Below are 144179 nucleotides of genomic sequence, written 5' to 3'. Positions count from 1 at the left end.
GTTTCTTATTAACAAGCTGGATTATTTCCCCTCTTATTAACTTGAAGAGCATGGGATGGAATAATGGTTTGTTGTTGCAATAGCGGAACAGGAACTTCCTTGTTGGTGGACAATCCACACGATAGAAAGGATAAAATGGTTGATGCTCTTTTATTGTATTTGTATGTAAACCCACAGTGTGTGGTCTAAACATCCTATTTGTATCTGGCTTCATACGTATAAAGACACACCAGGGTTTGTACGCTGCATCTTGAATACCCTGAGCTGCTCATTATCTTTTCCCTGCTAGTCTTCATGTTGATAATCAATAGGGAGGGAAAACAGAAGTGATTGACGCAATTTATTTTAGTTTTTGCAAATACGGCTTAGTAAAATCATCAGTGCTGCAAAATCATCTGTCATTTTAACTTAAGCCATTATTAAGGAGCAGAATTTATTTGCTGTTTATTATTCAATCAGTGTTTTTTTCTGGTTAACTGAATCTATCTATCTATCTATCTATCTATCTATCTATCTATCTATCTATCTATCTATCTATCTATCTATCTATCTATCTATCTATCTATCTATCTATCTATCTATCCATCCAAGCACCAAACAGCAAGAACCTAATTTGGACAATACAATCAATTCAAACTCTATAGCACATTTGTTGCTAAACTGCTGCACTCATACATGCTGCGCTCTTGAAACTTGTGTCAAACAGACAGAATTCTCACATCTGATTGGTCTTGTGTATTGTGGATGCTCCACATGCACAGGTTAAAAGACAAAGTTAGTCATTGAAACTGTTCTAGTTTTGGAAGAAGGTCATACATAGAGCCCACTAAAAGAAAGCGTTATCTCAGATAAATGATCTAAATAACTTCTTGAGGTTCAAGAGAGTATCTTTTGTTGTAAAGCTGTACTGTTTAAAACAGTGTTCTTATACGAAAACTTGTTTCTGCACCCAGAATGGATTCTGGATTTGTTTGGGGGAGGGGCTTATTATCATGGGTTTGATTTCAAATAAAAGAATTCGTTTCAAACTGTGGAAAGGACTCCTTGTGCAATTCCATATATTAAGCAGATTGCAAAAGCAAAATGTCATAAAGAGTTCATGAATATCTGCAAAGAGGAGTCATTCACGCATCAATAGATTTTTGGCCATTTGTAATGCTTGCATGAAAGTGAACTGATACAGTGTTCCATAACGGTCATGGTTTAACTGGGTTTCAATGATAGTTCAATGGTTAAGGCTTTTTAGTTACTGAGCGGAAGGTTGGCGCTTCAAGCCCCAGCACTGCTAAGCTGCCACTGTTGGGCCCTTTGAGCTAGGCCCTTAACTCTCTGCTCCAGTGGTGCTGTATCCTAGCTGAGCCTTGTGCTCTGACCCAACTTCCTAACCAGCTTGGCTGGGATATGTAAAAAAGAATCCCAAAGTAAATAATTGGACCAATCACATTACTGGAGGATGTGTAAAGCACACCAGGTTTCTGGGACAAGCAAAATCAAGAGCACCATTCTCAAAAAGACCATTGGTTGATTTCTAGCCATAATTGTGGGCTCAAAAATTGCTTTCACACCCCATCAAATGTATTGAACTCTCAGGGCAAACGGTCCACAGTTCATTTGTTTGGCTAAATTCAAAACTAACCTTTCCAAAGTGTTCTGAAGCATCTGTTTGTGGAAACATGAAGAAACATCTGTTGTGTTGCCTGAGTTCAACAATAAACCCTTTATGGCTCCTTCAAAGAGATAAAAAAAAAACCCTTAGGTTACTCTGGAGCTCTTCTTTTTCTGTCTGAATATAATGTATGAAAGAAGCAGGCAGATGGACCTAAGAATGGAGTGCAATCCATTATAGAATGCAATCCAAATTATAGCTACTCATTAATCTTTTTCTACTTGAATGATGGACATGAGGCTTTCTAACATGGCAAAGCACATTCTAATGCAATGCCATCCGCCCTTGCCACCTCACATTCCAGAGAATCCCAGATGCTATCGCTATCAAGTCGCGAGGACGATGGCACGATAGGATCTGATTGATGAGAAGCATCTAAATGAGCTATGTAATGAGAGCGCTTTGAATCCGACACTTTGAATCCTGTAGCGGACTACAACGTCCTCACCAATCAAAAGCCCATGTCTTTCACCGACTCTTCACTCAAACCTGATGCATGACATCAAAATACCAGGCAGAGACACATGACATGAAAATACCAGGGCTTCAATTTCGAAATCCACGCTCAAGTTAATCTGCTCAGCTTCTGAACTGCAAACCTGGCGACCTACATATGAAAAGCGCTGGCTCCTTGTGTACAGTACACAGTGTTTACACTCAGCAGCAGAGTTCGCTTTCACCAGATGGTTACCCAGCATGCTCACTGAACCTCACAAGCAACACGCCACTTCATTCTTACTCGCTCGGTCTGCTCGAAGAGCCACCTGCGAGCATAAGAAAAAAAATGCAAAAACGTGAATGCCATTCATCACAGTGCTGAAATGCAAGTCTCTTGTGCTGCATAGAAAGTAAGCCACAATGAATATAACATCTCATACCTCACTTGACAGAGCCTGAAGGCTGAACAGTCAAGATTAATCACTGCTTACAGTGGCTGCATTTTCTCGTTTTCAACTTTTGCGTTGTCTTTTATTTTATGCTTCTCCCTCTCATGATGGGTGATACTCAGAGGAAGACTAAAAGTCAGATGGCGAAGACATTTCAGTCGCTGAGTTCACAGGGTGGTAGTTTAGAGCATTGTTGCCTTAAGGGCTTCTCCGCCTGATTTGGTTTGTTAAAGTGTGCTGAAGGTTGGAAGTTGGTAAATGAAACAAAAAAAACATGGACTAAATCTCATTATTGCTTCTTATTAGAATCTTAAACACACACACTGTACAATGAAGTGTAGCGTAAAGTATCTGCCTGTGTACAGTGATTTTTTTTCCCCATACAGGAAATCAGTATTTCAAAGTTATCAATCAACGTGACAGATATACAGATTTTGGCAGATGCTTTCATCCAGGGTGACATTTATCTCATTGATACAGCTGAGCAATTAATGTTTAAGGGCCTTGCTCAGGGGCCCTTTGTTGGCCCTTTGTTGGCCCGAACTCACAACCTTCTAATCAGTAGTCCAACACCTTAACCACTGAGAAACCACTGCTTCATTTGCCGTTTTTATGCTGTGTGACCAGAAAAATCAGTTTTTTCTCGCATTGTTTGTTTGCTGGGTTCACATTTGGTTATGAATTGATTACATGGCGATGTGAATATACAGGAAATGAGCAGTTCAGAACTCATGTCCACACATCAGATGTGTACTGTATAATGCGAAAACATGTTGTAGAAGCTATTCAACCTTTACTAAACAAACAAATAAATAAATAAAAATTAAATCACCTTTGCTGCACAAAATCTGTTACATACGTGTGCATGTTAAACATACATGACTATTGTGTGTGCAGTAAACGTACACAAATATCCGTGCTTTGAATTATTTGATATCCTATACAGCTATGACATTTGTCACATATACGGTATAGTTCTACAGGGTAATTTAGCTTTTAATTGGTTCAAGAAGGTCAAGACGTGTACTGAGGTTACGATTTAATACAACAGAAATCACAACAGCTTTGATCTGGGACTGAACAGTTATTTACTTTATAATTAACGCATTTACTCAACAATTTCTCCCTATGTCCGTAACATTTACGCCGAAAGGCAGCTTTACACCTTTAACATTTACACCTTCTGAACTATATGTTTTTTTAACCGTTCTAACTCGCTATGGAATTGCGTTCGAATTACACTTCTTTTTGAACTCCTCTCCCTGGAGTTATCAGTAAAAAGGCAGATACGAGCGAATGCTGCTGGGGATTTAATGTCGAATTACCTGCAGTGAATCAAGCGAGTGAGTTTGCTAGTGCTAGCAGTTCTGGACCACAGACTCAGTAGCAACTGTTCTTAACCTGTGGGCTGTGACCCACCAGGGGGTTGCAATGAGGTAGGGGGGCATCTCAGGACTACGGGTGTCTAAAACACTCGCCTAATGGCACCACCTACCGGTAACATGATATAAATAATTAAGTGCTGATTGGAAAAAGTCACATGGGTTTAAAAATGTGCTGATTAGACATGAAGCGATTCTTGTCAAGAACAAGTAAAGAGTCAGGCTCAATGTTGAAAATAGCTTCCTCAGCACTACTCAGCCACAACTGGAGCACTTCACATGCTCTGTCCAAGTACAACCATCCTGCTGGGAGTAGCCAGTGGAGCTGCTATTAATATTTATCAAGCTAACATTTGCAAAATATTCTCATTCTTAAAAGTAGGTCTCACTCACAAAAAGGTTAAGAAGTGCTGTTTAAAGAACAGTGATACCTTCTCAAGTGGTAGTTTGTTATTTGCAAAAGCCTTCTGCAATTTTAAAAAATGAACATGGTTCTGCTCAAAATCTAGCTTTGGAAATCGAAATAGCTTCAATATCACTGAAATTGTGACCTCTGTTCACTACAGCTTCGTAACCTTCAGCCGACATTTGATTCTCCTTATAGTCACTTGTTTATCTTTCCAAAAATTCTCCTCTTTCTTCTTCATCTTCAGCAGATCTGAACTCACGAGATGTCTAAAGTGGGTTCTGAAAACAGTTTTGTCAAATAAAGTTATTTTATTTGATAACTAAATATCGATCTCAGTTTGCCCTTCACTGGAAGTGAGTGAGTGAGTGAGTGAGTGAGTGAGTCTGTATGTATGTATAGATGAGATGAGTCTTAATGATGAATTCTTAACTTGTGCTGCTAGATTATTCATTTTAGTTGGTAGCTCAGTGATTGGTTGTTCATTTTTTTAGACAATATGCTTATATTTATTATTTATTTATGAAAAAGATCTTTTGTAATGACAGATATGGGTCACTTAAGTAGAAAAGAATGTATTGCAAAAAATAAGTAAATAAATCAGAGAGAGAGAGAGAGAGAGAGAGAGAGAGAGAGAGAGAGAAGAAAAAGAGAATTGCCCGATAAAGCTTCCAGTGGAAATGGTATGTATCGCTTTGACAGATGCTTTCACTAGAAAATAACAGCAGAAGAATTTCATTTGAGAACTTGTTCTATTTCTTCTGCATAGCTGCTAGAATTGATGTGTTCAAGCCGTGTCAAGATAACACACTTTAAATCCGTACTGTGAGCAATAATAGATGTCTAAACAACATTTTAACAATTTTTCCCCTGAATTGTCCACTACAGAAACCCTTGAAGATCCCGGTATTATGTATAATGTGCATCAAAGTGAAAGTCGTTTTTAAACAAACTCTACATTCGTATTGCTGTTAAATCGTAATAACGGTCATGGGAAATGGGGGAAGATTTGATTATTATAATCTTTAAGGCTTTTTATACTTGAAATATTTAACAACGAGTGATCGTAAACTCCGGCTAAACAGAATCCTGGGTTATCATCTTTAATTTTTCACACTGCTTATACTTTATGCTAACAGTTAATCCAGGCTATTAATAATCTGACTTTTTATACATTTCTAAACTCTAAGTTAACGTTCTTATTTGTGTATTTGCCACCCAAATGTGGCATTAAAACTGCAAAAGAACTGTTAACCCTGCTTCGAAATGACAAAATTCCACTAAACACAATTAAAGAACAACCATTACACTGGGCTTTTTATAATTTTTTTATTATTATTAGTCACATACACAATCAGATACAACATGCAGTGAAATGCTTTTTTATGATGGACTGTGAAAAAAATAAATAGAAATAGTCAAAATTGGAATTTAAAATAAAATAAAATGCAAGTAGCTGTACAGAACAGACAAAGCATATGAATACAATACAATGACTGATGATCTGAACACAAATATGAATTTGTCCCTTGGTTGTTCGATGTAGCGCTTTACAACAGTGTTAATACTTTCTTGTCCTAATATACAATAAAATCTTTGAAGAAGCCCTTTTCCTTAAAATGTACTAAAGGGTTAACGGGGAACAAACTTACTGTTTCATAAGTCTTACTGTTTTATAATTATAACTCACATAAGAGTGTGATACATTACAGATGTCTCATGAGAACGGAAAGGAAGGTTCATCCCGTATTAACAGCTCTGCGCCAGTCTTGTTGAAGACTGTGGAATCATCTGAATAGAGCTGAAATGCACATGATGTGAAATTGCTTTTGGAAAACAGTTGAACTTTTATATGGTGCCTCTACCATATCAAACACCATGATATAAACGTGCAGGATTTCAGTCACTGGCAACGATTAGAAATTTCCAGCAGAGAACCATCATGATATCATCTGTCTGCATTTTCAGGACATTAAGATTCCTCTGGTAACTGTTTTCTTTCTATCTCTCCACCATCTTGCTGTCAAAAATTGCAAGCATTGCTGATTGTGTAGGTGGGAATACAGAGAAGGACTCATCTCAGCCATGTTGCTTGAACAGACCATATCTGTGTGGTGAATTTTTTATTTTTTCCCCCAATGACTATATCCTGCACACTATTCTCCCCACAGACAGGTAAGGTCCAGAGAAAGCATCTCTTTGCACTGGCTGCTATACGTCGAGCCCTGAACTGAATTTCTTGAAATATTAAGGTCTAGTGGACCTTTCCTAAAATGGTTAAGCTATTTTTAACTTTGGGCAAGTGAGCTACCTGTGAGGTAAAGGTCTGACATGGATAGATTCACATGGACTGCATTGGTTTCCATTTCTTCAATCCACGGTTTAATTCTCCATATGCTGTGTCTTTGTAATATTATCAGCACACTGCTGTGAGCTTTTTCAGCCTGGTTTTCCAGATCTTTGATGTTTTTAATCTGCTTTGGGAGTCTGGGAGGTTGTTCATCATGGCTGAGAAGGATGACAAAGCGTTCAGGCGACTTCTATAACTCAGAAAGCTACACCCGCTACACACACATACTGTACACACACACACACACACACACACACACACACACACACACACACACACACACACACAACCAAACATCCACTAACATTACTACACACTAGGCATGTAACTGAAAATAAATACTTTATTCTAAATATTGTGATCTAACCAAATACAAATACTGATATGAGTGGCACAACTTGACCGTGACCACTTTTTTAAAGTAACCTTGTTTCCTCCGTGTTATCCGGTTTCCTCCCCCGGTCCAAAGACATGCATGGTAGGTTGATTGGCATCTCTGGAAAATTGTCAGTAGTGTGTGAGTGAATGAGAGTGTGTGTGTGCCCTACGATGGGTTGACACTCCATCCAGGGTGTATCCTGCCTTGATGCCCAATGACACCTGAGATAGGCACAGGCTCCCCGTGACCCGAGGTAGTTCGGATAAGCGGTAGAAAATGAATGAATGAATGAATGAATACTTACACAGCAATTTCAATAGCTTTTTGTGTATTTGAAAAAAAAAGAATTACAGTGGAAACGTTCTCATAAGGACCTGAACAGGAACCAAAAAGGATTGCACTAAACCTCAAGAAGTCTTTAATATTTATGTCTTGTCCTGTAAAGAATCTTATAGGAATTATTCCAACCTATCATAGAAATTCTAATTCGAATCCAGTTTTATATTGTAATATTTTAGGGGTTTTTTTTAGGGTTAAGGAGATTCTGCAGGAATTTTAATTTCACATGGACAATGAAGTTAGATATGAAGCTAAATTCATTTCTAGTAACTGCCTGGTCAGAGTCATGGTGGTTTAAACCAGTCCACTGGTTTGTTTCATATTCTGGAGGAAAAGAAGCAACTAAAAAAAGCTCTTTGCAAGATCCTGTGAATATCACAAAGTTTTGCTTGACTGCTTGAAATCCTGCATATAACTAATATAGTAATCTAAACAATCTATAATAAATACCTTATGCCTTCAACTCACCTAAAGCACATCCTAACCTTAGTATCCCAAAAGCTTCAGCAAACACGGGCAAGATCTTTTTACAGTACTTTAACTGGCAGCTTACAAGATAACGTGACAAGTCTAAATGTCTATATGTTTCTCTTAAAACACAGCCAGTTATAAGCAGTGTTTGTGACTGTTACTGCTGCGTACAAGGCCCAAAATGTGAACCCTCTTTCAAAACCGCTTCGATCTTCCCCTTAGCACTCTGTTACAGGCTGGAGTGCATGCTAGGATGTTAACTGCTTATCATGCAGGAAGCATCTGCATTTGTTTTGGTGTCAATCATCAGTGTATTCAGATTTTTATACTACAAAAAAATAAAATCTAATCTGAATGTAGTTTCAGCTTCAAGCTAAGTCACACGATTACATTTATATCAATTGTTCTAATATATCACGTGTTGACGGTAACAGCCCGTTCACAGAGCTGACTACGATGGACGAACCACGTAATCTAAAGGTGTAGTCCTGTAGGTTTGCGCCTTGTTCCAAAATGAGGGACTGAAATGGTTGCGTTTTCTCGTTATCAGTTCACGTTTACAATGAAAAATTCCAAACCATACCAAAATGTGTTGATGCAAGTCACATGTGATTCTGACCTCTCCTTGGTCAGAATTCTCCTGCTTATGTTTAGAGGTTCCTCTAATAGCGATCATTCAGCAAGATGTATATTTAGCAGCGCTGCAAGTTTATTGTGACTTTTTCGATGTAGTTCATATCATTTTTCAGTTCGAGTGGGAATCAAGGTTCAGTTTAGACAACATTGTTTAAATTCAACTATTTTAGAGAAAAGCCATTATATGCCATTTAAAAATGTATGGTTCATTACTCCGGATTGCTTTCTAACTACAAGTGAACTGAGAATTAGTTTGAACTGACCCAGAACAAGGTTTGTTTTGGTCTCAAGAGATCGTTTTGGTGCAGATCTGAGGACAATTACTGTGTTCAAACATCTAAACAATGCAAACTAAGGGAGAAAACACTCCAAATGAGCCAAGTGTGCAACCCAGTATAGGTCTATTAATAAACAATTTGTAAAACATTGATTGGTGATGCTTATTTAGCATTTGTTGAAGGAGTCTCCAGTGTCAGCACCTTGGAACAGTTAAAAGTAAAGCTATAACTGGTGAGACTTTGATGGCAACTTGCAGTTTTTTTATATTATTATTTTTTTTTAATAAAATATTTTTTTTATAAAATAAAAAAAGGCTGGTGATGAAATTATTAAAAGCTGCTATAAAAAATAATTAGTATTATGACATGAATTAACTTTTGAAGAGGATTTACATCAAATTCAAACACTATTCTAAACAGTTATATGTACGGTAATTATTAAATTAAAATAAAAAAGGACTTTAGCAAACTGCTGCAGATTTTGCTCTAAAAAAATGACACTTTAGCAACCTGTATGTAAATTCTAGTCAAAGTATCTAGCTATTTCTTATTATAAGAATGCAATATAATTTAAAATGATTAAACTTATTTCTAGACATATTTTGCATATTAGAAACTTTCAATTTTCTTATTCTATTGCCAGATCATTTTGCTTCTTTTTAGAGATTAATGATTCAAATAGTTTGCTTAGGTTTAATAATTATACATTTTGTTATGTTCTAGGAAATACTAGATGACTTTGACTGTATTCAGCATTGTTATTGCTTGCTAAGATGTCATGTGTTGCAGTGTGTGTCATGGTTCTGACCTGGTTTTCAGGTTCTTCCCAACTATAAATACTGGAATGCATTTGGATCATGGAGGTTGTTACAAAAAAAGACCAGTGAATCATCCCCAAGCCATCATGCAAACTTTCTGACACTCAAAACGCAGAGAGTAAAACATGGTACACACAGTCACACCCCTTTCCATACTCTTCCTCTGGCAGCTTATCTAATCACAGCTGACGTGCACTGTATCACATTGAAGAAAACATGTATTCTGTCATACAGCCAGTGTTTCGTCAGGGGCTCTGACATGCAATTCAGACATGATGAACGGCTTTATTTTTCCTGCTAGTCCACTGCAACATTAAAAGCTTTCATGAAAGTGGAGTGTCTCAAATTCCCTTCAGTTTCCTGCTACCTATATTACATTTGCCGTGTGCTGGCTGTGACATTTATAATCCTACAACCTACCAGTTAAATCTGAGTATTTCATACGTCTCTAATAGTGGCCTTGAAAATAATTAACGTCATTTCTAATTATGAAAATAGTTCATTAAAACTAAATTACTGATGCAGAAAATAAATTGATGAAATGATAATCCTAATAAATAATATTTATTTTAGCATTATGCAGTACATGTGCTCTCACAAGCATAATAATAATAATAATAATAATAATAATAAAAACAATAGTAATAATAATAATATTAGAAAGAAACAACAGTATAATATTGCTGATAATTGTTAATTATTAATTATAGTTAACTGTTAATAAATATTGATTTATTGAATTATTATCATTATTACTATTAATTTGCTTATTTACTTATTTTATGTATTTTACGGTGTACGTACTTGTTTGCTTATTGTTTCTTTTTCAGAAACTGAGTTCTGAAAAAAAAATTATATATATATATATATATATATATATATATATATATATATATATATATATATATATATATATATATATATATTTATACAATTGTTTCACCTGAGCAACAACAAAAAAAAGCAATAAATTAACTGTTCCAGCGAACATTGCTGTAAGTCCTGTGATTTTCCTGTGTCTGCAGTGGTGTTCTGTGCCATCTGTGGACAAGAGGAGCACAAACAACCTCATTCAGCACTGCTGTTACATTACAGCTCTCGCATCTTATTCAGACTGACGGCAGAAGGTCTGGACTCCATAGCAGCTTTTATTGCCCAAGCATCACCTAAGAAGGCGTCTGACTGACATGTAAAGCAACCAGTCACGGTTCATTTTATTCAGCGTCATGTTTACAGCCATGAAAATCTAAGGTCAATATCATTACAATAACAGACTGGTATGCAAGCGTACAGTAGTTTGTTCATTTAAGTATTTCATCTATGCAAAGTACTGAGTCTATACCATTAACTTCACATCATTTGGAAAATCCAGCATTTAGCTGATACTCATAAGCGTTCATTGTCACGGTTGTAAACTCGACAGCTTCTTTTTTCCATGAGGGAAATAGAGCTCGTAGATCACAAATCCAGGTTACACACGTCTCTCGAACATACTGTAGAATCCAACCAATCAAATTACGACTTTGAAACTCCTGAAATGTTTCCAATTTTGCGTGCCATATTCATCAGACATTCAGCCAAAGTTCGTGGGCATGATGTCTGAGGGAAAGACTGCATGACAGATGGCAAATCAGCTTTTCAGGTGTATGAATGTTCATTTGTTTGAGCAAAAAGAAATGACATGATATTAATGATGAGACAGATGACAAGGTTATATATTAAGATTATTAATATACATGTTATGTTAAGTGTGTGTGTGTGTGTGTGTGTTGCATATGTTATATAAAATATTTAGAATGTATACATATTTAAATGTATATTTTTGTATTATAATCTAAACTATACATTATCAATTAAAATGCACTGCGTGTATGTGTGTGTGTGTGTATGTGAGAGAGGGAAAGTTTATTTCTTAGTTAATTACAACAGTTTGTTTCTTTGCATATTGTACTTGTTCATTCTGGGAGATTGTCGTACTCGTGTGCAATTCATTTGATTCATGCACCCATACTGCATATATTCAGATGCTCTCTCTCTCACACACACACACACACACACACACACACACACACACCACAGTGAACTGAGTCACCACCTCCACCATCAAAGCTCCAGAGAGGTGTAAAGGCCACTCATTATTGCAGCAGTTATACGAGCAGGATTATGCTGCTTGTAGGCGGCCTGATGCATTGCATTTATCAAAGAAAAAAGACGCACGCCTTCCCCACACTACTGCCATTTCTTACATCAGTAAACAATCCACAGTAAACAGTCCTGGTGTCACAACTGCACTGCATTTGCTCTGACAAACAGGATTGACAATTGTATAGAAAACGTTATCCTGTCACTCACACATCTGGGGACATGTTTATTAAACATCTCAAACCATGACAAGCCATCATACAGCCATGACAGGTTTAAAGTCTAACTGCCGCTGAGATAGAGAGGAAGCATTGTCCTGAAACCTAAAAGATGTATTAAAAATTTCCACCTAGTTCTCATGTCTTTTTGCTGTTCTTTCATCCTCTTCCTTCTTTTCGATCTCTCTCTCTCTCTCTCTCTCTCTCTCTCTCTCTTTTCTAAATTAAACAACAAAGCCAATCAACGTATGTCGGCTATCACTCCAGTATGAAAAGACAAGAAGCCCTGTCCTCTTCCCATATCTCTCTTGAGTAATCTGTTAATCGGTGCTCTCACCACAACTTGATGTTCCTGATTGAATGATGTGACATCTTTAATGTGAAAAACTCTAGCTGTCAGTAGTCAAATATAGTCAACATTACTTACCTATACTTACTTGGGACACACTAATTATTCAGCTAAACATTCTAAAATATTCAGATAAAACCTATACATTTAAAAGACTAAACGTAATCTGGACCTACAATTCAAATCTAACAAATCACAAATACATTTTAGCCAATTATTTTCCCTAGTTCCCACATACTAGTCATCTCTCCTCTATCATACACAATAATAATGGATGAATTGGAAATGGTAACCTGCAAGTTGATTCCCGCCTCCACCTTGTGTGTGTGGAGTTTGCATGTTCTCCCCGTGCCTCGGGGGTTTCCTCCGGGTACTCCGGTTTCCTCCCCGGTCCAAAGACATGCATGGTAGGTTGATTGGCATCTCTAGAAAAATTGTCCGTAGTGTGTGATTGCGTGAGTGAATGAGAGTGTGTGTGTGCCCTGCGATGGGTTGGCACTGCGTCCAGGGTGTATCCTGCCTTGATGTCCAATGACGCCTGAGATAGGCACAGGCTCCCCGTGACCCGAGGTAGTTCGGATAAGCGGTAGAAAATGAATGAATGAATGAATGAATGAATGAATGAATGAATGAATGAATGAATGAACCTGCAAGTTGATAATGTAATTTCCCACATTGAGACATTCAACATGCAAAGTTTGTTTCTTCCAGGAACCTTTATTTTTAAGTGTGTACTCAAACACAGCCAGAAATTGAGTTTTTCTCTAGAACCCTTTCAATTTTACTTGCAGTTTGAGAAACTGAAGTTCAGGTTCCAAGCCCTGGACCTGAAACACTCCAGTCCTCCTGATTCAATTAATTAGGTGTGTTAAATAGGAAAATGCAAGAATAATTCTAAAATCTGCAGGACAAGGGTTTTATTTAAACCTCCTCTGAGTCATAGAGGGGTCAAATCTAAATAAAATAAAAGTTGAATTGCATAACTATAGGATTTAATTTGCCGTTTTTTTGGGATGCATTTACATTACTTGTGCTAAAAAGATTGATTGAAGACAAACAAACTCAGAAAAAAACAAGTCACAGTGTTTGAAAATCAATGACTCTATCTCTAGTAGTTTATGAAAGCAGTAGTGAGCTAATAGCATTTCTGCTGGAATGTAGCTGTTCTCGTCAAGAGTTAGATTGAGTTCCATCTGCATAATATGCTTTTTGACATGCAAACCGGGGAAAAATAAAACATGGATGCCTTCATGAAAGTTTTTGTTTAAACAAAAGTCCAGAGTTATTAGCATCTACTTCAAACATTCAGGCAACACACAACACACACAACAACAGCAAGAAGCTTAGCAACGAGCTTGCCTCCGGACAATTGTGAATAAATTAGCACCAAGCTAATGCTAGTGATCAATATAATGCTGATGATTACCTTCAAAAAGCAGTGATTAGAATGATCAATGTTATGGATTTAAGTACTGTGTATATAAACTGATATAAATGAAATACTCTTAGAGAACTTTACACTGTTCACAGTGGAGTGTCACTCTGTAAACAGGAAAGGACCTGATGAGTTGAAATGGAACGTTTTCCGTAGATTTTACTGATTTTATGTGAGGAGTTACAATCTGCAACTTAAATGTAGCATAAACCAGTCGATTCCATCTTTTCAAAATAGTGTGCTATTTCCTTTATCCACATACATGACAGCTAGCACAGATATGCTAGTGTTGTTGTGACTGATAGGAAAGAGAGTATAACATCCATCCTACCCAGATAGATTTCACAGTGTTAGGCTTTCTTTAACTGTGACATATTGGGATTTGAACACAAAATTCTTTTGTTGCATCTCCTGGAATTAACATTACAAATCATGATTATAGCAAAGTGAAGTGGAAATCTGTTAGTTTTCTTGCGCATCAGTCACCAGCAGCAGAGTACAACTGTTTACTATCTGGAACCATTTCAGTTCATCTCCAGCTTTTATCCAGACACCCATAACTGACCTTCCCCCTTTAACAGGACTACTTATTTCTCTTCAGGGATTGGTCAGCCTGTTTTTTTTCCCCACCCTGCTTTGACACAGAGTCATTAGGACGGAGGTAAGAGTGCGTGGGATGTACTGCAGGCCTCGTTTAAGGTCACTCTCAGTCACTTCTGTCAGACATACAACAGCAGGTGCTTCATGGCATTGACAGTAGTGGATGTTGGGCTCAGAGGGAAAAAACATGTGGGCTGTACTGAGCCGGTATCCGTTTGAACATTTGTAACTGGCAATTTACAGAGCTTTAATTATCTAGTGCTTGTAAGTCAAGGTAATGATAATCTTCAACTTTAATGAAAGAACATGGATGGGTAGGGAATATGTCTTCCAGAATGTACTGCAGGTCCATTTATAGTATCTACTCTACAGTATACAATATATATAGTCTCTAATCTATATAGTTTGTTTTCTTGAGGGACCCCCCACCACCACCTTAAGAGGAATAGGTATATCAGAGGAACTATGTTTCATAAGACTGCACTTCCAGTCATTTCTAATTGAGCTAGATAATCAAAAATTCTGCAAACGCTATTAGAAAAAGGCTTTAACCCTTATGAGATCCTTGGAGGAAAAGGTCCTAGGGTCAGTAATACTGGCATTTAAAATGGACTTGGAAAATGAAAAAAAAATCCTCACACACTCTTGCGACAAAAGGTTACATTTAGAACCCTTTACATTTCGGTGATTCATCCCTCAGGGAACCATTAAAGGTCAGAGAGGGTTCTGTAACAGTGCTTGAAAACCAAGTATGTGTAGGAGAGTGTATACACTGTATGGTTCTATAAGGAAGCATTTTATTCATTAAAACATTTGTATTGCACAAAATTTACTATTTTGTGTAAAAGAGGTCTATTAATCTAGAAAAATGTTTATGCCACTAAGAAAAAAAACAGAACCATTCACTGAAAGGTTCTGTGTGGAACAAAAAATAGTTCTTCTATGGCATTAATGTGAAAGTTCCTTTTTGGTTCTTCCTTGGCCTGTAATTTTAAGAGTGTACTCATACAAATTGAAGATATTGGGATCAAACTAGAAATCTTACCAATTGACGTTGTGCTTTGTATTTCTGGACTTGAAGGACCCCAGTCCACCTGAATCAATTATTTGTGTGTTTTAGGGGAAAATGCAAGGATTAATGTGCAGATTCCCCAGGTCCAGGGTTCTATGTATTCATAATGGGGTAAAACTGCATTAGAAAACTTTGTAGGAGTTTAAACAATGAATCAAATCTGCACAGCAAAATAACTATAGAATTTACTATAGTTTTCTGGAATGCATTTATATTACTTGTGCTGAAAAGATCACTTGCAGACACAAACTCAGAAAAGAACAAGTCATGTTGAGCACAGTGCTTGAAAATCAATGACTTTTTCTAGTAGATTATAAAAGCAATAGTGAGCTAATAGGGTTTCTGCTAGAATATAGCTGTTCTGTTGACACACTGTACAGTGCTAACGGACCTTCAAGCTTAACTGAGAGATCCACATAATAAGCTAAATCGAGCATCCTGGATGTAATTTGGCACAGAATGAAATATAATGTAAATTGCTAAATAAGAGCAGAATTAGCCTTAATACAGGAATAAGTTGGATGTAATTTACAACCTCAGATGCCTACTGTCTGATGCAAAGGCTTTTCCAGACCATAATAAATGGATGCTGATCTCTCGGGGATAGCTCGAACAAATCAGCTTGGCTGCAGTGCGAAAGGTATTGCAGGCCTGCGGAAGCACCTGCTAATCGTACGTGCTTCTCTTTGTTACCTCCGATAGTGCCTCTGACCAACACTGTCTAACGGGATAGGAATTGTCAGATGACCCTAAGAGATCATGACAGCTTTAGCCCTTCTCTTGTCAAGGGCTCAGAGTTGCACAAGAGAATCAGTCCGCCAGGATTTGTGCTTCCTTACATGCCAGGCTTTTTCCTGGAAGGCTTTGCGTTTACATGGCCCAGTATGCCAAAATCTCACGTGTTGTTGCGTTAGACCCAGGAGCCTCTGGCTCCTGCCAATCAAGCTTTTTTTGTCTGACAGTTTTTTCCAGGAGCACTCTGGGCCAGTGGCAGAAGTAGAAGCTGTGGCGTGTTTGTGGTATTCCTGCATGTTAGGGCCTATTGTTAGGGCAGGATTACCCATTTCATAGCCTACACAGCTGCTGGCTGGATCACACACCAAGCACAAGCATCTGCTTTGACCTCTGGAATAAATGCTGAAGGTCTTGAGATACTAGCATGGTGTTTGGTTAATGGTACACTAACATTCTATGTCTTTGAAGCAAACGTTTGTCGTGCACTTTGTAATAATTTTGTTCATTTGTTTGATTATATCTGTATTTGTTATCTTGTTATTAACTTAAAAAGTTTACAGTTGCTTTGAAGTCACAGAAGGAAATTGCTAGTATGATTCCACAAAGCTAAATCATCTCAGGATAACCATCAGGTTTTACCAGGAATCCACAACAAATAAAAGATCAAGAGCTAATTTTCGCTCATCATTTTTTAGTGAAGTTGAACATCATATTAATTAGAAATCCAGCATAGATGCAAAAATGAGTGTCAACGTTTCAGTTGAATACAAATGCTAATGTGTATAGTGCTAAGTTACAGCAACTACCTGACTTGGTAAGTCAGCGGACAGACTAAATGAATTAATAACTAATGCATCATTCTTTTTAGTGTTTGTTTGATGTAAGCTCCACCACACTGGACCTGTTGTCTTTTGAACTTATCTGAGCGAGACAATTTGGGGGTTTAGAACAGGAAAAGGTAGAAAAGTAAAAAAAAAAAAAAAAAAAAAAAAAAAAAAAAATGGAGTAAAAGAAAGACAGTCTGATACCATTTAGTGGCAACACTGGTGAAGGCTGAATTCCACTGGCACTGCTATAGGCAGGTAGATGAACAGCATTGTGGGTAATACAGAAACTGTTGGATATTGATCAACATGATGAAATAAAACTTTGCATTTTTCTTTAATTCATTATAAAGATTAATAAGTGCATCTTTTTTTTTCTAAAATGTCTAATAGTATTACATTTAGATTTTACTTCACTTTGTACAATTAATGAAACCCATTTGATAAAAGAAGATTTTTGGATGGAAAACAAGAAGGTGTTGATATACAGTAGAAACATTAAGGTTACCCCCAGAAGAATAAAATGAGAATCTTTTATTTTGCAAGATTTCATGGTATAACTAAAACAGTGTTAAGGGAAACCTACAAGTAAACACTGTTGCTGTGTGTGTTGGTAGATTATAACAGCATGACATTTTCTGCCATCTCTGAAAATGTACATAAAGCTCAAATATTTGAAAAGCCAAATGAAGAATCCAAAGTAAGCTATGGTGAACTAATGCCATACATGGCCTGAAAAATGCACATTTGTATAAAAATATTTATGAGGTGGCTAATGCTAAAACAAGGGCTTTTCCCTGTAGCCTGTAGTGTGTGTGTGTGTGTGTGTGTGTGTGTGTGTGTGTGTGTGTGTGTGTGTGTGTGTGTGTGTGTGTGTGTGTATGTTTTGTTTGCTTGTTTTTGTTTGTTTCCCCTGCAAAACCTACCAACATTAGGGCATAATCAAACCCCACCATATTGGACCTATTGTATTGTCTCGAAATTTCAAGAGAGTGGAAAATTTGGGGGTTACCAAATAAAAAGGGAAAAGAGCCAAAAACACAGTGATAGAAAACCAATGGGGATCAGACTGTCAACAATTTTGTTTCCTCTGTCTGAGCAGCATCTCAAAATGATTAACTCTTTATAGTAAGAATGAACCGGCTGGGGAAATCTGCAGATGTGTGGAGTGAAATTATTCGAAAAGAATAATAAATAACCATATAGGAAAATGTAGCTATATTTGTCATTTGGAGAGGAGATTACTATCAAATGATAAAATCAATAATAATCGAATGAGAATTTTTTTACTCATGTCAAAATTGTAAGTTGATATTTTTTCCAGAAATGCATAAAAATAAGACATGAATCATTCAATTATTCATTCATTCATTTATTCATTCATCTTTAGTATGTGCTTTATCTTGTCCAGGGTTGTGAATCTATCCCAGTCTATCCCAGGAACTCTGGGCACAAGGTAGGACTAAAACTAGGATGTGATGGCAGTAAAAATATGTTGAATATTGTCACATTTTGTCAAATAGTAAAAGGTTTCATTATGACATCACAATAAACATAATACTATACATATTTTTCCTAAATCTGTTTTGCTTCTTAAATATTAAATACTCATTTACTATTTTATTAGAAAATCCTGTAAACAATTTGCTCACACATGCAGCAGTTCTCTAATACACAAATCACTTGACAGCAGAGCAATGCATATAAACAAGCAGATACATGCCAAGAACTTCAGTTAATGTTAACATCATACATCAGAATGGGGAAATATGATCTGTATGACACATAATGGTGAGAGAGAGAGAGAGATTACAGTTAAGAAACTGTCACACAATCTCGATTTGAGGTATTTTCACTTGATATCATTTTTTTTTAAGTGTAAAGCTACATGTGTAAAGTTAGTGAAGTGGTTTTGTATATGGAGGCAATAGCAGGTTAGAATATTTATTTGAAAAAATTTACACAAACCAAAACAATTTGTTTTGTTTAACACATATGTTTATATCCTTAGAGTAAATGCCCATTTCAAACCTATTTCTGCTTTCTGAGATGCCCCAAGTGTTTGTTCATAAGCATCTAAAATTTGAAGTCATTATCTTTGACCCCTCAAACTCTGTGTAAGGTTCTTCTATGTGTAATATATTAGAATTAATATGGTATGTTATGCAGAATGTAATACCAATATCCTGGTAAAAAGGGTTAAATTATAGGTAATACAATGTCTATCAGGTAATACTAAATGACTAATGGTATTATTATTATTATTATTATTATTCCAGCATATTATATTTGGCACACACTGGCTGTTTTAACAATATAATATAATATAATAATCCTTTAACATGGCTACATGAAGTTACAAGTAAAATACTGTATCCAGTGCCAACCCATCACAGGGCACACACACACTCTCATTCACTCAATCACACACTACGGACAATTTTCCAGAAATGCCAATCAACCTACCATGCATGTCATTCGCCTCACACCTCCAGGGTTGGGGGTTCGATTCCCGCCTCCGCCTTGTGTGTGTGGATGTTCTCCCCGTGCCTCGGGGGTTTCCTCCGGGTACTCCGGTTTCCTCCCCCGGTCCAAAGACATGCATGGTAGGTTGATTGGCATCTCTGGAAAATTGTCCGTAGTGTGTGATTGCGTGAGTGAATGAGAGTGTGTATGTGCCCTGCGATGGGTTGGCACTCCATCCAGGGTGTATCCTGCCATGATGCCCGATGACGCCCGAGATAGGCACAGGCTCCCCGTGACCCGAGGTAGTTCGGATAAGCGGTAGAAGATGAATGAATGAATGAATGAATGAATGAAATTTCTTTTAAAATGCTTTAAGTTTTTCTTACAATTGTTAGAACTTTTGTATTTGATTGTAAAGCTCTGACTTGCAGGATTATTCAGACTATTTATAAATTCAATGTAACACTTCTCAGCAGGTTCCCATATACTTTAGTGTTTAGGGACACGTTTAATAGAATATCTGTTGAAGAGACGGATTTTCATGTCACACAGTCACAAGTTTGTGCTTGTGCATAAATGTGGGAAGGGAATTAGCATTCACACTTATTTAGCTTACATCAGCTTGCTTAGTTTGGCAATTCCCACCTCTTTCATGCATGAGCCTATGAGAACACTCCCAGTGGATCCAGGAGGTTTTACACATCACAAAATCCCATTTAAATATTTTTGAACACTGGGACAGAAAGCTTGAAGCATCTAACATTGGAGTGTCAGGAAATCATAAGGCAGATGGCTGAAGCAGGCAGAAAAAGTGATGAAAACATCATGCCATTGTTTGACTGAGGGTTAGCGAGAGTATCATGTCTTATCAGATGGGATGCCAAAGATTAAATTATTTACCAGCACTCAGTGGGTAATCATGTCCTGCGGTGTGTCATGGTGAGGATCTGATGGTCCAGCGGCTTAGTGCCCACAGCACCATTTTGGTCCTGTATCCCCTTTCAGGAAAACTTGTCATCAGAGTCAAATGTTAGGGATCAGAGACAGAAAGGTGAGTTTTTCTGTCATCTATGTAAATCTAGTGGCAAACAGACTTACAGCATTTAGTGTCATGACAGAGGAGGGTTGAGACAGATGCAGTTGTTGAAAAGCAGTTTTATTGACACTAATTCACATGTTCAAAATCAATAAGGCAGTAATTCAGGTCAAAACAACCAGGCAATGAAAGGTGAGTGTTTACTTTGCAATATCAGTGACTTTATGAGATGCCCTGGTGACTCTGGTTGAACATGAATTTAGAAGCAGGAAGTGAGGGTGTGGTTTGGGAAAAGGAGTCCATCTCATGTGTAATCTGTAGTATTTATCTTCTTTCAATCAATCACACACTGACACATAAAACACTGGAATGACATATCAGAGAGTTGGTGTTCATTGTCGTTGAAAACCAAACTGAGTTATAAGAAAGAGCAGTGGAAATTCAATATGAAAGCACACAAAATTACTGATGTTTACTGATATTTATTTACTGATGTTTACTGATATTTATAGAATTATTTATTCATTTCTATTCTCTTCATGCTTGTTTGATTTTTTTACTTCTGTACTGGACATAAATTCCCATAATCATATTTCTGACCAAAGAAATATTATTACATTTTAGTTTAAATTTTTAAGTGCAGGGTCTTTTGTGTTAAAAAACATTTCACAATTTGGAGTATTTCAGTATCATTAGTTTAGTTTGCTCTCTTTGTGTGTCTCAGTCAGATGTATGTTTGTACAGGACATTGTTAAGTTGTCATGCTGTGTTTTGCTAATTTCGATTTTTACAAACACTGACATACTGTATCTTGATTAGACTTGACTTAATCTCATAAAGTAATATAGATGTAATATCTCATAGAGTACTCATATTTCTACTCATACTCATAAAAAAAGAGTCCTGAGAGTGCTTTTCAGACCTGCCCCTTTTTATCCCTTAGCAAATTTATTGTTGTGTCTGTTTTTTATTTTCTGTCTCTCCGTTGTTTTGACTGGGTTGTTGTGCTTAATTTGTGAACAGTGAACAGTGAAATTGTATCTCATTGCAAATGAACCAAAAGTTTCAATTAAAATGCAAACTGTAAAATAAATAAGAAAGAAAGTGTGTGTATTTACAATTTAAATCACACACGATGGAAAGACACCAAGGCTTTTGTTACAACTTCTATCAACTGTAAAAGTTTAGTTTAATTTGGAATGAACCATATCGTTTCTGACACTTCAGACAGATGTGTTTCAGGCTGGCGAAGCTAACAAGCTCCGTTTGACATTACTATCTTGTAAACAACATATTTGGGTGTCTGTATGCAGGCATAACTCTGACCTACTGCGCCATTCATCATGAGGCCTGGCATTATGGAGTTGGAGGCTAGATTAGCTCTCAGCATGGTGCTCTTTAAACTCAAGCCTGAGAGAGGTCACAAACTAGAAAAAATTCAGCAGCAACTGCCCTATTCACTGTTAAAATCATCACTGATTGTGTATGCAGCTCATGCCATGGAACAGGGACATGCGCACCATGAACTGCTGATGTTCTACACAGCACAGGACAAGCAAAGCTCGATTTCTTTGATCTGAATCCCTGAGAGCACTGATAGGTCAATTCATCATGCCAGGTTTTGCCCTTGTAAAACGAATTATAGGACTCGGGCAACTGGGTGTTTTATTACCTTAAGAGCACCATGCTGGGTCGCTGTCAGACGTCCATAAAGGTGTCCTTTACTTTATTAAGAAGGTGACATCCCAGGGACACATCCCAAATCATGACTCGCTGATCATTTTTATTTGATTTTCATTCAGTGACTAAAATTAATTCATCTGGAAAGTTTAAACACACCACAGTTGTGTCCTACTGCTCCAAGGCTTTCCTAATAGATACTTTAATCTTTTTTTATATTTGTTGTTTTAAAAAAAGAGGCTTGCTATAAATAACCTGCTCCTGTTCTGTTAATTCCAATGATTTTGGCAGCAGTATCAGTGTAAGAGGGTGCGTGAGCATAGGCACCCACACTGACCTTCTTCCAAAGCATGTTAGGCATGACACCACATCTTTTCCAGCTGACATACACAGCATTACATGCCTTCACATGCTTGGAAAACAACGTCAGCCCCTACAACTCCATGCACTGGATACACTGCAACAGACTGCATTGTACACTACAAGAAATTCCCTTTGGCGTGACATCTGAAGAACGCATAGCGTAATAGTTGTAGGATTTATATGGATTTAGATTTGTAAACAGCAGAAACAATTAGATTATGGAATTGATCCAAACAGAGTCAAGATCACAGCACACTGAGAAATATAAAGTTGACCATTAGTAAATAATATATATTAATATATGGCTTGTTTATTAAATGTAAATGTTTCTGTGTCAGTGAACTAATAATAGCCAAAGATTTTAAATAACCGTGTTAAAATTAATTACAGTCAATTAGAAATAATTAAACCTGCTCGAAGTTCTGTGCATGCACAATGAGAGCGGCCATATTGCTTCTGTGTTGGGGTGTGGCTTATGAACTTCATTTGCATGCGGTTTGATGAAGCTTTAAAATGATATAATTTTGTGTTATGGAAGGGTTGATTTCAATATATCAGTATTGTCTTCTGCTTGCATCCTAGGGCTTTTGTGTTATGAAATGTTTCACGATATGATGAATTTCAGGAACATTTTTTGTAGTTCGCTCTCTTTGAGTTTGTCATTCAGTTGTATGCATGTAAATTTGGTTAATTTTTTTTTTCCAGCACACTGGACATTTTCTATCAGTATAAACAAATGAATTATTTACTGTTGGCTTTAGTGGTTGAAGATAAACAGCTATAAATTTTAGATTCTTATGAACAAACACTTGGGGCATCTCTGAGAGCAGAAATGGTTTTGATTTCGCCATTTAATTTGAAGATAGAAACATTTGTGTGAAACAAAATGAACCGTTTATAGCACAAAAACAGAAATACTTATGCAAAAGTTCTGAGTTTCTACTTTCCACCACTATGGAGAGTTATGTGACAAAGAAATTCAATGCTGAACATGGACACTATAATATAGGCATAAAATATAATATAGCCTCTGGGAAAAAGAGATGTAGTCGTCATGTGGGGTTTTGTTAATTGAATTTTTACAAATTACATTACTACATATGGTATGAGCAGATTAAGGTATTATTAGTCCCTTAGCAGTAGTAATGATAAATGACTTACACAATCAGATGCTTCAGAATGAGCACAATGGTTAAAAAAATAAGTACAGTTTTTCTTGTGCAAAATATAATCACTTAAAGTAGATTTAGTAGATTTAAAGTAGATTCATTTCATTCATTTAAAGTAGATTCATCAAGTAGATTTTATTTAAAATAACATGAGTAACATACAAATAAAAGCATGTAACAATGAGCATACTCATGTAGGCATGTACAGTAGGCAGATTAAATTCATGCATCCACTTTACATACAAAAATGCAGTGAATAAGACATTTTTTCTTGTAAGGTCAGATGCTGCTAAGATCTTCATTGATGTCATTGACATTCAGTGTTCATCATCACTGCTTTTTTGAAGCTTATTGAGGCTACAGAAAAAAATTCTTAGCTGTCAAAGGAGCAACAGGCATAGAAAATGTCGTTTTATATATAAAACACATAAATAGAGGCCATCACACACGCACACACACACACACACACACACACACACACACACACAAAACACATTTACCACACAAAAAAGTGAAACTCCACACAGACAGCGATCCAAGATCACGATTTAAACACAGACCTTGTAGCTGTGCCACATAATTGTAATCTAAAATGAAAATAAAACATGAGAAATTGATTTCTATCATTTAAATTTAAGTTTAATGATATAACTCGCTTGCATATTTCTGTAACTATTTCAAGAAAGATTGTAATACATAACAAAAAAAAAAAAATCATTCTTTTATGATTAGAGGAAAGAAATAAGTTTAAATTTAGGATGTGTGAATAATTATTTCCCTGCTTTTTTCTCCATGCAGGTGTTTTCCATCTGGATCACACTGTTCTCTGGGGCCACAGCAGAGCTCACATGCGATACGCTGCTCCTTCTCTCCACCAACCTCACAGGTGAGTGTGTCCTCTTCCACCATCTGCTTTCTGACCTCTATTACATTTCCAAATCCTAAGCCTACCTATGTAATATTCAGAAAACTGATGATATAAATATTGTGTTATATAAAAGCCGAAATATGAAGCCATTTAACGGTTTCTTCATACGATGTTCCCAAAAATGTGTGTCTGAACTGTCCAAAGATGCCAGTGCAGGTTTTATCTCATGTTTTTATTATAACCAGTATGGTGGACAAATTACAGGACCAGCTAAAAGTCAGAAACACAAGCAATAAGAATAAAGGTGAAGCTGTAAACTCAAATCAAAGCAGGGCAAGGACAAGAGCTTGGATTTGACACAGATGCAATTCTGGAGCAACATTTTCGAAGTAATGGTGCGAGTCTGGGTTATTTACAACAGTTGCACTGACTGGTGTCTGTGTGCTTTGTTTTCTGTTTTAAATTTAATTCTAAAAAATAAGCATATACAAGGACGATTTCCCAAACTGCTTTCAAATAATTACTATTACACACACATTACTATTATACCTCACATTTTTTTAAACATTTCAGTTTAATTTTTGTACTACAATGAATAAAAATGAAATATTAATTAATATCTGAAAAGGCACAGGTACGTATCAGCAATATAGCTGTTAACAAGTGGAGGGTTCATTTAAATTGAATTTAAATAAGAAGATCCACAAAACACATTTTTTTTTTCCAAATATATAGTATATATGATATACAGTACCAAGAGACACTTGCAAAATGGTCCAAAAAAACCCCATTGTTTGTTTATTTGCCTGCAAGCTGTATAGTCCCATGTTAGTGATCTCCCTGTCAAAGTCGATAGTGGTTTGGTCGTGTTGTAGCTAATAATTACACACTACTAATTGGTCACTTCTTTAGCATGGCTTTTTATGCAGTGTGTGATTTATGTTGCAAAAAGTGCCACCTAAGCTGCTTTGCCCTGACAACCCCCAGCCTTATGATGACATAAATACAAATAACTCTAGGAATTCAGGCTGGAATGCACACAGCTGAGAAAACACGCCAGCTCTCGGCAGCACGTCTACCAAGTATCTTTTACAGCATGGTAAAGTTTTGACACCCACGTCGTTCTCAGTTCTCAAAACTGGGGGAACGATCTAAAAAGTGGGTTCAATCCATTCAATTCTGAAATTTTTTTTACATTTTTTGTATTTATTTTAGTGTATATTTTGACTATCAGGGCTATGATAGTCCAGTAAACCGCACTGTCTGGAAACTTTAGCAAGACACAAAATAAAAATAAAAAGACAAATAATAAAATAAAAATAAAATAAAGTAAAAAAAGGGAATTAGGAATTCCCTTGTCATCCTTTAGTTACAACCAAAATATTATACACAGGATCAGTACACAGCCAGACTGTTCCAAAAGTTTGTGAACAATTTTGTGAAGTATGTTTGCTCCAGGAATCTGCTTGATGTGATATTTCTGAATGCTGCACATACCTAATACTTCTGTTGAGTTAAAAGCAGCAGCTTCTGTCAAAACTCCTGATACGTTGGCAGTAAGAGAAACTTACTATCTCTCGTAAATGATGTAGGGCATCGATTGAGAATTTTTTTTTTCCGCAGTTGCAAGTGGTGTTATTCGGATAAATGAAAATCTACTGTTTTTTTTCTTATGAACTTCACAAGTGAGGAAGAAGAAAGCAGAGTAGTGCAACAGCAAGAATTAAGAAATATTTACTTGAAAAATTGGCAAGTCCCAGAGCTGGGAAACACACGGGTACACAAAATGCAAAATTAGGACCAGATTGTTAACTAGTGGCTTGAAACAATTATTATTTCAGTATCATTTTGTCGGAAACGACTCTTTTTGTTTTTTCACATAGCCTTTATTCTCCAGTCTGAGCTTTATTTAGCACCACAAGCACTGGTGATGATCTGCGTTATTAACTCTTGGCAGGCTTATGATGAGTTATGGAATGGTTTACACAAAAAGACAGCATGTAACTAATACTTTCCACATGATTATAAACTGACATCATGCTGTGACCCACACACTTTATAATTCCTCACTTTAGCCAAACTGCACATTTTGCAGATTTACAGCTCAGATGGGAAATAGCCTCAGAATTAGCTCGGAGCAGGGAAAACAGGCAGACTGAACATTCCAGTGGTTAAATATTTCTTGAAAGAAAAATGATGCTGTTGGAGTAGTAAAATCTAAAAATTAATGTGAATTTTTGGCTGATTATTGTATGGTCTTTAGATTTATTTTGATGTCTGGAACATACCACAGCAGCATGGGCTATTAGAGGAAAATAAACAAATGACATGGTGGTGTGATAAAGTCAGAGGCATGAGACAGGGGGTAATAGAGGATCTGACTCTAATGACTTAATGTGGTCTCCATGGACGTTTAGGGGTACAGTTGTGCTCAAAGGTTTGCATATCTTCATACCTTTAACTCTTATTATCGTGTATTGCCCCCTTTAGGATCAGTGATGGCATGCAGTTTTTTGTAATAATAGTGCATGAGGTCCGTAATCCTCAGGTGGTATACAGTAGCTGCCCATTCTTCTTGGCAAAATGCCTCCAGTTCCTGTACATTTTTTGGTTGTCTTGCACAAACTGCACGTTTGAGATCTCCCTAATGTGTCTCAATGATATTGTCAGGAGACTGTGATGGCCGCTCCAGAACCTTCACCTTTTTCTGCTGTAGCCATTGGAGGGACAACCTTGCCATTGTAATTGTAACTGTCTTGACAAATTGTATTTCAATTTGAGTTCCTTCATTGTTTAAAAATGTCTGTATGTTATGTTCAGGAGCTGATCTATGAAGTGTGCCCTGCTCTTTAAATAAGGGGCTCTTTAAGTAAAATTTGCTATTGAGGACTCACTTTACATGTTCTGGGGTGAGAGCGGGACTGTGGTATTGTGGGTAAAAACATGGATGCAGAGAAACGGCATATAGCCTGTAAAAGATTTTCTTCTAATTAGAATTTCTTCTAATTCCTTCTATAAAGGTCTAAGAGGTTCATACGGTAATTTTCCTACAGTATGTTTTAATGTTTCCTAATGTGTAATGTGAGAAATTGTGATGTGTTATTAATGATCACTTGCATATCAGTGCACATTTCCCATGGGAGACTTAAAAAAGGACCAAGTGCGTCCCATGCACAGTTTCCGTGTTGCAGAATGCAAATTGTCTGCCAGTATTTTCTGATAACATGCTGCATCCATCTTGCCATCGATTTTCATTAACTTCCCTGTGCCACTGGAGCTCACACAGCCCCAAAACATAAGAGATGGTGTACGTTTCACCGTAGGCCTTGTTGACTCCTCTCCAAGCATAGTGTTTATGGATGTGACTGTAAAGTTCAGTTTTGGTCTCATCACTCCAAATGACTCTGCTCACGAAGCTGTGAGGCTTGTCTAGGTGCTGTCTGGTGTACTGAAGAAGAGCCTTTTTGTGGCATGGGCGCAGTAACGGCTTTCTCCTGGCAACTCGACCATTCAAGTTATTTGTGTTCAAGTACCTCCTTATTGTGCTCTTTGAAACAACATCATTTTTTTACAGAGCAGCCTGTATTTCTCTCAAAGTTGATTGTGGGGTTTCTTTGCATCCTGAACAATTTATTTTGTGTGTAGTGGGTAAAATCTTTCTTGGTATACATGACCGTGGCTTAGTATCAACAGAAACTCTTATTTTCCGTCTCTTTATCAGAGTTTGAACAGTACTGACTGGCATTTTCAAGTGTTGAGATATCGTTTTCTATTTTTTTCCTGCTTTATAAAGTTCAACTACCTTATTACACAGGTCCATTGGCAGTATGAGAAACTCACTGACTATTTATACACAGACACTAATTACAACTACAATGAGTCACATGTTTGGAGGCTTCCCTTTAATAGCTATTTAACTCTCTGCGTGTCAACCTGTGTGTTAATAAGGTGGCCAAACATTTAAGGATTTGTAAACTTTTGATCAGTGTTGTTTAGGTTTTAAATCACTATGTGATAATTAAAGACTTTACGTGACCACTATCAGTCATATTTTCTAAATAAATGGCAATGTTTAACAGTTTTTTCAGGGTATGCAAACTTTTGAACACAACTGTATATTAAAAATCCTCGATTGTCATGATATCACTACATTTATAGAATAACATGCACTCTTAAAAGAAATGGTTCTATATAGAACCTAATATAGTTCTATCACATATATGGAAATGCTCTTTCTATTTAAGCATTTTGAAGAGTTTCTTTAAAAAGAACCAAATGAAGTTCATTCAATCCAAGATAGTTGTGTGACTGTAGCTCCTTAATTAGGTTTGGGTGCTTAAAAATGTAATAAACCTCCATATTGACATTTTACTTCCCTTAAACTCAGCTTAACAACAGATCAACTCAACAGGTGAATATGACACAGGCTATACAACTCTCTCTCTCTCTCTCTCTCTCTCTCTCTCCCTCTCTGTTGAATCTTACACCAGAACAAAACTCATATAAAACCCAAACAAAGTTAGTGATAACACAACTCAAAGTCATGAGTAATTCCATTAGCTGCTCATTAGCGCATAAAATTTTAATTAAGTTCAGGGCTATGGTGATTTTATCAACTTTTGCATTTAATTAGAGCAATGCAGGAATTTATCCTCTCATAATTTTAGCTTATTTTCTTTCCTTGTGTGTAGAAGATAAAGGTTTTTAATTAGACAACACCGTAAAATTATAGTGTGAGCGTGTACCTCCTAAATGCAACAGAAGGATAGGGGAATAATTGGTGTGTTTTTTTTGGTGACAAGCCGTGTGTTACTCCACAGCAGCGTATTCATTATCAAAACCTCTCCATTTCCATCTCCAGTGACAGCTGTGGGCCTGTTTATCCCAGTATGCCTCGCACAAACCTGTGATTACCTGTAAGTGTAAAGTGTCACACTTCAATTAACATTTAAGTGATTGGCAGCTATTCACAATGACGCAGCCACTTCACCATGGCAATCAGAAGCTTGTTAAGCTGTTTTTCTGGTGCATTATGGGTTTCAGACTCTTTCCCAAGCTAGACTTTACATGACAATGGTTATGGCAATTACATAGCAAAGGGTTAATTGTAAAAACACCAGAAAGTCACAGGAAGAGCTGTGTAGCAATCAGCGAGACATAATTCCAGTGTCATTTTCCACAGGGATTAATGTGTGATCAGAAATGAAAACTTTACAAGAAAAAGTGCAAAGACACATTAGACACCTTCTGAGGTGTCTGATTTAAATCATTGCATGTATAGTCAAAAAGAAAATGTCTTTTTAAGGGAATATAGGAGAATTGGGACATGTTTCTAATGTTGTCATTGCTGTTTGTGGCCAAAAAATGGAATTTGTGCCTATTTTGTTGTGCCAGTGTTCAGCATTGAATTCCTTTGTCATGTCATACTGCACGCTGGTGATTAATGTATCATATGAAAGTAGACACTCAGGGCTTTAAGAATTTGTAGTGTTTTTGTTCTGTGTTAACCCAGCCTATTAGGGGCAGAATATTCATCAAAAAAAGCCCTTCCCAGATAAAAAAAAAGTTTCCACACAAATGTTTATCTTTAAAGTGTTGATCAAATGGTGGTAATATCAAATCCATTTCTACTGTCTGAGATGCTTCAACTGCTTCCTAATAATAAAACGGTAGAACATTTGTGCTACTTAATAAATGTGATATACGCTTTAATATATGGTTAATATACACTCATCATAAATCAAACTCTGGACTAAATAATGCAGAAAATGTTTATATAATCAAATGTAAGCGTTTGGACAAAATGAAGAAAACTGTATGATATTTAACTCATTAAATACTTCAGTACACTGTAGTAAGAAATGCTAGAACAAACAAATCAAATCCTTTAAATTTGCAATTTTTACATAATTTAAACGTACAAAAAACAAGCAAGTACATAATTTTTTTTATTTCAGCCCCTCACCACCATTATTATTTTTTAAATAATTATATTATTAATGAATTACATATATTTCAGTAAATATATTTTTTATATAATTATTCACTTTGCTCGTACAGGTAATTTGATTTAAATTTTATTGTAACTATATTTAATCTCTATTTATTAGATTTTTTAATAACATGGATACTACATGCTGTAGTGTGTATGAATAAGTATGAAACAAATAAAATTTGGATTTGAATTTGAAGTGTAGTGTGTAGTATATCATAGATATTAAAAGTTTTGACATCTCTTTAATGTAAACAAAAATCGGAATAAATTGTGATTGATGTTTATCCGCGTTTAGAGTGAAATAAACAACCAAAAAAAATTCAACAAGTAAAAAAAGGGAACATTCATGCTCTCTGTTTGACATTACACCAACATTGTCCATTTGTGATGCAGCTTCGACTAGTTTTTTGAGTGTCCGTGACTTGCCTCTCACTGCAGTGATATCGTCTTGCTTTCTCTTTTGACTTGAAGCTTGCACTGGCATTTTTCTTCCAAAGAAGGAGAACGCTCCAGATTTTAAATCCATCAGCTTTAAGAGCAATAATAAACAAGCCATCTTGGGGTGATTTTTTTCCACTCTTTTATGCACTTTATTGACACTAGCAGTGCTCAGTCGATGAGGCTATGCTGAGGGCTGCTTAAGCCACATCGTCTCACTCGATCAGTGCTCAGTCATCTGCACGATGACCATCTGCTGCCGTATTAAACCAGTGATTCACAAACAACATGACTCTGGGGTAGAGGTTGCATGGCTTGTTTTGAATGAACAGATAGAGGTTGTGTCATTATACCTCTCTGTCTCTCTCTCTCTCTCAGCCATTAGCTTTTTTAATGATCGTATTAACTGTATATAATCATTGCTTTTCTAGTGAGATGACAGCTTCCTAAATTATTGTAAGCATTGGTACTGTCCTGATATAATGTCCCTATGGCAAGGCAGCATACCACTGACATGCCTTATTATAGTTAACCTAAACCTAAAAGAAACACATTCTTACTGCTAAAGAGTAGACTGCAAACTGCAAACATATCTGGATTATGTTTACAAATATATTGCTGGTTTAAAGACAGCTAACCTTTCCTTTTTAAACCTTTTTCTTTATTTTTGAATAATAGTTAGGTTTAGCTAGCCTGAAAACCGTTTGAATGTCATCAGAATTAACAAGCGTAACATAGCATCACAGGTTAAAGCTAGCTTTTGCAGCTAAATTATTGTTAGCATTAGCTAGTCAGCTAGCTGTTTTTGAGCCAGTTGAATCCAACCACATAGCTTTTGCTTTTATTTTTTGTTTGTTTTTATTTTGTTACCTGTAAAGTGGAATATAAAGTGATTGTTTGATTATGTTTGATTATGTTTGATTAAGTTTAACCTGTGACTATCCGTGAAGAAGATTTCCAGAAGCATTCAACTAATATTTGTGACTTTTCAGCTACATAAAATGATTTAAAGCAGTGATTATTTTGCTCAATAGCAACATAGTTATCATTTAATATTTAAATAAAAGAATTAAATAAATTTATGAAAGTCTGTTTAAAAAGTGTTTTGTTTCCATTATGATTTGCCTTTAGGTAAACAATTAGTTATACATTTGCTGCAACAAATCATGACATGGTATCTACTACAGAAGCTTTTATGACTGAGCAGCCAGGGTTTTGAAGAAAAATACTTTGCTGGGCCCACATCCAGACCATGATCTTCTAGTTGACAAGTTCTTCTAAAAGTTAACAGATTTCTTTAGTTCTAAAGTTAACAGACTCTGAATTCTGCGTGCTAAAATTGGATAATGAGTCTGGGCAAAGTGACAGGCAAAACTGACTCCGTCTACACCAAGATCAAGTGGCTTCACTGTCTTTTCAAACATCTACATATTGTGCAGTATACAGTGAGACGATACAGCGTTCCTCCAGGACCAGAGTGGTATAAAAACAACGCAGAACTACACAAGACTCTACGGAACTAAATACAACCCTCACGAGACTACATAGATACATACATGCATTGTATCAGACTATCAATCATGGTTTCCTCAAGAGCTTAAATCAGATCCTGTCTTTTTATAACAACACCTGAGTAAACGTTTAACCTGTTGAAGGTTTTAAAAAAATTACATTAATAGGTCACATGACAATGATGAAGTACTGTATGATCAGTGCCTACGATATCAACAGCAGTAGGTAACGAATCGAATCAGCAGATATTGACACAATAGTTTTGGGAAATATTGGGGTGATCTTGAAACATTTGGTAGGTCCAGCAGTGAGTAGCTTCAAGCCCATGGCCATATAGTGTGAAATTCCTTTCTGATGTCCAGTAGCTCTAACAAGACACAAGGGAAGCACATGTGTTTATCTCACACATCCTCTGAGAGTCATGTTCTGCCTATAAATTCCTTCAACTAAACACCCACACAGTTCTATTCATAATAAACACCATATGTAACGCAAGCCTATATCAAAGTCTCACCTGAAGAATACAGTTCTATACAAGTAGCATTTAATTTAATGTAGGATTCCAAATAGTCTGCACATTATTATATAATATTTTATTTTGCTGCACAGGTGAGTAGTTTTTGGTTACATGGCTTAAAGGTTAAACATTTCTACTACATAATACAATTAATATATACGCTTAGCAGAAATTCACTTATTTTCTAAATAACAAGTAAAATGTTAAATGTTTTGGACACAATAAGGACGACTAGGGGGGCATTTTACTCAATAAATAGTGCTGTACGTTAAACTTTGCATTTTCTGCAAAAAAAAAAAAGAACAAAAGAACACTAATTGTATGGTGTATTATTATAAATGCAAAACCAAGCAAACACTGTGATATTCTACACTGCAGATTTTTTACAGGTTTGGACCAAGACGCATCATGTGGTGTCATCACAACACAAGTCAGAGCCTTCTTCCATTCACATATGTTGATCATGAATACAACTATTATAGAAAGTTATTAACATGTGTCTTCACTAGTAGGAATAAAAGAAGACTCCTGTGCTTGCAATTTCACCAATTTAGGTAGTTTTTTGCAACCACAAGTTGCAACGCAAATTCTGATCAAAATCAAGCATCACAACAATCACACAAAATCTTCTTGAAATCCTGGTGGGACTTATGGCACACAGCACAGCTCACAACAAACACATAGACACAGCCACAAACACACATACATGCTGTACACAAACACACACATATGCATAAACAAACACACACAGCACTCACATGCATACACAAGCACACACACACAGAGAACACAAACACACACACACATCTCACACACATGCATACGCAAACACACACACATACAGTAGCAAACACACGCAGCACACGCATGTATACACAAACACACAAGCATGCGTACACAAACACACACACACACAGGGCAAACACAGCACACACACTCTCTGTGTCTATCAAATAAACACACAAACAAAATATAGAAACACACACACATACACAAACCCACACACACAGAGCAAACAAACACACAGCACAGCACATGCATGCATATACAAACACACACACATGCATACAAAAACATACACACACACAGTCACACAGAGCACAGCACGCAAATGCACACACACAGAGCACAGCACACACTCTCTCTCTCACTATCACACAGACACACTTACACATACAGCAAATAATCACACAACACATGAACAAAGTACACACAGAGCACACAATAGCATGATGATGAGCTCATCATCATGCTAATTTGTCTTTTGATTAAACTGCAAAGAATTGCTAAATCGGTGTTACAGTTATAAGTGTAATTATAGCTGAACGCTCCCTACAGATCTCTGATTGAGACTAGTGGCTGAAATATTTCATTGAACACTACTGTTCACACAGTTACAGATTATTGTTGTCTTTATTCCTATCCATGGTCCTTCAGTAGATTTGATTTCATTTGATTTGCTGCCTTGGTGTGAGGAAATAATCAATATTTATATTTTGTAGAAACTATTGAAAATAAGAGACATTGTCCATGCCAGGCTAGGACATCTTCTGTCCTCTTGTTATCTTCACAATAAAATGAAATTATATACCAGATTGCGTGATATTATTTAAAGCTCATTTTGGAAATATATGTAATGTTTTGAGAGCATTTTGCCATTAGATTTTTTGATAACTGTTTAGCCAAGATTCATGTTGATAAATCGTACTGAAGGACGAGTTTGATTAGTGATTTAAAAAAAACTGTAATAAGCCAAATAAAATTCAATTTGTCTGACAAATTACTTACAGCCTGTTAACAAGAATTCAACAAACTCATTATCCAAACTCTAGATATGATATGAAATTTAAATCCTTCAGAAAGGAATTTAAATCTTAAACATTTTACCCAGCAACTTGAACACAGCACTTTTACAACTTTCGGACAACATTTCAGTTGTGAACTGAATTTGTTTTATTTTTTCAAGTCATCAGCCTGTCAAATCTTCCCTGCCTGCACTCCACCTCTTAAAACGTCTGACAAACTCCTCTGCCTGTTAGATAGCTTGTATAGTGTGTCTCTGGTTGCAGGTTCTGTCTTTAATAAATTCAAAATTGCATCTGTCACACCAATATAAAAAACTCTGCCCCAGCCTGTGCTTTACTAGACAATTTCAGAGCTCTTTCAGACATGTTTTGGAATGAATGGTGGCCTTGGAGGCGACAAACTTTAAGATGGCACAAGGATCGAGAGGAACAGGACGCAAAAAGCAACTCGCTCTTCTGTATGACACTACATAGTAATATTCTAAAATGTTTCTCTTCTCCACATAGTAAATTTAATATACAGTCAACAGAATTGCCTTTTAAACAGAGTTTCAGAATGAAGGAATGAAATTGGAATAAGAATTCAAATCTACAGAATCCAAGTGAGATTAAAACACTGATTTAAGAAATAATAAGAACACAACACAATTAAGCTATTATCTTAAGATTTTCAAAGATTCACACTTAATTCAAAGTGATTTTTTTTTACAATTTTTTTTTTTTTACAATTTTTTTTTTTTTTTTTTAATGATTTTTTTAATTTGTGAAAACAAATCCCTGATAATGATGCAAACAAGTCTAGAATTGATCCTGGCATTAGACTGAAGTATTGAGGCCAAGTTTGAAAGCTTTAAAGTGTTGAAAGATTCCTGACATCCAGACACACAATCTCCACAGAAATAAACTGCTACTATATTTTATTCAGTTCAATTCAATTTGATTTTATTTATGCAGGTTAAACAATGGACATAAGAAAGTTAAATTCATACATTTAAATTCATATGTATCCCTAATGGGCAAGGCAGAGATGATGGTGGTGAGGAAAAACTCCCTCAGATGATTTGAAGAAGAGACTTTTGAGAGGAACTGGACGCAAAGTGAACCCATCCTCATCTGGGTTACACCAGAGAGTCATGTGCATTTGTGTAACCAGAAGTTAAGAGTTTTGAGCAAATTTTCAGTATAAGAATCAGCATAATTACTGAATCCATAACAGTTTTAACATGCAATGCTTTATATTTATATTTTTTCTTGATTCTTATTCTAATACTTCAAGTCTTTTCAACAGGCATATGCTGTAAATATAAATCTCTTGCCATATTTTTTTTTATTCCAGTCATCTCCTTTAACTTTCTATTGTAGAATGATGTTCAACTACTTGGTACAAATACTACATGGTCTACAAATATGGCTCTACAAACTACAACAACCACCACCAATAGAGTTCAAGTTGACCATTAGTTATTTCTCACACCTGTTCATGACCTGTTCACAATTGCAGAGCACAGAATATAAAGACTTTTAGTTCACACTCAAGTTGTTTTCTGTTTTTTTTTTTTTTTGTTGGACTGTTTTGTTTTGTCTACTCTGTTTGCCTGACCCACACCTGTGTTTTGTGTTTTGACTCACTTTTACTTTAATGCTTGTCTGCATACCTCAATTAAATGATGAGACCAAGTGCAGCTATTATACAGTATGTGTATTATATAAGTCTATATAAGTATATATGTTTACAAAAACGCTCTTATTTTTTACAATCTTCTTATTTCGCACAAATACTGGTTTCCTGAATGTATTCTGGTCGGCAATATTTTGTGTATCTGTCCTGTAGATTTTTGTATTGTCTGCACTGTCTTTTGTCTCGTATTGTTTTCACTAGGTTGCACACGATGCACTTTATGTGGCTCGGACAACTTCCTTTAAGTCCTTAGCTTTGTGTTATTTTATGTAGCTCTGTGTTGTCTTTTGTAGCACCATGGTCCTGGAGAAACTTTGTTTCATTTCAAACTGTTAGTACATCGTACTTGGAACATGATAGTGTTAAAATGGAAGTACTGGGAACACTGGTGTCATTTTTTTCTTTCTTGTACCATACTCTGGCACTTTAGTTTTTGATCCCTAGACAAAAGCACTTACAGTCCTCATTTCACTTTTATGCTACACATTATTCCCATCCAACTAAAAAAAAAAAAAAGAAAAGAAAAAACACCTTGATTATTCTAATTTCTTGCTTGTTTGGTGTTCCAGATATAAACTGGCTTCTATAAATAAATAATCATATAAATCATATAAATAAATCATATAAACCAGCTGCTGAAATGTTTATGCATTGCAAATAAAAAAGAAAGAAATTAACAGAAAGAAAAGAAACAGCTGAATTTGCGTATATTAATGTCATTGAGTCAATTACTCAGGCTGTGTATTTTAGTGTAATGCAAATGCCTCATTTTCACAATTTAAAGCCTAATATATTCTCTGAGCTTCATCTGACCTTCACTAACTTGTAAAATCCACAGTACACTTTCAGCTTTTTTTGCACTAGAGTGTAATTTGTAGTCTCTTTTGAGGACATGTGAAAATGCCCCATAATAATCCAGAAATTTAGATGTTTCCATTTCCTACTGAACTTGTTAATATTCCACTTATTTCATAGAGGTTCAATGATCCTAATCTTGACTGGAACCTGAAAGTCATCAATGCTGAATTTGACTAAAATTAATAAAAACGAAGTCGATCCGATCTCCGACTAGGAAATACTGCTTCAACTCAGAATTTCAACTATGAAAGTTGGGAAGTTTAGAGGTCTCTTGTGCGATGTTAAAGCAAATAAAGTACGAATGGATGAACTTAGTGCTTACCATTTTGCAAAACTGTATGTCTTGGAATACAATCGAACAACAATTCAGAATTTTTCCAAGTGAGAATCAGTTCTTGTTGCATATTTATATCCAGGTTGTCTGTCTCGTGAGGAAGATCAGTGCAATCCACAGTGTGTTTGTGTGTGTGTTGTGCTCGGCACAGTTCAGTTCAGTTATTGAGGAGTATGATGCCTTGTTACAGAAACTGTTACAGAGTCTGATTGTGAGCGCCTAAATTTTTCAGTACCTTTTTCCAGGTGGCAAAAGGGTAAAGAGTGTGTGGGGTCATCCACAATGCTGTTGGCTTTGTGGATACAGAGGCTAGCAATTCAAGATCCCAAACCAGACAGTGATGCAGCTGCTCAGAATGCTCTCAATTGTCCCTCTGTAAAACGTGGTCAGGAAAGGTGGAGGAAGAAGTAGAGACCCTTCTGGGCTTTCTTACTGATGGAGCTGGTGTTAAGTGACCAAGTGAACTTCTCCGCTAGATGAACACCAAGAAAGTTGCAGCTCTTGACGATCTTTATGGTTTTCTCCTCTTTGTAACATTGTTTTTTTCTATTTTTCATTGTGTCCTCATGGAAAAAATATTTCAGTCATTACATTATGAAGTAAAGCATAGTTATATTGGGCCAGGTTTATATTAAAGTTTTATGTTTTTCTCACATGGATTGTCAGGACCTACATATTACCTAATTTTATGTCTTTCACAGTTAGTAGCTAAAGACATAGTGTACTGTATGTATTAATCTGTCAATTCAAACCTCTTGGTCTCTGCATGGCTAAGAACATTTCTTTTGTGTAGTAAATGATTAATTCCTTGACACTTTTATCTGGGTTAACACCCGAGTACAAGGGAAGACAGAGATAAATGAAAACTGCTGCACGAAGATGGGTAGCAAAGCTCAGACAGCACAAATAATAAATACTACAGAGAAAACCTCAGCATCATTAGAATATAGAAATCAGTCACAATGTCAAGCAGAGAGAGACACAAAGTTGCACTTGCTCCTGTAAGCTTAATAGACTTTATTCTTTACTTTATGAATTTATCAAATACTTCATTAGGTACCATATCAAGAGTAAACATGTATTACATGGATATGTGTAATGTGTTATATAAATGTTTGAAATATTCAATAAGCTTAGTTTAATTGCAGTATTCTACATGGTAGCTATTTTGTAATTTTGTAAGGTGTGGTCAGGGATGAACAATTGTGAGTCTCCCATACTGGAAAACAGCACTGATACTGGAGGCTACTTCAATAAATAAAAACCTTTGTTTTCTTTGTTAAATTTCATGACTTATACTAGTGTCCATATTCTTTCTGTCAAATTCTACAGAGCCGGGCTATTCTATTAAGGGCCCGCGGGCCGGATTCAGCCCACAAGGTAATTTGTTCCAGACCTTCAAGTAGCCTAGTGTGAAAAAAGACATCTGTAGAATAAATGTTGTTCAGTCGATCAGCGGTTGCTACAGTTATGAAGTGACACGTGACTATTCCATTAAGCACGAGCCGCAGTTGTGGCACAGAGCAGGAGTCACGCTAGGCAAGTGAAGCAAGCAGCCTCTCCTGTGAGACCCAATGACTGACAGGACGATGACAGATGAGAACCTTTTTTAGTATAATTTCCTCTGTTCATTCCTTCCTTCAGTCGTTTTACAAAAAAAAAATAAAAATCAGGAAATTCAGTGAAACAACATTAACCTTACTCTACTACTTTAGCTCTACTTACACGTGCGAATCGTCATTCTCACGCATGAATGTCATTAAAACGAGTAATCACACATCATCCTCACAGCTGAGATCCTGCACCACTGTATGTGTATTGCATTGACAACATATACACCCGATTTTACTGCTCTTACCAAATCTAAAAAAATATTCTCTCATTAGATGGCAGCCTAAATGTTTAAATGTTTACTACTATTGCCAGACAGATCTCTCCGGCCCCTCAATTGGGATCCTTTTCATGAACTTGAATTGAGTCTCTAACATGGTTTTAATTCCTGAATAAAGCCCAGCTACAAATTAAAGTCACTAACTAAAGTTTCACTGCAACCAACAAACTTGGCTGCCCCAGACTCCATCTCCTAGCAACCACCTGCACTCACACTCACCAGCCTTCTGATTATGTTACGATGTTTTTTTTTTGCACTTGATTAAGCACACTGGTTTGAGTTCTTTGTTGAAATCCGTACGCTCGTTTCCTCTTTCCTGTCCGTGACGTTACTAAGCCTATTTATTTGTGTCTGTGATTTTCCAATTTTGGACTGTTTTTTCTGGTGTTTGATTTTGTCTAACCCCCTGTTCACTCTTGTGGACCTGTGCTGATTGTGACCTGAGTATTACACAACATTTTGGATTGTTTGGCGTTCTGTTCCGATATTTTTGACCTATTCCTAATCTTGGGCCTGTTCTGATATTCTTGATTTTTTCCTGATTTTTTTAACTGTTCCCAATATTTTAAATTCTTGTTTGTTAATAAAAACTCATCATGTGACCTGAGATGCTGTGTATTATTATAACAGTTGTTTAGATTTATTTTGTTAAAGGTCACATAAAATAGTGGCTAAAAGACCATTAGTTACTGTTTTGTGGAGTGTGTATTGTACATAGCATGTAGTATGAGTTACTACAGCAAATCCATTACGTGGCATATCAAGTGGTTCTCGATTATATGTACTTTGTCTATTTTTGTGATATCCATGCTCTAAAACAACTTAATTATATGACACATTTCTTTCGCTTGTTTGTTTTCCAGCTCGCACCTTAATGCTATGGAATCAGACAACGAGCTCAAGCAATGCCACAGGTACGGATATCCAGAATATCTAATCACTACTGTGTAACCATATGTAATCTTACTGTGCTGCATATTTACTAAATAATTATGTTGGCTTTGTAGAAGCCAACATTCTGTTTTTCCTTATTAAGGTTGTTCTAAAGCCTTGGTGTCTATAGTGTAATGTTGAAGAAGCAGATAAAAGAAATACTGCTCAGTATCTTTGCTTTCTTTCGTTTTCTTTTGATGTCATTCAGAAACCTTGACATTTTCATTTGATGGTTTATTTCATAATGTCATATTTATGTATTTATTATTGTCCAAATGGCAAGAAATAATTTTGGTTTATATTCTCATTTAAAATATTAATTTTAGGTTGAAATTTTGTGTATATGAACAATAGTACCTTAGATTGAATACTGCACATCAAAAACGCATTATTACTGAATAACTGAGCCTCACCTGAGCCTCAAAAAAAAAAAAAAAAATCCTGAGATAATTCTGAGTTCTGAATACTGATGCGTGTGATTTTGTAAATAAATTCTCAACTTATCTCTGAATACTACCTGCAATGTATAATTTGAAAGAAATGCAAATGCAGAAGTGAAATTATATAATTGTGTTTTGCTAAAATTCTCTTTCTGTAATAAATTGTTTTTTTATATAAATTTTTCCAATGCAATACAATACAGTACAAAAAGCAGAAAACATAGCTGTAGTTATGTGTATTTCATCCAATTTTAAAAGAGGCACTGCATGAGCTGCTATAAAACTTGCTTTTTAAAGGGAATTCAATTCAATTCAAATTTATTTGTATAGCACAATATGGGTGACACTGGAGGGTGTGATTATAAATATACAGTTTAAATGGTGTATTGATGAAGAGGTTGTTGTCTTCAAAGACCACATGGAGTTCACATCTCCTCTAATGTAGCTGCTGTTCATAATATTAGCAAGCACTAGATGATAATGTGCATTTTTTCAGATGTATTATATGTATGCCTGACTAAAGAGATGAGTTTTTAATCTGCTTTTGAACTGGGAAAGTGTCTGAACCCTGAACACTATCAGGAAGACTATCCCAAAGTTTGGGAGCTAAATACGAAAACGCTCTGCATGAAGGATTGTAACGTGTTAGAAGACTAGATAGATAAATGGGAGCCAAACCATTAAGAGACTTGTATGTAAGTGGCAGTAGGTTGTAATCAATTCTAAACTTAACAGGTAGCCAGTGTAAAGATGATAAATATAATAAAAAATAATTGATTAAAAAAATAATTTAATTGGATACTGCAGCAGCATTTTGTTGTATTTATTCAAACTTTAACCTTTTTTCCCAATATTTTTAAATTATATTGTTCTCTGCACCAATGGTCACAAGACACTAACAATACGTGTACCACACCCACACACTAATGCAATAATATGCAATCAACATTATGCTGTTACACAACATAATTGACTTCACCTTCATATAAATAAGCGTTGTTTATGTTTTCAGTTCTTTCAGATTTTAAGTGAAAACTTTTTAAACTAATGCTGGCGTATGATTTGTTTTTCATCTTTGTTCTGATTTACACTCTATGAACTGCCTTGTATGATCCTCTGATCTCTGAGTCTCTTTAATTATTCCAAAATCTCTGCATATACAGTATATTACGCTGTGCTTTTTATCTTGCCTCTGATGAATAGGGACGCAGGTCGAACCACATCATTCTCAGCAGCAACCGATTCCTCTAACCGCACCAACAACAAGGGAATGTAGCAGGCTCAAAATAACAGTATATTAAAGGAAAAACAGTAATCATACAAAGCATGGCAGTCGACATGCAGTTTAACATCTTTTTGTAACTGTGTGGTAGATCATGCTATTCAGCAGTATGCCATAAATCCTTTACATTTCCACTTCTGATTAATCCAAAGTTTTTTGTATTCCTTCCGCTTTTCTCCTTTGCTGTCTTTTTCGGTCTCACACAGTAGGAAATTCGAGAAGTCATGAAATACAGGGCTTCTCCAAGCACAAAATCACCTTTATTCACAGCCAGGGTAGAGAAATTACATGGCACTGGGTTGTGTTCCAGATATCACATGTATAATTCCCCATGAAGAACTTTCATTAAAGGTCTGATCGAGAATTCGGGCATTGGATCCATGTCAAGAAAAGCACAGGTGGATTTAGGACACATTTGATGAAGCAGATAATAAGAAATATAAACATCTGGCAAGGTTTTAGTAACCCATAACCCTAAAAAAGTAATAGATAAGACAATTTACCTAAAAAGCTGATAAGTCATACAATAATACAAATAGTAGTAATAGTGAAACTGGATAAGGGTGTCTGCCAAATGTGGCAAATGTAAATGTAGTATTAACCTTCATTTAACCAGGATGAAAACTCACTCAGATTAAATCTCTAATCTACAAGAGTGAGGTCACTCTGAACAGTAAGAGCACAAAAGGCTCAAAAAAATTTGTAGACACAACAATAAATCTGACATAAAAGCAACATAAAAATACAAAAATAAACAAAAGGCAAATCAAAATTTGAAGACACAACAACAACTAGAAGTAAAAACAAAATAAAAACACATACGTACTAATAAACACTCAAATACCACAGACTTCCAACATGCCTAAACACAGTTCTTTACCATTTTAGTGCCAGAAATGGAAACGAGCAAAAATGAGAACAGCAAGCTTTATGTCGTCTTCTAAATTGTTAAATGTTGATGAGGCATTAAAATTAAAACATTTTTTTCCCCAGCTAAATTTAGCACAGCTTAGTAATAAGTGTAAAGAATGGAATCATTTGAATCTGAAGAAATACCCTGCTCCCTGATGTAACATATTGTTTCCACACTATTGCAATTTTCTCTCAGTTTGGTCACCTGCTGGTTGCCGCCCACCCACTATATATCCTTTACTTTGTTGGAAACACAATGTCTTATGTCTGAAAATATGTTGGAAGAGGGTAATAATCCACAGAAACTCCTAACGTCTTTCTTTTTGGGGTTAAAACCACAATGTACAGTATTTTGTGACAGACATATATCAATCTGTAGTCACAAATCTGGATCACACACAATTATAGATGATGTCTTTGTATGCTGTAGCATTACAGTTTCCCTTTACTGGAACTTAGATGCTTAAACAGGTTATAGTATAAATATGTACCTGCGAAATGGTTTGCCAAGGTTGTTATGGAAAAAGATGACTAGTCTGACCAAACCGCACTGAACACCTTTGATAAATTGGAGCAATTGTATGGTTTGTATCCAAAATGTATCCCTAGATAGTACTAAGCAGTTTGTTGGAGCTTTGACTTGCAATGCCAAACCCTTCACACTCTCCCCTGATGTCAACATCTCAATGCATGCCTTCTCCATGACTGAGATACCCTGTAACATGCACTCACACCACTTTCTCACAAAGCTGTATTGTACAAAAATATACATCAGTACAACAGTGCTGTGATTCGACCTGGAATCCTATTAGATGTACCAGTCACAAATGATTAAAAACCCATCAAGAAACTCACCCTATCGAGACTGCAGACGAAACATTGTTATATAAGACGCAGATCTGAGCTAAAAGGTATTTCACACTCTGCTGTGCATAGCAGATACAGGGCTGACTAAGCGGTAATATTGAATCTCAAAGGAAGGCATGGACTCAGAGGACAAGATCGCTGTCGTTTCAATAAAAATTGTTCTCAAAAAAGGAGGTGGATGAAGGCATTGGAAAGGCATCGCTGTCACAGAATACAGAGGATGATATTGTATACATAATATTTCTACAAAATTCGTTCGTGTATTGTTTTCTTGGGTCATGACTTGTAATGGTTTGAGGCTTTTGGGCCAAAATCTATTTCACATGAATTGCATTTGCATTGCAAAAAAAAATACACTTCAGCACAGATGAACTAAATTACATGCTTGTGAAAATGACATTCTCGCAGGAAAAAGATGGGAAAATTTCCCCATAGGCAGGAGCATTCATAAATAATGTTTAGGCTACTCCATAAATCACTGACTTGCTCTCTCTCTCTCTCTCTCTCTCTCTCTCTCAAACAGGTTTATTTTGTAATATATCTATAGATGGCATTGGGACATGTTGGCCCAGGAGCAGCGCGGGGGAGATAGTAGCACGGCCATGCCCTGAGACCTTCTTGGGTGTCCGCTACAACACCACCAGTGAGTCCAGCACCAATTAATGAACCAAAAGGAAAGATTGACTCATATTCTGTCTATTAACTGTTATTAGTAAAATGCTACTGGATAATCACGGCATCATTGAGTTTAATTCACTAATTCTGACATTCATGTCAGACATGATACCATGGCAAAGTCAGTGTAAATATTAAACATGCTTAAAATTTATGATTTGTCATCCTATCATATGAGAACGCCTCGTATTTTATGAGAAGAATTTATAAATCTTACCATCAATTCCATAGTGCCAATCAGAAACAGATCTTCATGCTATTCGGAAATAGGACCATCTTCGAAAAATATTTGTTTGTTTGTTTGCTTATAAAAAAGTAAAAATAAAATATAAAAAAATAGATTTTTCAGTTACTTAGTTTTTTAATAAAATGTAATATGTTGTGAAATCATTTCTTTGTATTTTTTATTTTTATTTTATTGTTATATTGAATTGTTTTGTTTATTTAAGGTAGCAAATTAGTTGAACTAACAAACCAGCATCTTTTTCTTTTATTTTATAGACATACAAGCGGAAAATGAGTTTGTGCTTGTCAATCACATGACAGGTGCCAATTGACATTGGCATAGAACAGTGTTATAGATATGACCGGTTCTTAGATCCAAATCTACAGTGAGTTTATCCACTGACGCAAGAGGGAGTCTTGGGAATAAATGCTAATTTTTTTTTTTTTTTTTTTTTTTTTTTGCAGTTTTTCATTTAAACTTTTCATTTTGGATTTTCTTTTCTGGCTAATTTTGACCAGACTTACCTTCTTACTTTACTGGTATTCCAACATTGTTCTTTCATTATATATTACAGTACATTAGCAAATCTGTAGCACACAAAAACATCTCACTCTCATGCACATTTAGCTGGTACATCACTTAGCGACAAGCAGAAAGACCCTTCTTCTGACCTTTTGATTGCATCAGAAGCCAAATAGCCAGAGGAGTTATTGCTGTGTGTGTGTGCACTGTGCAGTTACGCACACCATTGTAGATGTCCGAATCCCTGGCGTGAGTAGATAAGGACGGAAATAGCTGTGGCTGCTTGTGTGATCTGACAGATATGATCTATGTGGAGGGACTTTAAGGGTGTGTGTATGTGTGTGTTTCAGTGTACATATGTGTCTTATTTAAATAGGAAAAGGGAATTAATTAAAGAATCATTGCTGAAGTAATACTAGATGCCATATTCATTGTGGTCTGAGGTGTCAATTTGTAAAAGAGTTTTATTTAGAAGTTGCAGGGTGAGTATCCAGATCTTCTAGTCTCTCTTTCTCTCTGTGAGATGGATGATTTCCACATAGTTACAGGCTTAGATCTAACTTAAAATGATGAAAATGATTAGATAATTCAATTCTGCTGCAGAATGATTAGAGTTTTTTCCTTACCCTCTGCTCTACCCTTTCAAAATGTCTGTATTTTTGAGTAGTTAATGTTAACAGTGTTATTATAGGAGACAGGTGATGGAATATATGTAATGTGATGTAAGGAATAATATGTTTTGTAAGGAATAAAACATGGTAGCATACTCTAGTATAGAAAAATAATCCACATCAGGCTGGGGTTATACAGCCAGCATGAAGCAGAGGGTCAGTTTCTCTCCAAAGTGCTTCATTACTTCACCATTCCACCTTAAACTGTATCACCATTTTACCTTAAACTGTATCACCAAATCCACCTTAAGCTGTATCACCATTCCACCTTAAATTGTATCACCAATCCACCTTAAGCTGTATCACCATTCCACCTTAAATGTGCATATGCTTCATACCTATGGGGAAAACAAATAAATTATTATTATCATATCAAGGGGTTTAGAAAGTAATAGGACCACTGTCATACTTTTTCCAAGTAGCATACTTTCCCCACCAGTACAGTGATATACTGTACCTTCCTGGAATGTTGTCATATCCCTGTATTTGTGGTGTTGGGATGTTAAAACATTCTTAAGGGTCAAAAAAAAAAAAAGAATGAAAAACTAGCAAATTCATAAACCAAGACATTTGATCTTGGGTGTTCTTAAAGCAAAGAAAAATGATGAATATAAGAGATGATGTAAAAAAAAAAAAGGGGTCACTTTTTAGGTCAAAAACTAACATGAAACAGTTAAACACGATTAAACAACAAGCCAATGATATGACAAGGAGAGCAGACCAAACAGAAACACCTTGAAAATTTATTTATAACTAAATAAAATTTAAATATACAATAAACAATATAAATTATTTTTTCACATACAGCAATGCACATACACACACACTCTATGCAGTAAGATAAAGAAATAAATGATAACCCACTCCACTGGGGTTCCTCCATTGCGCCTTGTCTACTGTAGTCTATTCTCTGAATGTTATGCAGTGTATGTGTGTGAGGCTGAGCTGATTGTGTGAGAGGGAACAGTGTGTGGGTGGTGCAGCACAGAGACACGTTTCTGATGAGTGCATAGTGGGTAATGCATCACTTTAATCAGCAGCGCATATTTTCATCACTCCAAGTAATTACTCGCTAAGAAACGATCCCATTCTTCTGAGCCATGTTCAGTCATGATGATATGAGGACACACATTACAGGATTCACAGATTTCATCTATGTAGTATCATTGGTTTGAGTATTGGGTTTACACCTTAGACCTTAAAATGAACAGGTTAGTTTTCATAGATTGTAAATAAGTATTTACAAAAATCCAAATGAAATTCAATTAGAACCAAATTTATCCAGAGACCAAATTATATTATTAGATAATATATAAGACAGGAGAGCTAGAGTCTAATATACAGTACAGGTATGTTAAAGGCTCAACAATGACACGACTACAGCTGAGCAATGCATTATATCACAAGGTCTCATTGCTGGCATAATAAGGATGATGTGGAACAAAGCAACATAAACACACACATACACGCAGACACATTCCAGTACATTCATAGTATAAGAGCACATCCAGGTCATTCACACTATATGCTCCATGTCTGTCTGTAGCAGTTATTGCTTATTGCTGCTTTTTCCAATTTTTTTTTTTTTTTTTTGCCATATTATATAAAAGTATTACATTTCCTGGTGGTCAAGGGGCAGGATTCTTGGGCAGGGAACAGACCAAGCCACTGAGGGGTTAATTCTTAATACTGGTCCCAAGCCCAGATAAACTGGGACGGTTGTGTAAGGAAGAGCTTCCGGAGTAAAACCTGGGCCAAAATCAAATAGGCAGATCAGATGATACGCTGTGGTGTCCTGAGATTAAAAATTAAAGCTTCCACTTGTTTTGGTCCAGCTTGTATAATGCAATGTCTGATTATAGGGTTTAAATATGATAATTAAAATGTAGCAGTTGTAATTTTAGTCTGTTTTTATGTCTGTAACAGCATTATTGTCGAGAGAATTGTGAACTGTTTGCCTGGCAGGAAGCTCAAACCCCTCCCCGTATCTCATTGTCCTGCTCAGTTGCAGATTAACACAGAGTCATGATATACCTTTACACCCCGAAAACCAATGTCCTGACTAATTTTAAATCAGACTCACAGCAATTAGATAATTAATTTGTTTATACTGATTGTAAAAGTCTGTTAAGGTGAGATAATTTAGGGTTAAGGGTCCAAAAAGTTTTGAATTTAAATCCTTAAAAATCCCCTTTAAGAAAACTTTAAGTTTTTTATTTATTTTTTATTTTTGAAAGGCAGACAGGCTTAGTGTTGCATAACTTGGCATATCCATATACCTGGAGATCTGTACACCACTTTAAGCTTTTTGCAAAGCTAGCTCAGTCAGGTCACTTTAACACAGCTGTTCTTTATTGAAGCACAGGATGGAGTGGATCCCTATTTGGATTAGATTAGGTTTACTTTGGGAGGTGCGGTAATGTAATTATTACCAGTGTCTCTGGGATCTTAGTTCTTTAGTTCCAAACCCATCATGTTAGTCATTTGTTACACTGTGTCTGTATGTGTGTGTCTGTGTGTGTGTGTGTGTGTGTGTGTGTGTGTGTATACTGTGTCATACTGTATGAAATGGTTGTCTATAAAACAACCAACCCAGGTAATACAATTCCTGTGTAAACTAACATGTCAGTAATGGTTACATGATATCCTGTGGGAAAAGAATGTGCTCTAAGCATGCACTCTTTTCTCTACAGAACCAAGTACTGACCAACCTAAAAAAAAAAATAATAATAATGAAAAAAAATACACATGATGTTAAAAAGAGCTTTTCGGAGAAGTGACCTTTGTTTGGTTATTAACTTCCCAAGCCCAGGTATTATGTATGTTATGGTCATGCAATATAAATGATCAAGTGCAGCTTGCATGGATACTTGCATGAAGTCCTACATCAAGAGCTTTTAAGAGGCTTTTTAATGAGGTGTGTTCAGCATACATGAAATTGTTAATGTGGTGTTCATGTGGGAAACATGTATGAAGGCATTCCAATGTCTGTGACATTATACATGACTATAGACATCATCATCATACTCCACTGTAGACATAGCAGCTTGTAACATGTGACTTAACCTGTAACATGTAACCTTGTAACGTGTGACTCAACTAATTACATTGTTATATCTTTTTTGCCAAAAGACAAATAAATGACAATTCATTCATTCATTCATTCATTCATCTTCTACCGCTTATCCGAACTACCTCGGGTCACGGGGAGCCTGGGAGCCTGTGAGCCTCTCAGGCGTCATTGGGCATCAAGGCAGGATACACCCTGGACGGAGTGCCAACACATCGCAGGGCACACATACACTCTCATTCACGCAATCACACACTAGGGACAATTTTCCAGAGATGCCAATCAACCTACCATGCCAATCAACCTTCCATGTCTTTGGACCGGGGGAGGAAACCGGAGTACCTGGAGGAAACCCCCGAGGCACGGGGAGAACATGCAAACTCCACACACACAAGGTGGAGGCGGGAATCGAACCCCAACCCTGGAGGTGTGAGGCAAACGTGCTAACCACTAAGCCACCGTGCCCCCCTAAATGACAATTCTTTTATATTTATTTTTTATTTATATTCAGCATTTAATTTCTTCATCATGTCACACTTCACAGTCATGTTTAATGTCTTTGAAAGTAAACACTCAACATAAAATAATAATAATTAAAAATGTGTTTCTTTCCACACAAATGTTTCTATCTTCAAAGTAAATTATGATATCGAACCAATTTCTGCTCTCTGAGATGCTTCAAGTGTTTGTTCATAACCATCTCAAATATGAAGGTGCCAATAGAGTCCTGACTCAAGTCTCACACTGAAAGCCAAAAGTCCTGACTCATCTTATATCAGACTTGATGCCAGAAAAGAATTAATTTCTTAATACTGATTAAAAATGTCAGATAAGTCGATTTCATTCTGCCAGGAATGGAACAATGTACTGGTAGAAAGTTTTAATGAATCTGGCTCAACACGTCACTGTATCCTTTTCCTAGATAATACCATAGCAAAAGTTGCAAAAATTTCTCATTGAATTTTAAGCCAATCAGACACAGTTCTATTCATGGCTTCATGACATTAAAGTCTGACATTAAATTCTGAACATATTCTGTCAAAAAATATAAATTGCTAAATCCTTGAAACAGCTAATAGAGTAAAGACTACTAGCTCCCTAGCTCCATATAGCTAGGCATTTAGCATTCCTAGCACATTAGCTGCATCTGTGTGTGTATTTTACAATCTGTTTTCATTTTAACAAATTAAATAGTGTAAATCTGGCATACCATCCTACACAGATCTTCATGGTTTTTTTTCTAGTTTATGAAATGTTCCATTGAAAACCTCTTGAGAAAACTAGAAATGGTACTCATCCAAAGAAACCTTTGGGTAAGAGTGCATTTCCTGTTTATAAGTGCTGGTTGCTGTTTTTTTTTGTTGTTGTTGAGGGACAGCTGTCCTGCTGCTCTGAAAAACTATGAATGTTCCATGCATCCTGAAGTTTGTTTCAAGTGATATGAGAGAGAGAGAGAGAGAGAGAGAGAGAGAGAGAGAGGGTGGGGGGATCCTAATCGCTAATGCTGTGCTGTTCTCACAACATGCTGTGTAACTTTAGACATCAATTCCTCAATGTCATAACCTCACACTAATCCCAAGACTCCACCCACCTCTCCATTCACTTCTTTTTAAGACATTTAAAAATACTACACATTGCTTTCTCACCCACACTTGCTTACATTAAACATCTCCATGGAAACCCACGTGGATGCACAGTAACACAGAACCACAGAAACCAAAGACACCACAGGAGAAGATTGTTGGAGGTGTGAGCTAATGGGTAGCAGTTTCGGTATCAGCCTACCTGCGTGGGTACAGAAAGCATTAGCTGTTCAGGGCTATTTTTAGTACGTCAGATCGAATATCGATGCATTGTCTGAGAAGCGCTCAGAATATCATGAGGTCATGTATTGATCGCAGCCCGCCTGGAATGTTGGCTGGGGCGATGCATAAAGATAAATCTTCTTTAGTGTCAGGATGCTGGCTTAGGCTGCAGCTGCTGAAGAGCTTGAAGTAAGCATTACCTCAGAAACCCCGATCCTGTACTCCAGCAGGAGTAAAGTAACCAGGAAACACAGGATGTTAGCACTTACAATACTAAATTATAAATGTATATTCAACGTACTATATGGAATACTTAAACAAAAACAAGGACTAGAGCAGTGTCCCAAATGTCATACTACACACTACTATGAACTATGTACTCTAGTGTATGAGGTTTAGAAGGGTCATATCATCAAATAGAACACTAAGGGTTTTTTTGTCTAACTGTAAGTATAAGTAATTTCCCAGTCGATGTCAAATGAACATAATGCGAGGCCGTTACAGTCGCTTTACCACAGTTTTGTCAGCCATCTTGAACATTTTTTCTCATCCAGCATCGGTACCCAGTAGGCTCACCCCTTTTCCACTATATAAGCTTCATTTGTCAGGTGGAATTAGTGAATCATCCTTGCTTCTACTTCCTAGTCTGTAAGCCGTTCTGGATAAAAGAATCTTCTAAATGTATTAGTGTATGTAATGTAGTGTAACACTACTCTGGAATTAAACTACAAAAATGGAGCGGAATAGTGCATAATTGTGTGATTTGGAATGTATTTAATGAAATGAATTTATTCCCCTCTGAATCAGTTATGTTGTGTTACTGTAAAACATGGTTGTAGTCAAAATGTCTAGGTATCAGTTAGGATTCCAGGACTCATCTCTTCACAAAGTTAGTGCTTTAGTTTCCCACATGTGTATTGAAACACAGCCTGTTCCAGATTTCACAGTGCACCTTGAGCACATTTTACAGCGATTTAGCACCAATCCTCATTCCTAATTTGAAATGGCTGTATATCTATCATCATGCTTCGGTCTGTTAACTTTGCAAGTGCTTAAATGTGGTCAGATGTATAGGAGTTTGGCTATGAACTTTGCAGCAAGTGTTGTTGTTGTTGGCCGTACCATTGCTGTTGATTTTTTATCATGGTGCCTTCAAAGACCATATTCATTGTATTTTCAGATGCATAAGCAAGTTTTATATGAACCTATTGACAAGCAGTACTTTTGTAAATAACCACACAATTGTCTTCCTAATTTATCTGATGGTAAAACCCAAAACCTGCCATAGCAGTGATTTAAAATCCCTAGCATTTCAATTTTGGTTCATCAGAACTACTTAGAAAATAGAAGAGAAGATTGAAAGATTAAAACGAATTGAATTAAAAGTGATAAACTATACACATATTCACTTACTTCCAGTAAGCACTTTATTTACTTAAAATGTCTTTTAAGTAAGCAACTCTTGAGTATTAATTCCTGATTTCATTTGTAGTTTAGACTTAGATTTGTAGTTTAGTTTTTGATTCCTTTTTTCCTTTGTTTGCCTGATTGTTTGAGCTTTTAACATTTTAACTTTGATTGATTAGCAGTTCTGTTTGAGTGAACATAAAATATGTTAACATACAGGACAAAAAATACACAAATAACCCAAACATGGAATGGAATTTTAGCCCTTTTTGCGTCCATGTTCAGCATCGAATGTTTTTGTCATGTCACATTCCACAGTGGTGGTTAATGGCTCACATCAAACACTAAGAATATGTAGTTTCTTATAACATATATAAGTATTTGGTGATATCAAACCCATTTCTGCTCTCTGAGATGCCCCAAGTGTTCGTTCAGAAGCATCTAAAATTTGAAGGGGTTACATCAACCAATAAAATTCTGTGTAAGATTATCAACAGATGAAAAAACACACATCTCACACTGAAAGCCAACAGAGTCCTGACTCCTGACTCCTGATATAAGAACAAATTCCTTTTTATATCATACTTGTAGCCATAAAAAATGTATTTGTTTACACTGACTGAAAATATCCCATAGGTCTATTTCAATGGTAGTGAAAGGGTTAACAAAGAAGCTGTATTAGTTGTACATGCTATGACTTTGCTGACATTTAGTGTTACTCCCACACATCTAGAAATGTCTAACAATAGAAATGTTTTGTTTCTTTGATTTTTCAGATAACGTCTACAGAGAATGTCTGGCCAATGGAACTTGGGCGAAGAAGGGAAATTATTCTCAGTGTCAGGAGATTCTCAATGAAGAGGTAGAGACCTGCACACAATGACTTCCACTATCCCATAAAAGTAACAGGATTTAGTGGAATGTTAAGAGATAATTATTTGTTAAAGGGCTGGAGACTTTTAAGTAGTAAACATCTTTTAAGTAGTAATTTAATGATGCAATAATGCGGGCTCTTATTTCTAAAAATACACCACTTGTATTACAGGGGAGGCGTAAAAGCACATTTAAACTTAATCAAGCCGCACTCCCATTTCCAACTTCCTCATTCTATCAACTCAGGATAAGCGGCATGTTTTTTTGTTGTTGTACTGCTTATGTGCATTGCCATTTACACAAGCTAATATGCTAGCAATTTAATCAATCGTACCAGCATGTCATGTAGCATCATGTAGATGAAAACACAAAGACACACATTCTCGAAGTTTTAAGACAGCTTTTGTTTGTTTGTTTTGAGACTAAAGATTTGAGAAATAATTAAAAAATCAGTAATAACTTTACCAAAACGTCACTGTCCCTCATTTTAACACACAAATGTTGCTCTGATTCTGGATTTATTCTTCAACTTTTTCTCATATTACAAAGTTATTCTAAAACTATTCTGACTGTCCTTTTTTTCTAATCATCATGCATTAATTTTTTAAAAAATAAATACCACAGCTATTTTCTAATCAAATCATATACCGCACGATTTTACTTAAAATATTACACCTTATTCTTTTGTTCAAAATCTTTTGTATTTGTGTGCCAAATGGCAATAAAATGAGTTGATAATTTTTTTTAAAAAACATTATGAAGTCATGAAGTGCAGCACATTATAATGATTTATGTATATGGGCTTTGAGTTAAAAATTGGCAAGATATCGAGGAGTCAAATTTTAGCAAAGATTCAGCACAGGTTCTGTTTTCTTGTACGATTCATCAGTTGCCATCTATTGTAACACAAGTGGCAAGAAGAGGAAATAAATAATGTATACCTCTTCTGCATTCTGTGCTTTGCTCTGTTGTTATCTGCTTTCAAAGTGAGTGTTTAAGCAGGCACGGCAGGAAGCTGTCTGTATGGAGGATCTTAAATCAAGAAGCCGTTCCGCATTCGCTCTATTACATTTCAGTTCTATAACAGGAGGGTGGGCTTCAACTGCTATTCACTCCACCTAGTAGGCCATTACACCCAGCTATTGGCTTGGCATAGTCACACTTGTTTGCAGTTCGCTGCTCTTCTTTCTTCCCACACATCGAGTGGCAGGGAATATCGTCTCTCCCGCTTCAAACAAGGGCAAGAGGGTAATTTTCAAGCAATCTCTCAAGCTGTCCTATATAAGGCAGTTTAAGGGGAATATTATAATAGGTATATTGGTATAACATCATTATATCCCAGTGAATCCTATTCACATTTTAGCGTAAACAGCACTAACGTCTTAGCGAATCAAAGCTAAGTATTGACAGAGCAATACAGTAGACTACATCCTAATACTAAATGGTTAAGCAAAAATTTGATATATGCTTTGTTATATTATGTTCCTGTTTTCTTAATGAGCTGTGTTTTATTTGTGTTTGTTTGATTGTGAGCTGTATTTTTTCTGTATTTTATTTGAATAAGAATGAACTCCTTAACATGCAAATTACCTGTTCAACCTCCAGTGTTCATGACTTTCATGTGATAATAAAGTTAGAAGTTAGTAGCAAAGTTACAGAAACTAGTGACTGTGAAACTTTTATTAAGTTGAATATGAAGGTGCATATTTTATATTGTAAAACATCCATCAAACACTAACAATAAACCCTAACCCTAAGCCCTAACATCAAGCCTTAAACCTGGGCCATAAACCTAACACTAATCCTTAAATGTTAACCCTAACCCTAAACCTTAAACCTTAACCATAACCCTAAACCAAAAGCCTAACATTAACTCTTAAATTTAAGCCATAACCCTGACCTTATACCTTAACCCTGACATCAAGTTTTCACCTCCATTACATTATAGAAGAAGCTAGGAAGACAAAAATTTTCTGCTTGTCATCTGGTCGAGAAACCAGAATCCACCCTTTTCTGTTGACTTTCTCGTGTTGGATAACAAATTGACTTTAACTACATTACACGAACAAAAATATGTGTTTGCATGACCTTCATGCACATCTGTGTTTCCTCCCCAATTTGTTGCCACGAAGTTAGGAGCACACAATTGTATCAAATGGCCTTGTAAGCTATAGCATTAAGATTTCTAAGCAACTAACTTAAAGGAACCCAAACCTGCTCCAACATATGCACAAAGCGAGACATAGGTAAAAGTAGAACAAATTAAGTTATGCCAGTGAGGCATAGGTCATTAATGCACTCCATACTTTCCTCTAGCCATAATGTGGCTGGGTCAATTCATCAGTAATAGACTGTATTAAGTGCTTTATTAGCAGTCAGTGATGTCGGATTCGAAATGGCAAAAAACTGTGCTGGCTTCTGGCTTTCATATTACAGTAAAATGATCTAAAGGGTGTCTTTGTCACAGCTGGCATCTTAGAGAATAACCGAGATGGAGCATGAATGCAAAATTCAAATTCCAGACTACATTACTTTAAATGTCAGCTTTTAGCCAGCTCTTCTCTAGTCTAAAATAGTAACTGAGATCATTACACAAAACCAGACATTTGGCTTTATTTTAGCAAGCAATTTTTGCACAAAAACATTGCTGAACCTTAAAGAATGATGTCATGAGAAAGCCTAATTTTCAGAAATGTATGTATTTCTATATTATATTAAGCTACTTGGTGACAGTATCTATTGATTCAAGCCCAATAAACATTCATCATCTGTTTTGAGAATTATTAAGATAATTATGAAAAAATTACTATCAAATGCAGTGTAGGCTTTCATACAAAAATGCTTGTGTCGTTTGATTTACAGAAGTCTATATTTTGGTCTAAAAACTGATAGTATAGTTTGTTTGCTTGAAGGCTGCTTCTCATACGATGGGGAAAAGCCAGTAAATCCACCATGTCACATCTCTCTGACTTTTCGATTTACCTTAGCGAATAGTTGGATATTTTCCTCTAGAAACAAAATGGGTGAACTGATTGCATGGCTCTGTTCCAGCTTGTCCCTGGAGAATCAGCTAGGTTATTGTTTGTCTGTTTACTTTTTTGAACATTTTTTTTTTCCAGATATAAACTTTATATAAACAAAACAAAACAAAAAAAACTCAGAATTATCTTAGATGTAAAGCATAACAAAACATTTTTAAAATTATATGTTAATTAAATCATGTGTGCATTGAGAATAAAAAAAACTGTGATTAATGTAGAGCAGATCTTTTAATTGTTTTTATTTGAAGAACTTGTTGTTGTAAGTACCTCAAATAGAGTGAGAAACATTTTTTTTGTTACTTTAAGTAGTAATCACTATCTGTTATGCTATGTTCACACATACAACAACAAAGCAACCAGAGATCATTAATTTTCCCTGAGAACTGCCTACTGTACTTCTTGTAACATGAGTAACAGAAAGCTTTGTCGACTAGCTGTATCTAGCCATGTATGGTTTAGACATTTGTAGGAAATTTTTCAAATTTTTGTGTGTGTGAATTATAACAAACCTGGTTATTAGGTTCTATGAAGTGAGCCTTGGACACTTACACATACAGTATGACTAGGATGTTCAGTACCCCTACACACACACACATGCACACCTCATATTCACATACAGAGCCACACACACATGCAAAATGCCAAGCTAGCTAGCAGTGATCTCTGCCATCTGTTTCCTGCTGGACTGGAGATTTAATAATTAATACGAAGGGGAACATGTGGTTGTGCTCTAGTGTTCATGCTTTAGGCAAAAGGCCCTATTACATGAGTTCTGCCCAGGGAAACGTAGCTAAAAGTAATTTGCTAGCTTAAAAAAAGTGTAGCAATGTCTTAGCAATCAAGAGAGGCATTTATGCCTTATGCCTAGTTAACAGATACAGACCTTTGCACAGGTTGTTGATGTAATCTGGAACCGTTCCTGTTTCCTGTGGAAAATAAGTGGTTCAACAACCACAAAAATTTGATTAATACTGTCACCAAATTGTGACTGGTTTGCAACCAATAACAATGACATCTGTATTTTTAGGACCACAATTCAAACAACTGAATTTCCAGTGTTAGATTTTCCTTGAATTTGGCTGCACGGTCATTGGGTGGCTCGCCAACTTACTAGAATGCTTCTAATATGTAAAAGAAAAGTAAGCTGGACCAAGTTCAGGGGAAAAAAGCATTTATTGATGTTTATGTAGCAAACCAGACTTTATTCCTGGTAACATATGGCCTTCAACCAATAGACAGATACAGTTAGGACCTTCTACTGGAGAACTTACAATGGACACGACAGAAGGGCCATCCTGTGTATTGATCAGTTGATTGCTTTACAAACAGTCCATTGTGTTATCTACAGGTGGGGCATAGGCACAAAGTAATCAGCCATTTGGTCCCCCCTTTACAGTTACATGTAAATTACAGGTGGGGCACAGGAACATCAGACGTTGATTACATATGAATGTCAGGCATTGATTATGCATGAAAGAACTAGACACAAAATCCTTCACCAGTCAATTCTATAATTATTGATATGGTTATACAGAATGGACAAAAATGACCAATTAAGACCAGAGAACCTACTTACAGATAAGTCTAATTGTCTGTATCCCCTAATTTTTCACAGAGGATAAAAATGAATAAAAATGTATGTCCGTTTTTCATTTGTCTACAGTATCAGACTCCCAATATTTTACAACTGTAATGTCGAGTGGCGTGTATAAGTTTTGATAAACACTTGGTAATTCCCTAAATTGGTCAGAAATTTTTACATTTACATTAATGGCCTTTGGCAGATGCTTTATCCAGAGTTACTTCCAGAAGTTCTTTAAAGTTTTTATCAATGAATACATCCTGACACTGACTCACTAGACCACAGACTATCAGTACATTCCACCAGTCTAATCAACTCTGCTGGGAAGGTAATATAGCAAGAATATAGCACACAGTTTTAATCCTTTTTCCCAGTAAACTGATGTTCCATTATGCTAGCGGACTGACTTATGGGACATTAATCAATAATTATTTTATGGCTGCAAGTCTGATATAAAATGAGTCAGGACACTGTTGGTTTTCAGTGCGAGACGTGATTTTCCCTCTGTTGGGATAGCATTTTATTGGTTGAAGATCACCTTCAAATTTTAGAGGCTTATAAACAAACACTTGGGAAAATCAGAAATCAGTATGATATCACCATTTACTCTGAGGTATAAGTCTCTCCCGTTCCTTCAAATTTAGCCATTTGTATGCATCTCTGACTAGTGCGTAATACTTTTCCAGAACTTTGTACCAGATTGTTTCAGTTGGTCTTGGACTTCCTGATGCTGTTCAATTAGATATAAACTCTATCCAGTGCTGAAGCTTTCCAGATGTGTGTGTGTGTTCATACTGAGACCAGAGAGCACTTTAATAGCATGAACGTTGACTACAATGTAAAAACGTATGACAGAATATGTGATCAGTCAGATTTAAGAGAATTACATATTACATTCGGTTACTCAGCAAAACATGATTTCATTGCTTATGCTAAATTTAATTGAAGAAAGTTTCTAGTCGCTAAATAAGCTAATTAAATTGGAAATTCCCACAAGTACACTGGCGCTGGTGGGAAATATAGTATTCAATAAACTTGAGCCTCAGCTCAGATGACAATGTGGAGTTCATTGTTGTTTATTCTGTGCTTTGAAAATACATCATGATGAAATCATGTTGAATGTATGAAACTCAAATTGCGTAAATATAACTCAACTCAATCACTTGAAACCGATTAAACATGCTGTTTTCAGTGTACATTTAACTAATTTTTAGATTGTAATTATTTTTAATTACAATATAACAATTGTAACCATATAGTAACGAATTGTTATATAACTGATTGTTATATGAATTGTTTGTTTTCTGATTGTATTTAAACTAATCTAAGGGTTCTACAGCAATGGGTATGAATACCTACTGTATACAGTCACTTTTATATTTTTTTAAGGTTAGATTATACTGGGAATGATATTATATTGATTATTTTGCGCCAAATCATGACTTTTATTCTTGATTCGGGTCCAAGTTTTGGTACGACAACAATGTCACCACATACAGTTATATATTATAGGCGAATTGAGGCTAATGTTACTAATGAGATTATAGCTACTGTATAGTCTGCATCAGGAACAAAAATTGCTATAAAAGATATAAGAGCAAGTGTCTATCATATTAAGATAGAGAAATTTAGTGGTTTGTGCTTAAGCTGGAAACTTGCAGTGTAAATGTTCTGGAACTACTGATCAGAATGTCTCCAGTCCGAGTTCAAACTCCAATCGACAATGCTGAGCCTTTGTTCTGATCACAGCTTACTAACAAGCTGTGATATAGGAAAAAAATAGACTTGACTCGGCTTGTCTGGATTGGACTGACTGGATTTGTATTCTGGGGGCATGATGCCTTTGTGGTTTGCAATTTAAGGTTTGAGGTTTGATTCCTGTGTCCACTATATGGGTTCAAAGTGTGCGTTTTCTCCCTGTGTCTCGAGGGTTTCCTCCTGGTGCTCCAGTTTTCGGTAGTGTGTTGGGTTGTCACTATACTGATAAGCAGTACAGAAAATGGATGGATGGATATACTGGTATTCTTGACAAAGAAGCTTGTCTTCTTTTCAACCCAGTTAAAAGCAATAAAAATGTTTTTCTCATGTTTTGTCTGTTCTATAGTCTATAGTTAATATCTATAGGGCTTATCTTTGGAGGTTTCTCAGTTATTGTTTTCATACTATAAGAAAATTTGACAGCAGCTTTATACCCTAAATGCAGTAGCAAATAAATAAATAAACTGTCACAGAATCATCTTCTTTTCTGATATTTTTTTTGGACGTAGGAGCATTTAATGACTTTGATTGACAGAATACTGACAGGGTTGCAGAACAGGAATGTTTTTTTAGGACTAGATTTGTGAATGAGCAACAGATGAATACCAGCTCCAGCACCCTGTCAGTGAAAAATGGATAACAGGTATCAAAAATAATAAATCTGCACATACCTTACTCTTGATGGAACAGAGAATTAAGTGTCATTTTGCATGAAAAACCTGCAAAATTCCAAGTTATTAAATCTTGACTAAAGCTGTTACAATAAAATTTCATCATGCTTCATGTTTATTCTGAATATTGTTTTACTGCATGTGAAGATACTGTAGGTCAGATGTTCTCCTAATCCAGTTGCACGAATAACCAGGCCAATCAGAAATGAACAATTTGTGCTCCTTCACTTCCTCTTCTGTTCTACTGTATTTGTGGAGTTTTATATTGAGTTGAGTCTGATTGATCAGAAGGTGTGGAATTATTTTAAGCAGCTGCAAAACAAATCACGGGTTTATAGGTTTATATTGTTTATATTGTCTGTAAAAGCATGTTCATTTAGAATTTTGACATTTTCGGAGGTCTGCATTATCAGCACATTGTCAGAGTTAAGCTGATCATTTAAAATTTATAACATAGGAGAGTCTACTCTTCTCTGTAACCTTTTAAGAGAGAATGAGAGAGAGAGAGAGAGAGAGAGAGAGAGAGAACATTGAACATAACTAAATTTAGATAAAAATACAATGTGTTGTTTGGTAGTAAAGGTATAACAGGTTATACCATCACTTCTGGAAGACTGTATCACTTCATCCAGTTAGTGATTATTTTCCTATAACTTCATTACTGGTCATGTTTGATTCCTAACTTTACAATCTGGCAAGCTTTTGATTCTTTCCCTATTTTATAAAAACAAGTCTACAAAAAAAAAAGATTATAGTGCATTTTAATCCACAAGATCCAAAAGAAAAATAATGTGCATTTACTACAAATTCTTTAGTATTATATTTTTAAGATGTTTTATTATGAGAATTAAAATTTCCAAGCTTTCCGGATAAGGAATCTTCTTACAGTTTTGGTTGTCTTTATACCCCCGAGTTGCTTCTTCTATTTCTCAGGTCATGTTTGCACTACATTTCATTTGCCAATCCCCACGAGCTGTCCAAACACAAGAATGCACTTTCCCATGCGCTAAATTTGATGCCCTTTTAAGGATTATAGCAAGGCAAAATGCAATGACAATGGGGACAGTGTGATCAAGCTATTCCCTAAAGTGTCATGGTGCAAATGCAGTGCAGGATTAAGCCTGACCCCAGGTGCTGCTGAGAGAACAGGAGCAAAGCTTGAAAAGCTTGTAAAGATACTAGCATGGAGGCTAAAAGACAGGAAGTCGTGTCTACTGGATAAAAGGTCCGGAGAGGTTTAGCTTTGTAAATGGTGGTAAAGTAATAAAGTCTAAGAGTTGTAAAAGAGCATGGCTCCATTTAGGATATTGGATTAGAGGAACCAAATAAGGGCCTGAGTGACTTGAAGATTTAAGCATGGATAAAGAACATTTTAAAAGAATAAATATTGTTGAGAAATGAAAGGAAAGTAGGATAATAGCTCGAGTAAATCTAACAAATCAAATCACACAAAATTCCAGACAATTTTGAATTTGTCAAGAATTACTACAAACATACCCACATCTTAGAATGGCTTTAAAGTATGCCCTTCTTACATGTAATATACACTAACTGGTCACTTTAATAGAAACACGTATACACATTCGTGCAGTTCTGTAATCAAATAGTCATATGGCAGCAGGACAATGCATAAAATAATGCAGATACAGGTCAAGAGTTTCAGTTAATCTTCACATCAAACATCAGAACAGAGACAAAGTATTATCTTTGTGTCTCTAACCATGACATTGTTGTTGAGTGCCAGATGACCTGGATTGAGTATTTCAGAAACTGCTGATCATCTGATTTTCACACACAACACCCTATAGACACACACATCCACAATCTTCCTCTCGTTCAGTGTGTCATGTTTTATACTTACAGCCTCATGTATTTATTGTCCCTTTAATTCTCTACCGCTTCATTCAACAGAGTCATGTGTTTAAGTTCTCTTATTTCACACAGTTGGATTCTGCTAGCGTTAAAGCGAATCACCCACATGTTTAATCTTTGCCTCAGGCAGCTGTCTGCAAGATGAAAGGACATATTGAGTATTTGCTAGAATTTGATACAGGACATCTCTTTCTCTGATAAGTGTCATTTCCATCGCTCCTTGATGCCTGCTGGCATAAAAGAATATTTTTCTCAAGCAAGAAACTGCACACGATATTGATCAAAGGCATATTTAAGTTGGCATATTCCCTGAATATGTGAGAACCTTCGTGGAAGATCTAAATTGTACTAGTGTGACTCATTCTAAGGGTGTGACACAATCTGTATTTGTATCTTTATCCGTGTCTATTATGTGACATGAGAAAAGTAAGGTTTTATTTTGGCCACCTACAGATGATCAGTGTCAAAACTGCTTTTCAGAAGTGAATAAATGGTTTCTTTATGGAAAGGGCTGTGCTGCTTCGTCCATAGGCAGCATATCCTTGGGCATTGTATGAAAATGTGCAACCAGTGAGATGAGTCCCCATTTACTATATGGGGTAATATAGATGGTCAATTCTTGACCATCACACTCATATGTGTTTTTTCCCCAAACCGTTACCACAAAGTTAGAAGCACACAATTGTATAGAATGTCTTTTATGCTATAACAAGAAATGTTAGTTCCTTTCACTGGAACTAATTAGGCCCAAACACGTTCCAACACGACAATGCCCAGTGCATATTGTCCATGACCACTGACCATGTGTCTGCACAGAGCCCTGACCTCAACCCCTCTGAACACCTTTGATATGAACTGGAATACTGACTGAACCCCAGATCTCACTAATGCTCTTATAGCTGAATGAACGAATGAATCTCCGCACTTCATGTCCATTTACTGTACTGAAGGCCATACCGTGTTTGTGTGGTAGCAACCTTAGCGACAGAAGGTTCAAATGTCAGGCATGTCCATGTAGCCTGAGTCTTGAGCATTGTTTTTTTCTGCTGTCTGAACGATCAAAATTTGACTTTTCATTAAAAACGTCTAGAACTACTTTGACCTCACGTCAGAAAAATTTTCTTTTCTTTTTCATTAAACACTAACATGAAATGACTAATGGAAGTGTTTGTGGCAGTTTTCACTTTACACTAGCTTTCAGGACTGGCAAGCACACTCCAAATCACCAACAGAGCCCACTGCAGGGTTCTGCTTTTTGTGAGAGCCACAGGAAACGAGTGACGTATTTGTGCAGCAGGAGTTCACAGCCTGGAAGCGCATGGAGGGGTTTGGCCCCTGTGTCCCCCACACGCACATGCAAACCTGCTCATTACATGATCAGCATATGCTCCCTCAGATCCAAGCATGTTATTTGCACAAGGCGTGAGTGAGTTCTCAAATCAGTTTGAGAGTTTTCAAAAGCTATGATAAATGAATATGAGCTTTTCAGAACACTGTGAGACACCATATGCATCGAGTCCAACTGGCCAAATAATTAGATGTTGCTTATAGTCATCATGCATTGTATCTGATCCAAGGCTCTGGAATGTGATATCCATCCTGCAGACATTTGGTTATGACATGGTTTAATACCATGTTTGGGTCTGTTGTGCAATCAGACTGCAATAATATGACAGAATAGCTGTTCTTCGTAAGAGACAACATGAGCTCCAGAATTATAGCTAGGATTTCTTCATATCTGTGTTCATAATACAGGTGAAAAAGCTGTTTTAAATACTTTTTAAACATTTTTTTCACATAATGCTTAAAGGAGAATTTCTTCAGATTAATTCATAATACTTTAGAAACTGATAAACAAACAGCTGTTATAAGTGTTACAAGCAATCCGTTGATAGCTAATCTTGTTTAAAGACAATTTTATTAGCATTATACTTTACATACTAAATATGTAATAAATTATAATGGACGGATCATCCACACACATTTACAAGGTGGCTGTAGATGATCTCTGTATTCAAGACTATATTATTATGAACAGTTTTATAACAGTCTCCATGAATGAACAGTTGATAACGTCCACAAAATAGACTTCAAGGTAAAACCGTAAGGCATTCCGAAATGATTCTGATGAACATTCTGATACTAACAAAATTTCATAAAGTATGCGATTATAGAAGGGGAACGATTTATAATCACACTATCTATGTTCCATTTTGAGTCTGGTTCCTCTCAAGGTTTCTTCCTAATGTCGTCTCAGGGATTCATTAAGGATGAATTTTTACATTTTAAATTTGTTTAGTGAACTATATTTCTGTAAAGCTGCTTTGTGGCAATGTTCCCTGTCAACAGCATTATACTCAAATAAAACTGAACTGAATTCAAACTGGGCGTCTAAGTTTACATCAACTTTTTTTTTTGACTTCACCAGTTTATACATAAGACTCGATTTTCTGGAAAATTGTCAGCAGTCGCTGATATTATGGGGAAAATACTTATATATAATACTGTATATACATATTATGATAGAAATACTTAGTAAAACATATTACAAGGAAGTGAGAGGGCAAGAGAAAAAGGGTGGCTTTAGTTCAAAACAATGATATTAGCTTTCCTCTCCTTTTTATCTAAGCAGATGAAAAAGCTATTAGCATATGGCTGGATTTTATAACTTATAAGAAAGTTTTAGGGTAATTTATATTGAGGTGATGTTAAGAATATCATAGATTTTTTTGGGGATGCCTACAGTACATGCAATAAATACAATCACGTTTAAATATAAGTCTAATATTAATTTTTGTATCATATTAAACTTTGTATAATATTCAATTTCTTTAATGTTTAGTTTCTTATGTTCTGTAAAGATGCTTTGAGACAATGTCTATTGTTAAAAGTGCTAGACAAATAAATTTGAAGATTTTAAATTTTGATACACACTTTTTGTACTTGGCTTGCATTTGCATGAAGTTATGAACTTTTATTAGAAATGTTTCTAACATTTTATTTCCTTTTTTATTATTCTTCTCTTAATTTCTTAGAAAAGGAGCAAGCTGCACTACCACATTGCAGTGATTATAAACTACCTTGGCCACTGCATCTCTCTCGGAGCTCTTCTGGTTGCCTTCATTCTCTTTATGAGGCTAAGGTGAGTTCAGTCTTTCCTCAAGTTTCACCTGAACCCTGATCCTGTAACGTAATACATTGTTTTCTCTTGTTCACATTGTTCAAATGAAAAATCATTACCTCTAAACATATGTATTATCAGGAGCAGCATGGGGATTAGTACTCGGGTTCACTGCGGGAGATCTGAGAGTTTGAATTTTGTTGCACATTAATTACTCAAGCATGGAAAAGTGTGCAGGATAAAAATAATGAAATCTTATTGTTGTAAAAGAGATTCAGAGTAAGCAGATCAGAATAGGTGAAGGAATTTGCCAGCACAGTTTGGTGCGTTTGCCAAATCTTGTGCTTGGTTTGCAGAAATCTCACTCAAACTCTGCAACGATCCGAGATTTAAATAGGCTCTCAACAAACAACAAATGTGACCCAGTGTCATTTTCTGCATCTGTTAACTGCTCCCAATATCCATTTGTCCTTTTTTTATTATTAAATATAAACCCAACCCACCATAAATACTTTAACTAAAAGCAACTAAAATAATTGTAACTAAAGATGAATAAATGCATGTTTTTAAATCTATCGCACAACTCTGTATGCTTATGTTGCCCTTTCTGACAAAATCCTTCCCTCTTTTGTGTACTGTGGGTTCATCAGCTGTGAAGCCCTGTGATTCTTTCTAGCGATATTTTTTCAATCCGTTCCAGCTTTTCTAGCGCCAATCTATATTTGGATATGTTTACAAAACATCTCTTCAATCCTAATACTGCAGTCATATTCAGTCACATCCCTGCCACAGAAACAAAGAACATTCTAGCAACGCATCCCTCCAGCACAACAGTCGAATTTCAACATGCTAATAAGGACCATGCTGAGGATAATCACCGCCATATGCAATACAATAGCGTTAACAACAAAGCATGGCACCAAGTTTGGACTTCCTGGGTCGCCTCGCAGTGCTCGACTGACCTGTAAAATGCCAATTCGAGGAAATTCCAGGAACAAAGTGGGTGAACATAGCATTAGGCACACAGTATGACTGCTTCTAGCCTTAAGTACAAAAGTGCTCAGTTGTTATGTTTTTATTTAGCACTAAGATTTCATGTTTTTTTGCATTGACGTCATTTGGAAACAACGGGCATAACAATAATTCCCATGTTCAACCTACAAATTCTACAAAGTCTTCTAGTAACTGTTACAATCAACATCCCATGAATCCATGTAAAATTATTTTGTTGTTGTTGATTATATTTCACGTTATAACCTATTACAAATCATTTTATAAATGAACACTCATTCCAGGGCTCTGGGTTGTTGAGCAAAAATTTAGGGGTCCAAATGCCAAGCTGACAAGCTGCCACCGTTGTGCACTTAAAGCTTGGTCCCTAACCCTTTCTGCTTCAGACAGTGTTGTAACATTGTTGACCCCAACTTCTTTAGCTGGTCTGTGCAACAAAAAGGATTTCACTGTGTTGTAATGTATATGTGGGAAATAAAGGTTTCTTCTTGTACTGTTCATCCAAATACTTACAATTTCCACCAATTTCTCATCATAACGCAAATCAGTTTGAAGTATTTCTCGTCCTCTTGTATCTCAGGGCTCATGTTCAGCTCTTACTTAGCTTGGGTCAACATCCCAAAAGAAGTCACTAGAAGTTTGCTAAAAGCATCTGTGTGTCACATGATTGCAGATTGAGTTCTTGGGCATGAATGAAAAAAAAACTCAACTTTGAGTTCTGTAGGTCAGTATATGTCCAGATTAGTTCTACTTGATTAATCCAGGCGAGAAATCCCATCTCATTTGGAAATGGATGATTAAACTCCACATCCTACTGCTAATCTCCTAAAGCCAGTGCATCATGAAGGAGCTGATTTACAAGTCAGAGATCATGAACATACTCACCAGTCCAGTTCTGGTCTTGTTCTCATCTTGTCTTGATGCAATGTGATAAAATAATCACGCTTTCACCTTCAAACCTCAATTATATATACATTACTGGCCTTAAGACTATACAGAGGAAGGTGGAATTTATTTTTTTTAAAAAGTAAGTAAGTAAGTAAGCTTGTTAGTGTGTCATAGAGTTTCCCATTTGGAGATTTGCCCGTCTTTCTGTGAGGGTTTGATCCTTTTGAGTTATGAAGCCTGTTAAAGAGTTCAGGAAGCTTGTACAGATGCTGAGAGGCTTGTAGTGAAAAAAAAAGTGTTACTTTTGTGCAGAGTTACAAGACTTATTAAAATTTAGCGATTCACTTTCAAATTGTATTTTTTTTGTTGTTGTTGCATACGCAACTATACACATGCTTTACAACATGCAGCGAAATGGGGTTTTTTTGGTTGTTCGTGTCATAAAAATAAAATAACAAGAACATAAGAACATAATTTCAATAAAAAATAGAGGTAGATGATTTTGGTTCTGAGCATGAGCCACATCCACCTTGCACAGTACACATGTTATACTGTACTGTATATGTGTATACTGTGCACATAGATGTACCAGCTCCAGTTGGATTCAGCTTCATGACGTATTGGGACATTCTAAGTGGAGATGCCAACTTTTTGAGAACAACAACCTCTTCATCTATACACAATTGCCAAACAGTATATTTACAATCACACCCTTCTGTTTATTCATATTTTGAATTTCCAGTGTTTGAACAGTCATATTGTAACAGTGTCATGCAGTAAGATTAAAGAGCAGTCCTGAACAGAATTTGCTTTTATGAGACTTAGGCAGTCGGACAAAGTGGCGTGGGCAACACCAGAGCTGAAGTATCCCGGCTGAGGGAGTTTAAGACATTTCTGCAGGCGTGAAGCAAGGGGAATTGGAGCTGGACAGACGGGCACTGAAGTGTGAAAAAGAGACCGAAGACTCAGTGCGCGGTTCAGTGAAAGCTAACCTCACACAGCCTCAGGTCAAGCCTGCAATGACAAGAAGCTGTCTACATCCAGCGTTTCATTTCCTAGTTTGTGACAAGCTGGCTGGTTAACGTTACACTGTGGTGGCTTCCTGCATTGGTGTGAAAGGGAGTGGGAGTGAAATACGTAAGAAGACATTATAGACGTGTGGTGGACAGAAGGAGCAATTCAGGGAACGTCATTTTGTTTCGTAAATTTTTGCCATTATATTTAAATGAACTTCATTAAATCCATATGAATAGGAACAAACAAGGAAAAAAGCGTGTTCATGAATGTAAATCATTAATGTCAATCAGTCCCCCATGATATTAAGCGGCAGTGGTGGCTCAAGCGGTTAAGGCTCTGGGTTGTTGATCAGAGGAGCAAGTCCTTGAGCAAGGCCCCTAATCCTCACTGCTCCAGGGGAGCTGTATCATGGCTGACCTCGGTGCTCAGACTTCAACAAAAGAATTTCACAAATTTTACAATTTGTATATGTGACAAATAATAACTTTTTATTCCCTAACTAAATTTAAGGGGTATGTGGCCCATAGAACTCAGCAATTTAGGAATGAAAAATGCAGGTTGTATCATTATTATTTATTACTATTCAATATTATTCTGGTTAATTATGCAAGACATACAACAAATACATTGGTAGACATTATACACCAAACATAATGTAAAATAAATATGTTACTGTATACAGTAAGAAGTAATATAAAGCGAAGCACACAGACACTATTGCAGTATTAATTGCTGACGTTGTATTATTTCATGCAAATAAAGTCAGAAAGAAAAGCTAGATATTTTGTGTGTGTTTGTATTTTTTTTTTAATGTGTAGCATTGTGTTTAAGGCATTGAACTACAGAGTGGAAGGTTGTGAGTTTAAATCCAATTTCACCAAGCTGCTACTGATGGGGCCCTAAGCAAGGCCCTTAACCCCCAACTGCTCTGTAGTATAAAAGGAGATAGAATGTAAGTCACTCTGGATAAGATTTTTTAAATGCAGCGTGTGTAAAATGACGCTGTTACTTTCAAATTGAATTGAAGTGTTATAACTTCATCATACTTAACGCTAATACAGTCAAGAAGGTTTACCTAAACATCTGTAAATCAGATTTTCAAAAGGTTAATAAGGTTATTTTAGCATGTTCTGTGTCCAATACAAAGAGGTCCTCTCTCCTGCTATTTGTGGCCTCGCTGACGTAGGTAGCTTCAGCGGGGCAGAGAGGCAGCAGACCTCAGAGCACATGGTCACTGCATGAGCCACTGGCACTCTGCCAACTTCCTGCCATGCACCATGTGGACACAGACCTCTGCCTCCAACAAAGCCCTACTATGAGGTTCTACCAGTACATCTGTGCATCATTCGGGTACCAGGCCACTTTGAGACACCATTTTGTAAGTGCTCCAATGCCGCAGAGGATGCTCTAAATTAGGCCTCCCGCAGACTCACAAACCTTACTGCTTTAACGCACTCCTGTGCATCTGTCATTTATCTCTGCATAAACAACAGGGAGTTTGTTAAGCTAAAAAACTGCCAGGATTTTTTATTTTTTTTTTGGTACAGATTATTTATGAAAGGACACCGCTTGTGCCCAAAAGAAAGCTCAAGCACCACGGCAATGAAACCTGAGTAATAATGTGGAAGTCTGGAGCAGACAGCTGCAGTAATGAACTCCCTTTAAAGCAGATAAATGCTACCGGGCTTAGGTAGGGAATGAGAACAATGTTGTTTTTTTTCTCAATTCAAAGCAAGAATTCAGGTCCTGACCTAATAGTGCTGAATGTTGTCAATAGAATGTGGTGGAAATAGGGATTTTTCTATACTAACTGTCAGCTATGACTTGAAAGTGTGTGCACATCTGACCATCACACTTATATGTGCTTGTTGAACATCCCATTTCATATTTCGTCCTCCTTTTCTGTAATAAAACCTTTCATTCTTCTGGAAGACTTTCCACTAGATTTTTGGGTGTGGTTATAGGGATTTGTCTATACATGATGCACAAGAGCATATCAGGCAGTGATGTCAGGTGAGGAAGCCTTGGGGAATGTTCCACTTCTGAGTTCCGTTCAACCCACTCAAGTTCTTCCACTCCAACCTTTGGAAACAGTGTCTTCTTGGACTTTACTTTGCACACATACATTGTACACATGCCCCATGGGGAGAAACCAGAGTACCCAAAGGAAATCAATACACAGGGAGAAAATGCAAACTCAAAGCACACAGGGCAGAGGACTAATTGTACCCAACACTGTTGGTATGAGGCAAACATCCACTACCAAGACATCATTGTCAAATTGTTGTGGTATAAAATAAATCAAATACTTTGTATACTGTAATTAAACATAAATAAACATTGGGAGATTATCAGTAACTCCTCTTCATGTTGGCTTGCATCACTCACTCATATTCTTTTATATTGTATTATAAAACGGGGGCATGGTGGCTTAGTGGTTAGCACGTTCGCCTCACACCTCCAGGGTTGGGGGTTCAATTCCCTCCGCCTTGTGTGTGTGGAGTTTGCATGTTCTCCCCGTGCCTCGGGGGTTTCCTCCGGGTACTCCAGTTTCCTCCCCCGGTCCAAAGACATGCATGGTAGGTTGATTGGCATCTCTGGAAAATTGTCCATAGTGTGTGATTGCGTGAGTGAATGAGAGTGTGTGTGTGCCCTGCGATGGGTTGGCAAACTGTCCAGGGTGTATCCTGCCTTGATGCCCGATGACGCCTGAGATAGGCACAGGCTCCCCGTGACCCGAGGTAGTTCGGATAAGCGGTAGAAAATGAGTGAAAGAAACTGTATTATAAAACTCACATATTCTTAATGCATGCTTCACCAGAACAGATGGGTAAATGAATTTATCAACTTCAGCCAGCTGTTAGGGAAGCAGGATCTGATTGTGCCAAAGTGACAGCTGAAATGCAGAGCTGTAGGCACTGGCTCTGACTTTTCCACCCAGTGCCAACATCAACAATTTCAACAGCTCATCTGACAGAAACCACACATAAACAGCAAAGACAGCTTTGTTTCATATGCCAAAGCCTATTTGTTTTTAATGGACAAAACCAAGGAATAATTAAAGTTTTAAATGCTAAAGCACAGTTTTATAAAGTACAGCAAAAAAAAATAAAATAACAGTAGCCAGATGCATAACAAGCTTGTTTTCATGTTATTTGTACCACTTAGCTTAGGGCTGACTCGGCTGTACACAATATTACACGCAATTAATCACCACTTTACTGGGGAAAAGGTGTAAATGGATTGTCATAGTAATTCCATTTCACGGTGCACTTTCAGGTTAATAGTTTGTTATTAATACTGTTAGTGATTTCAGCAGTAGTTTAGTCCAAGCCCATGTCCAGGTTTCCACTGGGGAGAGCTTATGGGCTATGAGAGCTTAAAATCCTCAATATCATTGCCAGCGTTATTAGCACTATTAGGAATCTGAACTGCCCCTGAAATGTCCCCATGGGAATTGCTGGTACAAAATAAACACTCTTACATGGACAGTTGTGTTGCTGGTGGTTTCTGCCTCACAGATACAGACTCATTGGTTCTGTCATGACTTTGGGTTATTGTCTGTGTGGATTATTTGTATCTCTTGGTATGGCTAAGAGTCTAATCTCAAGATGTCTTTTTCTACTGACATGGAGCTATCTTGGTCTTATTGGCATTCACACTTGGACTTGTCTGATCTTGGGCATTGGTCATACATTAAAATGAGATTTTATAAAAATAAGAAATATTGTTAGTCAGATTATCTGTTTGCATGAACAGTGAACAAAAACATAAACATCAGCCTAACCACTGGCACAATTCATGAATAAAGGCAAGTAGTTGAAGTATTGTAAAGACTGGGCCCTGATAAGTATTTGGTGGTTTAATCTTAAATCTAGCTTTTATTCAGACAACATTTTGCATTAATGCATTAATACTTTTTGTTTTGACAGTGTATTGATTATACCCCTGTCTCTTTTGGGGTACATATAGGATTCCTCTAGGTTCTCTGGTTTCGTCCCTTCTCCCAAAAATACTAGTTGCTGTAAATGTCCATGGTATTTTGTGATGTACTGACATCCCAGCAAAGATGCAGTCTCACTTCATGCTCAGTGTTCTTGGTTCTTGGAATAGACTCTAGATCCACTGGAACCCTGAACAAAGTAAAGCAGCTACTGAACTAAAGGAATTAATGATTTGTTTTAACATTATGGGACTAGTAAGTATTACATACAGTTTGTCCAAGGTGCTAAAATCTTTAATGGACCAACTGGTCTGTTTATTTTACTTTATGATTTTTTGTGTTTTACAATCTTTGAATCCTTCTATAAAGGGAGTAAGATATATACCTGTATACAATCCCTGTACACATAAATAATTAATTTTGACCACTGATAAATGTGATTGGCATTCCCCTTTCTGACCCTCACTAATAGAACCTTCAGTGTTGTAACAAATATTAAAAATCTAATGAGTTTTTCTTCTCAAGGTTAAATGGTTGCATTCATTGTGTGTAGAGTAGCATTGTGATGAATCGTTTGAGCTGAAATTGGGTACCATGCATAACGTTTCGTCTCTTGGGCCCTTTGTCAATGCATTTACAAGGTTTTAACCTTGAAAGAAATGAATAAATAAAAGCTATAGTTAGCTATATAGTCTACTGTATGTATACACACTAATTAAGGGCTAAGCACAGAACAGGTGAACACAATAGGGCAACAAATCAATTACAGGACGTAAGCGAAGGCAGGGCTTAAACGGAAACAAAAGCAAATTGAAATGTAAACAAAAGAATAAGATGAGAACATGAAACAAAGCATCTTAAAATCAGGGCTATCACTAAGAGAGGGATATTTCAGATATAAGAGTTCTTAGGTCTACATATGCAGTCTATATGTGAGATTATATATACTGGTGCAATGGTGAGGATATGGGTACAGTCCAATGGACTGTAAACTTTAGCTTTCTTATTTATTATTTGCTTACCTTTTCTGTGCTCTATAAACACTCCAGGATCAGGAGGACTTACCATAAGTGCTGCGCCATCCTAAAATGCACATCTCCTACAAATCCCCATTAACTCCAGCTGCACTTCTTAATCCCTCCACTGGTGCCTCATCTTTCCATTTACTTATATCTATTGATCTGAACCTACCTGCTCATGTTGTGCATTTCACCATTGACATTACCTCACATAAATTTTTGAATGGATTTCCCATAGCTTGAACGGTGTATTCCATATATGCCAATAAATAGTGCAACTCTTCCTTATACCGGGATACATACAAATGTGGTTTTGTTTGGGGTAGTGAACATCGATCATACATCATATTCCTGCATAAATGCAGCGGGAGATGAAGGAGCAGGGAAGGAATGCCTGAGGGCAGTCGAATAGGTCACACGTGATGCATTTATAGGGTACTTTAATAAACAATCAGGGTCATTTACTGAGGAGAAAAATCACAGAGCTCTGGAGAGAGAGAGCAGTAGTATTTATCGGGCATACTCAGGACTGATTAGTATAAATAAGCTAGCATGGATAAGCTCATTTATATCTTTGGAGGGGAAAAAGCTAGGACAAACATTTACATTCACTTCATTGTATTTCCTATGACCAAATGTTATGATTTTGTCAGGATTTGCTTTCTAATTAATTACAACAACTACCATTCATTCATTCACTCATTCATCTTCTACCGCTTATCCGAACTACCTCGGGTCACGGGGAGCCTGTGCCTATCTCAGGCGTCATCGGGCATCAAGGCAGGATACACCCTGGACGGAGTGCCAACCCATCGCAGGGCACACACACACACACACACTCATTCATTCACTCACGCAATCACACACTAGGGACAATTTTCCAGAGATGCCAATCAACCTACCATGCATGTCTTTGGACCAGGGGAGGAAACCAGAGTACCCGGAGGAAACCCCCGAGGCACGGGGAGAACATGCAAACTCCACACACACAAGGTGGAGGCGGGAATCGAACCCCGACCCTGGAGGTGTGAGGCTGTTGTCTTGTGATGTCTGTCTTGCAGTGGAACTGGTAGCTACAGTAGAACACATGTTTTATCCTTTTCATTCAACATCACAGCCAGCTTCCCACAGTCACATGTAGAGCCTTCTCTATCAGTATATAGAGCACCCTGTAAAATATTTTATTTTACCTCCTCATTAGATTTATCTGGATTACAAATGACTGATTGTTCCAAACAGCATTTTTATAATTTTAGTAAAAATGCAATATTTTTCATTAGATAGAAAGTATAAATAAAAGTATTAAAAAGTGCTTGATAAAACCATCATTTGCTCCTATTAAGCCAGCTTTGCCTATTGTTTTTTATGTAATTTCCACCCATTCTTCTCCTGTTTTTTTAAGTTGGTTGGAAGTTTATTGACTGAAATTCAGATTTAGACTTTAGACATTGCAGAACATTCAGCTTTTTCTTTTGATCCACTCCAGCCTTGTTTTGGCCTTGTTTGGGACCATTGAAAGGTAAAGTTATTTTTTAGCAGACTGAAGAAGGTTCTCTTGCAGGATCTCCTTCTATTTTGCTCTACTCGTTCATGCTGCCACTACTATTTCTCTGTAGGGATGGTGTTTGTTCACTGAACAGGGGCATAGAAGGGGGCATTTATTATTGCCACATACTGTATACATTACAGCACAGTGAGATTCTTTTCTTCACATACCCCAACTGAGGAGGTATGTGTATGATATAGTGTCCCTGGAGCATGGAGGGTTGAGGGTTGGCTGTGCTGGGGCTTGAATGCCGATCCTCCGATCAACAACCCAGAGCCTTAATCAGTTGAACCAGTCCTGTATTAAGTTTACACTACTCACTGTACGAGTGCATGAGTTTGCAATAAAAAGTCTGACAGGATGGATATATGTATTTTTCATTTGTTAATTTTCAGACAAATTGGGACCAACAGATCAAATAGATTTGCGCTTGTTGCAAATACAGTTTGATTTAAAGTCTTGGAAACACAGTGTGAAAAGATGTCTCTCTAACTGAACAAGTTAACAAGATCCACAAAGAGAAAACATGTCAGTTTGGAAGCCTGGCACCAAATATAGCTCTCCTTCAAAACTGGTGTGTACAGCTGTTTCTTTTTACAGAGTGTAACTCGATTTAGATTTATAGGCTTCAGCATGCTGGGTTTGTTAGCGATGAGTTAAAGTGAAACCGAGCCAAGACCAAAACAAGACCAAAACCAGCATGGGGTGAGGCTAAGACTTTAGCAACAGTATCTGAGTGTGAGATAACACAGTTTATCTTTGCATGTTCATTTACGGCATTTTGGAAGATGTCCATAACATCCCACAGAAAACCTACGAAGTGTTTTATGTCTTTTTTTAAAAAACATTTTCTCCAACCAGTACAAATAATCCGTGGTCTAAGAATACCACTAAATTAATTCTGCTAAAGATGACAGTTAAAGAAATTGGGTACATTCATCCCGATCGGAAACAATTTTACACAGTTCACACATCTGACTTCTATCACACCTTCTTTCTGTGTATCACTGAGTTATTCACAAAACTGCTTACTCATGCCCACACTTTTTACGAGGTTTTGTCATTTTTTCTGCCGGCAACTCTGAGCATTGTGAGCATTAATTTCTTCCTGGTTTTGACCTTTCTGGTCTTTCCTGTTTGCGATTCTTTTTTTTTCTTTTGCTCTATTATTTGACCTCCTGCCTGTCAAAAGCTCACATTTCCTTCCACCTGCGTCTGATTTGTGACTCATTTCACCCATAGTATCTCACGACTAGACTAGCTTTTTAAAATTATAAAATTAAAAGTTTATCATTTTAAAAACCTAGTCTAGTTAGTAAGTAAAGCTAGTTAGCTAGTAAATTAAGTATGGGTTTAATCCAGGTTCTTTAATTCAGTTTTATTGGTAAAGTGTTTATACACTTTCTGAGTATAATTCTGAGTATAATTCTGAGTGGATAGATGTGTAGGTGGGTGGATAGATGGATGGATGGCTGTATGGATAGATAGGTGGGTGGATGGATGGTTGGGTGGGTGGGAGGATGAAGGGGTGAAAGGATGGTTAGGTGGGTGGATGAATGGTTGGGTGGGTGGATGAATGGATGGATAGGTGGATGTGTGGATAAATGGATGGATGGGTAGATGGGTGAATGGATGGATAGATTGATTGATGGGTGGATAGATGGGTAGGTGGGTGGATAAATGGATGGATGGATGGATGGATGGATAGGTAGGTGGGTGGATGGGTGGATGGAGGGGTGAAAGGGTGGTTAGGTGGGTGGATGAATAGTTGGGTGGGTAGATGAATGGATGGATAGGTAGATGGGTGGATAAATGGATGGATGGGTGGGTGGGTGGGTGGATGGAGGAGTAGGTGGGTGGAATGTTGGATGATTGGATGGATATTATAATTTTTTGTTATTATGTCAAATCTAAATGTGGATGTCAGTTCATGAGAAAATATCACCAGTTAAATATTTATTACACCACAAATCACGTTACACACTCGCCACTCTCAACACTACAGCAAGAAATTTGCCAACTTCATCATTTATAGCAACGGCTCATAAACAGAAGTGACACGGTTGACAGGTTTTAGATTCGGACCGTCATCGGTCATTCCTCCATATTCATTTGTGCTTGTGATTATGGACCAACAGTTCTGCAGAGCAATTTACGTTGTCAGTTCACAACATAATTTCACACACAGATGGCCAGCACTTTTCCTGTTTTCAGCACACACACTAGATTGACAAGGGTTTATTCCTAGCAAAAAATAAGCCAATGGTCCACTTCACTGTCACTTTGCACTTTGCGTATCTACAAGCTTGATGTATCCCAGCTGGATGCATGTGAGAAACGACATCCTGAATCTTTTAGGAAGTGAATATGGCATGAATAATTGTAATTTATACTGATCGTTTGTGCCTTTTCTCCAACCAACTCATAGTTGAATATTTTCCTATATTAGTTCTTATGTCTCTTCATTTTGATAGAACCTGTCAGAAAGAAAGAAAGAAAGAAAGAAAGAAAGAATAGTTTCTTCCTTCACTTATTTTCCTTCTTTACATTCTATTTTTAATCTTTCTTTCTTTCTTTCTTTCTTTCTTTCTTTCTTTCTTTCTTTCTTTCTTTCTCTCGTTTCCACAGACTGCATGCTTCTGATCACTTTTAGCTACTTATTCACTTCAACTATTTGAACTATTTTCTTATTACTCTTCTGCAGTTTCTCCATTCTGTCTTCTTTCTTTTCCGTCCTTCATATTTTCAATTATCTTCGCTTTGAGCACCAGATATTTCAGTGTTCTAGAATATGTCATTCTAATGCTGTTAAATAAACAGGTGTAAGACAGAGCTCGTAAAAGCTCATGGCAGCTGTGTGTTATTTACCTTAACACGCCGTAATCATTTTGTTTTGTTGTCGTTTAATAGCATTCTTCGTTTAAAAATCAGATCAGTGTACACTGTACAATATATCAGTACTATCTCTGTTATCTGTTGGTGCTTTATTTCTCCCTACAGCTGGGGTTTCATGCTTTCGTTCATTCACATGTTTTCTTTGTGCTGCTTAAGCTTCAGGCTCCAACCTTTTCTTCTTATCATGCTGCAGTTTGCACAAATAATTGCTTATCTGGATTTTAGTTTGTGATGAAATGTAGTGGCAAAGAGTTCAAAAGAAGCTTTTTAGCAGCCTGATATCTTAATTGATTTCCTAAAATCTCACACATTACTTACATAAACAATTTTCTTCAAGTTCATGTCTACATCAATGCAAAGTGCATGTGTGTGTGTGTGTGTGTGTGTGGGTGTTAATGTTCTACAGATGGGCATTCAGTTTTAAAAAGCAAGCATTTAAAATCATGTCAAATGCCCCATAGTTTTATGGCAGCCTCCCGGTGCTCATCATCCTTGGCATATTTTCAGCAAAATGATTTTTAACAAGCTGCTGGTCAGCTCGGGTTAATGGGCTCAGCTCACTGCTGTTCCATGCACACACATTACTTCAGTGTTTACTGTCCTCTCAACACTGTGGTGTTTGTTTTGTTTGCTTGCTTGCATTCTTTCATAATTTCACCTTTTCTCTTGTCATGTTTATCATCTTTTCTTCATTTCCTCCCACCTTTCATCCTGCCTTTCTTCCCTTTTTTATCCATTATTGTTTTTAATCTTCCTTCCATTCTTTCTTCCTTTCATCCTTTCTGTCATCTTTCCTTTCTTTCCTCCTTTCTTTTATTTTCTCATTTCTTTCCTCATTTCTTTCTTTCTTTCTTTCTTTCTTTCTTTCTTTCTTTCTTAATTACTTACTTTCTTACATACTTTCTTTTACTGTATATCTACAGTACCATCCATCCTTATTGTACTCTTACTTCCTTTAGGCGTTTCTTTCATCCCTTCTTCCTTTGGTCCTTTAGTTTATCATGTGGAGACTGTAAATGCTGATGATGAAGGCAGTGATTCAACATTTATCATTGCAAACTTTATTCTAGTTTCAGTAGATTTGTAGACAGACAGTTACAATAGTTTACAGTGTAAATATTATGGTTTTTAATAATTTGGATGTCTACAAATTTAATTGAAACTATAATAAATGCTGGCCTATCTGTCTGTTTGTCTGTCTGTCTGTCTGACTGACTGACTGTCTGGCTGTCAGCTGTGAATCAGGGCTGATATCATGATACATATAGTTTTAATGGTCATTATTATATTAGTCTTACATGTTTAGAATTAGTCTTACCACATTAGAATTATTACATGTGGTCTATAAATCAGTGTGTTGCTTTGTTTTAGTGCAGGTGTAGAAATCAAACACTTCTAAAATGCTCTATGTGATTGACATATGGGCAAAAAAATAATGTTTTTCCAGGTTTTTTTATTCAGTGCATTAAATCAGCATGTTAGCCTGGAATTCACTTACACTGCAAATGTTCATTCATTCATTCATTCATTCATTCAGTCAGTCAGTCAGTTCTCTGAGCTACAAGTCAAAGTACATGTCTACTGTAAATCAAGACTGTGAGGTACACATCATAGTCAAGTATTAAGTCTCTGATCTGTAATTCTGAGTCAAGTCTTTGAGGTAGAAGTCTAAGTCAAGTCTCAAGTCCCTGTGGTACAAGTCTGAGTTAAGTCTCTTAGGTACAAGTCTGAGACAAGTCTCCAGTCTCTGAGGTACAAATCTGAGTCAAGTTTTAAGTCCCTGTGGTACAAGTCTGAGTTAAGTCTCTGAGGTACAAGTCTGAGTCAGGTCTCAATTTTATGTGGTACAAGTCGGAGTTAAGTTTCTGAGGTACAAATCTGAGTCAACTCTCAAGTCTCTGAGGTACAAGTCTGAGTCAAATTTCAAATATCTAAACTTTAAGTCTGAATTATATCTCTGTGCTACAAGTCTTAGTCAAGTATCTCTGAGCTATAAGACAGTCTCAGAAGTCTCAATTCTAAGAAGTGCAAGTCAAGTACAGTCTCTGAACTATAATCCTAATCAAATCTCATGTTCTTGGTAAGAGACAAGTCTTCAATCTGTGAGCTACAAGTCCAAGTCAAGTCTTGTTTGTATGTCATGCATTTTTAATTAACACTCAAACCGTTAACTGTGTTGTTTCTAGAGGGTTTTTTATGATTGAATATTTAAGCAAATATTCATGTTTTGGTTATGTATTATTTTAGCTGCCTGAAGACACAAACCGAGAAACCCCTGAGTATCTTACATACTCTAGTAAATGCGTTTAGTCTGTCTTGGGTTTCTGACCAGATCAATCTGCAGCTTTGGTTTCTGCTTGGCCAATATGTTTTATCAGGTTAACCTTTAAGAGCAAGATGTCATGTAAAAAAAAAAAAAAAAACTTTTTTGGAACAAATGTTTGGTTTTTATCACTTTTTTCTACATTGAACTGGATCCTTACTGTAATTGTAACTACAAACAGAAACATGAGCCTGTACTTGTCAGTCCTCACAGCAGCCACGTTCAGTGCACGATGTACTTGACTCTGGGATGGACACCAAATACAAGTAATACTAGATAGTTTTTGTTAGCCACTATTATCGAAACTGAAACACGTAATACACTCGCACAATAGGCATTCATATATAACCTAGAAATTTCTTTACCAGCCATCCGGGTCCAATTTCCACAGCATGTGTGTGGCATTGAAATAAAGTTGAAAAAGGCCAAAGTTGTTTTATTTAAAGGACATGGACATATTTGCTCCTTTGTGTGTGTCTGTGTGTCTTTGTGTGTGCGTTTATGCATGTCTTTGTCTGTGTGTGTCTCTGTATGCGTATGTGTGTTTGTGTTTATGCATTGTGTTTGTGTGAGTTGTCTGTATGTGTCCCTGTGTGTGTGTTTGCGTTTATGTATGTATTTGGGTGTGTTTGTCCGTATCTCTGTCTGTTCATTTGTGTGTCTGTATGTGTGTGTGTGCATGTGTGTGCTTGTATTTATTTATGTGTATTTGTGTCTTTGTGTGTCTGTATGTGTGTGTGTGTTTGTGTGTGCATGTGTGTGCTTGCATTTATTTATGTGTATTTGTGTCTTTGTGTGTCTGTATGTGTGTGTTTGTGTGTTTGCATTGCATTTCTCATCTAGCAACCACACCTCATCTATTCCGTTAACAGTAACTGAATGGAAAAGTAGTAGAACTTATGAAGAAGCTGTAGATGATCAACTAGAAGTTAAAACGTTTTAAAGGGTTAACAGAATCGTCTTTGTGTGTGTGTGTGTAGGAGCATCCGATGCCTTAGGAACATCATTCACTGGAATCTGATTACAGCTTTTATCCTGCGCAATGCAACGTGGTTCGTCGTGCAGCTGACCATGAACCCAGAGGTGCATGAGAGCAACGTGGTGAGTGAAAGCACACTCTAACTATCGTAATGTTGTCTAATCATCGATCGTCAAATCTTAACATTTCTTATGTGACTTCTAAATGTCAGCCTGTTCACTAGACATGGTCACTTCATAGGGTGCAAAATAGTGTTGGAGAACAAAGTAGCAATAAAACACCATTAAGTTTCAAGTACAAAAAAAAGAATTATTAAATTAAATGAGATGTCAGCAGTTGCTGGTTGAAAATTAACTTTGTATGTAAAAAAATAGTGAAGATCATTAATTTAATGTATTCAGAGCGCTTATCTTTTATCAAGTAGCCTAAGGGCCAAATAGCCCAATTTTTTTCTCAATAGATTTCTGTTATTTGTAAATATTATCAAAACTATGAACACATCCACACACACATATAATGTATGTACATGAATATACTAAGACGCTATGTGGTTAACTTGAGTTTCCTCCCTCAGTCCAAAGACGTGCATTGTAGGCTGACTGGCATCTCTAAACTGTTTGTAGTGTGTGAATAGGAGTGTGAGTGTATGAGACTGTGCAGTGTTATGGGTTGGCACCTCATCCAGGGTGTCCTTGGAGTCTCCTTGGATAGACTGAAGGCCCCCTGTGACCCTGTAAAGGATAAGAGATAGAGAAGATAAATTGATGGATCATTCGTCAGCTGCGCAAGCTGAGGCTTATACTGTAAAGTCGACAAAAATGTCTTTCACTTCTTTTTATTTTAAATTCGCACAGCTTTTTTTTCTCTCGTTCTTATTTTTTCACTTCATTGCTCCAGTACCATCAACAAACATCCTTCTACAAATATGTGTGACACATGTTTTACAGTATGAGCAAGGAGCTAGGTTCAGAGTCTGTGATTTCTGCACTAAGCTTGTATATATTACACAGCAAGAGTCTATATTATACAGATAAGCAGTGAACTGAGACTAAAAATGCAATGTCAATATGATTTCCAAACAGAGAGAGACAGAGAGAAAGAGAGAGACAGAGACAGAAAGAAAGAGAAAGAGACTACCATGTGTGTAGTGTAAGTGTTTGTAACCTCTCGCCCTTATCTAATACAAACCAAATATATTTTCTAATTTTTTTACATTTAAATTCATTCTCACACTGTTTCCAACCCACACATACCACAGCCCTCTGTCTCCACCTACCCATCAATCCATCACTTACACACACAACCAAATACACTCACACACACACACTTATAAACAGGCATTCACATGCACACAAACTCTCTCACACACACCAGCACACACACTTACACGCAAACACATACACGCGCACATACTCACACACACACACACACACACACACACATTTATATACTTATATAAACTTTAAGGCCCAACTTTGTATACTGGGTGGCTTATAAGTATACATGTATACTGTGTGTTTGTGTGTGCACGACAGAGAGAGAGATGTCATGGGCATATGTGCATGAGTAAACAGCTTGAGCCCTGAGTAGCTGTCAGATGAGCCTCCAGGCTAGTCAATTACCCCTGCTTTTGCGTGCTACTTTAATGAACTCCTCAATAGTGAGAAAATTAATTAACACAACGCCTTGTCAATAGCAGACCCAGAGGAACCTCTCAAACACTCATCAACAGGATTATGTTTGCCCTTCCATACAGCACCATGTTTTCAAACTGCTCGACATGTGTTGGATGTACACACTGCTGTGCACACATTAGACACAGAGTGTATAGTCTTAGTGGTTGAAGATAACACCTTCAAATTGTAGACACTTATGAACAACCACTTGGGGCATCTCAGAGATCAGAAAAGTTTTTGGTATCACCATTTACGTACACCATTTAGATTTTTGCATAAGGCCACACCACACCACAGAAACCCTGTCCTGTTTTCATTCATTTTAAAAGAAACATGTGAATAAGGCTGTTTATGTCACTTTGAGTTATGCATAAATAGCTACTTTTCCGAGGAAACTATTGTCAGGCCCCCGGATACGGTGGAAAGGAGACAGACCCGTCGGCAGGATAGCTTCAAATGATAGGGGTTTAATACACAAGGGAAACAAACAGACATCCACACGACACCGGGAACTAACGTAACTTAATCTAACTTAAATACACTAATGAATCCGCCATGCCATCGGCAACGCGGCTCACATAAATACACACACACAGTCAATCACAGGATGGGAAACAGGTGAGGAGACAGGGAGGAGCGGACGAAGGCGTGGCAGACACGTGACAATAATAAAAACATTCGCACGTGTCCAAAGGTCCGCACTGATCCCTGACAACTATACTAAAAAAATTGTTTTAAAAATGCTAAATTGCTGATATCAATTACATGATGTGTGCAGGTTTCTGTCTGGTTTTCTTGTTTTGTTTTTCTTCTGTGGTAATGCATGACAGCAAGATTTCACAATTGTGTAACCTCTTAGTTGCAGCCCAGGAAAACAGCACATGTTTTTAAGCAACTGTTAACGGGCTGTCAATACATTTGTCACACAAGACAACATTATTATTTAAATAACATTATTCTAATGAGAATAATTTTTTTTTTGGCTGAATTTGTGTAATTAATATTTTATACACACAATTTTACCCATTTTTATGAAGGCTGCCACACACACATACACACACATACATGCACACACACACACACACACACACACACACACACACACACACACACACACACATATATATACATATATATATGCATACATACATACATACATACATACATACACACATGCACACATACACACATACATACATACATACATACATACATACATACATACCCACACACATACATACACACATACATACATACTGTACATACATACATACATACCCACACACATACATACATACATACATACATACATACATACACACATGCATACATACATACTGTACACACATGCACACATACATACAGACACACATACATACATACATACACACACACACATACATACATACATACATACATACATACATACACACACACATACAGTACAGTACATACATACATACATACATACATACATACATACATACATACATACATACATACACACACACATACAGTACAGTACATACATACATACATACATACATAAACACAAACAATAATTATTTTTTTTTAAGATATAACAATAGAGCATTGTATTCAGACCCATTTTCGGACATCAAGTGAGACAGGAATCACTTTATTTACAATATACAATAATTAGGTATGGGTTTCATCAGATTTTCTGTAAATAATATTTTAATAAATATAACTCTTATACAACAATGAAGTATGGCTTATCACTCACTTCAGTGGTGCAGTGTGGCTTAAGCGGTTAGGGTACAAGGGTTGTTTATCTCTATGCTCCAGAGAGTTATGATGCTGTATCATGGCTGACCCTGCGCTCTGACCCCAAACCTCAAAGTTGGGATATGCAAAGAAAGAATTTCACTGCGATGTAATGTATATGTGACAAAAATAAAGGCTTCTTCTTCTTCAAGGCTTGAAAAAACATAGCAAGGAGTCGAGAAGAGAAAACTAATTTCAGCGTCAGAGAAATCCATACGACTTCAAAGTTTATTCATTCTGTTCGCTCCATTTCACACATTCATAGATGGTTGATGCAAAATGGAAGTAATGATCTGTACATTAATAAAGCTGTAATTAGAAATGCAGTTCGCTAACATCTAATGCTCAAATGAGTGATGCGATTTGTAGTAGATTTGAAGTATTTTATTTGTTTTGTCCTACAACAGCAAACCCACAAATGTTTTATTCCTTATTGAACAATCAGAAACCTCTTGCACCAAGTGCTAGTTGTTTTCTCATACATTATGCTGTGCTTTAAAATCCAACATCCAGATTTTTTTCCTGTGTGTTCTTTTAATTGTTCCCTTTTTACAGCACACACATGCCCAAATCACACATATTGGTTCTTTGCTTTCATTACATGCGTGAAATTGCTAGTCAACGATTTAACTGACAATTAACAGCATTTAACAAAATGACACTCTTAAGAAATTAACACGGCTGACAAATTGTAATTCCAGTTAATTATCTCACACATGTTGTGCTTAGAACACCCATCTGGTTATCTTAGATAATATTGCTCTGGGAACAGTGTAAAAAAAAAATAGTGCAGCAATGTGTTGTATTCAAACATCTGTCGAACAGAAAGATTAGTAAGAAAGTGCATACTCATATGGTTGTGTAGAGAACATTGCCTCTTCAATCGTTTATATATTCACACTATCATTCATCCATCCACCCATGCATCCATTTTCCTACACAAAGTCAAAGTGAACCTGGAGACCACCTTGTGACTCAGGGCACCAAACTGGGGACACCCCATCTCAGGGCACAATCACGCACACTCACAATACAGATCATTTAGAGATGCCAATCTGTCTCTAACACATGGGGGAGGAATTCAGAGAATCACAAACGAAACCCTTGAATTACAGAGATTACACAAACTGTGCACACAGGGTGTTGGTGGGAGTAACCCTGGAGGTGTGAGGCAAACATGCTCAATGAAGCTCATTCATTACATACTGAATTCATAGATAGACAGACAGACAGACAGACAGACAGATAGATAGATAGATGTTGGACTACTAATCCGAAGGTTATGGTTTCGAATCCCAAGTCCACCAAGCTGCCACTGCTGAGCCCCTGAGCAAGGCCCTTAACCCTCAATTGCTCAGTTGTATAAAATAAGATAAGAATGTAAGACACTCTGGATAAGGGTGTCTGTTAAATGCCAGAAATGTAAATGATATGGAAAATTGGATGGATGGATAGATAGAAATGGATGGATGGACAATTGGATGGATGGATGGATGGATGGATGGATGGACAGACAGCTCTTCATTGCTATGCTTAATTTCTAGTGAACCTATTTATTTTTCCTATTTATTTGTTTGTTTCTTTGTTGTTTATTACTCCACTACTAATTTAATAAAGCACTTTTCTGCACATTTAGATATTTGAACATCATTATTCAACTGTAAGAATTCAAAACCACAACAATTTGTTTAATTGTGCTATCGGTATCACTTGTTCTTTTCTGACATTAAAGTGAACACATATCTGTTTTATTGCTAACAGTTCGAGTTTTATATATATATATTTTAAATCTTGTAAAGAACTCGTACCGTAAAGGCCCAATGAAAAAAAAAAGCCATGTTTGTGTCGTCTTCAGGGACGGTTTTCTATAATTTTCATTTCTCTTGGCTGACAGATCTGGTGCAGGCTGGTTACAGCAGCATATAATTACTTTCATGTGACCAACTTCTTCTGGATGTTTGGTGAGGGCTGCTATCTGCACACAGCCATTGTGCTGACCTACTCCACCGATAAGCTCAGGAAGTGGATGTTCATCTGTATCGGCTGGTGTGAGTACTGCTATTCATTCAGAACCTTAATCCGTTAATCAGAAGTGGCACTTTGAATTTTGATTTGTTAAATATACTGTTATATTGTGACGCAACATAACAGTATATTTAACAAATCAAAGTCCATCTGTAGAGTGTCAGTCACTCCAGGATTTCATGATTTATCAAACTGAAGTGAACATTAAGTCAAGCAAACTGTGATATTCTGAGTACAGCAGGTATTCTGTAGATTTGGGACAAGACGTGTGGTGTTATCTCATCACAACACACGTTCAGTGAAAACCCTTTTTACTTCCCGTTAATTATCATAAAAAGAAATTACATACGTGTCTTTGCTGGAAGGACTTTAAAAGAAGAATCTTGAGCTTGCAATTTTGCCAATGCACAAATCACAAAAATCAGCAGGTTTTCACAGGAAAATCAAGCATTTTGGGCTTAAAAAATAAATACAGTAGGTGAACGAATGGGTGTCACCAATTAGTGGCACTTTGATTACAGTAATACAGTAATTGTGTTGTTTATTGTTCAGCTGTGAAAATAATGAGACTGTTTTTTTTCGCAGGTATTCCTTTTCCTATCATCGTTGCATGGGCCATTGGTAAGCTGTACTACGACAATGAAAAGTAAGTGCCCTTTATTCTTCTTCAGCTCTTTTGATTTGTCTCTCTCTCTCTCTCTCTCTCTCTCTCTCTCTCTCTCTCTCTCTCTGTTGTTATTGAGTCAGGACCTTAAACACTCAAACATAACCCTTTATACTTTATATACATTTATTTCTCAACTTCATTTTCTTTCATTTCTTAATTCTCATTGGTCAGAAATTCTTGCTTCTCATTGGTCAGAACAACAGCTCTGAGAGTTTCTACAAGCTTTAAATTAATGCACGCTATCAAACCTTGTGCTTTAAATTTACAGGAAATTCCTGTCAGCCGAGTTACCGGCAAATTGCTGATATTATACTATCTTACTGTAACATTATGCAATTCTACACATATATAAATATGTGAATATATAATCCTTTTCTTACTTCTAGACTGAATTATTACATTGACCTGGAGATTTACAGTAAAGATTTAAAATGCGTTCGTTCTAATAGATTATTGTTTCCATAGTAACGGCTTTCACAATGACTTGTGTGGTAGATTCTCCACAGTCTGTAGTTGTTAGTTTTCTCCGAGGACGCATTTGCTTAGCATTTTTGTAAAGTGCTTCTAGTGCCAGGTCTTTAAAACTACCAGAGGTTTATGTAATACTCTTTTATTTTATTTATTGTTCTCGAACTCAGAAAAGTTTTTTTTTTGTTTGTTTTTGTTTTATTTTATTAACAAGGAGATCGAACGACTTGACTCCTCACAGCAGTTATGACTCTTTAAACATAACGTAAAACGGATTAAAAAAAGTGCAAAGTTTTCTTCTTTAATTCATTTCATGAGCTATTCATTCCAAATAACCTGGTACTCCTGAGATTCCAATAATAAAAGTGTGCCAAGTATAACGAATCATTTCACTTCTCATGTTATTATCAACCGTTATATATTTGAACTATTTGACTGATATATTCTTTATCGCACACCGTAATGAACAAGCACTGAATCATGATGAGAAATTTTTAGAGTATTTGCCATGCTAGATTTCTAGCTTTAGATTGGAGCACAATAAGCATCACGTCAAGTAAATTTCCATGCAGGCCTCATCAGCAAAAGTGTTAGTGTTTAAAGCTACTCTGTAATTGATTTTGGCAGGAAGCATGCTTTGCCTTTTCATAGTTTTGACCTTCTAGAATCTTCGCTGCCAGGCAGTCATTTCATCTGCTCCACACTGGAGATTTGACTCACACACACACACACACACACACACACACACACACACACACACACACACACATACACACATACACACAAATACGCACACTTATACCAAAGCTACACATGCACATGGGATAAGCCTGTTAGTATCTGAACATATCAATCTACAAACTGTTTCACGATCATAAACCACAAACTTCTTTCCTCTCTCTGTCCGTCTCTCTCTTTCTCACGCTCATACACACACCACACACACACACACACCCCACACACATATGCACACACGCATGCACACGCACCCCACACATACACGCACATACACGCACACACATGCACGCGTGCATGCTCATACACACACACACTCTTACACACACCACACACACACACACACACACACAGACACACATTGTGATTAAATGCCACAATAAACCAAGATTATTCACTAAATAACATTTGACAAAAGCAATTTCAAAAGTTTTGAAGGTTATTTTTTTATAGTAATCACATAGTTGGATTTGTTCCATCGTCACACCCATCTTTTTTTTTAAAAATCTCCATACTTTTTTCATCTCCACTCAAAGTGCCTGTAGAAATGGGGCAGGCGTTTTAGGTACGCTTTACTGAGTGCAGTTGGGGATTGAGAGAAGTGAACTGAATGAATGGCACGAAGAGCTCATCACTTCACTTTTCTTTGCTGAGTTGAGAATTGCATTTCTGCATTTTATTGCACGAGCTCATTGACTTTTTCTCTATTCTGTGTGACTGTAGGTGCTGGTTCGGAAAGCGAGCTGGGGTTTATACTGACTACATCTACCAGGGTCCCATGATCCTTGTTCTTCTGGTATGTTTGAGCTATTGTGTTTCAGATAGATAGATAGATAGATAGATAGATAGATAGATAGATAGATAGATAGATAGATAGATAGATAGATAGATAGATAGATAGATAGATAGATAGATAGATAGATAGATAGATAGATAGATAGATAGATAGATAGATAGATAGATGGACGGATGGATGGATGGATAGATAGACAGAGGGATGGGTGCACGGACTGGCGAGCGGGCGGGTAGACTGATTGATTGATTGATTGATTGATTGATTGATTGATTGATTGATTGATTAAAGCGTCCAGTAACAACATACAAAAAACACAATACTCACAAAACTGATTGTCAGCAATTAAGCTATAAGATTGTACAGATTAAAATGTCAACCCATTTAAGTTAAACTGTTAAAAATGTTATGCTGTAGCATTGTAGCATCAGCTAAGGCACAGCAGTGAGTACGTAGAGCAGATACCTGAAAAAATGTCCAGTAGCAGCAAGTAAAGTCAGATGAAAAGCTAAGATACTGAATCACTCCTCAGTTTGTATGTTTCCACTCCTGCCATACCTGAGAGATAGAGAACAGTCTAATGGCCAGGGGGACAAAAGAGTTCCCCAGTCTTGTAGTGAAGCATGACAGAGATAGCAGTTTGCCACTGAACACACTCCTCTGCCTGATGAATATGCTGTACAGAGGGGGTGGATGTTGTCTTAGATTCTCTCTGCTACTTTCACCAGTGAGTCCAGCTCTCTTCCAACCACAGAACCTGGCCTCCTCACCAGTCTGTCCAGTCGTTCCACAAATGAGCCATCAGTCAAATTTAATACTACAGTGTAGAAAGATTTACATAGTTAATTCATTAAATTAATTCAAGTCTGTATTTCTGATGTTTGGTGAGGAAATGAATAAGTAAATTCAATATATACGTGAATTGGACACATACAAAATCATACAGTACCACATGCATTAAAATGCTGTTTGTTACTGTTTGTCATAAAGTAGAAATTCTTGGTTAAAATTCAGTTAGTAATAAAATCAGCACCTACATTTATATTTGTTTAACTGTGAAAAATCAGGCTGTAGTAATTTAGATGTTTAGATGAAAAATTAGGGAGAACATCCAGAAGATTGTGTAACCGAGTCCAGATCTAACAGAACTCAATACGGGTTTTATACAAGTTTTATACATCGTTGTCAAATGAAAACTTTACAAAAAAATGAGGGTGGGTTTTCCAACATTGCCGCTGTTATTATGTAAAGGGTATGAAGTAGATTATTGAGATATATTATCATTCATCAGTACTGTATACTGTAGGGCACGAAAATTTAGTGTTATATCTTGGCCCAGCTTTTCCCAATAACAAACTGTATTTTTCTTTCACTCTCTCATTTCCTCTTGGTTTTTTTATACAGATCAACTTTATTTTCCTTTTCAACATCGTGAGGATCCTGATGACGAAGCTAAGAGCCTCCACCACATCAGAGACAATTCAGTATAGGTGAGTTAATGCAAGACTAAGAGTAATTAGACTAAAAATTTCCGTTAGCTATCAATTGGTTTGTTATTTGGGCGCACTGTTAGTTACAAATTAGTTCTTACACAGATTAGTTACAGACACACCAGAAGTATCTCACCCAAATAAGAATAACGGAAAAACAAAAACATCATGTTATGGTAACGTTTACTCATGTTATTATGGTAACACTGGTTACCAGGGCAAGACTAGCTTAACTAGAAAGATTGTTTATTGGATTAGTTTATTTGGATTAGTTCTTGAACAGATTAGTTACAGGCACCTCCCCAATTTTTGGCATCCAATTAAGAATCAAAGTGGAAAACTATGTTGTCATGATAACATTAGCACAAGTATCACAAATTTTCTAACAGTTTATTAGCCGTCTGCAATCATAATTAGTTTAGATATATTGGCAAAAATCTTGGATGTAAACATATCTAGTGTCTGTGCTTCTCAGGACAGATTACATTGTGAGCAATAAACTGGATGATGAAACGTGATTGGCTCTACTATAGTCAAGATGCTGCTTATCAAGCAGAAAACTCGTCTTTATTTTTTGTAATACATTCTCCCAAATCAAGCAAAAATTTTAGGCATCAAACCCTCAACATTTTGAGGGTCACTGCCATGCCAGTAAACAATTTAAAAAGGCGTGCCTTGCATCATACCACGAAAATAAGCATCTGGAGTTCATTGGAGCCAAAGTGGTCAGATGAAAAAATAGAGCTTTTTGAGCAACACAATCGGTGGGTTTATCAGAAAATGAAGGGAAAATCCCAAGAATGCTGAGGATCTGTTTTATTGTGGAATTGTTTTTCCCAAACAAAAAAAGGAGCCACCATTTTGTCAGCATGTATGTAGAAGTAATCAGGTGTACAAACTTTCACACACGCACACATACACTGAGTAGACTGTAGATTTTAATGTTTAAGGGTTTGCTCTAAGGTGAACAGACAGAGATCCAATAAATGTGTGTTTCCTTTCAGACTGTCAGTCATTCTGTGAGTCCTGTACGATGCACCTGACAGCCTATAGCTATTATTCATGCACTTGCCAGCCACATTCAATGTCCTGTGGCAAAATAATTCATGGGGATCAAACCAAATCTATCTTAGTCTCATTGTGTTGAACAGTCTGTGTGACATCCATCTTAACGTCATCGGTTGAGAACGTCACATTAATCTTTATCATCTCTTGCTTGCAAGCGATGATTAAATTCCGTTCATCTAATCTGATTGATTCGTTTGCCAATCATTTGATGACAGTAATGCAGCCCTGTCATTTGCAGTAATTACACTGTAGAGCAACAGCCTTCCCTGTTGATTATGCTTGCTACATTTCTCTATTGGATTTTAATCAAGGAGGATTTTTGTTGTTGCTGTTGCTTGTTTTATTGTTTTTTTTTTGTTTTTTTTTTTGGAAGTGGAAGCCTTTATATGTGATATCCATTACAGCACAGTGAAATTCTTTTCTTTGGACATCCTAGCTACGTAGTGTAAGAAAAAACAATGGTGAGAATGTCGAAGCTCTTAATGAAGATGTTTATTACAGCGTAGCGGTGATAAAATACATGAAGCACTTTGGGTCAAAAAGAACTCAGGACAGTTCCAGCTCGAACATTTTATTACCAAAACGGTGGGGTGACCACTGTTTAGCCAGATGTCTCTAAATGGTAATCACAATCACGTACAACTTTGCTCAGAGATGGTCCGTGATGCCTTGCTGCTGCTCCCATGTTAAAATTGAGTAAAGGGTATTAATTTAGTATTCTACACATATTCCTCAATGATATTTAAGACACTTTGGGAATTAGCTCCTTCTGACAAATATTATGGAGTGAAATCTGGGATGAGGCAGTCTGTAATTTCTTCCAGTAGTAAGTTTAGGTCCAGAGCATGCCATGATTTGCCCCTCTGGAGCAGAAAGGGTTAAGTGCCTTGCTCAAGAGTGGGGGGCTGGGGACTGTGTTCACCTTTGATGGTCAACATCTATAAATAAAAGAATTCCTCTTATGTCTTCTTCTGTGAAAGATAAACACAATTAGGGACCTGGTGTTGCAGAACCCAGTACATCCATCTAACAAGGTTTCTTTTCAGTCCCTTCAATATTAAATAAGAAAAAATATTTGTTGCAGCCCAATCCCATTTGCAAACACTTCCATCTCTATTTTGAAGCAGCCAAAAATTCATCCTGAAAGTTTGTTAGTCAGGTTTAAGTCACACTCCAATACTTTTATATTCATTTGCAGTAAATGACAAACTTCCTCTGGAACAATCTGCCGACATCGCTAAAAAGCAACTCATCCAAGCTAATTTGCGTCCAGAGTTTACAGAGTACTGCTTCTTTTGTTTTTGTTGTTGTTCTTTTGGCTGTTCGGGGGTTGCCACAACGGATCAAATGGCCTGCGTATTAGATTTAGCTCAGGTTTTACGCCGCATGCCCTTTCTTACGCAGAAAGAGAGAAAGTTCTAGAAATCAATAAAGGCAATATATATATATATCCCCCTACTATTATTGTTATAGAATCCCCAAGAACAATACAGAATGTAAAATCTATACAATTACAAAATGCAATTTCCCTCCACAACATTTAAAAAAAATTACCAATTACAAATACCAATAAATAAAATAAGATAAAACAAATAAACATTAACAGTGATTTCCACCTGGAGATCTCTTTTCCATGCTGATCCATCTTCTTCATTAAGAGCTTCGACATTCTCACCAAAAGCAATATTATTGTACATTTGGCTTTATATTAGATATCCAAAGGGTGTCAAGACATTTAATGTAAACTATATTATCTATCATACAAATGTTTGTGGACAACTGACCATAACACTTATATGTGCTTGTTGAGCATTTCATTTAAGATTTAGTCCCTGTTTGCTATTAGAATCTCTAATCTTTTAAGAAGATTCTAATCTTTCACTAGCTTTGTGCTCATTAAACTACAAGAGCATTAGTGAGATTGGGCCCTGATGTCATCTCAGAAGGTCTGGGGTGCAGTCAGGGTTCCAGTTCATCCCAAAGGTGTTCAATAAGGTTAACGTCAAGCTTTTGTGAAGGACATTCGTAGTGTTCTACATCATCCTTAATAAACCATGTATTCATACATTAGAGTGAGTTTGCTTTGTGCATAGGAACCTTGTCATGCTGGAACATTGTGTGGGTCTCTTAGGGTGTTTTCACACCTAGTTCGTTTGAGCCCTCCAAACGCTCTCGGAGCGGTTCAGTGTGTATATGTGAACAAACCATGTGATCTGAGACCCCTTAAAAGGACCCAGAAGCGAACCGTACTCAGACCACCTCCGGAGTTGGTCTGAGTACGGTTCGTTTGTGGGTTCGTTTGTGGTTCGATTTGTGTGTGACATGTGAAAGCAATGAGGTCCCGGTGCGCTTTGCGTTTCATTTCGCCAAATGTCCCTGGAGGCTTGCCATACCTACAGCCGTGTTCCATCACTGTGACTGCTGAAATCACAAAACCTTTCGCCATGGCAGGTCGCGGAGTCGTGTGGTCTTATGAAGAAAGCTGTGCACTTATTGATATTTGATTGTAAATGTACAATGTACTGAAAAATGTACCACAGCCATGTGATGACAACTTGTAAAGAGGCCATTTTGAATACCCAAAATCCATTGCTGCACAGAATTCTGGGTTCTGAGTTCTTATGAAGTTGAGGTGTGAACACGAAAGGGTCTGAGATCACTTCAATACTAAAGAGGACCAAAAAGAGAACTGGGTTGGTTCTCTTTTGAGTCCACTATGTTGTGAACACCAAACGGACTGAGGTCACATTCGGCTAGTTCCTTTTCTGGTTCACTTTAAGTGAACTGGGTTTGGTTCTTTTAAAACGAACTATATGTGAAAACAGACTTAGTATCAGAGAAGGGAACTTACAGGATGGGTTCAGGATGTATTTTTTTAACAGCACTGGTCAAGTAGACTAATATTACTGTTTGCCTGCATGTCTGCCTCAGTGATTTTGTTCCATCACCCTGATTAGTCTTAGAACTTTATGCAGAAATGAGACCTTCAAGTCAGACCGTTTCAAATAATTTTATCAGATCACGCAAGCAAATTAGCCCTCTGTAATTGGAATCATACAGTAATTGAACAACCTTTAGCTCATGTTGAGCAAGACTCTCTAAACCTTCTTGAACTGACATCTTTAACTCCATCTCTGACATTATAGGAAAGCGGTAAAGGCAACTCTGGTCCTGCTGCCTCTCCTCGGCATCACCTACATGCTTTTCTTCGTCAACCCCGGAGAGGACGAAATCTCCCAAATCGTTTTCATCTATTTCAATTCTTTCCTTGAGTCATTTCAAGTAAGCAATATCCTAATTGCAAGTCTTGAAAGCATTACAGCATAAAAAACATGAGTTATATTCCTTTTTTTTGCTGGTAGTGTAATTTAGTTTGTCATCTGTCTCCATAAAAGAGATTAAATGCGTATAACGGTTTATTTTAAAAGATGACTCTCACCAGTGAAACGTTTACATAAGCGTCACGCTTGTGAAAGTCATAATAATAATAATAATAACTGTTTGCAGTTGGTCTTTTGCCATTTTGGAAAGTCATATTACACTGACGCCGACTTGGCAAGTTGCACACTGTTTGGATAAGGAAGCAGTTAATTCAATCCTCACATTGCATAATTTTGTGCAGCTCTAAAGAAGAGGCCTGTTCTTGTGTTGGAGGTATTGAGATATTGATTAAAACATTGCGTTCAAGAGAGCAGGGCCAAAAATGTTTGGTTTCATTGTCAGAAGACTCTCAAGTAATCCAGAACCTCTCCTGATTTCAACCGAAGGATGATCACATCATCTATGAAGCATTCATAAATCCTCTGAAAAATACGATAATTCCTTCTATGCATTTTATACTCTAATAATAATGCCTCATAAAGCCCTTTGTAATGAATAATGAACCAGGAAATATTACTAAAGTGCCGTGTGATATTTATTTACTATAAAATTGTTTATTATTAAGCGTTATGACACTATTAACATGAAACTTTTTTGTAATGTTTGTAATGTTCATTCTAAACAATGTAAATATGTTTATGAGTCATTTATAGACGTTATGTCAATTATTATAAACACGTTCAGAAATTCTTTATAGAACTTTATTATAGCTTTATAAGGCTTAATTAGAGTTAAGAAAAGTTTAGAATGAAGCATTGTAATTTTACAAAAAAGAATGTGTAGAGTTTTAATTTGCATCAATTCTAATAATGCCTCTTAAAGCTATAATAAAGCTAATAAAGTTCAAAATGTGTTATTTATTTTTCATCCTATTAGTAATGTAAATGTACACTTTAAGTCTACATTAAGTCTAATCTTTAAGCTTTTAAGATTCGTTTCAACAGTGGATTACTTTTCATTTTGATTTTCAAAAACTTTATATATCAAAAACTTCAATATCCAAAACTTGTCATGGCAATTAGAGCTAAAGAGAAAAAAAATAAGCTCACAGAACTTCAAGGTGCTTTCATGTTGTACAGTGTATTATTTATTAAGACTTATGCTATGCTGTTAAACTAGAATTAGTTCTAAACTAGAACTGTAGAATTGCTTTTATGAACTTTTATATAAAGTAAAGACGTCAAGACTTGAAATAAAGCTATAAAACATTTATATTGTGAATGACAATTCATTGTCTTTATGAATGCACATCTAATGTATTTCCAAAGATACAAAGAATGTGTTATGTGACAGATTAGATAATTATATAGTGTTACAGATTATAGAATGGAGAGCATGGTACACACTTCACATATACAGATGATGAATATCACTTAATACAGGATCAAAAAAATCATTTAAGAAAGCAAAGAGAGAATGGTTTGAGTTTAAGCAGGAGAACAGTTTGGTTATTAGATTTAAATGTTATTTCATGGCATAGGAAAGCAGGCACTACTTATTATAAAAAATAATAACTGTTTTTCCTAATCAGAGTAAAATTACTTCTGTGTTTCTCATTTTTTTTTCCATGCGGCTTAGTTATTTAGTTTATGTGAAACACAAGCATGCTTTTTTTCTGCCTTATTTCACCATAAATGACGTAATCTTTCTTTCTCCGCTCGTCTCTCCAGGGTTTTTTCGTGTCCGTGTTTTATTGCTTCCTGAACAGTGAAGTAAGTAAACTCTTTTGCATTCCTCTCCCGCTCCACTCTTTCCTCTTCTAATAAGCCTTACTCATTTTACACGCACAGGAGCATAACTTCACCGTGTCCCCTAGGGAGAACGCTGCTAAAAACGCACTCTAAGTCAAAGCTGTCGAAAGTCTGAAGTGCAGCGCAAGCAAAACCAAGTAATTTGGCCAGAATCCCTGGGTCTGACCCATGCAATCAATAAGATCACATTGAGCTCCAGTTCTTGCTCCCAGCCGTAGTCAATAACAAAGGGGTCAATAATGATAAAAACAGGATTGTCATAAAATATTCATCAACGTAAGTAATAATTATGGTTTATCGTATAGAAATGGGTTTGATCCTTCTGGGATTAGTAGTTTAGAACATATCCTTAACCTGGAATAAAGGGAGCACTTCCTGACATAGAAAACTGATCCAAGGTCACTCAGAATCGATGGTAAAATCCGAAGAACAAAATCTGAGTAAAACATTACATCTAACGTCGGCCTTGTACCAAAAGGACAAACAAGTTGTAAACATCAGTGCTAACATTGATCCATATCCATAACCCAGTAATATAATATAGAGCTTGCCCACAAATACACTCAAATCAGCCACAGTATCAGACTAAGCGGCACGGCGGGTAGCTTTCATGGCTCCCTGCTTCGTGTTTGATCCGGAGTTCGACTTCTTGTCTCTGTGGAGTTTTGTGTATCCGTGTGGGTTTCTGCAGGGCTCTCTGGTTTCCTCCAACAATCCAAAAAATATGCTAGTGGGTGGACTGGCAACTGTAATGAATTTAATGTGCACACTTTCAGAAAGAACAGAAATGTGTGGTAGTAAGACAGTGTGTCATGTTTTACAGACATTCCTCCCATGAAATGCTCCTGGAATTTCACTTTGTCCTGAAGGATCTTATTTTATATTAGGAATTTATTGGAAGTCTGTGTGTATTTCATTAGAACTAAAATAATGTTGTGTTTTTGAAAATTACAGATGGTGCTGTGGAAGTCTTTAAAATCCTAAAAGATTTTCTGTAAAATTAAAATGATTTTTTTTGTTTTATATACATGATCATTGTGATTATGAAATATGATTATGAAACTTGACTCAAATTAATTAGAATTATATAGTATTATTAGGTTGATATGCTATATCTACCTTTAAACCTTGTATGGTGTTCGTAATTTTTGTTACTCAGCCAGTGTTCGTGGGTCTGCTGGACCCGCCGCATTTTTGGGTTTTTAATTCAACACAATAATAAATTTTATGTTAAAATACTCTACAGATGTTTACTTCATCCCAATTTCAAGCAATATAAACAGCATATATGGTTAATATTTGCCCTTTACCTTTATTACATCACATTTTTTAATTAAAGTGCTACTTGTTTTTTGTTGTTTTTTAATAAAATGTAATAATAAAAATAAAATAAAATTTATGAAAAATTTCATAAATAAAATAAAATAAATAAATAAATGAATAAATAAAATTTATAAAGTTATGAGTCGAAAAAAATCAACAAATTTACAAGGAAGCAAAGTTTTTTAAAACTATTGATGTTTATGAATATGGGTCCCACAGACCAAAACAACATAGAAGGGTTAAAAAAAAAAAAAAAAAAATCCTGTAATGATAATTAAAATATTTCACTTTGCATTCTCACATAGACCTGAACAGGGACCCAAATGGATCCCATTAAAACAGTCCTGTAAAAATGTACCTACATAACATTTAGGTCAAGTCAGCAATCATATAGAAATGATTCCAAAATATGATCGAAATTCTTATTCGAATCCTGTACAAGATTCTTATTTGAATTCATTATGGAATTTTTGACAAGTCTCATTATGATGTTCATTATAATAACTCATTATTATAAGTGACACAAACCGTACATTATGGTACGTTTGAGATATTAAGATGAATGAAAAACAAATCATTATCACTTTCAAAACTTTGAATGTGATATAAATGTTGGCAGTAACTTGTAGGCGTCCTACTGTATGCCTTCTTCCCTCTTACAAATCATTGAAACAACATTTCGGATCATCTGAATAATATTTGATTTCCCCGTATCCCAGCTCTCCCTGCACATTCCTGCTGATATGTTTCTTCTAACTCTTCCAGATTTCTTGGAAAATCTTGTTCAATCTTCATGACATATCTGTTATAACTCTCCCAGATGTCACACTATCTCTTTCAGAAAGGCAGAAAGGATCATGATAAAATCTAATCTCAAATATAAGATAGATAGATAGATAGATAGATAGATAGATAGATAGATAGATAGATAGATAGATAGATAGATAGATAGATTGGTTGATTGATTGATTGATTGATTGATTGACTGACTGACTGACTGACTGACTGACTGACTGACTGACTGACTGACTGACTGACAGACAGACAGACAGACAGACAGACAGATAATATCATGTGTAATAATATGCATAACAATAATAACATTGTTATCAGCAACAGTAAGTTAACTATTAGTAAGTTCAATTATAAATATTTTACAAGAGCAAAAAAGGATTTATTTTACAAAGTAATTAGTGTTGCTTTAAAAAATGTAGGATAATGGCCAAAGCTAATGTTAATACTGATTCATATGGTTTTATTTTTGTGAAACTGAACCTTCCTGCTACTTTTAACGAAAAAGAGTTGCTTGCTATGCTAAACTTTCTCCAAGTCAAAATAGTGCTCTTCTAGTCATAATAAAATGACATTAAAAAGAAGTTTTCACCAATTGTAGCAAGGCATAATTTAAATTTGGAATTGTGTATTCGTGTGAATTTGTTCATTTGTAATATCTTTTGTTTTGTAATAATACAATTGAATCCTGTTTGCATGCTTTCACTTTGTAGCCACTTATAACTACAGCTCTATTTAAAGCACAATTCTAGTGGTCAAAAGGAAGTGGTTCATTTTCTATAGCAGTAGATCTGACAGTAGTTTATATCATATTAATACACGCATTTAAATACGTTGTAGATTCTATTGTAGTGATTAACACTGGGATTTAAAGTCATTAATAATTGTTAAATTTAACAAGTCTGGAAGGTGTCGTTGCTTTGTAATATTCCGTGGTCTATCACTAGAAAGTCTTTTCTCATTTCTTACAATTCCAGTCACTGCAGAAATGCAAGTAATACAATAATTGGCTTATAGTTAATGCTAGAATATTTTTTACAAAGATTCTCTGAGTTTTAACCTCACTGACATGCTCTATTTTTCTTGAAAGCATGTCGTGATGGTTGCCGTGATCTGTGACTTGAATCAAAATACTCTTGACTCTAATCTAGAAAAAAAAAAAAACGCTTAGGAAACCCGGTTATTTGTAATGCTCAATAAAGGCAGATATGTCGATGAGAGAGAGAGAGAGGGAGAGAGAGAGAGAGAGAGAGAGAGAGAGATTCTGAAGTTTTTCTCTAGTAGATAGGGAACTCCTGCCCTGTCATAAGTGCAACACTAGGGTCAGAACTGCAGTTTACCCTCCACTGTTAAAGTAGCCAGAGATGGTGAGCTCTGCGGAAGACAAGGCAACCCAGAAGCCATGTCCCACATACTAAAAACAGAATGGTGACTTAATGTTTATCATGGCAAGTTTCTCATTGATTTGCTGAGATGCAGGTCTTTGAAAGGGATATTTCTTTGACTGGCAGATCACTGATTAAATAAAACAACCTAACTCTATCAATGCTTAAATATTTTATTACCTTTCAACCATGTTTAATCACAGCTGCACAGCACTCTGCCTGGCTTTCATGCTGTTTAGAATGCTTTTTCTACGTTAGATATTTATTGTATAATTTCACGATGAGATAGCAGACAGTAAAAAGGCATATAATGTTTTTGCTTATTAATTATTTTCTGTTATTAAAATAAAACTGTAAATTTCCTCTTTAGCCCTTGTACTAATATTACAATACTATATTAATACAAAAAAGGAAGTGTTTCATTCCTCTTATACCACAGAAAGTTGCAATTTTAATATGAATTAATAAACTACTCATTATGCTTTAACTGACCATGATTTGCCATGTTACTGCAACACCAGAAAATCCTCAATACTTTCCACATGATTCTTATGGCACTGATACTGGAGACTGTTACTGTAATAATCTTCTCACAATATCAACGGCGATACATTTTTCCTTGTTAAATAATAACATTTTGCCTGTGTTGGCATTGTTTGGCTTGGATTATCCATTCATCCATTCATCTTCTTTAATCGCATATCCTACACATTGTCAAAGGCCACAAGGCTGGAAACAACCAACCAATCACAGGGCACAGTTGCACATAGCGTCACACACAAATTCAGAGATGCCAGTCCACCTTTATATCATGTATTTGGATTAGGGGTGGAAAGGGGGAGGAAACTGGAGTACCAAAAGGAAACCACTAAATTGTAGGGAATAACAAGCTCAGTGAACACATGCAAATGTCAAATCCTCAACCCTGGAGGTAGAAGGCAAATGTGCTTAGGTTTAGATTTTGTGATAGATAGATAGATAGATAGATAGATAGATAGATAGATAGATAGATAGACAGATAGACAGATAGATAGATAGATAGATAGATAGATAGATAGATAGATAGATAGATAGATAGATAGATAGATAGATTTTGAAGAATTCGATTAGAGAACTCTATAGCACTATAGCATAAAGTGCAACTATAATGTACTCCAGTCCTAAGTGCTTATTAACACACAATTTCACTATCTCCTCTTTGTGCAAACATATCTCATGTCTTGTTTCCACTTAGTTGAAATATACCTATAAAGTCAGGAAGAGTAAAGTTGGTTAGTGAACGATTGTTGTAGAATACTCAAATGTGTGACAAGAAGTCTGTCACTTTGTTGGATAGACGATCTAAACGTCACTCACCTGATTATTCACTGTAAGAACAACAGCTGCTCAAAGCAAAAACTTTTCTTTGCTCAAATCACAATCCTTTTATTAATCTTAAGTTAAAAATGCCAAATTGCATTGAGCAAACAGCAGACTGGTAGAAGCAGACTCAGAAGAAGAGCATTATTTGCCAAGATGTTCTGCCTCTGATCTAACTTCTGACATATCTGTCAAACATTTTTCCCCATAGAAAAACACAGCATACACACAGCACACAGCTGTCTTACCCATTATGGCCTCACTAGCTGAGGACACATTTAAAGGTCACATGGAAATTGAGCTGACATTTCGCTTAATTCCCACTAGGAAACTCGTGTAATCCTAAAGAACATAACTTGATATGTAATTAGTGTCTTTTTTTTCCACCCTGTGCTCTTGAACGTTTTAATTACCAGCATGGAAGTGTGCAGTGTTTTAATAGTTATTTTTATTTGAGTTATATTAAAGTAATTGTTCTTTAAAATTGTGAGGTGACCTCTATTAGCTACAACAGTCGTAACCTTTAGCAGTGTAACGTCAGATGACATACAGGCAAGATAAAATGAGGCAAATGAGCCATGATTTGACACCAATAATAAAAGGACTTGTTGGATAATAAATGATAACACCACTGAAATTGTCTATACAACACAAGAAATAAATATCTCAAAGCAACGAGGGGAAATAAGGCACAGGTGAGGAATTAGGCAGGGAAGACAGATCTGAAAAACAAAACAGAAACACATGGCAATCTTTGTCATGGGAAACGTGAGCTTGTGACAGCACCACATTATTGTGATGTTTTGATTATAGTGTTCTCAGTTATGCAGTTAGGCTTCTTAGAGGTGAACTAGTGTAAATAATATCAGAATATTTTTGAAATATTGGTCACCGGTGGGGGGCCACGGTGGCTTAGTGGTTAGCACGTTCGCCTCACACCTCCAGGGTTGGGGGTTCGATTCCCGCCTCCACCTTGTGTGTGTGGAGTTTGCATGTTCTCCCCGTGCCTCGGGGGTTTCCTCCGGGTACTCCGGTTTCCTCCCCCGGTCCAAAGACATGCATGGTAGGTTGATTGGCATCTCTGGAAAATTGTCCGTAGTGTGTGATTGCGTGAGTGAATGAGAGTGTGTGTGTGTGCCCTGCGATGGGTTGGCACTCTGTCCAGGGTGTATCCTGCCTTGATGCCCAATGACGCCTGAGATAGGCACAGGCTCCCCGTGACCCGAGGTAGTTCGGATAAGCGGTAGAAAATGAGTGAGTGAGTGAGAGATTTAGTGGTCACCGGTGACCTATATTACCCAAAATCTGGTTCGACTCACCTGCTGATATTGGCACCACTGGGATTTAGCCCTGGATAAAGGGCTAGCCTAGCATAGTCTAGCTTTTGTTCTTTTGTCTGTTTAGCTCTCTCATTTGCTCATAGACATCTAACTAGACAAACCGTGTCAGCGGTAGTTCTCAGCCGTACGTTATATACAGTAATGTCATTGCGTTCTGGATCTTCGAGTCAAGCATCTTCTGTCTTCAATATTTCGCCATTGGATTTCCCATTATTATAATGTTTTATATTGCTGAAAAATTGTAAGTGATAAAAAAGCACCTACTATAGATTTTCAGCACTAACAGCAAAACCTGGCCATGATCCCTTATGTTTGAGATCATTAACAGCTACTGCACTGGCAATGTCACCCTGTCATGTCAGTGACAACTTATTCCTCGCATTAATAATGGAAAGCAAGTAACATCAGCACCAGAAATCCCTAAGCAGATTACAAATATTCCAATAAACATTTTAAATGCGTATCGCAAGCAGTTTTTCTTTCAGTATCCAGTGAAGCCTTGAAGAACCTTTAATTCTATAATGTACGTAAGTACAATTTTTCAGGTTAGTGTCAAAAAGCATGCGTACAGTACACGTCGTAATTCAGCTGGGAAGACATTACTGCAGATTTTTACACAGTCAAATGTCTGACAAGCCAGGGTTTTAACAGATCAAAGCCTCTGCCTAAAGTATAATCTAGATGGATTCAGATAAATTTTTCTGGCTTCCTTTATTACCTCCAAAGTACAAGTCAGAAAAAAAGAACTCGGTGTCCTCTCATTATGATGCATGCTGAATACAAATGACTAAAGAATGATCTTTCATGAGTTTCTTCTTTCTTTCTTTTTTTACATCCAAGTCTAGTCCATGCAGAGATCCTTAGATGGATGAGTGTTACAACACCAGCATATAGAAAATTAAAGCAACTAATATTCAAGCCAAGCTTAACAAATCACACCAAGTTATACGATTACATTGGAATTTATCAGATTATGTTACAATTATCTTAAGATTACTGATACACAGTTCTGTTACAGAAGGAACGTTACATATTTTATATTTTGAATAATGAACTGCTGAATTTCAACACGCAAGGAAAATTCTTGCTACAAAAGGCAGGTTGTATAGGCTAATGCAAAGCTACAGCTGTCACAGTTCCCTCCTTTCAGCCCATGAATCAGGGCAGATAAGCACTGCTCTCATGTTGGTTTGTTTAAAGCTCATACATTCTGCTTCATCTAGTTGTGACATCTGCCTTCGTTTTTGATTGTAGTCCTTTCCTCTCCTCTATCCTGTCATTGGTATATCTACCGATTGTGTTCTTCTTTTCTCTGTTTAGATTGTCATTAGTTTATCTATTTATTCCTTCTTGCCATAGGGACTGTTTATATATCTACTTGGGAAGTCTTGCCATTAATTTGTCAGTTAAGTTCGATCCTTGTTCTTTGCTTCCCTAAGTTAATGAATAGCAAATCAATTTTAGGCATTTGCATCTTGCCTTTCACTACCACTCATTAGAAAACAACAGCACTGAACACCTTTTATTGCAGCTAGCAACAATCGATGGCTGGTCTATATTACCAGTCGGCCGTCCAGGGAAATAAATATGTATACAATGTGAGAGTTAAAATTAACCACCACCATTAATTATCAAAAATGTGGGATTGGTTGTGTCTGTGTCTTGGGAAATATCCCAAGTAACCCCACATATGTATGTGATTGGGTATCTTGTTCTGTACTTATTCCCTCAAGATTAGAAACTCAATAACTTTTATTGAGTTTCTTAGAAGTGATTGCAAACCTCTGCTTCTCTCCCCAGGTCCGTTCCGCTGTCCGGAAGCGCTGGCACCGTTGGCAGGACAAGCACTCGATCAGGGCACGGGTGGCACGGGCCATGTCCATTCCCACCTCGCCCACTCGGGTCAGCTTCCACAGCATCAAGCAGTCATCCGCTGTCTGATCTTAACTCATATAGAGCACTACAACTTTCCTTTTAGTGCACTCCCCCTTATCCTCCATTGCTAAGGAAACCCAGGGAACAGCTGCAGTCCAAACAGGGTACGAGACTTTCTGTTGAATAATGCCCCGAAAAGTGGTGTGCAAATGTAGAAACAGGTTCTAGACATGTCTACCAGCCTGGTGGAGAAAAGAAAAGAGAGTTGGGGGAAAGAAACCTGAAGCAGGAGTTACCCTCTGTTCAAGTGAAAGGGGGATGAGACTATTTGATCATCCTTTGAAGAATTAGAGGTAGAAATTCCAAGCTCCAAAAACACACTGTGATGGGGCCTGTCTGGTTGTAATGGTCAACCTTTAATTTCATTTTTTCCTCTTCTTTTTGTGTGAGGGATTTTTCAGTCGGAGACTGCTGGGGTCAAATCAGGATAAAGTCGTTTCAGGATAACGAAGCCTGGAAGCATTATGGAGAAGTCTGTCAAATACCTGCAGATTCAAAACAAAGTATTTGGCAAACTTTGACAGTGACACTTTCCATGTGGTGATAGATGGAACATGTCTGTTTGGGATAAAAAAAAAATTGATGTTGGTACTAGATAGCTGAAGTATTGTATATTAGAATGGGTACATGTTCAGAAAATATATGGACCATCTCTCAAATATAAAACAATTGCAGCTTTCTCAGTCTGATGCCCTTTAACATAAGGATTTCGTACATTTCAATCATGAATTCTCAGTTATTTTGTGTTTTTTTTGGCTATGAAAGGCAGTCAAATATCACAGAAAGGGTTCAGAGGTTTGTTAAAGCACTACGCTTTCTACTATCACAGCTTCTCAAATGTTTTCCCACGACTTGTACTATTCCGCTAAGCAAGTTAAACAGAAAGATTTCCTAAGACAGTAGTAACTATAATGAACCCCAGAAGCTGGCATATAGTTTGTGAGTTTTTTTCAAGAGAATTCATTCATGAGGACCAATAATATAATCTTAGAAACTATGAAATTTCAATGAAAATGAACAAATATGATTATTGTTTATTGATTCTTGCATTTTGTCCATTCACTGCATTATGGAAAGCTATTGAGTTTCTTTCACTTTTCTAGTCCTACAAATAATCCGTACTTTAGCACACTGTGAAGATTTGACCTACGTTGTATATCGTATGTCTAAACAATCTCCATCCAAATTGGGACAGATTTTAAAAACAAGAGCAGAAAGAAGTGAGCACCGTCATACATTTTACTACATGACCATTACAAGGTTTTGGAGCAAAGAAAATGCTTTGATAAAGAAAGAAAAACAAACTGTTTAAAACCAGAAAAAAAAATACTGTTACGTACCATTTTTAGGGACTGTAACCCCATGGCCAACTAGATGTATTCAGTTATAATCTAGCTTTCTGTTTAGATACTGCTTCATTGTGCAAATTGCTTCAGGCAAACAAGGTGCATACAAAGCAAGATGCACTAGAAATAAGAAAAGGCAATGAGAAGAGGATGAGGATTCTCTAAATATAAACCCAAACCGCACCAAAAGCATGTAGAGGCGTGTGAGAGGATTTGTTTGTGCTATTAATAGACACAGTTTCAGTGTTCCAGATTTAAAGCCCTGTCAATTTGTACAGAAACTAGAAACACAGTCGGACTTTGATCACTCAAGCTTCTTGCAAAAAGTCAGAAAGTGTCAAGCACAAGAAGGCAGCCATTATGTTAATTGTAGAAAGTGTTTTTTTCTTCCTAGGGCAGTGGGGTTTTTTTTTTAGGGTTTTTTGATAACGCATGCTGATAAAACATTTAGGAGAGATATATGAGATGGCAGAAGATTAAAGTTGCACTGCCCCAGGGATCTAAAATTCTAATCCAATCTATGATCTGTGCCATTGGGATTGAACTATAAAGCTGTTCATATCAGTAAGAAGGGCAACATCTGCAAACATCATTCAGATCTCTCTGAATTTGAGAAACTTACAAGCCAGAGTGAGGAAATGTTCACTCAGAACTTCTGCTGTAACCCAACATTCACACTGTTAACCAAGTGTCAATATAATAGCCAACCATTTATTTTCACTGTATATAAGTGTCATTGTCTAGCAACATTTGAATTAAGATTTTCTCGGTTCTACTAATAATGACTTAGAAATTAGTAAGATATTATGAAAAAATAAAACATGATAACATAGCTAGTACAGCTACCTTGTATTACTAATCTGTCAACGAGGTTAGTATGAAGCCTACCCTGTAACAATCACACACAAATTCACAATGAATAGTCATGAATTTGTAGTTCATGGTTAGAATTGTCACTAAATTTAATTCATTTACATTTACAGCATTTAGCAGACACTCTTATCCAGAGTGACTTACAGTTTTATTTCAGTTCATACACCTGAGCAATTGAGGGTTAAGGGACTTGCTCAGGGGCCCTGCAGTGACAACTTGGTGGACCTGGGATTCGAACCAATGACCTGTCCGATCAGTAGTCGAACACCTTAGCCACTGAGCTACCACATCCCACAAAATGTGGTATCACTTAAAATGAGTTAGATATAGAAGTCAAATGTATAGCTATTCTTTGTCATGGTACAGAAAAATGGTGGAAAGGCTAGTAAACTCAAAAACAATTACATTATAAATATACTCCAAGATTGCCCTGCGAAGGGTTGGCACTCCGTCCAGGGTGTATCCTGCCTTGATGCCCGATGACGCCTGAGATAGGCACAGTCCCCCCGACTGTTTTGATAGATGTCTACGATAGATGTGCAATTGATCAAGACTAGATTTGTAAAAGATAAACTAAAATGAGTAAATAATATCCAATAGTATCTGAATGATAGCATCTGAATACTACAATATTTTATTGTGATCATGAATATGAATGTCTGTGTTGATACATAAGTTGATATATAAAACATATTTTGCTAGAGTTGCACTTAGACGTGCACTAGGAATAAGAGAATCACAATTTTGGTTTAATTTTATCCCAATTTGGTCTTGGTCTTATATCAGGGTTTGCCCACTGGTGTTTGTTCACTGCAGTTTACAATATAATACAGCTTGGTTTGTTGTTTTATTTTTTGTTTATACTCTTTAGAGTTGGTCTAGTCTTGGCCATGACTTGGCCATCTACCTTAACCAGAATTCTAAAATCTCATCTCAGATTCTAAAGAAATCTAAAACTATAACTTTTTGGAAATGTGTCCCCTTTGGACCTGATATTGTTAAATTAGTAGATGAAGCATCGGTGGCAAAAATTCCTGTGTTCGTTCAGCACTCTTCATTCCACTCAGCTTTCTTGCATGTTGCTGTATGATGAAATAAGACACATTTCTAGAATGGGTAAAAAAGTTGAGCTTCAGACAGAAGTATTGATCGCCATAAAGAAACATTTAATTCTCTGTGATGTTTTCCACTTGTGAGAGTCCCCAAATGTGCAGTAAAATGATAGCGAGAGTCCTTTAAGTGCTCTTTCAGACATTCACAATGCTAGATCTATTACTTCAGACTGAGAACGCAAAAAAAAAAAAACAATATGTTTTTCATTAAGTGATGAGACCCGCTTTGACAGATGCTGATGGATATATTATTTTTTGTGCAATCATTATTAAGGAAGATCACACCTGTTTCTCCTTAATCAAGCATTTAAATGACATGAAAACCTGCACGATTATGTCATCTTTGTAACTCTGGTTTCCTCATTAAAGTGGGGATCTTGATTCGAAAAAACACCTCACAGGTCCATGATTCTGAGCCTCAGCTGACCGAGACCTGTGACCTACAAACCGCTGACTCTGGGCACTGAGCAGCACCTAACCATTGGATGATATCCATAAAGCACTGACACTCAGGATCTATAGCGTTGCTACTTTCTCCCATGTTCTATATATTCTCTAGTGTGTTAGTCAAGTGTCAAGGTGAAGCAGCTAAGCATGTATGTAATTCTGTACATTCAGCCAGCGCTTTCTATTTATAACATATATAATTATATATAACCATGTACAGCCGCTGTATTTAAATTCTTTTTTTAACATATATGTACCTAACATTTCTGGCTTTTGTTCCCAACATTTAAACAGAAAAATCACTTTATACTCAATGCATTTCTCTATACTCCTTTATTTGTCATAAGACAACCTTTCAGCATCAGATCAGTACTAACACTAAACTAAACAGCAATAATAGCCTGACATCTAATACTGGCCTCTATAAAGTGTTTGTTGCTACATATACTGCTTATTAATCAGAATTATTTGCATTGTAAGAGCTAGCATTTTAAGATATTTGCATTCAGCTAGTTTGCTCACATCACTTAGCTAACATGCAAGACATAGATAGCCTTAGCTAATGGTTCCCCAGCTTCTGTGGTTTATTGGTAAATGGTCACTAATTTAACTTCAGTAACTAAAAGTTTATGATTTTTCAGTTTGTGATTTTTCTTTACTTTCATACTTGAGTGTAGAATCTGAAGCTGTATGTCAACTTTTTCCAGAGGATGTATTTAGTTAAGCAATTGCACTTTTACTTGAGAAAGGATTGGGGTACATTTACCACCTTTCCCCTTTATTAGGAACACATGTACCTCTGCTCATTCCCGAAATAATCTGAATTATCCAATCATGTTGTAGCACAAAATGTTGCAGAAACAGATTCAGCTAATGTTCACAACAAACATGAGAATGGAGGAAGCCATCTCACCGTTGCATGGTTGCTGGTGCCAGATATGCTGTTTTGCAAATTTCAGAGATTTCCTGGGAATTTCATACATAACTTAGTTTGCACAGAATCGAGTGAGCATCCTCTCTATGGCCAGAAATGTGTAGTTGATGAAAGAGGTTAGAAACGAAAGAGTCAAATTTACCTGGTGAGCAGAAAAACGTCTCAGAATGCACAACACATTGAACCTTGAGGAAGATGAGCTACAAAAGCAGAAGACCACATGGGGTTCCACTTTCTGTCAGTTAGTATCAGAAATCTGAGTTCACTTAGGTTAACTGCAACTGCCGTAACTCAAATCGAACAGTTGAATACCAGACAGTTGAGTACCGGACAAAGAAAGAATAATAAAATATACATATAATTAACTTTCCATGTTATTTACAGACAAACCCTAGCCCTAACCCTAGCTGTTAAGTGAAAGACACTGAAGGATATCAGAGGCTCTCGTTCACAATCACATCTAAACCTTTTTTTAATTTTTATACTTACTCGCTCTCTGTACTTAAAACAAATTACTACTGATAATAAATATTCCTGCTCGCAGATATTATTTCAAAGCTAAAAAAAAAAATAACAATAGTATTCCTGAACTTTAGAAGAGTAGTAATGTGTAAGAAAAACAATACAAATAGTCCCTTATTCAAAGCTGTGAACTGTTGTATTATTGCTGAACCTTTTTCCTTTTTATCTTTTTTATTTATTGATTACTTTTTTTTTTTTTTGAGAAATGAAAGCCACACGACAATTCTGTAAAACTCGATTTATTCATTTTCACAATATTCCACCAGCACACCTGATGTGTACTCATTTTTTTGGTAGTAGTGTACATTTTAAACCTATCAATCAATATTATTTTCCTATGTTGTTTCCACAATGCAAAAAGATATAAATATATATATGGTTGTATATTTGTATGTATTGTAGTTCAGTAGAACTCCCATCTACAAAAGGGTCAGTGTCTGTATCAGATTTGTTGGCCGTAGTCCTGTAGACTATATCGAGGTTCTTTGCAGATATCCTTTTATTTTCTTTCTAAAACGCTTTGTTGTCATATGATTGCATATATGTAAAGCCTGATTAGGAAGAATTTTTTGTTCCAATCTTTATTTCCATATAAAAAAAAATCGAAGATGCTGTGTTTTTATTTCGCTTCTGATTCATTCGGTTCTTCTTCTCTTGTCTGCAGTAGACATGAGCTGTACAGGGCCTGGACCGAGTTGTATCTTTAATGTTCTAATGTGTGTTGTGGAGTTTTTTTTGTTTTTTTTCTGTTGTGCTCATCAATGTCATGAAGGTGTACATATAAACTATTTATTTATATGTATATGACACAGAAATCTATATTTATTACATTATTTAAAAGGAAAATGTTTAGAGTGTGTAGGTGTACAAGTATCAGAGCTCATTAAATACCAAACTGAAGTGTGTGGATTTTGAATGGAGGAATAGATTGTGTGTGTGTGTGTGTGTGTGTGTGTGTGTGTGTGTGTGTGTGTGTGTGTGTGTGTGTGTGTGTGTGTGTGTGTGTGTGTGTGTGCGTGTGTGTGTATGTGTGTGTGTGTGTGTGGGTGTGTGGGTGTGTGGGTGTGTGAGCTTCTGCAATGAACGTCATATTTCACTACAGTACATCTGTTTACGTGTTGCGTCATTTTCATGGGAATTGAGGACCTGTTCTGGATTGTATCGAAGATTTTCTTTGTTCTAAAATGATCTCGCAATCTTTAATTCCGTTGATTGTTTTTGCATTACAATGTTGAAGGATTTGATACTACTATGTTATGATGCGTTTTGGAAATTTAACGTCTTATGTCTCTTCACAGCACAAATTTGAAGTCATGGGAAAAACAAAATATATGAGATCCAAATGAAAGGGAATGTAATTCAGCCGTAGATTTGTGGCAAAATCATTTCATTCCATTATTGGACAATGAAACTGAAAGTGTATTATAGAGTCAAATTATTAAAAAGTGTTTATCTCAAAAATCACTCTATGTAAGTCTGTCACATTTTGCCTTAATTTATTTATTTTTTCATGTTGTGAACTCTTTATCTCATCTTATTTACTTATAATCTCACCTATTGTAGGCTACTACCTGTAAAGTTTATACTGGGTAAAGAGCCAGTTTAACATGTCATGCAAAGTAAACGTACAAAAGAAAGCCACCAGGAAACACTATAACACTTAAAAATTCCTTAAATCTTAAAAATTCATTTTCAGAATGTTTCACCAGCCCAACCGGTGTGTACTCATTTTTGGCATACATTTCTAACATATCCTTCACTATCACTATCAGTATAAGTATCACTTACCCATATTGTATCAACTTCAACACAATAAAATACAATAGAATACAGTCAGATATTTATAAAAGTATATTTGTATGTATTGTAGTTTAATAAAACTCACGCCTTTTACTCCTGTGTCAATCACAGCAACATTAGCCAGTCATGGGCATCTCTGAGCTCATATACAGTATATGATAGACATTAGTTAGTGTCTGTTACATTACCACATGATGCAGCATGAGCAGCAGTTTAAAAACGATGCAGTCGATTGATCTGTACTTCTCAAACCCTCACTATGTTCGATTATTAACTATCATATAACTGATGTGTAAAACATTTGCTAGGTAAAAGGTGAATGTTATACTATGAGGAAGTTGTTGGATAGAGAAACTTACATCAGTCTAATCAGTTTAATTTGTAATCTGGTCCCAATGTCAAAATGGCATCCTCGATGTTATTTTCTCTCAGTCTGAATGAATTCATTTTTTTAATTTGTGTTACTTATTGAGATGAAGCAAAAATTTAAAAAATGTTTCAGTTCAGCAAAGTATATAAGTTCATCTACAAATATACTGTGTGTTAGATATAACGTCAAAATTTAGCTTTGTAAAGGTAGTGAAAGTGTCAGTAATGTTACGATCAGAAAATAAATCTGTTTTGAAAAAAACTCACTGTGTTATACTCCGACTCTAGAGATACACTTGTGTACTCGATACACTTTTTTTTGTTCACAGGTTGTACTGCTGTATTAGTTCTATCTATAACTGTACAGATTTGTTCAGTAGTTACATTACTTACAGTGCTTCGTATAATTCACAGCTACATAGGTCTTATAATCTCAAATTCAAATTTTAATTGTCACATACACAAACAGTGTGAACAGAACAATAGTAGACAATAAAAGAATAAAATGAAGGAATAAAGATATAAAAAACAAGGTACAAGTTATATGTTATAGTTTGATATGAACATCGAACACATCTATCAATAGAAAGTCGAAATTAGACTAAATTAAAACCACATTTTTTTCCTGACTGACTACAAGAAGCACAACAGTAATATTCCTGACATTCAAATGCGAAAATATGAAATGTTTCATCTCTACGTTTGAAGATATGTTTAACATCTGTGTCATTGTTTCAAGCTGTATTGCATCTGGTGTTCTCTTTTTTGTGTGTCTATGTTCTCTGAATCACACAATTTGGCCACACGACTACATAATCTTTGAGGGAACATATTTGTATTGTTCCCATGTGTTTCCAGCTTCATTGCTTGATTGCTAGCACACACCAGCAAGACAGAAATCTGTGAATGCAGTCGATCAGCCAGGATTTTCTTATTCATCAAATTTTCTACTCTGGATGAAAAGCATTTAATTTCATCAAAACAAGCCCCAGCGTGAAATACTGTACAGATGAATGCCTTGTGTGAAATCAAGTCTAGTTCAAACACATCTTTCTTTTTTTTATTTGATGTCTTTAGATTTGAGGCATAACCTTTGCTTTAGCAAAATATGCAAAATATGCTGCATTTTAAAAAATGTTGAGAAAAAAAAATCTCACAGTACGGGCTCATATGAAAGGCATTTTTAAGATGTCTTGTTCACTTGGAATCCGTGAGAAATATGACTTATCCAGCATCATTGTCTATGTAAGCAAAGCACTGAGTGTTGAGTGCATGAAGAGACCAACATTCCATAGTTTGTTTTATTAGTTGAATAAGTGCATCATAGTGATTAAGAGTGAATGAAAGAATGAGCTGTGTGAGTGAGTGAGTGAGTGAGTGAGTGAGTGAGTGAGTGAGTGATTAAAAGTGAGTGAGTGAGTGAGTAAGTGAGTGAGTGAGTGATTAAAAGTGAGTGAGTGAGTGAGTGAGTGATTAAAAGTGAGTGAGTGAGTGAGTGAGTGATTAAAAGTGAGTGAGTGAGTGAGTGAGTGAGTGATTAAAAGTGAGTGAGTGAGTGAGTGAGTGAGTGAGTGATTAAAAGTGAGTGAGTGAGTGATTAAAAGTGAGTGAGTGAGTGAGTGAGTGAGTGATTAAAAGTGTGAGTGAGTGAGTGAGTGAGTGAGTGAGTGATTAAAAGTGAGTGAGTGAGTGAGTGAGTGAGTGATTAAAAGTGAGTGAGTGAGTGAGTGAGTGAGTGATTAAAAGTGAGTGAGTGAGTGAGTGAGTGATTAAAAGTGAGTGAGTGAGTGAGTGATTAAAAGTGTGAGTGAGTGAGTGAGTGAGTGAGTGAGTGAGTACGTGAGTGAGTGAGTGAGTGAGTGATTAAGAGTGAGTGAGTGAGCATGTGATTAAAAAAGTGTGAGTGAGTGAGTGAGTGAGTGTGATTAAGAGTGAATGAAAGAATGAGCAGAGTGACTGAGTGAGTTATTAAGAGTGAGTGAGTGAGTGAGTTGAGGTCAAGTGATCACCCAAACTAAAATCTATATGAACTCAAATATAATAACTTTTAGAAGGATGGATTGATATGATCACAGAAAGATAATGAACAGCAGACCCCTGTGGTTTCACAGACTCCTGAAGGTCCCCAGACCCCATTTTGTGAATTTAATGGATGATATATTTCCTACTCCGTCCAGGGTGTATCCTGCCTTGATGCCCTATGACGCCTGAGATAGGCACAGGCTCCCCGTGACCCGAGGTAGTTCGGATAAGCGGTAGAAAATGAATGAATGAATGAATGAATATATTTCCTCTGTCCTTTCGCCCAGCATATTCTTAATTTAAAACCTTTTCTCCTTTCTACATTTCTGCCATTTTCCTGAAAGTGTACCAGAAATCTACTACAACTTACACTAAAAGAATGGGTCCATATAATCCATTAGAGATCACAAACACTTTCACCTAAACAAGGTAAAATGTATCAGTGGAATCATTCTGTACTGATGTGTCTTAAGAATGAAGAGTATGAGGGGAATGAGTGACTTTATGATGCCAGTAGAAAAATAACTGAACCACAACATTGTACTTTTACTCACTTTTGCATATTATTTTTTGGCATAGTGGGTCAGTCTGTTATAAAACTGTTTTTTTCCAGTTGGTTTTGTGGTATAGTAAATCATTTCATTTTTCCAGGACGTTCTGCAGTGTCTGTATAAAAAAGGTATTTACAATCATGAAGACAAAACCTGTTGTGTTTAAATCACACCAGCTGTTGACCTTGAATCACACCATAAGCACACACACACACAAAAGAGGACACCAGGAATAGTATTATCTTCCCTAATCTCTATATGTTTACATTATTTTTATTATTCCTTTGTATCCTGGTCATATTCGATCCTCTAAATCTTCTAAAGAAGATTGTGATGTATGTGAATAATGTATATCCATCTTTATAAAACAGAAGCTACAGTGTCTAAACCATGTAAGGACTATAAATGCATCAAGAACCTTCAAACCTGATCTTCAGCCATGTACTTAAGTTGTTATACACGTTTTTTCCAGTGGTTTTCTTCAACAGAAATTCTGAGATTGATAAATAGTTTCTATATGGAAGACATGGAGATGTGTGGATACCTCAGAAAGTCAAATAAAGATGTGTAGAAGAATGATATAAATCATTGTGCTTCAACAGATTATCATTGTCAGTACAAGGCTTAGTCTGAAACCCCTTAAGCTACACTTAAGCATTAAGGGTTTTGGGAAAAATCAAAGCGTGCTCTGAAGCTGATACCTGAGCATTTTGTGCTTAGACTATTTTACTTTTCTTGAATTTTAATCCTTGGATTTTGATAATTATCCAGCAAAATCCTCATGCAGTCAAATCACCAGTTTCCCACATTTTCTGCTCAGTTTGTTCTTGGCCAATTCCTATCCATCAGCCACCTCTCCTCTATCATATGACAACCATCAGCCAGGTAGGGTAAAGTGAATGAATTTTCTGTGTGTAATACATCATGTGTCCGCACTCTTCTCTAACTGTATTTGCGGTTTTCTCTCTTTTTTCCTTGTCAATTTAAGCCGTAAGCACGACACTGGAAAAGCTTCCCTGATAACATTGATTGTCCATATGTGATGGCAGTGGAGTAAATGGGAAATAACACGGATAAACCTGTCTGCCTGTAAAGATAAAAAGACATCAATGTACTCTAAGTTTTTTTTTTTTGGTATCCAGATCAGACTACTTGCAGTGAAGCCAAGTACAAAACTACCAAAGGTTATAAGGGCTTAACTGGAATGTACAAATCGATTTGAGCTCACAGTTGAGCCAAATGTTGGGCTATAAGGTGAGTGTGGCTTCTTCAAGGTCGGAACATTGTCTCTGAATTGTCAGTTGCTCAATACTACTTTTTTGTTTATAACTAAATGAGTGAGTGAGCAAATGAAAAAATGAGTAGAGTGAGTGAGTAAGTGAGTGTGAGTGAGTAGAGTGAGTGTGTGAGTGTGAGTGAGTAGAGTGAGTAGAGTGTGAGAGTGAGTGTGGGTGAGTAAGTGAGTGAGTGAGTATAGTGTGTGAGTGTGAGTGAGTAGAGTGAGTAAATGAGTGAGTGAGTAGAGTGTGAGAGTGAGTGAGAGAGTGAGTGAACGAGTGAGTGAGTGTGTGAGTGAGTGAGTAGAGTTGAGTGAGTGAGTGAGCGAGTGAGTAAGTGTGAGAGTGAGTGAGTGAGTGAGTAGAGTGAATGAGTGTGAGATTGAGTGAGTGAGTGAGTGAGTAGAGTGAATGAGTGTGAGAGTGAACGAGCGAGAGAGAGCGCAGGATACAGCAGCTTCTTTAGTGAAGGTCAGTTATTTCAGGCTATCCCTAACACAGACTGGAACAGGTGTGGTATTAATAGCTTGTTCCTGCCCTACGCCTGTGATTTAATCCTGCAGTGACATTCTGCGTACACAACAAAGTCAGCAAGATTGATTCCCAGCTCACTGTTCATGACCTTGAGGCCGTTTAAAACTGCATCCAGTAGAAATCCTAAACCACTTAATGTCACTCGAGACTGCAGTCATTCTGTAAAGAGTGCTGAGGCTGAGAAGCTTTGTTGCTCTTTAGAGAGAGTAAAAAGCAATGACGGGCTCTCTGGGGTTTACTGTTAATCCCACAATCCCCCTGTGAGCTAATATGCTAATATCTATACAGGCAGCTTCCCAACTATAAACGTCTACACTGTTTCTGCTATCAGCAGGGTGGCACTGAGGTTTGAATGTGGTCTTTAGTAAGAATGACTTGCTCAGATAGCAGCTTATAATAGCTTTGGGGAAACGTGATAAATTATTGAAGTGGCTTGTTGCAAATTCATTATTACATTCTGCAATACTGTAAAAGTCACGCTGAAGAAATTACTAAAATAGATTAAAGAGGAGAAAAGCCTCTTCAGCCTGGAGACACCTGCCTGGATATAATCGCTATAAGGTATTATGTGTACACACACACACACACGCACACACACACACACAGTTTCTGAGAATAATAAAGAGGAAAATCAACACATTTTTATAAACCGTGCATTTACTTTTTTTATTATTATTTGTAAATTCATTTATTTTCAAATGTTTTTTTTTTATAATTTGTATATATTTTAACATGACCGTTTATCATTGATTTAGTTTTTTCCACATTATTTTTTATTTCTATTTTAATTTTCCAATGATTTATTTATTGACGTGTATTTTCGTAGATATGATTCATATATTATTATGTGATATTGCATATTAATTCATTTATCTTTCTCCTTTTGTCCCAAAGATTCATTTACATTTTTTTCCAGATGTGACTTTTATGATTTATTTATTTATATATATATTTTTTTTGTTCTTTCCCCATTTAATTTTTTCTAAGCAAAAAAAAATTTGTGTTTTTTTTTAACCAATTTCACGTTTGTGAATGTTATAGTGATTCTGCCTTCATGTGTATGTGCAACAGCCAGGTCTGAAATGCATCAAATGATTTTTCTGTCAGAAATCATGCTTCATATGGTGCATGAAAGCTCTTGATTTCATCCTTTACCACTCTGTCACAACAACACAAGGAGTAAAAGTGAGTGCTGATAAGACCTCAGGGAAAGCTGCTGTTATCAGGATGACCCACACATTCAACCCCGGCTACAGACAGACGCACTGCAGAAACGATTAAACTGCTGTGATCATGTGAGTCAAAGCAGTGAGATAATCGAAAATAATGTAGCATAGCTTTTAAAAAGCAATGTGATGTAGAGAACCCAGGACATAAAGATGCACAGTAACAAATGTCTTTTCTTTTGTTTTTGCTTCTGTGTGTGATTGTGACCCTGCTACAAACCATACAGCCTTTTTAATGAGAACGAAATTTTAAATAGAAAAGAGTGAGAGAAAACATTTATAGGCAAAATTCTCTCCGTTCATCAGCAGCAAAATTGTTCAGAAGAAATATACTGTAGCATGTATTTTATTTTATTAAGTCTAAATGGATCCCAAGAGATTTTAATTGAATCAGTCAAGATGAAAATAAAAAACAGAATTCATGTATTTATGTGTTTCAATCACAGAGCAGAGCAGTTTGGCATGAATGTCTATGAATATCCAAAGATATAAAACAAACAACATTAAGAAGAAGAAGAAGAAGAAGAATAAACCAACATCTATTTAAATTCAAATCAAATTCAAATTCACATTCAAATTCACATTCAAAGATATTCTAACCCTGAATCAACACGCCTATAAAAGTTCTGGTTTCTGTGTCTATTCATTTCGTTTCGTTTCAATTTAAAGATTCAGCTGACAGTGTTCAGTGTTTTGTCTCTTTGCTTTCCACAGCCTTGTGCATAGTCTGTATGTTTTGTTGTTTCAAAATTTTTTTGTTTTTTTGTCTTCATCTTCTGCCTTTACAAATCCCTGACACATATTTAAAATGTGCTTTGCTCTGTGAGATAGATTCAAATAAAATAAAAGGTAGCCAATGATAAAAAAAAGGCGAATATAGTAATGTAATAAATAATAGCAGTGACAGAAAAGACAAAATATGATCATATTTAACAAGAGAATATATATTATATTACTAATAAATGAATAAGTAGAATTATATGTAAAAGCTAAAAAATAAATAAATAATAAATAAAGCTATATTTCTTCTTCTTATTTTTTTCAAAAAATCATATATTTATGTCCTAGATATGTGCATCTATATGTAAATAATAAAATAAAAAATAATAAATTATTATTGTCATAGACAAAAGTATTGTTAGCTACAAAATTTATTTTATAGCTTATTTTATCTTTGATTCTTTTATTGATTAGTTCTTGCTTATAGCAAAATTTCTGGAATAAATTGAATTATTTATTATTTTTCAGTCAAAGCTGCAACAATGTTAACCTGAAAACAGAAACTATTACATGACAAAATGCATGATAATACAATAGATATGCTTTAGGTGCAATAATAATAATAATAATAATAATAATAATAATAATAATAATAATAATAATAATAATAAATTAGTAAATGTACAAACATCTAAGTCAATAAAGTGAGTCTATTTACTGTACAGATAGCAGCTTAAAAATAAATAAACAAGCAGAAATGTTTGAATATGAAACATTTATACATCCCTTTTTTTTAAAGCGCAGAATTAAGAAGAATGTGGAAGTGTTCATGCAGTAAGATCACTGAGTTCAGACGGTTTATCTTGGTATTGATAATAACACATTAGCCACAATACTGATCACAATACAAAACATTGATGCTTACAGAGTACTACACAGCTTCAGACGCTCCTCATTTGTCATTCCCTCGTTCGGAAGAACACCTGGAGGATAGAAGTTAGGAAATTAAATTAGAATTTAATCAGCTAAACTGTCACTTGCACTGTTTGCATAGTTTATCTGATATAAAACATCTGCATTTCATTATGGAGCATTGCAGAAGGCCTAACGTGCACCAATAAGCTTGAAATATTCCATTACCTAAAAACAAGAGTGAAAAAAAAAGATCATTTTACACTGGATTAAGATAATATCTCAAAGCAGATCCAGCTAGCCTCATTTTCTTAAGTGAAACATGAAGCCTAACGGTTAGAATGGATCGGATTCATACATGCCAGGTTGCATTGGTTACAATGACTGTGAACAAATGCATGTCTAATAGATTATAGTCTGTTTAAATTAGCCTCAGCAGAAAGGGCAAAAGCAACCTTCAGGTGGCTGCATTTAGCTACTTACCCTTAAAGGCCATTTACGCTTGATGTTGATGAGCGCAGGTGAGACTTGATGCCTTGTCATGAAAAATGCTGATGGAAGTCAGTCATTCGGTTGGTCAGCTTGGCATTGTAAGGTCAAAGATATAATAGGAAGTAATGTTTAATTCATGATGGCACAGACGCACGGCAGATGTTTTATGTCTGCCTTTTAAAGTGCTGAAAATAATGGGGGTAAAATAATAATAAGCTATGAACTGTCAATCACCTCATCAGCCATGCGCTTTTATTTATGCTCATATAAAATGCATTTACTATAAGGAAATATGAATATATTATGGGGAAGAAATCAAGGTAAAAAATAAAACTTCTTAAAAACACAATAAAGATCACAATAAAAAATAATTTGCGGAAACATTTTGAAGTGTGTGTCCATTCCTAGTAACATCTGGGGTTAAAAATTGAACCCTATCCAGCAGTACTAAAGCGCCTGAGAGACATCTTGGCTTTGTTTTAAATCCCTGTTACGACATCCAACCACACATATCCACAGTCAATGGTTGCAACATGCACTACAATGAATTTTTTGGAGTCCTGTTTCAACCCCATCATCTTTCCATCTCTGCTTGTAACAAAGCAGTTTCACAGAAATCCAGAAAAAATATCATAAGCTATGAAGAAGTAAAAAGCACCTATAAGTCTATTTTAGACCTAATGCTCAAGTGATCTTTGTCCATTATAGAAAAATGGTGCAATTTTCCTGACAGGAAATCAAAGACTATAGCTAACATCACAACATTTCTTGTCTTGATGGTTCCAAATGGTCAGCTTTTAAGTGCCGCAGTTAGTAAGTCAAAAACGATTGGAACTGTTTAAAATTTTATAACACTTAAATTGAATTACTATGCAGCCATAACATACTGTAAGTATGAGTAGCTAATATGTCACATAGAAACTGAAGATAAACAGCAGTCAAAACTTTCATTTCATGTCATTCAGGATTTTGCACATTTTATGATTGCAGAAATTAACGCAAACTCATGAAAAGACAGCGAATGTTTTCTTTACATTTTCCTCATCAAAACCCCTCTTTGGTACATGTGCATCAAGCATGAGTAATTATGTTAAAAAAATATTCAGTATAAGCGTTTTGCACTGTATTCAGTTAAGCACACAGTGAGAATTTATTACCAAGTAATTAGACCTCAAACATAATTACTGACTTAAGTGCTATTCGGACATCAGAGTTACTTTTCAGGTAAACTTTTTACCTGTGTAGAATCACATATATTATAGTATATTGTAAGTATTGGACTACGAATAAACTCTACGATATCCAGCATGGAGGAGATACTGTTTTTTTATGGAGAATATGATTTAACTGGTCTGATTGATCTTACAAACATAAATATTGATGTATCTTTTGGACTTCTGAATCTGACCATTTGGAAATACATGTATGGATTGAGCTGTCTTTATGATTATAGCAGTAGGTCTTAGATACCAATCGAACAGTATGGTTTAGTCTAAATAATATATTTTAGCATTCATCAGGAGTAATAAAGATGCCACACACTCTCTAATCTAGTTTAATGCAAAATCAGAGCAAGTATTTATCCTTAAAAAGTTCAACCACTTACTAATACAATTAATGTTGTTCATAGAGTATGAGGAGGTGTGATGAAAGGCGGGCATCCCCAGACATGTCAGCATAGGGCAAAGCAGACATCCAGGCAGCCCACAAACTGGATGATATCGTGACTAGACTTATTGCTCCCTCAGGAATGTGAAGAGTGCAAAAAGTCCTCCAACGCTATCTCACTGACTCACTCAGAGCTAAGAGAAAATGTCGTTAAACTGTTTATCAAATTGGATTTTTATGCATTCCATGGTAGCTGCAAACTAATGTGCAAACAACACTGGGAGAAACAAAGCCTCCTCAAAAGTGGGACTGAATTCATCTTAATCAGTTGAGTCACATCATTCTTTTTCCTCAGTGGGAAGAAAATAAAAATAAAGTAAAATAAAATTTTAAAAAATCATTAGATTTTGTTTGCTTTTCCCTACAGGACAACCTTACAATTATACAGTATGTGGTATGCTGGATTGTAAATAAGTTACACATGATATTCTACATAGATGGATACCACACATTTAGTACTGTTTTGTTGTATAGTATACAAATAAATTATATATAAATCCCACAATTCAGTGTCACCCAGGAGAGGATAGGTTCATTTTCTAAGTCTGGTTTCTTTTAAGGTTTCTTCCTCAAACAGTTTTTCCTTGATACTGAGATCTCTAGCTTACACATTAGGTATCTAAATCCGGCTTTCTGTGAAGCTGCTTTGTGTGTCTGGTGTTAAAAGTATTATAAATAAAGGTGAACTAAAAATGAATGGAATAGATCTACCTAAACCTTCTCACTGGAGAATTCTCTGATGGTGATTTTTTTACTGTAGATATTTGGTGACATTTTTGAGAAAATAATTAAACATTTCATCTCTAAACTCGTAAATAATTTCTGCCTTATAAGGTTTTAACAGCCAGCCATTCAACACCAAGAATAAATCGACTTAGGAGGAATGCAACATAGATGGCCTTGGCCAACCAATATCCATTTTTTATATCCATGTTCTCTCAGAGATACAAACAGACACAAATCCTCAGAGAATGTAAATTTAGATGTAGATGTTTGACATATGCTTTGCATAAAAGTATACAAACAGATACAGTGCAGGTCTACAGTACTCACCTTCAGCCTTATTCAAAGCTAATATTGTGACTAATATCAAATGACATTAGCATTCAATATTATTATATATTAAACATTAAAATTTCAGTGTAACCGGGGGTTGAAGTTTGGCAAGAAAATTTGTACGATTTGTTTTTTTGTTTGCGCACCAGTACTACTAGACCTTTAGTATATATTTTAATTTGATTTGTATGTTCGGTTTACAATGAAATGAGTTTTTCAAGGTCAAACTATGCGTATTGAAATTTAGAAATTATCACAATGTGTCCTCAAAATGTTTCATTATATAAGATTTACTTATTTAATGAGACTTAAGTCATATTGAATTGTATTCTATTCATATCCTATTTGACCTTACATAATAATGTGGTTTTATGTGTTTGGGGAGATGAAAATTTTTTTTTCTGTATGTAGCCTATGTTGAGCTTTTAATTAAATTTTTCAGAACTTTTCAGTTTTGCTAGCTGGAATATAAACACGTTGATGTCCAAAATCTCAAAATGGCTTTTCAATCAGATTGAATATTAGTATACTAAAGTGATGAAATCTGTTTCCTTTTTATTTATCAGTTTATCAGTCCTTCTTGGTGTTTACCTTCCATTACCGAGCCACTTTCTTTCCACTTTATTTCCTCATCCTCATCATAATCACATCAGCCAAGTTAGGAAAGATATAAAAAGCACAGTGCTGAACGCTTAGAGAAATGAGAGAAACCCGTTATAGGGCATTTCACAAGGTTATGTATTTGGAGTAAAAGCTTTGGCAGTACCAGTGCTCCTCTAGTGAACCCATTAGACATGGCTGGTCCTGGGCTAGAGAAGGCTTCATATCTGGATGAATGCCTGAACAGGAGAGGTGCCAGCAATCTCAATGACAAATACAAGGCCATCTGCTCAGCCTCTGCACACATTCTTTAACTTTCTATAACTTTGTTGTATATTAAGTAAGAAGCAGTAACAAATATGAATATTTTGACAAGAGGGAAATTGCTTCAATGATGTCAATGACTTTTTTCATCTTGGTACAAAAGAGTGTGACTCGATAAGAGATACCAAGGTTTCCAAACAAAATATATCAGAGTTAGAGGTTTCTAGAACCCTATATATATTGTACACTACATCACTATATTAGACCAGTTGCTTCAAATTTACACAAATTTATATAATGATTTGTTCAACACTTGAGCTATCATAAGTAATCTGTCATTGGGAGTGTGAAATAACTTAGTTTCTTAGAGTCATGCCCAAAAAATAGTTTTAAATCAAGTAACTTTACTTTTCCTTAAAGTTCAGTTGTTGCCACAAAGACAAGCATATTTAAAATTGTAGAAAAATACAGTAACAGTGTAAGTCTTTAAAAAAAAAAGCTTGAGAATATTAAATGAAACCTGAGAATATAGAATAGATACTCACAACCATAAATTCAGAACTGCTTGATCACTTGCACAGACTTGCCAGATGATGACTTGATTTTTTAATTATTTTTCATTCTGTGTAAATTCCACAGACTGTTATGTGTGAAGATCCTTGGACGTCAGCTGTTCCTGAAATGCACCAACAACCATCTGGCACCGACAAACTTGCTACGGTCACTAAATCACGTATTTATTTCCCTATTCTGATGTTCAAAGTGTATATTGGCCTGTATGAGCATGGTTGTATGCATTGTGCTTCTGTCACATGATAATTGCATGAATGATTACGTGAATAAGTGTTTCTAATAAAGTGGTTTGTGTGTTGAATACAGAATAGTCACCTGGACTGAAGGTATACAGTAAAGATAAAGTTATCTGAGTATAATCAGACAGTATTGTTTTATATCTTACCAGCATATCAGGGAAGCTGCTGTTTCATAAATTAAACACAAGATTGTGTTATTTATTATATATTTTTTATTGCAGAATTGCTATGTATATATTTTCTTGTTACTGTGATGTGTATTTTGGTTATTTTCACAGCTTCGATCTTCAACAGACTAAATGAGTAAGACTATTAATTTCTTACTGTTTGCACTCACAAGTTAATGGCAGTAAGTCTTTCACTGTTCTGTATACACAGCTTCTGGTTGTCTATTTCACATGATTGTCTTCAGTCTGCATGTCAGCAGTGTAGAAAAAGGTTTTTAAACGCAGCTTTTATTACAATAAACTGGTTTGATGATATATGGATTTTTATTACGGCTTTCATGTCACTTTGGACATTTCATTGGACATGTCATTCATTGGACATTTCATTAAGCATGAAGTAAAGAAAGTGTTGTCTTACAAATCTAGAGTCTTTGTTGTTCCTGTGCATGTTCTCCCATTATCCATGTGGTTCCCAAAATGTTAAGTGGAATTGCTATGCTAAATTACTCCTAGTGCTGGGGAATGGGGGAAAGAATAAATTATGCTTTAGCAATTGACATTTCTACATTCTACTTTAAGGTTTCTCCCAGAGTGAAAGACGCTTTAGATGTAGAAGTAGAAAAGAGTCAATTAGTCTGTGTGTGTGTGTGTGTGTGTGTGTGTGTGTGTGTGTGTGTGTGTGTGTGTGTGTGTGAGGGAGAGAGAGAGAGAGATGTGGTCTTGCAGATTTTGTTTTGTCTCCTTTGAGATGATTTCATTATGAAGCTAAAGAAACCCAGTGCTGAGGCTGGGCTGCATCTGTGCACCATAGTCGTCAGTCTCATGAGGATCCCCCTTAGCTACAAATATGCCAAGATTAGTTTACTGGCCTCTGATAGAAGACCTTCAATGAGCACTAGCAGCTTGAAGTCTTCACTCTGTATAGTGTAAGGACAGTGTGAGGCTTACAATATCGAGTATATCTAAAACCCACAAACTCCATTTAAAATGCTAGTGGCTTATCGTGGGTCTGTTGCAACAGTCCAGCATCTACATCTACAAGCCAAGTGGAAATATCTATCAACCATGACTTTCCAACCAAGCTGGAGAAGACACAGGTCAATATTTTTTTATTTTTGCAAATAAAATATTTTCTATTACTTTCTGGTGTTTTTCCACAAGTTCTTGACATTCTTTGATCTCATGGCCAAATATCTGCACAAATAGAGCAGAAGAAACAGACTCACAGTGAAAATAGTGCAGTACATTTATCTGGACATTGCCAGTAGATTGTTTCATCTGTTTCACACAATCTATCACTTAAAAAAATAAAAAATAATAATAATTTTATTGAAGTGTTGATTTATGCTGCATTTCCAAACTTCAACATTCCCTACAGCATTGAGAACAGGATAGAGCTCCGTGTCCCAAGAGGATGTTTATTGATTTTCCTGTTTCAGTCTCTTTTAGTTTCTTGTCCTTGTGTTCCATGTGTTCAATAATGAGAAGGTTACGATAACCTAGAAGAGTTTATAACTAAGAGAGCATTTTTTAAAATTATGCCCAGGAAAAAATTATAGTAGCGTAAATGTGCTGTATGGTCATTTTCCTTTATAGTAGCATCTTGTGTAATATTAAATGCTAACCAGAAAATAAGAGGAACAAAGAGTGCAATATTCCTTCATGTAAGAAGCAACTCTTGTTAACATTGAGGAGGAAAATGGAAGGTAAAATTCACTGGTTAGCAACAAAATAAAGCTCCTAAGCGATCCATAAAGTTAAACTAGCTATAAGGTCATTAGCCAGAGCTCATTTCAGTGCATTTCAGATACTGTAAACAAGGGGTAACAGAATACTTTGCCTTCTCTTATCAAGTTTGCTCTTAGAGTATTTTTAAATAAGTAAATTTAAAAGCTCTACATGAAGTAGCTGCAGATTATATTTTTTAGCTTTTTGTTTTCCATCTCTTAGATCTATCAACCAGATGTTTCATGATATTCCTCAGTTACGCTTAAAAGATAAAGGAGCCCATGCATTTTCTATTGCTGGCCCAAAGCTGTGGACTAGAGTACCTTTTGTTTATTAGATCCTCGACCTCTGCGAACATGTTTAAATCCCGATTCAAGCCTTCTGCTTGGTTAGGGAAAAGAGTTTTGGGGAGAAATAGAGCATTAACATCAAGGCCGTAAACTCAGGAATTAAAAAAAAATATTGTGAGAATATTTCATTCTTAATTAGTAAAGCAAATCATTTGGAGCTATAACCATCTCTTTTTCCATATTAGCTGATATAGTGGTTTCATAGCTACTTGGAATATATATAAAATCACCTTTATTTTCTTTATTCTGAATGAATTTTGCATGATTCTTATTGACTGTAATCTTTTCCAGCAGTTTAAATATTATAGGGGGATTTGTTTCAATTGGTGTGTGTGTGTGTGTGTGTGTGTGTGTGTGTGTGTGTAATTTGCATGTGTATTTTTTCTGTTTTTCATTCTTAAAGCACATATTAGAGAAGCTGCTGAGTGTTGTCGATGCATTTAGTCGACTATACAGATTTGTTTTTAGTTCACTCCATTTGACATTGGACTAAGTATAATACAGCCCATTACCTAAAATCAGCTTGACACCCCTGGTACAGCACATGTGTGAGTTAAGTTAATTAAATTCTTGCTCTCTGCTAACAGAGCAGGTTTTTTTCAGCTTCAGTGAACAGTACACTTTCTCCTCAAAACACTTTACTCTTCAGGAACTTTGGGGTCTCTGAAAACAAAGGTACTCATTGTACAACACTAACAAGAAAAAACTGTTTAATCTTTATTAAACTCAAAACATCTTGTGTGGATATTTCTTATTTCTTAGTTTTGTTTACCTATAGAAAAATCCCAGGAATAAGCCATTAATTTTCAAAATTCTCAATAACACTATTGTGTGTCAAACCTGTCCAGTGTAATTTAGAAGCTTGTATTAGCCACAATTTCCAGGTAAGAGTATAATTATCCTAAACATGACATGAAGAAAAGCAGTTAAGCAAATAACTACCCATTAGGGAACAAAACTGCTGCCTGGGTTGTTCCCAGTATATAAAAAACAGGTGTTCACATAAAGCACATTTCACAATAAGTCTGCTATGTTTAACCGCCTTTCAGCTGGAACACTATATGACAGAGGGAGTTCAACAAATATTTCCTTCCCAGTAATTACCTTTGCAGGGCTCCAGGGTCATCTTTGGTCTTTCTCTAGGACTGAATGCCACCTTGTTAAGGCGACTGAACTAATAACATTGTCAGGGATTTTGTCTATAAAGGTTAATTCTCTTTTCTCTGCACCAAACCTTACAGGTGAGGCTACAGTGAATGGTACAATGAGAATCACTAGAAGTGCAACATTGGCCAATAAATCCTTAAAAGAAGCATCTGTGAGCAAAGCAATGCAATATCGCTTCTTTAGCAAAGAGAATGATGGGTGAAATTGTCTGATTTACCCTGCAATGGATCTGGACAGAAATGTCAGTACAGAATAAATCAATATAGTAACCGAGATACATTTATGTCCTAAAAAATATAAGATATTTTTCTACATTAGTGCAACACTTCATACAAATTTATATTTCCTCCCTAAAAGCTAAAAGACATCAAATCTACCTGTTTCATTTGTAATGTCTTTGGTCACTGCTGGTCATTGTTGTGACTATCGTAACTTTAAAACTGGAGAATGTTGTGCATTTTAACTTAGACATAACATTAATCTTCAACAGCCATAAACATAGCAATGAGAAACCGTATTTATGTTTTTGGGCTTTTTTTCTGTGATGTGAAATCAAAGTCTTGAAATGGGTCACTTATAAGATATCTCAGAAGGAACCCAATAGTGTGAAACTAGCAAATATGTAAGTGTTAATTTAAAAAGAATGAGATGCCAATCAACCTACCATGCATGTCTTTGGACCGGGGGAGGAAGCCAGAGTATCCGGCGGAAACCCCTGAGGCATGGGGAGAAAATGCAAACTCCACACACACAAGGCGAAGGCAGGAATCGAACACCCAACCTTGGAGGTGTGAGGTGAACGTGCTAAACACTAAGCCACCATGCCCCTGATGTTTAGTTTAGATTTGTTTTAAATCTAAGCCTTTGAATAGAGTGAATTTGAAGCAGTAGTAATTTGCCTTTAGCCAACATCTGTAATTTTCTCATGCACACATTCATTCATTCATCTTCTACCGCTTATCCGAGCTACCTCGGGTCACGGGGAGCCTGTGCCTATCTCAGGCGACACTGGGCATCAAGGCAGGATACACCCTGGATGGAGTGCCAACCCATCGAAGGACACACACACACACACACACACACACACACGACTGTGCAACCTTGAAATGACTTTTTAACATTTTGTGACACATGTGGCTTGTGCTATTCTTTGCCTGACAATACAGATTTTTTGGATTAAAAGCACTTTTGCATCCAGGAAGAATCAATAAAACCAGATATGGTGCTCTTCATGGCTTCATTGCCTTCCTGCTTGTGAGTGTGTATTAAGTGCATAATAGACTAAGTGCATCATTAACCTGGGGCAAGAGGCAAGACTATTAGCTATGCAGGTTCTCTTCGCCATAGATCAGAAGATATTCAGGGCAGAGAGGCGGAGTCAAGTTATTGCAGAGTCAGTGTTATACTCTGGCAAGTTTGCCGATGGGCTCCATATATATTTATTATGTTGTCTTCAGATATTATTAGAAGATAGAAGATAAATGCTGAATATGCTTAGGGGGAAAGGCAAGCCAGTTTAAATGCTGGGGATAAAGTTTTTTTTGAATATCCATAAGAGTTATTAAATGGATAACTGTTTTTCTATTACAGTTTAACATTCCTACTGTCAATTGTGGTGCATGTGTTTATGTCTTTAACATCTGAATATCGATAATAAATGGAAATATTAAATGAACAACACAAGCCCAATATCTGCTCAATAGTGGGTAAAACAGTGGGTAAATTTGTGTTTGTTGAAAATCACATTTTGTGAAAGTTACTGCATAGTTGCTGTAAGACAAAGAGTGCTCTAAGGTTTCTGCAAGAGTGTTGTGTACTTGCTGTAAGATGACTGCCATGCAAGTCATGTCCCAGTTGAGCCTTTAGAATATGCTTCATTGAAAAGGTTTTTTTAAATATAGGAGTGTTTACCGGAAGTGATTTAAAGACACTCACTCCATTACCCAAGTGTCAGTCAAGATGTCAAGATAAAACCAAGAGTGTGCCACATGAAGGACCTGTCTCATTTATTGGACAGGACAAAAACACTCAGCACATGTAAGTGTGCTAAACCAATGGGTAGTGACGTATTTACATATCTCTGTTGTGGCTTTCACAAAAGATAGTGTCCATGAGTTGCTAGAATGGCCAGATGCACTGGTGTCTTTTGGGAAATTTGTGTGAAGCACAGGCAAATGAAAGGCTAGTTAATGACTGGCAAAGAAAAACACAGCTCATCCTTTTCTCTCTCTTATCCCTGAGCATCTTTTATGCATGTCCTCAACAATAACCAGCAAGGGCAGCTTGGGGCAATTAACTTCCACCAGCCAATGCCACTTGAAGCTAACTCTGCCTGGGAACTTGTGCTTTTGTTGTTGCTCTTTGGGAACTCTCCAGGGTGGTTAAGCATTGAGTTCGGTGATCTTTGTCCTGTCTCAAAATGCATTTGCACATACAGTCTAATCGTATAAACAACATATTTGCATGTGTTATATATGATTTTTGTAGTTTGTGTCCTCTTTTTAGAAAAAGAGCATGACTTGCACAAATTCACACGTACACAGTAGTCCTAACCACATTTACTCTGACATATACATCAACCTGCATCAACCTTCCCACCCTTTGGGAACACAATCATACAGAGCATTTCCTCAACAGGCCTACTGAGCCTTGCACTGTGTTATGTTGTGGATAAGAAATAATATATTACCCACAAGCTCCATTCAAAACAGAATGACTCCAGGACAATACACCACACACTTCACCTGACTTCTCTTTGAAAGGACACTTGCTTAGTAGACCTTACTTCTCCCTGCATTATCTTGGTCCCCAAAAGTGTTATGATAATAGCCAGCATGAGATGCAAATAGCTATTATCTGTCAGCATTAATAACAGTGAAAACATATCTCCAGAATCCTCTATGTGTTTTCACTCTAAGTAAACAGTGTCATTGTCAGGAAATGATATATACCATTAATAGATCATATTTTTAATATATATTATTAATCATTAATTACTCTCTTTCCTTTTCTTTCTCTACAGCCAACATTTTCACCTAAAACAACGATCCACTGTTCTACTTTAAGTAAAAATTAGTATGTTGGCTTTGTACATTGAATCACCTCAAAGGAGGGCAATTAGTATCAGCAGGTCTTTCCACTGCACCTGGGTTACTTCATGGTTTTGTTGAAGTTTTCCACCTGAGTCCTCCAAACAATTAATCACTGACTTTCCACTCGAACAAACACCTGCACAGTTATTTATTAGTCTCTATCCCACAACAGAGCAAGTCAGGGCTTAATGGGACTTCTAACGAGAAGAAAAATAGCTCATGTTTCAACTGATTGGCTGAGAAAAGCTGCAAATGTGCAAATTCATGAGGTGGAAAATTTTTCTTTGTAAGTAATAGCCTTGCATCAGCAACATGGTAGATAGATAGACAAACATACAAGAAGTTTATATGTATATTCATGAGGTGGATGTTGAGTGAATAATAGCCTTGTATCAGCAACTTGGTGGCCAGAAAGAAACTATACACGTTTGCACATATTGTACAGATTTAAGAGTACTGTACCAATACTATACTATATTTGAATATTTGATCAATTTGCTTACTATGTCACATTTCATATATCTAGATTTTTCTAAAATTTTGTAACTGAACTTTGCTTAAGAAAGATCTTCATCTGACATAAAAAATTGCAGAAATATAACAGTGGTGGTTCTTTCCCAATCCGTTGCCATAAATGTGGACAAAAACTCTAAGTCTCTCTAAGTTTCAGAATGAAAATCGCCCTGTTCACAAAGTGAGGTCCTTAAACTTAAATATGCCTTGTCTCAAATGCTGTTTTGGATATAACTGTCAGCCGAATGAGGAAATATATAAATAGGAATTTTTATACTCTCAGACAATTCTTACATCAAGAAGTTGATTGAGATGTTGTTTGACAGCTTCACAGACATAAGGGTAAATAGTTCTTGGGCTTTGTTTAAAGGGCATTTTATCTTGGAATTTATCTGGAATTTATCTGGCTTCAAGTGTGTCCCCAGTTGGTGGCAGGTCAGTGGGACATAATCGGAATGAAAATGGGGAAAAACATTTCCTTCCATAGCCTTTTGCAACAGTGGACACTTAAAATAAATGCTGTCCAAAAGGCTATATGGGGTTTTCTCTGTTGCACGTGTCTGGTGTGTGCATCTTTAGGTCAGTCATTGAAGATGCATCACAAAACTTATGGCTGAGCACAGGCTATGCAGAACTTTATTATACTTTTCTCATTTTTATTACTTTCTCTAAAAAGTTTTGCAGTTTTTGTCTGTCCTCTGTAACTGTACCTGTGATATCGTGTCGGTGAACTGTCTGCCAAGTAAATTTATGTGAGTGGATATGATTTAATTTCTCTGTCAAGGGTCAGTTTATCCCAACCACAGACCCAGACTATAAGCCATTATATAATTGTTTAAATGTATTTACCACTGCTTAATTTTGTTTTCTCAGGATTAAATCAAAACCATCAATACCCATTACAGAATCTCCTACTGTATATTGTTCTTAGTGATTTAGCTAACGGTTCCTCAAATTACCCGGAAATTGTAAAAAATAAATTGCACAGACACAAAGAACTACACAGAATTAGGCCATCCTGGCTACAGACTCTTCCTCACTTCCATACTCTATATAACTGTAATAAATTCTTGAATCTTTCATCTTGAATTTTGATTATCAATTTAATTTTCTACTTTTTTTTCATTACTTATATTACAATAGTTAACCATGATTTCTCAATTGATAGTATAGACCAGGGGTGGCCAACCAGTCAGAGACCAAGAGCCACATTTTTTACCATGTTACCGCAAAGAGCCACATCATACACATGGGCACACATGAACATCACCTTTTTTTCCCTGCCATTTTGAGAGCAAACTTGACACAAATTGTTTACTCAAATGATCTTGCTCCTACTCAAAAACTTTGAGGTATTTTCATCCCACTCACATGCACGTTTGACGAAAATACCGTATTGAACTCAAGCAAAGAGAACACACACATTAAAAAGACACAAATACAAACTTCGATTTGAACGTATGAGCAGCATGAAACCAGGCAAAGAGCGACCGCGGGTTGGCCACCCCTGGTATAGACTGTTCACAGACTGTAGACACATTCAGTAGCCCCTTCATCCTGGTCAGGATTAAGCTGGATCCAGAGTCTATCCACAATGATCCAATAGATATTAATAATAGAATTAGGAAAACACTTTGGATGGGATGGATACCAGTCCATCAGCTGTCATTATACACACACTTATTCACAACTAAGGAATTTTATCCTAGCAAATCCACCAAATAATATTTGACATGGGGAGAATTCCAATAAACTACAATCTCCTAAGTTCCTAAAACCCAGGAACCTGAAGCTCTACTACTACAATTCTACCCACTGCACCTTTGTGCTATCTGATATTTTTCAGGTTGTTGAAATTTAACACAGTTAATTATCAAAGTTTAATAAGCACAGCCTTAATGAATAAAGGCAAAAATAAGGAGTAAAGAAATTTATAAACAGGTAATTTATGTAAAAAACAAAACAAAACAACACATGAGAGCACTGCAGTTTCCCACAACAGGTCAAAGAAGCAGCAGAAATTGGCCGTAAAAACACAAGCTTGTGTAAACAGCTTCATGGCCTCTGGCCTCATAGAAAAGCTTTTGATTCACTCTTTAGTGAGAGCTTTAATGTTGAGAAAATACTGCAGATATTAAACTGAGCAGTACGCAGAAAAATGCATGAAAGTCATTCAGTCATACACACAAAATCCCCATATTGCATAATTAGAGATAAAAGATTCATAGGTCTCTATGTTGATATCATTTTCACATCAAGAGAGTGTCTGATAGCACTGGACCACATTTCCTGTGGAATAGAAAAGGGAATTTGAAGCATTATACAAGATCAGGTTCATTACATAAAATAAAAATATATATCATTCTATATTCATATTTATATCACATCACCGTACTATATACAGATTTAATCACTAATCACAATCAGATACTATATATATATACATATATATATATATATATATATATATATATATATATATATATATATATATATATATATATATATATATACTCACTCACTCACTCATTTTCTACCGCTTATCCGAACTACCTCGGGTCAAGGGGAGCCTGTGCCTATCTCAGGCGTCATCGGGCATCAAGGCAGGATACACCCTGGACAGAGTGCCAACCCATCACAGGGCACACACACACTCTCATTCACTCACGCAATCACACACTACGGACAATTTTCCAGAGATGCCAATCAACCTACCATACCATGTCTTTGGACCGGGGGAGGAAACCAGAGTACCCGGAGGAAACCCCCGAGGCACGGAGATACGCCAATAAATGCTAGCTAATTTTGGATCAAAGTGAGGTGAAATTCAAGACAATCTTGAGCTATCAAAAATGCTGTGAACACAATTCTGGAAGCGCTGACTCATAATTACGACTGGTGCTGAGTACTTATTTGGTGTGAAAGAAAAGAAAGTCAAAGAAATGGCCACTGGGTAGTTAAAGATGATTATTGAGAGCTGACGGAGCTTCTGTCCATGCCAATTATCCAGACTAGCTGTCAGCAAATGAAGAACAAGGAAACAAGATGCAAGGAGACATCAGTGAAACCAAGAGGAACAAAAACATGGCTTAAAAAGATGGCTTATGTGATGGAGGTGGAGGTCAGTTAAGGATGTTTTGAAGTTTCACATAAATCTCCTTGTCTCACTTAATTTTATTAGATATTATTGAAATTAATTATTGAGATATTATTAAATATTAAATGAATATATAGCAATTTTATAACAATTCTCCATTGTAAACAAGAATTAGTTTAACAAGAATTAAAGAGTGGGAGTTGTAGGTTATTCACTGTATATACTAAAATGTCAATATAACAAATATAACAAATATCATATTTACTTACCTGTTCATTATTCATTTTGATTCACCCAAAATACTGAGAATTTGACTATTTTTAAATAACTCTTTTTACCATAGGTCAAAAATGGAATTTGCCACAGTCCACAGTGGTGGTTAATGGCTCAGTGCTTCAAGAATTTGTAGTGTTTCCAAATAGTTTCTATTTTTATCTAGCCTACTAGGAGCAATAATTTTATAAAAGTAAATTGTGATATCTATTTCTGCTCTCTGAAATGCCTCAAGGGCTTCTGTGTAAAATTCTGTATAAGGTCCAAACAGAGGTAACGAAGGTCAGACTGAAACCCAACAGTGTCCTGACTCATTTTATATCAGACTTGCGGCGATAAAATAATTCATTTATTCATACTGATTGAAAATGTCTGATAAGTCGATTTCCATATTGCAGGCGGAAATGAATGCCATCGTACCTGTAAAAAGGCTTAATCTACCCAAGATTTTCCTCTACAGTTGCTCTCTTTCACCATATGCTTTAGAACCTCATACTTAAAGACACATATTTCATTTTCCAATTTTACAAAAAATACATATACAGTCTGCACACCATGTGCGGTCTGTGAAAAAAGATTTTTACTATTCAAGTACCCTGTTCAAGCAATCCATTTGGTCCTAAAATAAAATACGCCAATTGTACTAGGTGTAAAATGAATCAGGTTTCATTTAATATAACACTTTCATTTAATATAACACTTTAAACAGTCTGAAAGAATTACTACAAATGAACTAAAACCAAAAGAGAATTTTTGGTCTGTTATATGTCCCATTGGGAAATGTTAGTTTGTAATAGGATTTTGGAATGGCTTGAACCTTCATCAAAATGAATCTTTGCTTAACTCCAGTGTTTACTTTGTGAATTTGAGCTAGACAGTGATTATGAAGTGTGGTATATGAAAGTGCACTAGAGAGTCAGGGGAAGGGGAAGAAATCTGAAATGGACGAATGAAGTCCTCAATAACACCAGAATGCTGCCACATAACATTAAAAGACTGTTTTCTTTTGCTTAAATCCTCTTGGACAGACAACCTACAATACTACACTGTTCATCAAATAATTTTTTTAGTGCTTATGAAAGTGCAAGTCCTTGACTAAAACATGATTCACAACCTGCCTTTCAATACCTCTCTAGACTTCTATAAGAACAATCAAATTATAGCTTGTATATCCTTGCATTTAAGTCCATTTTTATTGACCCATTTTCTTGGACACATTTATTTTCCCAGCCCATTTTCTTTCCTCCTGTGGTTCTAATTTGTCAGTAAGTAGGTCTAGTCTCTACTGGTACCATTTCTACCGACACAATATGCTAAATGAAAAGCTATTTCCGAGAACATGTCAAGGCTTTTATGGACCATTGAACCTCACTGCAATCTTTGAGACAAAGCAGTCTCTTGTCTGCAGCATCAGCAAATCCAGCTGAAATACTGACCTGAATCAATATAACAGAAATGTCAAAACTGGTTTTAGACCACTGTGGAAAGTCAACGCCTTCCAGAAACACAAGAACACATTTCCTCTTGGCCTATTTACATACAGATAAAGGACATTCTCAGATGTTAAGTTAAGAGACTTCTCTCTACAAGCAGGTACTTGTGGGACAAAATATTTATCTCAATAACTGTGCACTATTACTGCTTACTATTAATAACTACATTTTATAGTCAAGGAGGGGCTTGTAGTGCCCCAAGTAACATCATTTCTTTGACATTTTTGCCTCTATTTATTATATTTTTGCTTTGCAAATAACTGATTAATCATTTGATATACTACTAGATATGTAAGATGTAGAGATGTTTTATTCTGATAAGGGTCCCAAAAGATCAGGAATGTATATTTCAGGAACAATTGGTGCACATGGTAGGACTACATTATAGATAGATTTCCAGTCCATCACGAAGATGTTCAATATTATAAGATTTACCTTTATATTAAATTTGGGGTTAAAAATATCCTGAGAAGGAGCTCAGCAACATCAACTAATCGTAGGTTAGTTAAAGTCAAAGATAAAGGTGATCACTGAATAGTGGTGTTTCCTGCAAAGATAAGGTGTCAATACAGGTGAACATATTACTGGTGTGCTAGTTGAAGCTTGTTTGGTAGCATATTTATACAATAAATGACTCTCCAGAAACTCCTGGTTCCTTCCGGATGGGTGGTTTTGAGTGGAGCCAATCAGGGACCTCCTTGGCTTTCCTTCTCCACATGCCAACTGGCCTGGGGATGATAACCAGATGTTACAGACTCTCTTAATCTATCTAAAAAGGCCTTCCAGGCTTGGTATGTAAATGGGACATCAATTTCTTTTTACCACCAATATAGAAGAAAGAGTAAAGCCTGTACTATTACATATACATGTACAATTCAGTGAAAATATTTTCTTGACATGTCCCAGATTGTTAGGAAGTTGAGTACAGAGCACATCCATGGCATAACAAACCTTCTGATCAGTAATTTAGAGCCTTATCCACTGTGCCATCACCGCCCCACAAGCCCAGAGATGAACGACTTGCAGTAAAAGTTTTCCTGATGAAAATGTTCTGGACTTTTAAATGTTCCCTAATGAAAAGCAACGCTACAAGTGTTTGTGAATAAAGTATTTAGTGATGAGCATTTTTGTTTTGGTTTTTCTCACACTTGGATGGCTAGTGAAGTGTGAGCTTAGGTCATAATGCAATATAGAAGATGTGTTTTATATACCTGTCAATGTCCTAAATAAGGGTCACAATAAAACAAGAGTGGGGTCACTGACCTAGCCATATGGCATGACCAGGAATTCATAAAGCTTAGAGAGACCCAAGAAGCCACTGTCTTTTCAGTGAGCTCTCAGTGTTTACTTTATAAAAAAGGTATCAGTTTATCTGCTGTGTTTCAAGATAATGATCGGTCAGAGAACTAGGGGGGCAACTTTAAACACTGGGGTCAGAGTCAATGGCCCATGATGTTAGCTGGATTAAAGCCTAAAGGAAAACACAAACAAATCTCCATCAACTCAACAAAGGGTCCCAATGCATGCTCAGTGCAAAATGTCAAAATGCCAAAAGCAAAGCTGCATAAGCCACTTCATGCATCTTAATTGTTTGTCCTGTCAATAGAAATACAGATAGGATGGACATATATATTCTTGAGATTGTATACTATGAAAAGGAGTTTCGTTCCTTATGTGGAGCATTTCTGCCATTAAAATATCCCAGAAATCTGTGCTGCAAGGCCAAAAATATAACCCAACTGTAAATAACACAAGCCTAAGTGGGGGACATGGGGGAAGTGGTAGCTCAGTGGCTAAGGTGTTGGACCACTGATCAGAAGGTTGTGAGTTTGAATCCCAGGTCCACCAAGCTGCCAGTCCTGGGTCCCCAAGCAAGGCCCATACAAGACGCTCTTGTAAACATGCAACCCATGGCAATAAGTCAATAGCAGTACAGTTCAAAGGGAAAACTACACAACTAACAATCTTGCATGACAGGACTGTTAATAAGGGGCTGTCATAGAACTATATTAGCTAAATATAAATAACTTATTATAGCTTCACAATCCAAGGTATTTAATATAGCTAGTAGGGTATAATTAACCTATTGAGTTCTTGATTGAGCATGCAAACATAAATGGATGGCTAGTTCTTACTAATATTTATTTTTAAAATAAATGATCAATACATAAGACCTTTTGCGTATTGAAATATAAATCGAATAATATGTCCGATGTATCCATGTCTTCCCCTTCAAAAACACAGCCTCTTTGTTAACTAGGACTAAATCCAGGCCAATATACTGCTTTGTCCTTTGCAACTGACATGTTTTTTGACTAATGTACTCAAAGTCCTCATTCCAGTGACTTTACTCTTTAGTTTTGGCTCCATGCCAAAAGCAGCAGGGCAAATTTTATTACTTTTAATTATATAATATAAGGTTTTTTAAGTATCCATCATCTGAAATCCACCTAGACATAGTTTTAATTACAATGATTTATTTATGTTACAAACCAACCACATTTGATACGAAGATCTTGCACCATAAATTGGAACAAATATTGGACATTTCAATTTGATATTATTTGTATTGCGATTTTAACAATGGTCATTGTCGTAAATAAGCATTACAGAACTATATAAAAGCCATGAACACTAGCGTACTCTTATCTCTAATAGTCAGCTGCATTGTATACATTTTATACGGATTTTAAATATAGAAAAGTGTTAGCTTTAGCACAGTATCATTGGTGGAAAGAAAGATAGTGAGAGAGACAGTATTCCTGGCAATATTTTGCAAAGCTAATGTAGTCTTGTTCTGCTGAGTAGGTGGAAAGGTGTAGCAGTTGTATCAGTTTGGGCTCATTTAACACCACTGTGCTTGGAGTGGTTGGTTTTTGTGAACGTACTGTACAAGAGTGTCTATAATTGGCTGGCATACAAAATACTAAAATAATTGCCAGCACACGTGACCCCTTTGTACCTCTTTAAAAAATAAAATTAAATGAAAAGTGAATTAACTAGCACTGCAAGAAGGCTTATATAAAGTGAAATTTGGAAAGTGCTGGAAGACTGACAGTGATTGGGAAGAAGGTCGAAGATTCGATTAGACCCCATTAGACCTGCATTAACATCATGTAGAGTTGACCGATATGGTTTTAGTTCACCACACACACATTCACGCAAATCAAATGAGACACACAACAGAACAGAAGCTGTTTAGCGGATTTCATTTAGTTACTGTAGCTAGTGATTTTTACACTTTTGCTACTTGCTATATCGATTACACAGCAGACTAGCTAGCTAAGACAACAGTCTACAGTTAAGTCAGCAAGTCAACAGTTAGCTACTGATATTCTGATGAAGTTTAGACATGATGAGGATTTGATTAAAGGTGTGACGATCGCATGTCCTGCCTCTGCATCGTCTATAATGCAATCCGACCTAAGAGGCCTCTGCTCAGGCATCTTAGGTCGGATTGCATTATAGACGATAAGCTTTATTTTTTTTTTGCCATTTATTTTATAGGACATGAAAGTTTGTTTCCTGTTGTCCATCAGTCAGCATATACATCAACAAGCCATTTTTCTCCTTCTGCAAGTGACTGACAGCCCCTTTAACCCCTGATTTTAAGAAAAAGTTATAAAAGCCTTAATGTAAATAATTACCTCTTTATTCAGACCCAAAAAAATCTGTCTTTAAGTATGTTCATTTATATCTCAAACATATCCATGCTAATCTGTCCTCTGACGACAGAACAGGAAGAAGAAAAAATGGCTCTTGATACCTCAGGGACCCGTAGTATAAAAAACAGCTCTAAAAGTTGACATTAAGTTCTATAGATTTAAACCCACAGTTAACTCTGCCGCATAGTGGCGTGCCAAAGACCTTTGTACAGGTTAACTGTGGTCAGTCAATTGCTGTGCTTACTTACATTTTTCTTTCTTGTGCGTATGCCAACAAGTCAGCAGGCACTTTCTGGTCCATTTCTTTTTAATTTAAGTATGATTTATTACCTTCTATTAGTCTTGTTGAATGTAATTTGCGAAGTGACTTGTGATCCGTTTAAGAGGTGATATAAGAGCGTGGCAAGAGCATACTGCTCAACATTTACCTCAAAGCCTTTATACAATCATCATCAACACAACAACATGTCACAGCTGGGTATAAATAATGTCTGTATCTGTTAATATCTCTTGTAGGCATGATGACATTTGACCATTAAGAGAAAATCTGAAATAATTTCTGGTCCATTTCATTAAAAGATTTGTTGTATATGTAATTTATATGGATATTCTTGGCCACAGGTTTGTGGACACCTGACCATCACACTCATATGTGATTCTTCCCCAATCTGTGGCATATGATGTTGAGCTATGCAGTTACTGCAGCATGAATTTATCATACCATTAATGTATATGCACAATACACACAAACACACTCCCAGTACTCATAACTCATAACTAAGGTGTTTGCACTCTCCCTTGTCGATTTGCCAGAAAGTACATTGATTTTACAAGGGAATTTACTTATTTTCCCTAAAATATCATTAATAGTTTAAGGTTGACTTATAGGTTAAATAGTTTTTAGAAAATATTATTTTTACAATTTTTGTTTAGAATTTCTCCAATAAGTAATTCTGTTCCTTTCTTTAACATTATTCACTGAAATTAGCATACAATTTTAATAATACACTGCATGACCGCTATTGAATACTTTTGATAGTAATGAAATTCCATGTGCAAAACCTAAAATGCATATCTAGTTATCAGTTACTTTGTATAAAAGTCTTACTAAGTTTTAAAGAAGGTTATTTCACAATGTGAAAGATGTTCACAAGATTCACAAAAAAGGTTCACAAGATGAAATCAGTCACAAAGAAACAGCCTTAGAATCATACAAACAAAATATCCATGTCCCATCTCAGCTTACTGTGTAGAATTTCATTCAGAATAACGGTCAGTTTTATGAAGTGACTCATAAAGAGTTCAGTTTTAGGCATTAAATAAAATCTCCTCTTGTGTTTCTTCGTTTAGATACTTGATGTGAAAAGGCACAGCAGGACAACAATCTTTTAGTCTATTCATTTATACCTGTTTTTAATGTCACAACAACTAAGATTGTAAACATTGGTGAAGCACAGAATTTTTGGACAAAACCAAAATTTAGGAGACTACGGGTATAAAATCTGAGTGCTGAAATATTTATAAGAGGAAGCTTTACATTTCTCATAAATACATACCTTGCTAAAAAGAACTGACTGTGTAATGAGCTTCAAAATTCTCTATTAGCCAATAAAAGCCTATTTCCTTGAAATCAGACAATGGTTAGTACTCCAGGCCAAAACATTACACTATTTACTAGTTAGACTTAGTGCTTTGGGACCGTCTGGCTACAGATGGCATCTGAGTGTTAGCAGGGACTTTCATTGTTGCTTTTGTCGATCTGCTGCTGTTTCAATTATTTGAATGCGTCTGCGCTGAATGTACAAACAGCACTTTCTCTCGTTCCGTCTTTAATTTAGTTATCGTCGACAAATTTTCAGCCTTTTTTCTCTATTAGTTGAAAACTCTAGATATCAATTGCTTTCTTGAAACCAAATACTTTGTGTGAACACAAACCTTTACAGGATATCATTTTGTACCTCTAAGAATTCCGAGCCCTGAAAGGTTAATACAAACAAACAAAAAGAATGCACTCGTAAGTAGTGGAGTTTTGTAGAAAACAAATTCATATTCTGAACTGATGATTAGATTCAGTAATCTAATACTGAATACTAATACTGAATCCCTAACGGGATCGACACTGCAAATCATTTGTTTCCACCTAACTCTATCCTCGGCATCCTCTACTCTCGTACCAATTAACTTCATAACCTCTTTCAACACATCTATATATCTCCTCTTTGACTTTCCTCAAGACCAAATTTAAAAGCTTATCGAATATTTTAATATAGAATATATATAAAAGCCAGAAGTTTTGTATTGATATCATCTGACCTTTTTTTTTTTTTTCAAATATTAACATATTCTGTTCCATATTTGCTCCTTAATATTGTACATGCCTGGATGATAGAAAAGAATTTTGTCTAAAAATTTTTTTTAAATTTCTGTACATCTTGTATATTTTTGTGTAGTCCAGCATTTCAGATTTATGAACATGGATTATATTTTGCAAATTCTACTTAAAACAAGGTATCTATTTTAAAAAAAATTAAAAAAAAAAAAAGGTTAAGAGAAAGTTGTGGTGAAAACAGGCAGTGGTGGAGAAGCACGCAGTTCTGCTACATGGAAAGATGGAATTCATCCAGTCTTAGAAAACAGGACCCAGGAATCTTTGGCCTTTCTTAGATTTCTAAAAGTATGAGTTCACAACCTCAATTTCGTCATGTGAACCCAGACGTTCTATGACATTTGTGTGAGTATATTATTCATAGACTAAGGCTTCATAAGGCTCTTCAAGTTCCTTCACAAATATGATTAGATTTAATCTGCACAGTTTTCACAGAAATCTGTCTGTCAAGCCTGAAGCTATTCTCAAATTGGTAAGTGATGAAAATCTCTTTTCTAGTAAATATCATAGTGATATTTCTGTAGACCATATCTGATGCAGTATGAAAGGTGAATGCACACGTATCGTGCAAGTATGATGGCGGCTGATGAACTTTCAGCTTCCTTTAGTGTCTAATGGTCTGCATTACATTTGCGTTCATTACTATAAGCCTTTCAGACAGCTTCTGCTTGCACATCGTTTTCTCATCATTTTCAACTTTTTTACATTTTTCAAATGGCAGATTTATTATGAGATGACTCAACAGCAAATAACTAGTAGATTTTATCTATGGGACAGGCTATGAAATAAATGTGAAACTTTTAAATCATTCCCTTAGTATCAGCTGTAGTAAAATGGTCAAGAGCCCTAATGAAAACATGTGATGAGCTTGGAGACGAATTATTTTCACTTATGTTACACAGGGATTAATAAGTGCCGTAGTTCTTTATTTGGATAGAAAGAATGAATGCAATCATGGAATACTCAGATGCCATCTCTTAGCTCTATAGTATTCTTTCCTCATTGGGAAGAAACCTTGAGAAAAATATTAATTTCTTTTTTCATATTATGTACAAAAAAGTACAAAAAGTACTGTGTTAAAAGACATTCATTCATTCATTCATTCATTCATCTTCTACCGCTTATCCGAACTACCTCGGGTCACGCCTATCTCAGGCGTCATCGGGCATCAAGGCAGGATTCACCCTGGACGGAGTACCAACCCATCGCAGGGCACACACACTCTCATTCACTCACGCACTCACACACTCACACACTACGGACAATTTTCCCAGAGATGCCAATCAACCTACCATGCATGTCTTTGGACCGGGGGAGGAAACCGGAGTACCCGGAGTAAACCCCCAAGGCACGGGGAGAACATGCAAACTCCACACACACAAGGTGGAGGCGGGAATCGAACCCCGACCCTGGAGGTGTGAGGCGAACGTGCTAACCACTAAGCCACCGTGCCCCCCGTGTTAAAAGACATTGTCCTGGAATATGCACAGGAGCATCAAAGTGTCCCGGAATATGCACAGGAGCATCATTATGATTACAGCACAAGTTTGTTGGTACAAATATACAGTATTCAGGTGAGATTATTCATTGAAGAAAGGGCAAAGCTTGGTAAAAGGTGAATTTGGGAAGCCCTAGTTTTTAGATCATCTATGTGCAACTATACAGTACATTCACAGTACAGTGCAGTACAGGATTTCCTTTGCAAACCCAGATGATCCAGCATTGCACTGCCAAGTCAGGTACCAAAATCAGCACAGCTTTTATATGTATTTTCTAACAGACAAATCTC

The 144179-nt window shown here is 36.3% G+C and overlaps 1 protein-coding gene across 1 annotated transcript; it reads left to right on the top strand.

Moving 5' to 3' along the window:
* Window positions 1-24516: 24516 nt before the first annotated feature.
* Window positions 24517-104970, top strand: crhr1 (corticotropin releasing hormone receptor 1). The gene is made up of 12 exons (XM_060892418.1): window positions 24517-24587; window positions 40461-40511; window positions 44555-44674; window positions 53184-53269; window positions 65240-65346; window positions 80948-81068; window positions 86305-86458; window positions 87021-87081; window positions 89029-89101; window positions 90503-90588; window positions 94803-94938; window positions 104788-104970. The coding sequence occupies exons 2-12, from the start codon at window positions 40472-40474 to the stop codon at window positions 104926-104928; spliced, it is 1125 nt and encodes a 374-aa protein (XP_060748401.1). The 5' UTR covers window positions 24517-24587; window positions 40461-40471; the 3' UTR covers window positions 104929-104970.
* Window positions 104971-144179: the final 39209 nt, after the last annotated feature.

The sequence above is a fragment of the Tachysurus vachellii genome, chromosome 18 (genome assembly GCF_030014155.1).
Source record: "Tachysurus vachellii isolate PV-2020 chromosome 18, HZAU_Pvac_v1, whole genome shotgun sequence".
Taxonomy (NCBI): domain Eukaryota; kingdom Metazoa; phylum Chordata; class Actinopteri; order Siluriformes; family Bagridae; genus Tachysurus; species Tachysurus vachellii.
This window is presented reverse-complemented; position numbering and strand designations above follow the sequence as displayed.

Excerpts from the sequence above, each read along its gene's own strand:
- crhr1 (XM_060892418.1), top strand. The coding sequence starts at position 40,472 with ATGCTATGGAATCAGACAACGAGCTCAAGCAATGCCACAG. Across the intron at positions 89,102-90,502 it reads CCATGATCCTTGTTCTTCTG|ATCAACTTTATTTTCCTTTT; the intron begins GTATGTTTGAGC and ends TTTTTTATACAG. Across the intron at positions 94,939-104,787 it reads CTTTCCTTGAGTCATTTCAA|GTCCGTTCCGCTGTCCGGAA; the intron begins GTAAGCAATATC and ends TTCTCTCCCCAG.